The sequence below is a fragment of the Xenopus laevis genome, chromosome 2S (genome assembly GCF_017654675.1).
Source record: "Xenopus laevis strain J_2021 chromosome 2S, Xenopus_laevis_v10.1, whole genome shotgun sequence".
Taxonomy (NCBI): domain Eukaryota; kingdom Metazoa; phylum Chordata; class Amphibia; order Anura; family Pipidae; genus Xenopus; species Xenopus laevis.
The window spans coordinates 138,672,191-138,789,706 of record NC_054374.1 but is presented as its reverse complement, the minus strand read 5'-3'; the positions used below and the strand labels follow the sequence as shown (position 1 = coordinate 138,789,706).

At 40.7% G+C, this 117,516-nt stretch overlaps 4 protein-coding genes across 7 annotated transcripts; all 4 read left to right on the top strand.

The window, feature by feature from the left end:
• Positions 1–593: 593 nt before the first annotated feature.
• mfsd5.S (major facilitator superfamily domain containing 5 S homeolog) lies at positions 594–4,995 on the top strand. Of its 3 annotated transcripts, XM_018247950.2 has the most exons (3): positions 594–732; positions 2,420–2,506; positions 3,258–4,995. In XM_018247950.2, exon 3 carries the CDS (start codon positions 3,292–3,294, stop codon positions 4,645–4,647), a length of 1,356 nt encoding a protein of 451 aa, XP_018103439.1. In that variant the 5' UTR covers positions 594–732; positions 2,420–2,506; positions 3,258–3,291; the 3' UTR covers positions 4,648–4,995.
• A 7,128-nt stretch (positions 4,996–12,123) lies between these two features.
• On the top strand, positions 12,124–51,246 carry espl1.S (extra spindle pole bodies like 1, separase S homeolog). Of its 2 annotated transcripts, none has more exons than XM_018250157.2 (31): positions 12,124–12,297; positions 14,537–14,639; positions 16,478–17,548; positions 20,115–20,219; positions 20,993–21,113; positions 22,252–22,388; positions 22,775–22,968; positions 23,223–23,465; positions 23,560–23,704; positions 24,471–24,624; positions 25,852–25,991; positions 26,107–26,241; positions 26,454–26,573; positions 26,757–26,928; positions 27,649–27,777; positions 27,861–28,017; positions 33,955–34,064; positions 34,158–35,146; positions 35,610–35,985; positions 36,062–36,238; positions 37,154–37,367; positions 39,739–39,914; positions 39,995–40,122; positions 40,963–41,085; positions 42,725–42,880; positions 43,983–44,153; positions 44,439–44,543; positions 45,330–45,445; positions 46,702–46,785; positions 46,862–47,026; positions 50,894–51,246. In XM_018250157.2, the coding sequence occupies exons 2-31, from the start codon at positions 14,547–14,549 to the stop codon at positions 51,093–51,095; spliced, it is 6,408 nt and encodes a 2,135-aa protein (XP_018105646.1). In that variant the 5' UTR covers positions 12,124–12,297; positions 14,537–14,546; the 3' UTR covers positions 51,096–51,246. The 2 variants fall into 2 exon arrangements, with proteins under 2 accessions (XP_018105646.1, XP_018105648.1); XM_018250159.2 differs by having other exon boundaries at positions 12,124–12,339.
• A 5,374-nt stretch (positions 51,247–56,620) lies between these two features.
• Positions 56,621–72,972, top strand: pfdn5.S (prefoldin subunit 5 S homeolog). Its single transcript, NM_001094651.2, is given in 6 exon segments — positions 56,621–56,701; positions 56,971–57,073; positions 57,146–57,177; positions 68,084–68,158; positions 70,975–71,080; positions 72,669–72,972. Coding segments are annotated over 6 exon segments (459 nt in total). The 5' UTR covers positions 56,621–56,629; the 3' UTR covers positions 72,740–72,972.
• Positions 72,973–80,857: 7,885 nt separating this feature from the next.
• On the top strand, positions 80,858–88,552 carry myg1.S (MYG1 exonuclease S homeolog). Its single transcript, NM_001095338.1, is given in 7 exon segments — positions 80,858–81,080; positions 83,370–83,482; positions 83,558–83,717; positions 85,385–85,534; positions 86,555–86,677; positions 86,785–86,966; positions 88,295–88,552. Coding segments are annotated over 7 exon segments (1,110 nt in total). The 5' UTR covers position 80,858; the 3' UTR covers positions 88,455–88,552.
• The last annotated feature ends 28,964 nt before the right edge of the window (positions 88,553–117,516 follow it).

Below are 117,516 nucleotides of genomic sequence, written 5' to 3'. Positions count from 1 at the left end.
GGCCAGGCCGGTAGGGTTGCCACCTTTTCTGGAAAAAAATACAGCCCTTCCGATATATTTATCTTTTTTCCTTATTAATAACATTGGGGTCAACCGTCATTTTTACCGGCCAGGCCTGTAAAATACCGGCCAGGTGGCAACCCTATGTGACTGCCCAGTCCAGACCTGTTTGGTTCTTAAAGGGGAATTCAGTTTCATTAGCAGAACTGGTATAACACATGAAACATTGCACTAAAACTCCCAAAAATGTTTTCAACCTTTCATAACCTGAAAAATTTTGTAAAATGGACATGGTACATAGGGGGTGTGGTCATAAATGGGCATAGACAAAACATTTTAGCTCCATCATTCCATTGGTCAAATGTTTGGAGGTATGATTTAAATATAAAAGTCTCCTGATGAAAATAATGTGTTTTTGCGCCACCAACCATGGCTAGCAACCAACCAACACGACAATAAAGTTTTGCCGTTTTATTATTTTTCTCCTGACAAAAGTTGGAGCTGCGCGATCTACGTTATAAAGTACTTCTTTCCTTCCACAAGGCGGCTGCTTGAGGCGTCTCTGCGCTTATATAGGCGCTGTCGTCACGCCACAAGTCTCGCGAGACGAGATTTGGGACGTGGGACCTAGCTTTCCGGTTTGGCGTACAGGATCTAGATATTACCCTCGTTCCGGGTTAAACAACAATTCGGGGCTGCGGGCTGTGTAAAGAAAAGCGACACTGTCCCGCGGTAGGATATAAAACACACACATATGCATTATGTACAACGAATACGGGTTTTACGCGTGGGTTTTCCAGTGGGGTGTTGTCTAATCTGTCAGTGTGTGGGCCTGTAGTTAGTTACTGGAGGCTTTCTGTGTTACTGGAGTTTCTGTGTATCATAAGGGACGCAGAGATCGCAAGTAAAGCTGCCAGTGCTGTGCCCTTTGTATTTAATTTCTTATAATCTGACAAATATGGAACATCTACTGTACTGGGACTCCTTCTATTAGTGTTATTCTGTGTGTAGTGGATAATGTATCCCCTTTTGTAACTGAGGATGTCATAGAACGTTCTATCATATAAAAGCACAAGGCTGCAATGTGAGTGGTTATAGACAGGTCACATGACGCTAAGAGAACTTCTAACAGCAGGGGGGTGGGCTGTTCATTATAATCTTCCTCTATGGGGGCTCATAAAGAAGGAACTCATGATAAAATGGGCAGGACCCCATTGCTTTGAATTATGGTAGGAGTGTGGCTTCTGGTCTCTCCTTCAGTGTTTGTTACCCTCCTCTGTGCCCTCTGTGTGTCTTTGTTTTGCTCTTTTTATGTCCAAAACCCAATACACAAATGCGCTCAAATCCTAACAATTCTATATAATATTATTAAAGGGATACTGTCAGGGGAAAACCTCTTTTTTCCAAAACGCACCAGTTAATAATGCTACTCCAGCAGAATTCTGCACTGGAATCCAATTCTCAAAAGAGCAAACAGATTTTTTTTTTATATTCAATTTTGAAATCTGACATATTGTCAGTTTCCCAACTGCCCCCAGTCATATGACTTGTGCCTGCACTTTAGGATGGAACTACTTTCTGGCAGGATGTTATTTCTCCTACTTAATGTAACTGAATCAGTCTCCGTGGGACTTGGTTTTTACTATTGAGTGTTGTTCTTAAGGTGGCCATAGACGAAAAGATCCGCTCGTTTGGCGACATTGCCAAATGAGCTGATCTTTCCCTGATATGCCACTAACGGGCATGGCTATATCGGGTAATTTGAACGTTTGGCCCTATGGCCGAATGATCAGATTACGATAAGAGCGCGATGGGCTCCGGCGGGATCTGTCGGGACAAAATCAAACCTGTCTGATCGACCAAACGACTGATCTCCGCTGGACGAAAAATATCGAGACTCTCCACACACAGTCTGAAAATCCTCGATTCGTACAATAGGATCTTTGCGTCTATGGCCACCTGTAGATGTACCAGGCAGCTGTTATCTTGTGTTAGGGAGCTGCTATCTCGTTACTTTCCCTTTGTTCTGTTGTTAGGCTGCTGGGGGGGGGAGGGGGTGATATCACTCCAACTTGCAGTACAGCAGTAAAGAGTGACTGAAGTTTATCAGAGCACAAGTCACATGACTGGGGCAGCTGGGAATTTGACAATATGTCTAGCCCCATGTCAGATTTCAAAATGGAATATAACAAAATCTGTTTGCTCTTTTGAAAAATGGATTTCAGTGCTGAATTCTGCTGGAGCAGCCCTATTAACTGATGCGTTTTGAAAAAAACATGTTTTCCCATGACAGTATCCCTTTAATATCATGCAGGCTTAATTCCTGCAGCGCTCACCCTTTTACCAAGTGGGTCCTAGCGTGAATGCCCCGAACCTGTTGCTTAATTCATCACATTCTATATGCATTAATGATATACAGGTCACTCACTACTCCTGGTCTGGGTGCGACACCCCGAAACAGCAGCTTTGGGAGGCTTTCACGACCAATACTCTGTCGAGTGCAAGGGTATTGTATTGCTCTTTTTCTATGTCCATTTTGCAGGGCTCCAATTTCTCTTGTTGTTTCTCCCAGCTCCTTTTTGCTCTATTTGTTTTATAAAGGGGACCCGTCACCCAAAAATTATTCAAAATCCTATTTTATCACGTTAATCAAGCAGAATGAAGTTTAATTACACTATATAAATTATTTGAATCTTGTTTCCTTCAGTCTGGGAATTCATAATTATAACAAGCAGGCAGGAGCCATTTTGTGGACACTGTTATTAAGACAAGTGTTGCATCATCTTAGAGCCTTGTTTGTGCACCAGATTGGGGGACCTGATGTCCATCCACATGTCCTGGCTACACAGTTAAACGTTGAAGAGAAAGGTAGGAATGTGGGGAGAGCATTGACAACTAGGTAGTGCTGAATGGAAAGTGAAAGTAATTGTCTGCTCCTGCCCCTATGCCTAAGGCATAGAGGAGGGGCAGACAATATTTGATTGACAGCTGAGATTTTTAAATGAGCTTACAGCAGCTATGAATGCTTTAATAAAGAATAGAAATTGGATTTCATGTTTAATTAGAAAAGGACTTTTATTATACAGATTTTTGTGACTGGGTGACAGGTCCACTTTAATACAAACGGCAGATTTGGTTTTAGGGAATGGCACTCCATTTATTGAAATGTGTATTGCAGAATGACTTCAGATGATGTGAAGAATATATTTGAACAATACTTCACTCTCCTTATTTTGTTCTTTTTTTTTGTTTTACAGATTTATCTCAGAATGCCACTTCGATGAAATTACAATGTTGGTTACAGCATACTTGTTTCTCTTGGGGCTGTTAGCTCTATGGGGCGTGCTGGAGTTCTCTGCCTGTCATTCTAAGCCATCAGCCTCCAGCAATGCACTGGGAAACCCTGCCTTTCGACAGTTTCAATATGACTTCTATAGAACTTATTTCCCAGCTCTGGCAGCGGATTGGTTGCAGGGCCCCTACCTGTACAAATTGTACCAGCACTACCACTTCCTGGAGGGACAAATAGCAATCATCTATGTCTGCGGCTTTGGGGCTAGTGTGTTTGCAGGTCTAGTGAGCGTCCCGCTGACAAGTCGACTTGGTCGCAGGAAATCCTGCATTCTGTTTTGCCTTCTCCTCTCAGCGAGCTACCTGTGCAAGCTGTCTCAAGAATATTTTGTGCTTATGACTGGAAGGGTTTTGGGTGGCTTTTCAAGCTCTTTACTCTTTTCTTGCTTTGAAGCATGGTACACCCATGAACACGCTGAGCAACATGATTTTCCAGCTGAGTGGCTCCCTCACACCTTCACTCGGGCAGCTGAATGGAACGGAGGCATAGCAATAGCTGCAGGAATAACTGCAAATGTCTGTGCAGAGTGGCTAGGTCTTGGTCCTGCTTCACCCTCCGTGCTTGCCGTGCCCCTCCTTGTTTTATCTGTAGTCCTAGTGATACGGGAGTGGGATGAAAATTATGGACAGACCAGTAGCTTTCGGAGAGTATGTGGAGATGGATTGCGGTGTCTTCTGAGAGATCGACGGGTGCTGCTTTTGGGTACCATCCAAGCTTTATTTGAGAGTGTAGTTTATATATTCATCTTCCTTTGGACACCAGTACTGGATCCACATAATGCACCTCTTGGCATTGCCTTTTCTAGCTTTATGGCAGCTAGTGCAGTGGGATCCTCACTGTATCATCTTGCAACTTCCAAGAAATACCATTTGCAGCCAATGCATGTCCTTTGTCTCTCAATTCTTATGGTGTTCTTTTCACTCTTTATGCTGACATTCTCCACTGCTCCAGGCCAAGAGCATCCAACAGAGTCCTTGCTGGCATTTCTGCTCATTGAGTTGGCTTGCGGCCTCTACTTTCCTGCCATGCGATTCCTGAGGCGCAGGTTAATTCCAGAGAAAGAGCAGACAGGTGTATTGAACTGGTTCAGAGTTCCTCTAAACCTGCTTGCTGGATTAGGGCTACTTGTACTGCATGACAGTGACTACCAAAGTGGTACCAGGAACATGTTCAGTTTGTGTGCCATCACAATGGTACTTGCCCTGCTCTGTGTGGTAAGCCTCTTCACAATGGTGAGAAATGACTCTGAATTAAGGCTTCCAGCCTCTGAGCCAGAACCTAATGGAACCGAGTAGTCTTTTTTTTTAAACATATATATGCTGTAAGAGACAGCAAAACCAAAGCAGGTTGCCACACATTAAAGTAAAAGAAATGTTTCAGGAAAATGGTTCTATTTTTCTGCAAATTCCATTGTTGGGTGATCTGTACGCCTTTCATTCTTTCTGTGGCTGTGAAGGTTCAACAAACTCTTATTTTTCTCCCTCTTGAGAAAGCTATGTTATATTGCAAGCAACGTTGATTTTGTACTTGATTCCTCTCTGGGAAACAACTTAAACAAGTGAAAAGTGGGTTTTAAGATGGTGACTGTCGCAGCTTTCCAAAATTGTGTTACAATATATTAAAAACCATGTGCTTAAAGCGCTTCTATTAGTGTCAGCAACATTCTTATTCTTATAAGATATTCTTTGAAACATGTGAAATACACCAGATATGTAGAGATTTTAAACCAGCATATTTGGCCCTTAGGCCAATGTGCACATCAGATATGGGATGTGGAATGTATCTATGGCACGATGCCTTGCTACTTTCCGCCCAACCAATGGATATGTAGCTGAAGCCTAGCAAGATAAATGACCATATGTAGATAAGTAGACTGATGAGTTGTTTAAAAGTGTCCAACTCAGCCAGTGTCTCACAATGTACGGTGCAGTTATTACTGGTGAATTTCAAATCCAAAAACCCCTTAAAGTCTGATTTGATTTAAAGGGGTCCAATAAGATCAGCACAGCTCCAATTGACTTCTATAACACCTCAACAACTTTTACTTGGCAAAGTTTGCTATTAAAGGGTTTGTGGGGGGTTTTTTTTTTCACTTAATACATTTAGAATTTTTTTAGAGCTTTTTAGAAATATAGGAAAATCACATCTTTCGAGATTCGTGGAAAAATAATAGTGATTCAAGTGTTAGTAAATGGGCCCATATATATATATATATATATATATATATATATATATATATATATATATATATATATATATATATATATATATATATATATATATATATATATATATATATATATATATATATATATATATATATATATATATATATATATATATATATATATATATATATATATATATATATATATATATATATATGTATGTAGGTATCGCTACCTAGACCATACGCGTAAAGAAGTATGCCATGATAATGTGTAATGAGTGAATTAAAATACCATAAAGGTAAAACATGCTAGTTTTCCGTAGATAACACTAGAAGTTCAAATTGCTTACCCCCGAATATCGATCGCGGCTAATGTAATCCTTGTGCACCCATGTAGCCCATCGCACAGGGAACGTGCCATTAGACTTAACCGGTTAATCCTTATTTATCGCTCCAGTGATCAGACCTCGCTACACTTCCGCTGGCTGTCACACAACACCATGTTCAGTAGGTATACGGCAAGGAGAGAGCCTTCTATATTCGCTCAATGCGTACCTTTGCAGACATCAGACTCGCAACCCCGCAGCAATACTTATAGCGTCAGTCCGTAACCTGCTATACATCGCTCCAGTGCACACTTCAAGGTTCACAAAACCACTCTTCGAAAATTTCATCTCCAAGAGTTGAAAACTGGGGAATCTATACGGACACTCCTTAAAGGAGAATTCAACCCATTTTTAAAAAACAGAGTTGCCCCCTGAAGAAATGCCCCATACTTTATACTTACCCCTTGGCGCAGATTCTGCCAGTGGAGTTCCACGCATCCATCGGGTCCTCTGTAAGCTGACTGGGAGATCGTCAATTTCTGTGTAATTCCGCGCATGCACAGTTGTCGCAAACTCCTCCAACTTCGCCGAAATACTGATCTCCCAGTTAGTTTACTGAGGACCCGGAAGATGGATCCGTGCAACTCTGCTGGCAGAATCTGCGCCGAGGGGTAAGTATAAAGTATGGAGCATTTCCGTGGGGGCAGTTATCCTGGGGGGAGGAGGGAGGTGGAGGTCTACCTGGGGTGGGGGGTACTCTGTTTTTTACAAATGGGTTGATTTTAGGCATGCACCGAATCCATTATTTTGGATTCGGCCGTATACCCAATCCGAACCCTAATTTGCATATGCAAATAAGGGGCGAAAAGGGGAAACATTTTTTTACTTCCTTGTTTTGTGACAAAAAGTCACGGATTTCCCTCCCCTAATTTGCATATGCAAATTCAGATTTGGCTGAATCCGAATCCTGCTGAAAAAGGCCGAATCCCGAACCAAATCCTGGATTCGGTGCATCCCTAGTTGATTTCTCCCATTAACCACATGCTCTGACCACAATTAGCTCCCTGCACAGCAGTCCAATGTGCGTTTAGGCAGACCACTTAACTGTACCTTCCATAGGATAACCAGCTTGATGGCACGTCTTTCTGCAGGGCAATATGACCTGCTGAGCTGCTCTTGTCACAACACCGGGTGCTCAAAACTGAAAGAGAGCAAGGAAAGCTTGTTAAATAATCCTAAACAGTAGAATGCACCAAATGGCAACAATGTCATGTTAACCAGTGAAGCAGCAACAGTTTCAGCATGTGATATCAGTTGTATCATGAATGTAACAATAAAAACCATCCTTTGAAACTGTATGTCGTACAATCATTATGAATAAAAATCACTGGATGAAAGTCTCAAACTCCTATCAAACAAGAGGTTCTATTCAACCCCATATGAAGTGGTTACAAAATGTCTAATAGAAGGGGACAATTTGAACTTCTAGTGTTATCTACAGAACACTAGCATGCTTTACGGTTATGGTATTTTAATTCACTCATTACACCTTTTTGTGGCACACTTCTCTACATGTAGGGTGCAGGTAGCGATAAATGTATAATGTTTGTAACCACACACAGCACTTTGTTACTTGATATATTTGTGCATGAGTGCTTGGGATTAACACTATACCTACCAATGTATTGTTTACACCTAATGATGACATCATATCTAGTTTTGGCGCCAGTATAGATGTTAAATACGATTATACTAGTGTGTAGTTTTCACTTCCTGAAGACGGCTCGAGTATAGGAGCTGAAATGTCAAAATAAACCACTTTTGTTGTTTTTTCACTAAATTCCTGTGAGTGTGGTTTGTCTTTGTACATGTACGTACCAGGCACCAGCACCCAGGCAGTTGCCAAATTTTGTTTATTTATATATATATACTTATATTATTAACATGTATTTATATAGCGCCAACATATTGCGTAGCACTGTGATTGATATATATATATATATATATATATATATATATATATACATACTCACAAACACTGCAAAATCCAAATTTTACATTATATTCCATGTAAACAAAACTCCAAATGCCAAAAAAAACCTGAGAAAACGGCATAGATATCATGAAAACATAAAAAAAAATTGGGAGGGGGATAAAAAAGACACACAAAAAAACCCAGCGTCAATTCCAGCAAAACTGAAAATCAAACAATCAGATCAGCCAAATTTGATCACCAAATCATTGGATATTTAAGGGGCAGATTTACATAGGGTCGAATATCGAGGGTTAATTAACCATCGATATTCGACTGCCGATGTAAATCCTTCGAATATCGAAGTCGAAGGATTTACTGCAAATAGTTTGATTGAACGAAAAATCAATCCTTTTGTTCGATTTGAAGGATTTTAATCCATCGATGAAACGATTTTTCTTCGACCAAAAAATTGATAGAAAGCCTATAGGGACCTTCCCCATAGGCTAACATGACACCTCGGTAGGTTTTAGGTGGCGAAATAGGGGGTCGAAGTTTATTTTAAAGAGACTTTATTCACCAGGAACAATTAACTCTGGTCACAGAAGACCTCCACAATTTCATACATTTTGCTGCTACTAGTTAGTTTGAGAAACATGACATTAAAAACCACAAATATTTACATTCACGTGACCCTTGAGAGGTGACATGGCTGAAGTCATTCAAGGCTCTTTGTACAATTCTAGTATAAAAAAAAATAGAAAATGGTCCGAAAGAATGTATAAATTGCAGTTCACATGATGTTTTTTTTTTATCCAAAGTCTCATCAGGTGATAATGTTACACGGATATAATTTGGGGAATTAAGAAGGGATATGTATCTCCCCTACAGCAATGATTTCCAAACTATAAGGCCATATGGGTTACATTTGGGCAGAATTCTTATTTGCAGCCCCTGATATTTCTGGAAACCTAGCTTGAAGTTAGCACGGAGTTTGTTAACTCTGAATTGTAGTCAAGGATGTTCTTGGAACTAAGTTTAAATGACCGTAACAATGTTCTCATTTATCTCTAACCATATTAGGATTGGGGGGGCCTGAATAAATATTTAACTTTAAAGGGGTTGTTTATTTTTAGTATGTTACAAAATGGCTAATTCTAAGCAACTTTATAATTGGCCTTCATTTTTATAGTTATTAAAATGATTTGCCCTCTGACTTTCCAGCTTTCAAATGGAGGTTATGGGCCCATATAAAAAACAAATGCTCCACAAGGCTACACATTTAGGGGGAGGTTTATCAAAATGTGAGATCAGAACTCACCACCGAAAAACTCACTTTCTATTCATTCCGATTGGGTTTTTAGAATCGTATTTATTATTGGGAGTTCACCATTTTCAAAAATCCCATAGGAATGAATAGAAAGTGAGTTATTCTGTGGTGAGTTATTTGAGATGATGTCATTGTTGGCACCTTTTTTTGCACATTTGAAGAAATATATAAATACATAATACATAAATTATTTGACCGAGTTATTTGATAAATCTGCCCCTTATTATTATCGCTACTCTTTATCACTCATTTTCTCTTAATACTCTTTCCGGTTCATATTACAGTCTCGTGTTCAAGTCAATATATGGTTGCTAGGGTTATTTGGACCCTAGAAACCAGATTGCTGAAATTGCAAACTGGAGAGCTGCTGAATCAGAAAGCTAATGATTACTGGTGGGTAGACCTGCAGGCGGTCCTACCCACTGGTCAAGGTTTGTTTGGTTGATATTCCACTGTACATGCATGGTCATGGGTTCAACTTCTCCTTCCGGCCAATCCCTTCTAACTGTCACAGCCTGTCATAACTCCCCATGAAAAATTTGGGTTGGGTTGAACGTGTGTATAATTATTGCAGGCAGATTTTGGGTCAGGTTGGGTTCATTGTCAACCGGAATTTTCAATCTGTGTATCACTATGAAACATCCACTTTTCATAAAATAATTTTAACACTTTTGGAATATGCATCACAGCATGAGTGTCAGTCAGTGGGAAATCTCTGACATTACCTGCAGTTGCACACAGTAGCTGCTGTGGCATTTCAACCAAGGGGGTGCAGGTGCCTGACTATTTAATATGTCTACTTATAGCTGTCTGCCCAACATAGAACTATAGTATGTTAAAAAGAAGAGTACAATACAGAACTGAGCCTGGGATGTTTCTGATAGCTAGAACTTGGCTTCAAACTTACATTTCCTTTACATAGTTAAGTTCGGTTGAAAAATACCAAAGTCCATGGTCCAGGTTTAACCCCTCCAAATGAAACCCAGCGCCTATACACACACACCAACCCCTCCATACACTCACATAAACTATATATACAAATATTTATATTAAAGGGGTTGTTTACCTTTAGTTAACTTTTAAAATGCTGTAGAGAGTGATATTCTGAGACAATTTATAATTATTTTTTATTATTTGTAGTTTTTGAGTTATTTAGCTTTTTATTCAGCAGCTCTACAATCTGCAGTTTCAACAAGTTGGTTGCTAGGGTCTTAATTAACCATGTACTGATTTGAATAAGAAACTTGAATATGAATAAGAGAGGACCTGAATAGAAAGATGAGTAATAAAAAGTAGCAATAACAATTAGGGATGCACCGAATCCAGGATTCGGTTCGGGATTCAGCCAGGATTCGGCCTTTTTCAGCAGGATTCGGATTCGAATCCTTCTGCCCGGCCGACTGAATCCGAACCCTAATTTGCATATGCAAATTAGGGGCGGGAGGGAAATCGTGACTTTTTGTCAGAAAACAAGGAAGTAAGATTTTTTCCCCTTCCCACCACTTATTTGCATATGCAAATTAGGGTTCGGTTCGGTATTCGGCCGAATCTTTCACAAAGGATTCTGGGATTTGGCTGAATCCAAAATAGTGGATTCGGTGCATCCCTAATAACAATACATTTGTAGCCTTAAAGGGCATATGTTTTTAGATGGGGGGTCAGTGACCCCCTATTTGAAAGCTAGAAAGAATTAGAATGCAATAAATAAAAAACTATAAAAATAAATAAATAATGAAGACCAATTGAAAAGTGGCTTGGAATTGGCCATTCTATAACATAATAAAAGTTAACTTAAAGGTGAACCACCTCGTCGCTAAAGCTTTGGATATTCTGCTTGTTCAAGAAATCATCGAAGCCCCACTTGAAGGTATTTACAGAATCATCCATCACAACATCATCCGACAGCATTCCCCAACCTCACTGTGAAGATCCCCCTACGTTGCTTCAAATTAATGTTCTTTTCTTCTAGTCTGAAGGGGTGGCCTCTTGTCTGATGATCGGTGTTATAGAAAAAAGATTACCCGCTATTTGTCTATACTGTCCTCTAATGTACTTGTAAAGTGTAATCATGTCCCCTCACAAGTGCCTTTTTTCCAGAGAAAACAACCCCAACCTTGACAGTCTCCCCTCATAATTTAAGTCTTCCGTCCCTCTAACCAGTTTAGTTTATATCCCTCTTAGGGACTGGAGTCCAAAACTGCACTGCATACTCCAGATGAGGCCTCACCAGGGACCTATAAAGAGACATAATTATGTTTTTATCCCTTGAGTTAATGCCCTTTTTTATGCAAGACAGAACTTTATTTGCTTTAGTAGCCACAGAATGACACTGCCCAGAATTAGACAACTTGTTATCTACAAAAACCCCTAGATCCTTTTCATTTAAGGAAACTCCCAACACACTGCCATTTAGTGTATAACTTGCATTTATATTAATTTTGCCAAAGTACATAACCTGCATTTATCAACATTGAACCCATTGGCGTAACTACCGGGGGGGCAGGGGGTGCGATTGGGCCAGGGCCCGCACCCCCTCAGGGCCCCCCTGGCAGCTTGCGCCACTGTTCTAATGCGGCCGTTTCTGGCCGTACGGAGGGGGCGGGCCCGTCTGCACGTCCCGCGCCAGGGCCCGCCCCCTCTAGTTACGGCTCTGATTGAACCTCATTTTCCAGTTTGCTGCACAGTTTTCCAACACTCTGCAAAGTGGCAGCATCCTGCATGGAACCTATAGTTCTGCACAATTTAGTATCATCTGCAAAAATAGAAACAGTAGTTTCAATGCCCACCTCCAGGTCATTAATAAACAAGTTAAATTAGACCTGTAAAACAATTCCAAAATCTTTTCGAACATGAAACCTCAATAAACTTATGACAAATCAGGAGAAAACGTCAAGCAGATCCTCGGAGGACCTAAAGAGCGCAGAGACTAAAGCTAGAAAGCCTCACTTCCTGCTCTCTGTAGAAAAACATTACACCCGGTCGAAGGAAACTACAATAACCAGCATGCAACGGGGCGACGCAGATCATTGAGCTCATCAGGGGAAGCCGCTGTGGTTGGTTGTGGTGGCGGCAGATTTGAACGCAAGTCAGGCGCGGGCAAGAGAATCATAATACAGAGAGGAGCGGATCGGCCAGAGAGAGCCAGAGGTAGTCGCTTTACACTGACTCTGAACAACCGCAGGTTTACAGGCACGTTTGCTATCAGTTGTAGGCACTGTGTCTCTGGACCTTCATGGGTTATGCTGCGTAATTCGGCCTGACATGAGCGATTATCTACTTTGCTTGTTTATGATAATGGAAAAACACCTTATACATCGCTCCGTACTTTTACTCGTCTGCACCTCTAGCAGCTTATGGGATTTATAGGGCCAAATGTTTTAGTTTACAATTAAACCAATGTGTATCTGTTCTAGTTCTTAGCTACACACCTCTACTTGTTTGGTAAAGGTTTCAGTGATTTAGTCCTGTAAGAGAGCCACGACTAGTCCTGTAAGAGAGCCACGACTAGTCCTGTAAGAGAGCCACGACTAGTCCTGTAAGAGAGCCACGACTAGTCCTGTAAGAGAGACACAAATACAGTGTCAGACTGGGACACCAGGGGCCCACCAAAAAACCTCAGACCAGGGGCCCATCCTCGCTACTATTTTCTTCCTCTACTCACTCAACCTCTATTCTCCTAGTCTTTTCTTTACATAATATAATTAGGGATACACTGAATTCGGGATTCGGCCAAATCCTTGAGCCTGGCTGATCCGAATCCTAATATGCATATGTAAATTAGGGGAGGGTAGGAAATCACGTGACTTCGTCACAACATAATAATTTTTTCCACTTTTTCCTTTCCTGTCCCTAATTTGCATATGCAAATTAGGATTTGGTTCAGTATTTTGGCCGATTCTTTCACCAAGGATTCGGGGATTCAGCTGAATCCCTAATAGTGGATTCGGTGCATCCTTAAATATCTTATTTCATCAATTTTTGTTCTCATAGAAATAGGGAGTGGCCATGAAATTGGCCAAAAGTTTAGCAGCATGAGGGGCCACTGACACCTGGGCCCACTGGGAGTTTTCCTGGTATCCCGTGGGCCAGTCCGACACTGCCTAAATGTAAAAGAGTCACAAATAGTCCTATAAGAGAGCCACAAATAATCCTGAGGCTGTAAGAGGGCATTTGACTCATGGTTTTCCTGTGTAAGAAATATAACCATTGTATTCTACAACTGCTGTCTGTTATCTACATGTTAATCTCTGTCCTATTTTGTTTGGAATGGCTCCCCCCATGATTACACTGCAGCTTTTATTTATAAACCATAGTAACATTTCTAAAGCAAACACATTTTTTACTAGTCTATATTCTATTTGAATGCACGCCAACCTTTTTTTAAAAATTATTATTTATTATTGACAGACACATTGTGTCACTCAGGCACTTTCCTGTCACTACTAGGGAGGTCTACAAGTTAAAGGGGAACTATTATGAAAATGTTATATATTCTTCATCATACTGAAATAAGAAACTTTCTAAATATGATCAATTAAAAAATGTTGTACTGTTTCTGAAATAACCAAGTTCATCTTCACATCTTCACTTTCAGCATCTGTTTCTCTTCGTTCTGTCTTCTTGCAAGAGTTGGTTGTCAGATGTTGATTGACAGTTAAATCCAATATATTTTTTGGGGACGACGACTCCCTTTTCTAGCAGATGTGTTAGATCTATGTCAAATAACAGACTCCAGCACAAACAAAATCTAACAAGAAACCTGACTTGGGTACAAATCCTGCATATAGAGTGGTGATATTTCTGGCAATTTTTCAAGAGTGATCTCCAAAGGCAGCATTGGACCTAACTGTCATTTAATATCAGACTCCCAACTCCTGCATGAAGAGAGGAATAGAGTTCAGATTAACTTGATTATTTCAGAAACCGGTCAGGATTTGTAATTGATTATATTTAGAAAATTTCTTATTTTAGTATGATGAAGCTTATATTAAATTTAAATGTTCGCGATAGTTCCCCTTCAAAGCAGACAGCCTCTGAAATGTTACTGAAGTATAGTAGCCTATTGATCGCCATACACAGACTGATCTGTATGGAACGCTGACTGATCAGCCCATGATCATACTTCTATAAGTGCATGTACTTATATGTGCATCGCCCTCCCTTCCAGTTGTTATGTTTTCCAACCAGGGGAAATTTTTCATCACAGCAGATAATCCTCGATCTTGCAGGAATATCTGTCTCAATGGCCCCATGATTACAATTTACTGTACCTTTCTAACTTCTACATTTCTGTCTGTATGTCATTCATTCTGTCACGGGGATTTCTCAATCTGCAAATCCTTCTCAGTTATCTGCAAATTATCTCTTTGCTTATGTTTTTATGCAGTTGGTAAGGAATGGAAGGAAATATAAAGTCCTTGAAGGGAGCAGACTTTATAAAACTAACGTCTTCGATAGAGGAGGTGACTCTGTTGCACTCAAAGCTCAAGGTGAGACCTCCCCACTGCGTTCTTTTTAATTACCATTTATATGCCTCATGTGCACACTATGGAATAATGCTTGCTGAAATTTAGGTTTGCATTGGCAGCATCATTGGAACAAGTTAATTGCTAGGGAGTTTAGTAATAAAGTCCAACCAGTTATTTTAGCTGTTCTATAACCAACTAGGTGAATATGTTTTCCTTTACTCTTCTACAAGATACACGTGTAATTATTTTTGAACTAGCATTTGTATTTTCACTCATCTGTGCACAGTGCTAAAAAATAAGGTGAATGGTGGGAGATTTAGACACAAGCCATGTTAGTGAATGTTTCTTAAAGGAGAACTAAACCCTAAAAACGAATATGGCTAAAAATTCCATATTTTAAAATACTGAACTTATCGCACCAGCTTAAAGTTGCAGCTTGTCAATAGCAGCAATGATCCAGGACTTCAAACTTGTCACAAGGGGTCACCATCTTGGAAAGTGTTTGCAGCGCTTACATTCTCAGTGGGCTCTGAGCAGCTGTTGAGAAGCTAAGCTTCGTAGTAGTTGAAAATTTACAAGCGGAAAATGAGGTTGGCCTGTAATATAAGCTGTTGCTACAGAGCTGATTATTAATTTATGATGCTAGTTGCACTGGTTTTTATGCTGCCATGCAATAATTATCGGTATTAAGTATATTTATATTCTATGTGTACTGTATATTGTGAGTTGGTCCCTAAGCTCAGTAACAGAGCAAGTGCTACTGCGGTATCTTCTTTGGTTGCCGTGGGCTGGAACAGAAGCCCAAAACATAATGTACAACATTTCTAGCTACTTCTTTAGTTAAGCTATAGTTTTCCCTTAAGGCTGCTATTTATGCATAGATTTTGGCTGCCTAAACATCCTTGCCCCCATGGGCACTTGGGGTGTTTAATTAAAGGGGTTGTTCACCTTCAAACAACTGTTTTGAGATAGATCACCAGAAATAATGACTTTTTCCAATTACTTTTTATTTTCTATGTGTCACCGTTTTTCTAATATTGACGTGTAAAGTGTCATTTTTCACCTTCTAAAGCAGCTCTGGGAGGGGAGTCGCTGACCCTGTCAACTATTCTAAATGGATACATTTAATTAATACATTTGTTATCTTTGTCCCTGCTGAGCAGAATCACTAGGTTTCATTAAAGGCAGCTGTTAGAATTGATACAATAGTTGCTAATACTCCAGAGATTCTGCTGAGAAATTTTTCCACTAAATGTTGCAAAATTGTAACAGTTTAGAGTCTGCGCCTGAATTACTGAGACAGGAACATTCAACTTAAAACTTAGATTTTGGAAAAACAGTAAAAAAATAAATAATGCAAAGTAATTGAAAAAAGTCTTTATTTTTGGGGAACAATCTGAAAACAACTGAAATGAAAAAAGTGTTTGGAAGGTGAACACCCCTTTAATCCGCATTGAATTACAATTGGTCTGTCTGTATTCAAAATTCTATTTCTCATTTTGTGTGAGAGCACTTACTAATGTGTGTGGTACTTCCTTCTGGTACCACATATAAGTGGCCAGCAATGTGTTAGTGTTTACTCCCTTTTTTCAGAAAAAGTTCATAAGATTGTTCTATTAACCTTAAATAGAGAGAGGCTTAAAGGGTTTCTCCACCTAAACACTGTTTTGCATAATGAAAGACAAATGAATTCCACAGACCTGTTCAATACATAGTAAACCTTTTCAGTGGTTTTAATTTATAATTTTTGAATGAAAGTAGTATTTTTTATCCCTTCCTGTTCTCGTCACTAACACCAGGTTATTACTCTTATTACACTTCTTGTCTACTATAATGTCACCTCTCTTCCTGCATTTCAGTCGTGTCTCTCAGAAGGCCCTGCTCATTCTTCCTCTTCTGATCAGTTACCAGACCAGCGGGTTGTTTGTGATCGTGTGCTTCGAGCCTGCAACCACTGGGCAGGGGATCCAAGTTGTCATGAGAGTCATTGGCAGAGTTTAGTGCCCCTGGCAGCCTTGGTATGCCAAGGTTTCTGTGCATCAAGCCCTCAATGCACACCATTCTACCTGGAGAAAATTCTGTTTCACCTGCTGAAGAACATCTCTGCACGTGAATCCTCATTTCAGGCTTGTAGTAATCTGTCAGATCTCTTGTATGGACTTCTAACCGGCTGCCCCTCCGAGCAGCAGAATGCAGGAGATTTCACAGCTGTCACAAAGAGCAGTTTTCAGGTTTTGTGGAAAGCCGCAGGGGACCAAGAACAAAAGCAAAATCCTAACTCTTGCAACAGAGAAGTCCTGAGCCTTAGACTGCATGCACTGCGCTTTTTAATGTTGACGGAGGGATCTGTTTCACATGGGGATGCTCCTCTAACTATATCACGCCATGCAAGATGTGCTACTTTTGCATTTGAGCCCAAGGGCAAACCATGTAGCAAAGAAGAGACCTGTTTTTTAAACCAGAGTCTTGAAGATCTCCTTGTGAAGCCCCTGTTAGGACGTGGTACTTTGTCTGGTTCATGGTCCCGCTGCTTGGTGGAACTGACACTGGAGAGATGCCGTAGACTCTGCAAAACTTCCTGTTTCCAGCAGGGACGATCTGTTGTTGAACAAGCAAGTGGATGTTTAGAACAGACCGAGAGATGCTGCCATGCTGGGTTGGCACTTTTAAACTTTGCTGTGGACATTCATGAATTTGGGATACCACCTAGTATTGGCAAAGTTCTGTCTGAAGTGACTGCAATTTTTGACAGCGCCTGTTCCTCTGGTTATGACTGGTTATGTCAGGCACTCAGTGAATGTTTCCAGTTTGCTGTTTCTTCTTTGGATGGGCGATTCAAGCATTCTGGGATGCTAACGGTTGATGACATTTTGAGCCTTGCAAAGTTCTTTGAAAAGCATCATCAGCTTCTAGAAAAGCAAGTGACCAAGGTATGTACTTCTCTATCCATATAGGAAAATTTAGCAGTTAGGCTTATGATCTGTAAGTATTTACACACGTCTTACTTTTTTTAAAATTTCTATTAGGCCAATTCTTTACAAAAAAACATTAGATACTTAGCCACATGCACTACTATCGTTCAGTTTTCATACATTTGGCCACCCCGTTTGACTCCTTCACCCATAGCATTTTTCCGGAACACTGTAGCGTTGCATGCTTTACTAGAAATACAGACTTTATTCAGTTTGAGGGTAGGACTACATGGATGTTTTCGGCGTGATCCAATGCACTGTGACAAAAAGCTGCATGCTGCGTCTGCACCCGACAGTAGTGTTGCGTTGGATCAACGATGCGACTTCATCCGACATTTCTATCTCTTACCTTATTTCCGTCGCATGTGATTTGACTCCGGCTTTTTGTTGCAGCGCGTCTGATTGTGCCGAAAACATTATTATTTATTTTGGATTCGGTTGAACCCCCAAATCCTTCGCAAAAGATTTGGCCGAATACCAAACTGAATCCTAATTTGCATATGCATTTAATTTGCATATGCAATTTAGGAGTGGGATTGGGAAACCGTTTTTTACTTCCTTGTTTTGTGACAAAGTCTTGCGATTTCCCTCCCTGCCCCTAATTTGCATATGCAAATAAGAATTCAATTCAGCTGAATCCTGCTGAAAAAGGCTGAATACTGGCCGAATCCCAAACCAAATCCTGGATTTTGTGCATCCCTAATTCAGTTACTTTCTGTTTTCTATTTGTGACCGTTTTTCTAATATCGAAGTTTTAGAAGCAGTTTATGTTAATCTAAACTGTTCAAAATTTATACATTAGTTAATAAGTTTCTTTGTGCCTGCTGAGCAGAATCCCAGAGTTCCATTAAAGGGCACCTGTTGGGCAAAATTTTTTATCCCCAACCAAAGGTACAGGGTAATAGAGCCTGCACTTTGGTTGGGGGTAACAGGTTTTTTTTTTTTTAAAAAATTGCCCCCCTCCAGCACTAGGACACTCCCGAACAAATGTCCATGTTGATGAGCAAGTGCCACGATATGTGCATTTGCACATGTGCTTTGACTGGCACGGACACGCAAACCAGGAGCTCCCTCCCAGTCCGTGTGTCCTAGCGCTGGCGGGGGGCAATTTTTTTTAATAAAATAAAAAAAAACAATGTTACCCCCCAACTGGAGTGCGGTCTCTATTACCCTGCACTTTTGGTTGGAGATAACATTTAAGCAAAAACAAGAAAAACAGGTGCCAGAAGCCAGTATGGCCACTACCATGGTAAATAAAATTATAATAAAGCAAAAATTAGTAGAAGGGGAGGACACACTCATAGCTCACCCCAGTCCACAGGCGCAAACCCACGAGAAAAAAACATAATTGTGAGTCCCTCCAAAAATTTAAAAAAGCACAAAGTATTCATAAAGACATGGTGAACAGGCCGCTGTTTATTTTCTTAATAAATACTTTGTACTTTTTTACTAGTTTGACTGATTTTTGGAGGGACCCGCAATTATGTTTTTTTCTCGCAGATAACATTTTGTCCCAACAGGTACCCTTTAAATGCAGCTGTTAGAATTGATACAATAGTTGATATATTTCTCAGCAAATTCTGTGGAATATTGGTAACTAATGTAGCAAATTGTAACTTCAGAATCTGCACTTGAATTACAGAGCTGCCAGGCTGAAACATGTCTGTTCAAAACCTGTATAATAAGAGCTACTAAGATTTAAGTTACATTTTGAAGTTTACAAAGCTGTCTGGGATCTTTTTTTATGTTGGGCTGCTGCCTTTATGCCTTATGTCTTCATAGACACGTGATTTCTGTTGTCTTTTCCTTTTGAGCATTTAACCTCCAACAACTAGAGACTGCACTGCACATTTTTACACTCGTTCAGTAAGCGACACAGTTTTCCTGCTGTGTGCTTTACTGATTATTCTGTTCTGATTATTCTGTTCTTTTTTTGTGGATTGACTTTTTTTTCTGTCCCACCACACAAACTAAGCCCGTGATGATATGTGAACATTTTTTGTGACTGTTGTATGAAGTAAGAAACCCTATGCCTTGTTTAAATGTGTAGTTTAGCCTGCCTTGCACTGACAAACAGTAGGCATTCTGTGAAGAAAAGGGGGAAAAAAGTCAGGGGGGCAGAAGTTCCCCTTAAAAAATTTGTTATGGGTATTGCTGTGGCCTGCTGCTGAAATACAATTTGTTTTTTGGGGTCACTGATAATAATGCTTCAATATTCTATATTATTGCTTGCTTTGCTTTGTATGTTCAGTGGATACACCCATTGATTGTACAGCGCTGTGGAATATGTTGGCTATTTATAAATACATAATTGTCATTCTTATTTTTTATTGCTTAGATTTCTATTCATGCCCATCTACAGTATCTTCCATTCTGACTTCCAAATGCTGCCTTAGTAATCTAGCCTTCTTAAATTCCAAGTCTGCAAGACACGCAACAAAAAAATGTAAATATGAATGGTACATGAACATAAAATATTAAACGGAAATGTTGTACATTTTTTTTCTATTCGGATTTTTACCAGGTTCCTAAGGATGAGTCCCGACAACTGAAATCTTTAAAGCAACAGCAATTCAACAGCTTGCAGCAATTCACGAATGCTGCATGTGCCTTTATGCAGAACTGCAAGGTACGAATGTCTCATTTATATAGTTATTTCAATATGGCCATATATACATTTAAAGGAAAACTATACCCCCCAAACAATGTAGGTCTCTATAAAAAGATATTGCATAAAACAGCTCATATGTATAACCCTGCTTCATGTAAATAAACCATTTTCATAATAATATACATTTCTAGTAGTATGTGCAATTGGGTAATCATAAATAGAAAATTGCCATTTTAAAAAATAAGGGCCGCCCCCCTGGGATCGTAGGATTCACTGTACTCTCAAACATACCAACAAACCATACATGTTAGGTCACATGAGCCAATTAACAGACAGAGTTGTGTCTTTTGCTTCCACACTTCTTCCTGTTAGAGTTGTAGCATTTCTGGTCAGGTGATCTCTGAGACAACACACAGACCATCACGAAATGGTGGCTCAAGGCAAGAGATGTAAAAGGGCAATAATTACTTAAATATATATTCCAGTTTGGTAAGATTCTTTAATATTCCACTTAATATGATATGAACTATCTGTTGCTTACGTGTTCATTTTGGGGGTATAATTTTCCTTTAATACAGTTATTGTTGCATTTAAGCTGCCATATTCCTGGCCAGGTTTGTAGCTTTTGTGCAAACAAATTCTATATGGAACTTTCAAGGTACAATATTTACTTATGGCCCTTTGGCTTCTGTGTTTCAAGCTGTTATATTTTTCCATTAAATAATACATTTCTCTGCTACAGAAACTGTCTCTAATATTAACAAAGTTGTTTCTCTATTTGTTTCTTACAGGACAAGCCTAAGGATGGATTGCTATTGCTGCTTGGAGCCTGCAGAAATGCTGTTTCCCGGATGCACAGTTCTCTTCAGGGTCTGCCTGCCCAAGAAGCTGCAGAGTTCTTGAACATAACAGGTCTCATTTTAAAGTATTTTTAGGTTAAAGTGTCTTTACTTCAGAACTTGGGAGCTTCTAGTAATGCTGGAGCTGTTAGTGGAGGGGAACTATCAGGAAAATTGAAAATGTAATATGAGCTTCAACTTTCTAAATACAATCAATTAAATATTCTGCATTGTTTTTGATACAATGAAGTTCATGTTCACTATCCCTCTTACAGCATCTGTTTCTCTTCATTCTGTCTTCTTACATCAGTTGAGCATCAGATATTCATTGACAGTTACATCCAATATATCTTATAGGGTGGGCTTCATTTCCCAGATGTATTAGAGCTCACTCAAATAACGGATTCCAGTACAAACAAAATCTAACAAAATAACTGCCTTTTGCACAAACCCTGCATGTAGAGAGACATGATTTCTGGTGATTTTAATAGAGTGAGCACTAATGCATCTTCTAGGCAAAAGGAGCCCCCCAATAAGATATATTGGATGTAACTGTCAATTAATATCTGACGCACAAATGTTGCATGAAGACAGAATGAAGAGAATGAGAGAGGGATAGTGAAGATAAACTTTATTTCAGAAACAGTACAAAACTTTTATTTCATTATATTTAGAAAACTTCTATATTAAATTTTAATTTTTTCATTTCCCATTAAAGTAAATTTTCTGTATAGAATTGGATGGGGTACCAGTCTGCACAAAATAATTTTCAGGAATGTAGATACTGGGGGAAGAAAATGGGTCCACCATGTAATTTATATACAGGTATAGGATCCTTTTTTCCAAGGAAAGCCGTTAGAAAATTCCTAATTACAGAAAGGCTGTCTCCCATTTTATCCAAATAATCCAAATTTTAAAAAAAATATTTCCTTTTTCTCTGTAATAATAAAACCGTAACGTGTACTTGATCCAAACTAAAATATAATTAATCCTTATTGGAGACAATAGCAGCCTATTTGGTTTATTTAATGCTTAAATGATTTTCTAGTTATAAAGATTCACATTATGGAGAGATCCGTTATAACGGGTAGGCATACATGTAAAGTATAACGTAACTTTTTATAGGGTACTTCTAAATTCTAAAGATAATTACTGAGTAAATTTGTAAAATGTATAAGGCTCAAATAACCAATACTCTGTTTAACCAACAGCATCCTGTGTTCATAACTTGGCCTACTGGTTCTACAGCCAGAAGAAATATGTAGAAGCCTCTGACCTGGTATCTCCCCTTAGTGCATGGCTTGCAGATGGGGCTCCTGATAGTGACCCTGACCTGGCAGTAGAAAGGGTAAGCTCTTGATTGTGTAAGAAGGAAAAGAAGACCCTCGTGTACAGGAAACTCTAATTTCTGTATGGGTCTGTAGTATTTTTATACAACTGTCTGGCAGCAAGTATAAGCATATTCGCTGTGGCTGTCATTGCCTAGGGAAGCAATCTGTAACACCGTAAATTAGGTTATAAAAGACACACCCATCAAGTTCAACCTTTTAAGACTATATATAACCTGCCTAATTGCTAGATCATTAGGCTGACAATGCAAGATTATCCTTTGTTTATTTGACTAAATTTATTTCAAGATTTTTTTTTTTTTAATTTCTGTTAATGCCATTATAGATTTTTAGTATTTTGACACTTATCAGTTTTGATCTTTCTTTTTTTCCACTACTTCTATAGTTGCACCGCTGTTACAGACTGCATGTAGAGAGCTGCAGGAAGAGTGGCCAGATTATGAAGGGCCTTGAAGCTGTGGGTCTTTGGCTACGAGCTTTGCGCTCTAAAGTCTCTCGGCATATGGCAGAGCCAGTGGCCCTATGGGTGAGACTTAAAATGGATGGTGCTAAGAGTGGAGATGAAGACATAAGGCTGCAGTGAGTGATCCTTTATTTGGGTTATTTCTTACCTCCTATTGGTCTTCTTTTCACCTATAATGAATGAGTGAAAAAAATAAATAAATAAAATTTTATATATATATATATATATATATATATATATATATATATATATATATATACTGTACATTTTTTTTTTTTTTTTTAATATTCACTCGTTTAATATTTGCTAGTTAAATTTAGGTATCTTCCTTTTAGTCTAAACTTTATTTTAAAATGTTAATTTTCTGTAGTACTCTTAAAGATGGCCTTGTAGATCGTCCAGTGGACTCAGAGCTGATGGTTTCACTTCTTGTGGAGGAACTTCAAGGATACAAATCCGTTCATGGCGATACAGGGCAGGAACGTTACAATACAATCTGTGATCTCCTTGAGCTCTGCAGTGAGGACAGCGATCTTAGAGGCCACCGCTCCACATTTCTTTTAGAGCTGGCCCAGGTCTTGTGTTACCATGACTACTCCGTACAGACAGACTGGTAAGTTTGAGAAGCAAGACAAAGTAAATGTCTAAATTTAAATCTAGGATGCTCATTGTAAGATGATGAATGTTGCTAATCTGTTCATCTCTAGTTCTGCCCTGGATGCTGTGCAGGAAGCTCTTAGACTTTTGGATGCAACTTCAAAACTCACAGAAGTGGATGAGCGTTTGCAGGACATTAAAGCCCAAGCTCTGCTCTGGCAGTATATCTGTACCCTTGAAGCAAATATGAGGGAGGTGAGTTAATGCTTCTCTGAGAAGTATGTGGTCCATCTTGATGCAAGATCTATTGCATGTCTCATCACCAGCTAATAAGTGAGTATATGTGTTTACTCAGTGCTAAAGAGCTAGCAATCTCTTAGGTTCCATTGTAGCTATGAAAGAGAAAAATCATCTGTTTCACCAGGAAAAGCACTCGATAGAAGTGCTGATGGAAACCTTTTCTCAGTTCCCTACTAACTGTAAGCCTGACGGGTCAAGTGTTTTCTTTCATAAGGGTACCCTTAACAGTAGTCTCTTGGGCAATCATGATAATGCACATTAACATAAAATTAGCAATCCTATGTACCTGATAGAGATCATTTTCCAAGTAGTGTGAAACTGTTCACGACCCATGCTCACATGACTATTTTATGTTTTAGAAAGGCTTTGACTTTACTTAATTGCATTGCTTCTTTGCCCCCCACATCCTACTTTTACAGGTTGGCATATACTAAACTATTTCTGCTCATAAAATAAAAATTATCCTAACCAGAATAATAGTAATGCCACAAATTTCCTTTCTTTCTTTTAGCTGCATAAAATACAGTATACTATTTTTATGTAGTTCATAGGCAATGGGATCTAGGTGCTGAAACGTAATGCTACTAGATACAATAATGTAATATATATTCTACCAATCACTGCTCTGCAGAATTGATTGGTCTGTATGGCAGCTGATGCTGTACTTTAAATTGTGTGCATAGTAGCAATATTTTTTAATTCCCTTCCCTCTTTCGCCCAGGGTTTGGAGGAGCAAAAGCGTAAGGCAAAGTTAGAGAGTCAGAACCAGTGGACAGGTGTGGATTATGAGCCCAACGACCTGAACTATGAAGATAAACTGCATGATGACCAGTCTGTCAGAGATGGGATCTGCTTTACATTAGCAGGGGAGGCAGGTAAACTACTTTTTTAAATGTAAAATCCTCTATGACTTCATGGTTACTAATAAATGCCCATTGCATTTTATTGTATAGTATACATATATAACATGGTAGGAAAGTGCCAGGCTGAGCTGGATCCAGTTGCTTATCTGATGTCCCTGTACATGCGGCTAAATTGGTCCCTCGCTCCCATCTTCCATTCGCTAGCAGCTGAAACCCCTGACTTAACTCGTAATTACCTGGAATCCCAGTCTCCGATGTGGTGCAGCACCACACATATATTGTCATCCACCCACCCCCTGGTCCTTGGAAAAATTTTCTTGGTTGAAACCGGTCCCTAGGGGAAAAAAGTTTGTGGACCGCTGTGTTATAGCATCACTTTGGGGTAATTGTACAGTTGTGTTCAGAATAATAGCAGTGTGTTTATAGCCAATAGCTTGGCTTCACATAATCGCCTCCTAATTGTAAAATTACTCACAGATAACTTCTTTGATCTTCCTGGAGCTGATCTTTGGCTAAGTCTTTGCCATTATGGCTACTCTTCTATCCATTCAAATGGTCGTTCCCTGTTTTCTTCCACATCTTTCAGGTTTTGGTTGCCATTTTAAAGCATTTGAGATCATTTTAGCTGAGCAGCCAATCATTTTCTGCACATCTTTACATGTTTCCCCCCTCCAATCAACTTTTTAAGCAAAGTACGCTGTTCTTCTGAACAATGTCTAGAATGAGCCATTTTACTCATATTTTCAGAGAGAAATACACTATAACCATCATGCACAACATTTGCTCCTTCCTTAAATAAGGGATGTAATTGACAGCTGTTTTTTTCACAGAATGTATGACCTCACTAATTAACCTCCACACTGCTATTATTTGGAACACGCCTCAATTAATGACTTAATTACAGAGAATCGGCAGCATGTCATGACTTTTGGGTCTGTTCGTTTCTAATACTCAACTACACCTAGTAAATTATTTGCCATGTAGAAATATAATTTCTACCAAAAACAGTGATTGATCTGGTTAGTGATGTCAGACTGCTATTATTCTGAACACAACTGTAAAAGTCACAAGGTTCACACCAGGTCTAATAATCCATAGAAACTACAATAAGATTCAAAGAGGTGACCAGTAAATGCTATCTGCCGAATGGATGCTATCTGCTACTAGACCTGGTGCAGATATTGCAACCTATAGTGGTTAACCACATTATCTTTTGTAAGATACAGTACTTTTTTTTAGGGCCGCTGAAAGGTCTAGATGAAGCTCTTGATCTGTGGAGTAGTCTCTTGTCTTGCCCACAAGTACCATCTTTAAACAGTGCTGAACAAACCATTTTTTCATTGCACCTGCTTGGATCATTGTACAGACTGATGGGAAAAGTAAGTGAATTCAATGGTCTAAATATGATTTGACTCTGTTTTGACTGAACACATGACAACATAAAAACAAGAATGATTATATCCAAGACTCATTGGGCTTTGTCTCTTCCTGCAGCCTCTGCAATCTATACAGGCCTTTCAGCTTGCTGCCTGTTTGTGTCACTCTTTACAAGATCATATTAAGGAGGTTGGGGCTCTCTGCCAGCTCACCAAAATCTTGTTCTACTTAGAGAGTCCCGAGTATGCTCAGGTATGTATAAATCTCACAGCTCTAATGGTTAAACACGTCTAGACACATGCAGTAAATTGTATCCTAAATATTGTTTTGAAATGTTTCTTTAAATGGAGATAAAAGCTTTCAGCAGTCTTGTTTTTTTCAGTGCTATGATATTTTGAATTCTTTGCAATGTTCCATACAGCTAATAGTAAAGGTATTTGCTATAAGTGCTATTTTATTTCCAGGTTACCCTTCAGAAGGCTGAGGAGATATTAAAACGTGCTGATTGTACCAGTGAAAATTACACTTTGGCTGAGTTATCCTGTCAGCTTTTACGTAGTCATCTTTGCCGGGTCACACGTCAGGTATGCTGTAGTCTGAAGGAACTAGTTCTGTCTCTTGTCCGATTCCTTTTAAGTCACAAAGTTTATTAAACCTAGTACTATGTTTATCACATTAATTCCACACATGGAGAGGGTTCATTAAGCTCTAAATGTAAGATGCTTTTTATCAGTTAGATATGGCTGATCTCTTTTATTTTTGTGCAGGTCAAGGAAGGAGTAGAACTGCTTCTGGGTCTTCTTCAGCACCCTTCTCTGCAGAAGTCATCCAAAGCCTGGTACCTTCTAAAAGTACAAGTTCTTCAAGAGCTTTCATTATTTCTCATGCTCCCATCAGAAAACGTAACCTCCGATCTATACAAGCAGTTATGGGCTCATGGTGAGTTGCCTTAATAGAACTATAATACTGTCACTTAAAGGGCACCAAACATAACTAAAATCATAAAATCATTTACTAAGTAAATACACTATGTGAAAGTTCAAGAAATCTGATTTTTAAAACAGAATTGTTTAATATAAATCATCAGCTAACTATACCTTCTGCAAGATCTTCCCTATCTCCACTGCAGTTCTAGCTGAGGCAGGCATCTTGGATTTCACTGGCTCCTCCTGCCTATATCTTCCCAGCCAACTGCAGCTCTGAAATCTCACACATGCTCAGTTGAAATTCCTTGGTTGCTTAGCTGCCACCTTCTGGAAGTTAGTGTGGGCCCTTCATTTGCATAATAACATCACCAGCAAGGGACAAGATAGGGAAATGTCATGATACTTCTAGTGGAGGAGTTTACTAAAACAAGGCATTCTGGGTAGAATATTCAAGGCAGTGCTACTGAGCATGCTCCTGAAATTTGCATGTTATGATAACTGTTATAGTCGCAGTATGGACTCCCTCAGTGAAAGAACCCATTTGACAAAGTAAGGGATTTTTTAAAACCTGCAGTTTTTTTCAAAAAACTATATACTGTATGTAGTTTTAATTAAACGTGTTTAGGTTGTACTGGTCAGATTGTTAATATGTGTTTGATTTTGGCTGATCGGTGCCCTTTAAGAAATATTTGATTTTAAATGCTTACTTGTTTTCATTTGTTCGTTTATGCAGGCTGTCATAATCCAGAGACGGCTCTGACAGAAGCCCATAAACTGCTAAGGAGCATCGTCCTCCTCCTTCTTGGAAATGATGTGTTGTCGTCCCCTAAAGGCTCTTCAGAAGTTCGTTTTGTGGATAATGGTATGTAGATGAAGGTGACAAATTTTTGGTGATTCTGCCAAACGCCTGAAATCACTAAGTCTGCTTTCTGTCCTTCCACATAGGAGAAAACCTTCTTCAAAAATGGCAAGTCCTTGCTGATCTCCTCAGCTGCACCCAGGATCTAGTCAAGACTCTTGGCCGCTTGGGCTGTGTTTCAGAAGCCAAGTCATTTTGCCTCGAGGGACTCCGGATAGCCAAAACTCTGCAAAGTATGAGGCAGTAAGTACACAACAACCTATGTGAAGAAATGTAATTTGTTTAAAAAAAGAGGGTTTATGAAATGGTTCAAATAATATTAAAGACAAGGTTCTATTTTTAGTTTGGTTACACAGAAGCTAATGCCCTTTATATTGTCATTTACTGTGCAAATTAACAAGATAAAAATATACTGTCGCAGTTTCAGTCAAGTTGTTCTTTTCTCTCACCTAAATTGGGGGACACCATGGGGATGAAGTTCCTGCAGCTTGGAGAGTGGACACTAAGATGTTAAAGTTGACTCCTCCTCCTGCTGTGGGCTTCATCCCCTGCCTCCTCCTACCGTCTCCAGTTTCTTTAGTGTCCTCAGAAGGAGACACCCGGATGTTTGTTGGCAAGGACCATATGGTCTGAACTACGGTGGGGATCATGCCACTTTGGGGCCAGTGAACTTGGGTTCCAGCGCCTCAACAGCCAGACAGTTTGGGAAAAAAAAGCCCTTGCCTTCCCGCTCTACGGAGGCTGCAAGCACAGCTCCCATATACCGCACCAGTTTATTGTCCCCCACACCATTAGGCCACACCCCTGCCACCATCTTGTGCGGAATGGTGAAGTGTGGCAGGAAAGGAGACGGCGCTGCTGCATACTCTCAGGTAGCGTTCTCCCTATTAACCGGAGTCCCGAAACTCGCAAGGGGGTTTTTATACAGTGCGGGTGAGCAAACTAACGCAGTGGTTTTTTCTCTTACAGTCACTGCGGCACTCCACGCACCACACCTCTGGGCTCTTATCCCCTGCTCCAATACAATATAATATGGCTAAGGGGCATACAAAGAGTAATGGAAACACAATCTCATAGACAGGGCGATATTATGGCATCCATTATATCATATTATGCCTGTGCAGGCTGTAAAGATAAATACCCTGCTGCTTCTGCCGAACCCCTGTGTGCGTTATGTAGGCCTATTAGTACCCCAGTCCTACTCCCTCTACCGCTCAACCTACAACTCACACCCAACCCTTACTGCCACACATAGCCTCCACTTCTCAAGGGGGTTCGGACTCTGAACTGATGCGTGCTCTCTCCTGCTTGACTTGCAAAAACTAGCCAGCATACCGGAGGTACTAGACCGCCTGTCAAACCCAGTTCAAAATCTGGAAAAGCGCACAGTGAAACGACCACCAGATTCTTTCCCTGAACCCAGAAGGGGGCTCAACAGTTCCTTGGACGAGGAAGGGCTAGTCCTGACAGACAATGACTCGGAACAGTATCTGGATTCAGACATTCCCAGAACACAAGGGGGACACAAGGGGCTCTCATACGGGCAGTACTTAAAACCCTTAATATTGAGGAAACGGTCTCTGCTACAGAGACTGGAAAGAACATATTCAAGAGACAGAAAAAATCGGCCTGTGTCTTTCCTGCTTATGATCAATTAGATGAGATCATTAAGTCTCAATGGAAGACGCCTGATCATAAGATGCAGACTTCACAGCGTTTTTCCCAAGCATACCCATTTCCACAGGATTCCATAGATCTGTGGTCATCTCCCCCTACAGTCGATCCACCTGTATCCAGACTATCAAAGATTACCACCATCCCGATAGCAGATGCGGCAGCATTCAAAGACCCGATTTATAAAAAAAAAAATGGGTTCTGTAAGACCATTTTCTCGGCACTAGGAACGGCGTTTAAACCGATCTTCGCCATCTCCTGAGTAGCTAAGGCAATGGAGGTTTGGGTTGAACAGGTGGCACTGTTACTGGGTTCCGAGGACCCAACGACAGATCTCTTGCTATCTCGGATAGTGGACGCTACAGCCTACATCTGTGACGCTTCACTGGACGCAGCAAAGCTTGTGGCCAGCTCAATCAATAGCGGCGGCAGATTCTTATGGCTTAAGACCTGGTCAGCTGATTTGACTTCTAAGAGATCATTAGTCAGTCTACCTTTTCAAGGAAAACTATTCAGGCAGAGTTGGACAAGATTATATCGCAGGCGACAGGGGGTAAGAGCACTCTGCTTCCACAAAGCAAACCAAAGAGACCCCCGTTTAAACGACACCCCTTTTTTCGTCTATTCCGTCAAGGGCAGAAGTCTAAAACACAAACTGAGAAACCCAGTTCTAACTTCTGGCAAATATACCATAGCAAGCACGGATCCACATGATCTTCTTCCAAGGGATCCACCAAAACATCCCAAGACAAAACCACTTCCGCCTGAAGGTGTGCCCACCCCTGGAGGGATACTCTTAGGCGGACGCTTAGGAGCCTTTCAGGAGGTGTGGCAAAGTCTAGTGAAAGACCAGTGGGTACTCCTAATCATATCCCATGGATATTTGATAGACCTGGCACATCATCCTCCTCACAGATTTTTCATATTCAGGCTTCCACAAGGGAGCTCCAAGCGGGAAGCATTCCTAGGAGTCGTTCAAAACCTAGCAAAGTCAGGGGTCATGCAGCCTGTCCCAAACTCGGACAGAAGGCAAGGATATTATTCAAACCTTTTTATAGTACCCAAAAAAGACGGCTCCTACAGATCTGTGTTGGACCTAAAAAACCTCAACCTTTTTGTCAAGACTTGTCACTTCAAGATGGAGTCAATCCACTCAGTCCTAATGTCAATGAAGATGCACAAAATGATGACGGTGATAGACATCAAGGATGCATATTTGCACATACTCATTCACCCAAGTCTCCACAGATTCCTGAGGTTCTACGTAGCAGGGAACCACTGGCAGTTTGTAGCTCTACCGTTTGGTCTCTCTTTGGCCCCCCGCATTTTCACGAAGGGCATAAGAGTGATCCCATACATGGACGATCTGCTGGTGAAGGCTCCCTCACTAGAGATAGCCAACTATCACATTTCCCAGGTTCTACAGACTCTGACTCACATGGGGTGGCTAGTCAACTACCACAGATCCAATCTAATTCCAGCACAGACAATGGAATACCTAGGGATAATACTGGATTTCAGAAGGGAGAGAGCCTTCCTCACGCAGGACAAGAGACTTATTCTACAGAGCCGTATTGAACTCCTAAGACAAAGCAACACAGTGTCTCTTCGTACAGCTAAGTTTCTGGGACCATGGTAGCTTCATTCCTAAGCATCCCTTATGCTCAGCTTCATACCAGAACACTTCAGCAGCTAATAGTACGCCACCAGAAGAGAGATCGAAACAATTTAGACAGGGAAATCACGATTCCGGAAAAAGTAAAACTATCCCTAGAATGGTGACTTCATCCCAACAGGATGACACCAGGAAAGCCATTTCCCAACCACCCTTGGACAGTGGTGACAACAGACGCCAGTCTAAGGGGTTGGGGTGGAGTATTGAACCAGGAAACAGTCCAGGGACTTTGTAATCAGTCCGAGATGTGCCTTCCAATCAACCTCCTAGAGCTCAAGGCGATACGGTACTCTCTAACGCACTGGACAAAAAGTCTACAGAACAGTCCAATACGGATTCAATCTGACAATGTGACAGCGGTAGCCTACATAAATCACCAAGGAGGAACTCGAAGTCTAGCTTGCCTAGCGGAAGCAAGAGCTATTCTAGAATGGGCAGAGAAAAATGTTCCAGCAATATCAGCAGTATACCTGCCAGGGGTAGACAACTGGATAGCAGATTACCTAAGCAGAGAGACGCTAGATCAAGGGGGATAGAGTTTACATCCAGAGGCATTCCAAATGATTGTAAGCAGAAGGGGCCTTCCAGAGGTGGACCTGATGGCATCCCGATACAACCACAAGGTTCCAAAGTTCGTGGCAAGGTGTGTCGACCCACAGGTATGGGCGGTAGATGCCCTGGTGATTTCTTGGACATTCTCCCTAGCGTATGTCTTTCCACCCTTGGCTCTAATACCTCGAGTCATAAAGAAAATAAGGAAAGAAAGAACTCAAACCATATTCGTGACCCCTCATTGGCCTCGAAGAGCGTGGTTTGCAGAGATAGTAGACATGGCAACAGACTCTCCCCTTCAGCTGCCTCTGAGAGAAGACCTACTCTCACAAGGACCGGTTGTCCACCCGAATTCACATACGTGGGCTTTAACGGTGTGGCTCTTGAGGCCTTGATACTGGAGGCATCTGGAGCTCCTAAGGAAGCGATCCCTACCATGCTAAGGGTGAGAAAGCCAGTATCAGCAAAGTTTTACCACAGAGTGTGGAAAACATTTATTGGATGGTGCGAAGCCAAACATACTAATCCACAGACTGCAGTGGAGGGAGACATTCTCTCGTTCCTTCAAGAAGGCCTCACCAAAGGGCTTGCATTGAGCTCACTGAAGGTACAGGTATCCGCTCTTTCCATTCTCTTCCAACAAAAGCTAGCGATGAGCGATATTAAGACTTTTCTACAGGGGGTGACTAGACTAGTCCCCCCCATACAAGTATCCGGTTCCCCCTTGGGATCTCAACTTGGTACTATCCGTTCTGCAAGAGGAGCCATATGAACCACTGGACTCCATTCCGTTAGCCATAATGACAGAAAAGGTAGTATTCCTTTTGGCAATCACTCGGAACTAGCGGCACTATCATGCCAGTCACCATTAAGATCATCCATTCTGATAAGCTGGTTCTCAGACCAACACCGGATTTTCTTCCAAAGGTTGTGTCACAATTTCATCTCAATCAAGATATAGTGGTTCCTTCTCTCTGCCCAGAGCCGAAGAATGCACTAGAGAGGCGTTTCAACAAACTGGACGTAGTTTGTGCAATTAAGATGTACTTGGAGGCTACTAAGGGAGTCAGAAAGACAAATTCGCTCTTTATCCTACCAGAAAGCCAAAAAGGAGGTACAAGAGCTTCTAAAGCATCCATAGCCAAATGGATTCGTTCCACCATAACAACAGCCTATGCAGTTAAGGGCAGACCGCCTCCCTTCAAAGTCCGAGCTCACTCTACACGCTCAATTAGTACCTCTTGTGCAGTTCGACACCAGGCAACGGCCGAGCAGGTGTGTCGAGCCGCAACCTGGTCCTCCCTACACACATTCACTCGCTTCTACAGCCTTCACACTCAGGCGTCAGCAGAAGCTAGTTTCAGCGGGTGGAAGGTGTTACAGGCAGTAATAGGCTGAGCACCTCACTAGGGGTACAGGTCACGCCCTCAGGGGTTGCTTTGGGACATCCCCATGGTGCCTGTGTCCCCCAATTTACCGTTAAATCTTTTTCTCTCATCCTATTTGGGGGACACAAGCTTTCCCTCCCTGGTTAAGATAAAACTGTTATAGGGGTCACCTATGTGACCAATAAATGATCAAAGTTCATGGAATTTAGGACCACAGTTGGTTACAATCTCCATTTTAGGAGTCTTAGTTTTTGATTTGTTATAAACTTAAGTTTCGGGGTGGAAAACTCCTCCCAGTTTTGGGTTATTATGTTAGCTTACTCCTTCGGTTAGAAACTGGACTCGGTAGGAAGAGGCAGGGGATGAAGCCCACAGCAGGAGGAGGAGTCAACTTTAACATCTTGGTGTCCACTCTCCAAGCTGCAGGAACTTCATCCCCATGGTGCCTGTGTCCTCCAATATAGGATGAGAGAAAAGGATTTAATGGTAATTACAAAAATCTTCCTATTATCACAGAAACCAATAGCATGTATATTCGTCTTCTTGTATTTACAGTTGTAACAAATTATCAAGCAATCCAGTAGCAGAATTTTGTATAGTTGTATATGCTGCATTGAACACATTTGCCATAGGAATAAGTAAAGGGTACAAGAAGATGTCAGTGGTAATATATTTGAGCTTAATACTGACTTTCTCTTTGGACAACCCACTAGTAATTTAATGCATTTTGTGCTTTTGGCTCTTTAGTTGAGGAACAGTATAATCATCCAGGTTCAGGACAGAAATGATTGTGCGGTAACATATATCACTTCTCTGACTGCAAGGAGATAAATAAAAAGTGTTTTTGCAACTAAAACAATGATATTCAAAACAGTCTCTTTCCCTTTGTAGTTGTGCAGATTTCCTTATGAGAAAAGCAGAACTAGAGACACTCCGCTCAGAAACTCTGCTCTGTGAGGAAGATTTGCAGTATGTGTTGTTCCTAATGGAGTCTTGTACAGGTACACTTTTTTTTTTTCTCCCTTTTTTTCCCATTTGTTGCTAAGTGGATTTCAGTGATCTTGTGGTTGACCTTGGTTTTCTTGTGCCTTTAGATTTTACTACCAAAAGTGAGCAGAAAGAGGTTAAGATAAAGCTTTGCAAGGGGAAACTGCTTCATAAAGATGAAATTATAGAAACGCCTCAGAGTCCACCAAAAGACGATTTTCTGAAAGCAGTAGATCTTCATTATGTAGAAACAAGGGATTTGTTAAAAGCCCCTGAATCTCCTACAGCCACTTCTTCACTGGAAAAGAACCAACCACAGTTTCTGTCCCATACACAGGACTGCACATGCGCTCTATGCTCTGATCTTGTATTGTCCTTGCTTTGCACCCAGTGGTTGGTGGCTAAGGCAGAGAATGATCCTCAGAGCAGAGGTTTGTTAATATCCGCCCTGAAAAGATGCAAAGCCCTAACCAGGCGCTTTTCTGTGATTATGCAGGAAACACTTGGTAAGGAAATCCCCAAACCTGCAATTCTAGGAGTGGCAGCTGAACTTAGGGCTAGAGTGTACCTGGCCATGGCATCACAGAGTCCCTCTAAGCTTCCAGAAGGGATACTGGAGGAAGGACTTACCTTTGTGTCTTCACACCAAGCAACTTTTCATAAGCACTGGAGAGCAGGCCTTCTACTGACCAAAGCTTTGTGCTCTATATATAATCTGGCTGCTAAGCATGGAGGTTGTGTTGCAGATATTTTTGCGCAATTATGGGGCTGGCAGCCACATCAAAACAGCAAAAAAGTATCAGACCTCAATCACAGGAACAAGACAACCTCTAGCATTACAAAGAAAAAAACAAAGAAAATGTCACTAGATGTCCCAAGTTCATTCCCTTTTGAGGGCTCTGACATGGAGTGCCCAAAATTACCTCCAAAACCTCACACAACGCCCACCCAGAAGAACCTTCCGTTGAATCAAGCCAGATCAGTTATAGCCACTCTCCCAAAGAAAAACACTGTCACAGTTTACAATGAAGAATCCCCTGTGCCTGAAGTTCTTCCAAGAGCACCAAGAAGGCGCAAAACAAGAACAGTGCTTAAGGTTGGTTTTTATTTAGTAGCATAACCTTCAGCCTAAAAGACTGCGTAAAAAAACACAAGTTTGTGGCATTACATCTTTCAGCTGATTGCCTGAGGCATATCACAATTTTCTTTAAATGTTTTAAACATGCTAAAGTGCAAGGATGGAATTCATTATTGAGAATCTTTGGGACCTTGGGGGTTCCAGGTTATTTTTGTCATTTTGCACTTTGCTTTATGGGTACTGAAAACAGAAAGCTTGAACCATTAAAAACCCAAATTGGTTTGTTTCTCCATCAGCATTGATATCCACCATACAGTTCAAGGTAACGGTTTTATCACAGAAAAAGTCGGTCGGTAAAAATGTGTTAGATAAATTATTAATTAATATGACTGCTGCTATATGGTATGTCATGTAAGTGGCCCGTTTGGTTGTGTGATCACAAGTATATTCTCTTTTGCATATTTTTATCTACTCTAAACAGGTTGATTTTAATGACAGCGACTTGGAAGTGGCGGATAATTCTGAATGGGAGCCGTTATCAAACGGCAGAAAACAAGCTATACAGACAAAATCAGTAGGCAGAGGTCGTGGGAGGAGTAGGGTGGCACAGGGCCCACTCGACTCTGATGATGAAGATCTCACAAGTAAGAATAAAACTAGGCATAAAAGACCCAGCACAAGGAGGGGCCAAAAAGAAAGTAGCCCATCTGGGCCAATGCGGAGGCGCCGGCAAGTGAAAATTGATGTGGCTCCTAAAGAAGTAGATGTTCTAAGATCCATAGAAGAAGAGCTTGAGTGGGTGTTGGATGTCAGCATCGAAGAGCTAAGGGGTTCTGATACTGAGAAGAAAAAAAGAAGTGAGTCGTCTTTTATTCTCATGGCGTTATTTTTAAAGGGAGAATTGTGAACATTTTTTTTTTCTCCTGCATCCAGCTGGTCGGAAGGGTCAGAAGCCTGCTAAGAATGATGGGTTGGTGACAGAATGTGAAGTGCTGAGAAGAGATGCCGGAAGAGAATATCTGTGTTGGACCCCAAATTTCATAGGAGGAGAAACAGACCCAAACCCATTTAGTATCACCGGGAATTCATCTTCTCTCCCTTCTACTTTCAGTAAGGCCTGCAGACATTTTTGATATTTTATTTGATCTATGCTGTATGTTCTATTTCTGCTCAATAAATAGAAAATGTGTATTTTCTCTGCCTGAGATCAGTTAACAAAAGTCCCCATAAACTGTGCAAGTGAGCATTAAATCTGAATAGTTAGACTCATGCTCCTTCCCTGTGCAAGGAGTAAAATTAACAAATTTTTATGCAAAAGAGTTCACTAGCTGTAAAAAGGGGGAGGTAGATCATAATTATATTTAGATTTTGCTATTCATTACACTGGGAAGCAGAATTATACTTGTGTGCCTTAAAGGGGAACTATACCCCCCCTTCATCCAAAAGTCCCCACTGGCCCCCCTCCCTGCCTCCCCCCTGCACAGTGCTACAGCAGATTATGTCCCCTCTAGGAATACTGACCCGCACCTGCAGAAGAGCGGAGCTCACAGGCGCCATCTTCCTCGCTTCGATAATCTTCATGAAGTGAGCGGTGTATCTGCGCATGCACAGTTGGATCAATCTCCCGATTTGTTACAACTGCACTTGCACTGAAAGAGATAAAAATTCCTGAAAGGTAGAAGACCCGAAGATTTCCCAACCACCAGAAGATGGCGCCCGTGAGCTCTGCTGCGATCCTCTGCGCTCTTCTGCAGGTGAGGGTCGGTATTCCTAGAGGGGACACAATCTGCTGTAGCACTGTGCAAGGAAGGGAGGGAGGCCAGTGGGGACGTTCGCCTAAAGGGGAGTGTTAAGTTTTGAGCTGTTGTAGCCTCCCCAGCTCTGTTGCTTTGAAGATATGTACCACCACAGATGCATAACACACTTTTCTCTGATATTCGACTACAGAGCCCAAGGAGAGCAAGTTCATGTGAATGGGCACATTTCTTAATAACCCTCTTAAGTTCTATGTGTTTTCATTCTTAGGTGCCTCTGACCTGAGTGTGGTCTCCTCACTTCTGTGTGAGGCTCTGGAGTCCATAACTCACTTTCCACCAAGTACCCTCTATTCCAGGCTGTGCCGCCTTCTTGCATTGTGCAGAGGAAAACAAGATCCGTATGTCACAGCTCTTCTAGTTAGCGAGTCTGTTTCCATTACATTGAGGCACCAATTGCTAAGTGACATTCACCGGAAATTACGGTTAGTGCCATATATTGTGTAGCATAAACCATTAACTGTTCTCAAGAGAATATTCTATATTGCTTTTGTGCCATTTTACATGCTGTAAAAAATGAAGTGAGTACGTTGCTTCCCCCCCTCGTGTAAAAAAAGCACAGTTTACTCGGTAACCATTAGCAACCTATAAGATGCTTTTTAAACAGGGGACTGGTAAATGCTACCTGCTGATTGGTTGTTATATGTGATTTAGACCTGTAGCAAAATGTGCTCCTTTTATTCTATACACCCATTAGTCTTTTGGTAGCTGCTATTGTATAATAAATGTACAGTTATACTGTGTGCAATAAAGAGCACCTAGCAGCAAGTTCTGCCTCTTCGTTTGCTTTTCTCTCAGCTCTTGTTAATTGACTTCACTTCCTACACCTGGAGCGGGGGTGCCTTGCTGAGATTGAGAGCACAGCTGCCAATCCCCCAGTCATTCTTATACATTGTCCAGAAATGTACAGTTATATGTGTGATGTTAGTTACTGACACCAGAAATTAAAGGGATACTGTCATGGGAAAAAAATTTTTTCAAAATGAATCAGTTAATAGTGCTGCTCCAGCAGAATTCTGCACTGAAATCCATTTCTCAAAAGAGCAAACAGATTTTTTTATATTCAATTTTGAAATCTGACATGGGGCTAGACATATTGTCAATTTCCCAGCTGCCCCAAGTCATGTGACTTGTGCTCTGATAAACTTCAATCGCTCTTTACTGCTGTACTGCAAGTTGGCGTGATATCACCTCCTCCCTTTTCCCCCCAGCAGCCAAACAAAAGAACAATGGGAAGGTAACCAGATAACAGCTCCCTAACACAAGATAACAGCTTCCTGGTAGATCTAAGAACAACACTCAATAGTAAAAACCCAGGTCCCACTGAGACACATTCAGTTACATTGAGAAGGAAAAACAGCAGCCTGCCAGAAAGCATTTCTCTCCTAAAGTGCAGGCACACGTCACATGACCAGGGGCAGCTGGGAAATTGACAAAATGTCTAGCCCCATGTCAGATTTCAAAATTGAATATAAAAAAATCTGTTTGCTCTTTTAAGAAATGGATTTCAGTGCAGAATTCTGCTGGAGCAGCACTATTAACGGATTCATTTTGAAAAAAATGTTTTTTCCCATGACAGTATCCCTTTAAGCTTTTACATCTATCATAACATTCTTTTACACTACCTGATTGCTCGTTAATCCCTATTGGAAGCAGAACCAGCCTATTGGGTTTATTTAATGTTTACATAAATTTTCTTGTAGACTTATGGTATGAAGATCCAAATTATAAGATCCATTATCCAGAACCCCAGGCCCCAAGCATTCTGGATAACCAATCCCATACCTGTATTTAGTATTTCGGACACTTCCTAGCAGAAAAAAAATCAGAACAATTCTAAAAGTCCGAATTGATTTAAAGTGGTCCAAAAGGATCAGTGCAGCTTCCACTGGATTCTATAGCACCTCGACAGCTTTTACTTGGCAAAGTTTTGCCTTGGAGTTTTCACACTTAATAAATCTCAAATTTTTTCAAATATAGGAAAGCCACAATTTTTTTTTCCAGATTTTGTGGGGGAAAAAAAGAAATCTTATAGTTCATAAATGGGCCCTTTCAACTTAAACAATATTAGAAAAATTATCACTAAACTCAAAAAAGTGTTGTCAGGTGAACAACCCTTTTAATATTTTGAGAAGTCTTTAAAGCGGAACTATTTTGAAAATGAAAATTTAGTATTCTCATCAGCATGCTGAATACTTTCTAAATACAATCAATTACAAATTATGTACGGTTTCTGAAATAATCAAGTTTATCTTCACTTTGCTCTTTCAATATCTGTTTCTCTTCATTCTCTCTTCATGCAGGAGTGGGGTGTCAGATAATCATTAAGTTAGTTCCAATATATCTTATAGGGGGGCTCCTTTTGCCTATAAGATGTATTAGAGCTCACTCTATTAAAATTACCAGACATATGTCTCTCTACATGCAGAATTTGAGCAAAAGGCAGTTATTTTGTTAGATTTTGATTGTACTGGAATCGGTTATTTGAGTGAGCTCTAATACATCTGCTAGGAAAGAAGCCCCCTTATAAAATATGTTGGATCATTCTCCTGACACCCAACTGCTGCATAAAGACGGAATGAAGAGAAACAGATGCTGAGAGAGGAACAGTGAATATAAACTTGATTATTTCAGGAACAATGCAGAATATTTCATTGATTGTATTTAGAAAGCTTCTTACTTCAGTATGAGGAAGCGCATATTAAATTTCCATTTTCGCAATAGTTCCCATTTAAGCGTCAGTATCGCAATGTTTGGATTGGTGCAAGTCATCACATGGCACTTTACTCATTATAGGAAAATACGGAGAGATGGCTCAGGAGATGTGTGTGACAAGTTTCAGTGTCTGACTCTGGAAGATCATAAAGATGCCCAGGTTCAGCACCTCTCTCAGCTAGAGGAGATCTTCCAGTTCCCAAAACAAGCTCTAGACATACAAAGGTTCCAGGACCAACTCCAGCAGATCCCTGCAAGTATGTTGAATGCAAACTATGAAATTCTTATCCGATAGTATATATTATGCAAACACTTAATTACTCTTTATACTTCACAGATACAGCAATGTGCATATTGACCTTGGTGGACTCGCAGACAAGAATGCCTGGTGATACTATACTGCTCACCAGACTTGTTCGAGGAAGCCCCCCTGTCACAGTCCAGATTCCTACTGCTCATTTGAAGGTAAAATGCACCAGGTTTAGTTACAAAAAATAACATTTTCAAGGGTTTGTAAACACAAAGAAATTTGTTTGACATAATGAAAATATATTAAAGGAAAATACCATATATACTCGAGTATAAGCCCAAAATGTGCTGAAAAAGTCTACCTCGGCTTATACTCGAGTCAATGACATGAATGGCTGCGCAGAACACACTCTCCTGCGTGCGCACACCATTCACTTCCTACCCGGCCCATGTCTCCCGGCACCTCCCTGGCATTTCAGGTACACAGAGGCCCAAGCAGCCTACAGAGAGGCCCAAACAGCCCCCACCAGCCCACTAAATACTGACTTTCTATGGCATCTCATAGCAGCCCCTCTGGCATTTGCCAGAACTCACATATTGCCAGTCCGGGCCTGTCAGGAGGTATAGTTTTCCTTTAATTGACATTCCTATGTCATTGCTGGTTCTAACTATTGAACCAGTGTTGCCATACAATCCCTCCATTCTCCTGGCATCTTTAAAGCATTTTATAACAGATGGAATTAAGCAATGGCATTTTAGACAAGGTTTAAGCTGATCAATATTTTCTGCAAACTAAGATGTTCCTGACACCAGAGTTGGTAGCTTGTTAACTTGGTGTGTAGCCATGATAATGCCCTTTCCTGCTGATAATTTGGTGGGGGGGGGGGGTCCATTCAAATGAGGTCTACAGTCCATGGATAATGTCCTGTACATTTCTGTACCTGTGGGTCTTTCTGCACAGCTCATAAGTTTGTGTATTTGATTCTAATGTAAACTGATATTTGGTATATGCTTAGGGGAATCCCTTAATTCCCATTAACCAATTTCCTTTTATAGGTGTCCATAAGCTCTACATTACAAGAATTTGATGAAATCCAAAAGCAGCAGAAGGCTGTCAACAACTTGACAGACAAAAAGGAGTGGTGGGAAGGGCGCATGGAGTTGGATTGCAGAATGAAGGTAAGATACATTAAGGAGCAGATTTATCAAGGTGCAAATTTCGAACTCGCCACAATAAAACTCACTCAACTTTTATTCATTGCTATGGGAAACTCCATTGATTATTCTGATTCTAAAAATCCCATAGGAATGAATAGAAAGTGAGTTCTAATCTCACATTTTGATAAATCTGCCCCTAAGGATTTCTCCAGTAAGGAAGTGGACAACCAGTGTTTGTCTAAGGCAGGGATCCCCAACCTTTTGAACCCATGAGCAACATTCAGAAGTAAAAGGAGTTGGGGAGTAACACAAGCATGAAAAATATTCCTAGATTGCCAAATAAGGGCTGTGATTGGCCATTTAGTAGCCCCTATGTGGATTGTCAACCTACATTGAGGCTCTGTTTGGCAGTGCACCTGGTTTTTATACAAATAAAACTTGCCTCCAAGCCTGGAATTGAAAAATAAGCTCCTGCTTTGAGGCCACTTGGAGCAACATCCAAGGGATTGGAGAGCAACATGTTGCTCACGAGCTACTGGTTGGGGATCACTGGTCTAAGGTATTGATACCCAACCAAGTAGCTCATGAGCAACATGCTGCTCACCAACCCCGTGGATGTTGCTCACAGTGGCCTCAAAGCAGGTGCTTATTTTTTTGATATTGCTATATTTGACAAACAATTGTTTCTTATGTAACTTTAACATAAAAAAATATCTGAATGAAAAGCATGAAATAGGAGAGTGATTTAAACAAGATGATTGTTGACCGTGTCTTGATATCACCTACTGGTAGATCCCAATCCTACCATTTTGACACCCCTGGGTTAGGGTTAGGACATTATACAGTAGACACTATTTTTTCATATGAAAACCCAAGGACACTTCAGGTAACTAAGAATACACGTGGAGCTCACCTAGTCTCTTAGTCGGATTTTCCCACGGGGTATCCTGTGCTTGATATCCCAGTTTTGTCAAACTGTAGAAAATATGAAGGTGTGGGACAAATCCAAGGCAGCAACTGGACTGCAATAGTTTCTTTATTGGGGGTAGAGATACACAACATGTTTCGGGCGGCGCCCTTTGTCAAGTGACACTTGACAAAGGGCGCCGCCCGAAACATGTTGTGTATCTCTACCCCCAATAAAGAAACTATTGCAGTCCAGTTGCTGCCTTGGATTTGTCCCACACCTTCATATTTTCTACACTTCAGGTAACGTCCTGATGTGTAGTCAGCAGCAAATGGAAACACTATACAGCTGCTAATTCCAAACTGATGTAAGGGAAACACTCAATATAGCCAAAGAGAGGCTGACTTTTGTGCAGGTGAAGGTGTTCTATTTATAGAGCTTCACACTGGTAAAATAGCCAATACGTTTATATCCTTTTATAGTGCAATGTAATGGTGGTCTGTTCGTGGAATGTCAAACTGCCTAGAGCACTCTGACTGGCTAAGAGAAGGATTCTGGAGAAAAAGGAGCTACGTTCTTATTTTATTCTGCAAGCATACCACCTCCTTTTTGGGCAGAACTTTGCCCTTGTGTTTTGTTTGGCTACAGATGGCATATGGGAAACGCATGTGAGACAAATGTAAACTAAACCTATGTGTAACCTCATCTTAGTTTTTACACTGTGGTGTTACATAATTTTCTTCATTGCCTTAGGCTTTAATACGTCTACTAGAAGAGCAGGTTTTGGGCTGCTGGAAAGTATTGCTAAGCTGCCCAAGCTCCAGTGAAGCTGTTGCAGAAGAATTCAACAGGCTGTCACAGGCACTATCAGATTCTTGCTTGGGAAATACCGATCCTGAACTTCTGAAGGTAACACTGAAAAGCTTATGGGTTAAAATGATTTTTTTTTTTTTTTTTTTTTTTTTTATAAAAATCAGCTCATACACACTCAAGCAGTAAGCCCATATATAGTTGTATCTGAGCTAGGGGGAATACACAGAAATGCAAATCATAAAAACAGAAATAATATCAACAGCTTTTACTGTATGAATGCATTGCTGCAGTATGACAAGATACCAGTGAGTCTGACAGTGGCATTATCTGTTCTTTTTAAAGGGGATGTAAAGGTAAAAAACAATATTGCTTGTAAACCTAAAAAGAAGCAAATGTGCAATGTACTGTAATTAGAAATTGTGTAACGTTTCTTTAAAATAACCAATTCTGTGCAGCTGAATTCACCGACTCCTCTCCCTCCTGAAGAAGCACACAGGACCTTTCCCTGCCGGCCAGAGTAGTGACAAAACTGAAGGGTAGGGAATCAGAGGGCAGGTTGTTTTATTTGTTGAGGCTAATGTGGGTGATTAAAAAAAATTCTAATTTTTTTATGGTCAAAACTTGATTCGAGGTTTTTTTATTATTTTTTTAAAATCGATTTGATTTTTGCGATTTCATACGCTGGCCCTTTAAGAATTCTAATTCAACTATTCGCCACCTAAAATCTGCTGAATTACATGCGTTCGTTTACGTCAATGGTAGACGTCCAGGGATCAATTTGGAGATGTTTGAAGCCTTCCTGATATTCACTTTTTTTTTTCTAGAATTCATTTTGAGTTTTCGGATCAGTAAAATTCGTCCGTGTTTTAAAAATTCGATTTTTTTTTTTTTTTAATCTCCCCCAGTCGAATTTTGAATTCAATCAATTTTAACGGAGTTTAAAAAACTCACATGAATTCTAAATTTGACCATGGATGAATATGCCTCCCCCAGTGAGTTCAGCTGCACCGCATTTTAAAGAAACGTTACAACATTTTAATTGAAGTACATAGCAAATTTGCTTACTTTTAGCTTTACCAGCAGTGCGTGCAATATTGTTTTTTTGCCTTGACATCCTCCTTTAAGTGCTTTTCATAATGTTAATTAAAATTTAAATAGCCATGAGTCTGAAGTAAACATTCTATTCTCAATCTTGCAGGTTGTGCTGGGTGGCAGCCACTTCCTAACCCCTTCTCTTATTCAGTCCTTTATCCACGGGTTCGGCTTTTCAAAGCCTGAGCTGGCTCAGGAGCTTGTACAAAGTGCCGCAGGGAGACTTAAAGAGAGCACAGAACAATCTGAAGGACACCTGGTGCTTGTGCTAGATAAGGTATGGAATAAAACTAGTTCAGGAATATAGCTGCAAAAGAAGTACTAGTAAATTATCATCTTTGCCTTACACTGTCGGCATTCTTGTGCAATCAATGAATATGGAGTAAAGCTAGTTGTGGGTTGAAGAGTAAAATAATTCAGGGGGGGGTTCCCATCAGAGGTGGTCTGACCAATGCAGTATTACAATGCCCCTCTTTATTTAAACACATCTTAAAAAGCAAATTATATTTTTATAGTTCACTGGTTTTTACAGCCATATTTGTTTTTATTTTTGTTTTTTTAGCATCTCCAAAAGCTTCCATGGGAGAGCATTCCCTGCCTTCAGAAGCAGTCCGTCACACGGCTTCCATCTCTACACTTCCTTCTCAGCTATGGGTTGCTCAGGAAGGTGAGTTTTATTTCTGGACTTTTTATAATATTAATAGCAGTGTGTGTGACATTTTACAATTTTGCTTCTCCCAAAAGCTGTCTCATAGTATAACATTCATGCTATATTGATTAAACCAGTAACACATTGATAACCCCTGCCATTGCAAAGGAATACTACTTCTGTTGTTAGTTGGGTACTTGAAGCTTAAATTACTTTAGTATTAGGAAACAAGTATCTATATAATGTCCTAGTGCTTTAGGCATTAAATATACAGATATTGGACCTATTATCCAGAATGCTTGGGACCTGGGGTTTTCCAGATAATGGATCATTCTGTAATTTTGATCTTAGTACCTAAATTATACTATAAAATCATGTAAACCATAAATAACCCCAAAAGGTTGATTTTTGCTTCCACTAGGGATTAATTATATCTTAGTTGGGATCAAATACAAGCTACTCTTTATTATTGCAGAGAAAAAGGAAATCATTTTTGAAACTTTGGATTATTTCTTTATAATGTAGTCTGGGAGGTGGCCATTCCATAGTTCAGAGCTTTCTGGATAACTGGTTTCTGGGTAATGGATCCCATACCTGTATATTGTAACATATTTATATTTGCTGTGGCTCTGAAATTACAGGGGTGAGGGTTCTGGTTAAGGAACAAAACGTCATCTGTTCTCTATAAAAATGTAAGACATTCCCCTTGTGCACTCTGTGTTTTTTGTATATATGGCATAATACAGAATTGTTTGTTTCTATTCTGGGGGTGAATCATTTCTGAATATTCTTTGTGCCTTGCAGTACCAACCACAGACAACTCTTGTCAAGGGAGTTGACCCAAAGCAAACATTTTATGTCCTTAACCCTCACGCAAACCTACCCGGCACTGAGGAGCGCTTCAGGGACTGGTTCAAAAAGTAAGTGTGTGTGTTAGTATTCTGCACTTTGGCACAGTTGAGAGGGGGAGCAAAAGAACAAATGTTGAGATTTGGAACAAACAGCTACCTAAGCTTGTACTTGCAAATGGGTTATCCATAGGAATTCACACATTGTGAACAGGAAGGACCTGAAAACATAAACAAGAAAAATATAAATGGCAACCAGACCGCTTTTTCAGTTGGGCAACTAAGAATCCACAAACTATACAAAATAATAAAGACCACTTGAAAAGTTCTTATAAAAGGTGACTCTGTAATGTAGTAAAAGTTAACACCTTCAGCACCTAAACTATAAATATTTTGAATTATCTGGTTACCCAAAAGTGTTCTGCTACATCAGTTCTCTTACTTTAAATTTAAAAAAAAACAAAACTTTTTTTTCTTTGGTCATTTTCTTAACATAAAGGATCTATCTGACTATAATGGGATACTAGCAAAACTCCTGTTTGGCAAAGGTATCCGTGGATCCTCCTGCTTACCCAGCCATTTGCATGTATGCCTATATTATAGGTATTCCACTTTTCTAAATGAGAAGAAAGAGAAGAAATGGAGGGACAGATAGATGATATTATGTAATTAGACGTGACTAAGAGAATTAGGAAAGTGAGTAAACGGAGAAGTTAGAGCAGGCCTGTGGTCTAAGGGTAATGTGGGCCCTGATATCCCATTCTTACACTTTGGGGGTTATTTAGTAAAGTCCGATTTTTTTTCTGGTTGAAGTTTGAAAGGAGAAAAACAATTTTTTTTTGTGGAAAACAGAAAACTCAAATTTTTCGTGATTTATTAACCCCTGATGGTATTAAAAGTCTGAATAAAAAAGAAATCCAACTCAGACCTGCCGAGTTCATGTAGAAGTCAATGGCAGATGTACCTTGATATCCTCATCTGCACTGGGTTTCCGAAAAATTCGCGGCATTCGGGCACCAAATTAGAAAGTCAGTATTCGGGCGTCAAATCAAAAAAGTTCCGGTATTTGGATTTCTTTGTGATTTTATCCAGTTTTTTCCCACACAAGAAAAATTATTGATAAATAGTGGGAGAAAATCAGTCGTTTTCAGAAAATTTTCGGATTTTGAAAAATAACCCCCTGTGTGTGATTTCCCCACATCCAGTGAAGGCTAATTATTTGCTTAAAGTGCCAGCACTTTTATTGCACACCCTTAAGTAATTTGATGTTACGGTATTTTTATTCTAAACATTTATATTGAGTTCAGCCTATGCTTTGTGTTTTACAGTGAACCTGGGTGGAAGGGAGTAATCCGGTCTGCTCCAAAATCTGAAATGATTCAGTCTGCACTGACAAAGCAAGATCTCTATGTGTAAGTGTGAGGCAGATATGGTCAATTGCCTCTGACAAATCCTATGTATTATTTACACTCTTCTCTCTCTTTGCAGCTATGTGGGACATGGTGCAGGGGCACACTTCTTGGATGTTCAGACACTCCAGAGGTTACACTGCAATGCTGTGGTTTTGCTCTTTGGGTGTAGCAGTGTTGCCCTTGCAGTTCGGGGAGATCTGGAAGGTGCAGGAATTGTTTTAAAATACCTTATGGCTGGATGGTAAGTCAAAAACCATTTGTCAATCCTTTTCTGGAGAGAAAAACAAACTTCCTTATCCAAAGCCTCAAAATTAACAAAACAATATGAGCAACTATGATCCTATTGTTTTGCTCATATTGCAAATTCATAGGCAAGTGCTATTAAAAGGGAACCCGTCGCCCAAAAACAAAATATTCCAAATACTATTTTTTTATGTTTGTGAAGCAAAATGAACTTTAATTACACTAAATAAATTATTAGAATCTTGTTTCCTTTGGTCTAGGAATTCATAATTATAGCAAGCAGGCAGCAGCTATTTTGTGGACACTGTTATTAAGGCAAGTCTTGCATCATCTCAGAGTCTTGTTTGTGCACCAGAATGGGGGACCTGATGTCCATCCCCATGTCCTGGCTACACAATTAAATGGTTAAGAGAACTGGGGGGATGTGTGGAGAGCAGTGACATCTAGGAAGTGCTGTATGGAAAGTGACTAAGGCATAGAGGAGGGGCAGACAATATTTGATTGACAGCTGAGATTTTTAATTGTGTTTACAACCTCTATGAATGCTGTAATAAAAAAATAAAAAAAAGGAATTTGGATTAAATTTTTTAATTTGAAAAGGACTTATTATACAGCTTTTTATGTCTGGGTGACCGGTCCACTTTAAAGTCATCCAAATAAATAACCCATGCTTGCTCACCTTTTAATCCCCGTGACCCAGGTGCATTAAAAGGGTAGTTCAACTATATATTAACTTTTGTATGTTAGAATGCAATGTTCTTAGCAAGTTTTCAATTGGTCTTTATTTTTTAAAGTTTTGGCATGATTTGCCTTTCTCTTATTACTCTTTATAGCTTTCAAGTATAATTGCTCTGTTATTTCTTTTTCCATTTAGGCCCACCTTAATTGGCTTCTAGGTTAAATGGACCCTAGATGGCTGCTAAAATTCCAAAGTGTACAGCTACTGAACAAGAAGCTAAATAATTCCAAAACATGCAGATAATGAAAAATGAAGACCAATAGAAAATTGTCTCAGAATGGCAGTCTCTATATAATACTAAGGGGCACATTTACTAATGGTCGAATATCGAGGGTTAATTAACCCTCGAAGTTGAAGGATTTAGTGCAATTCGAACGATCAAAGGAATAATCGTTTGATCGAACGATTAAATCCTTCGAATCGAAGGATTTTAATCCATCGATCAAACGATTTTCCTTCAATCCCAAATTGGCTAGAAAGCCTATGGGGACCTTCCCCATAGGCTAACATTGATTCTCGGTAGGTTTTAGGTGGCGAAGTAGGTGGTCGAATTTTTTTTAAAGAGACTTCAACAGACTTCAACTATCGAATGGTTGAATAGGGCAGGCAGAGTATGGAACACACAGGTAGCATTGGACAGGCAGTGTATGACACACAGGGAGCATAGGGCAGGCAGAGTATGGAACACACAAGGGTCATAGGGTAGGCAGTGTATGACACACACAGGGAGCATAAGGCAGGCCGAGTATGGCACACACAGGGAACATAGAGCAGGCAGAGTATGGCACACACGGGGAACATAGGACAGGCAGAGTATGGAACACAGGGAGCATAGGGCAGGCATAGTATGGAACACACAGGGAGCACAGGGCAGACAGAGTATGGCACACACAGGGATCATAGGGCAGGCAAAGTACGGAACACACAGGGAGCATAGGGCAGGCAGAGTATGGCACACACAGGGATCATAGGACAGGCAGAGTATGGCACACACACAGGGAGCATAGGGCAGGCAGAGTATGGAACACACAGGGATCATAGGACAGGCAGAGTATGACACACACACAGGGAGCATAAGGCAGGCAGAGTATGGCACACACAGGGAGCAAAGGGCAGGCAGAGTATGGAACACACAGGGATCATAGGACAGGCAGAGTATGACACACACACAGGGAGCATAGGGCAGGCAGAGTATGGAACACACAGGGATCATAGGACAGGCAGAGTATGACACACACACAGGGAGCATAAGGCAGGCAGAGTATGGCACACACAGGGAGCATAGGGCAGGCAGAGTATGGAACATACAGGGATCATAGGACAGGCAGAGTATGACACACACACAGGGAGCATAAGGCAGGCAGAGTATGGCACACACAGGGAGCATATGGCAGGTAGAGTATGGCACACACAGGGACACCCACCCACTGGACAACTAAGATCTGTGCTATTGGGAACACTGCAATTTCTATTCCAAATCAAAAAATGAAGAAAAACTGATCAAATTTTAATGTCGCCCCACAAGTTTTCTGTTTGATTATGGTCCGGTGATTGGGCTGGCCACTCCATAACTTCAATCTTGTTGGTCTGGAACCAAGATGTTGCTTATTTACTGGTGTGTTGGGGGTTGCTGTCTTGTTGAAACCCCCATTTCAAGGGCATAAGGCAACATGACCTCTTGAAGTATTTTGATGTATTGAAAATGATGAGAAACATCCCCATATCATGATGCTTGTGCCCCCATGCTTCACTAGTTCACACTGTACTGTGACTTGAATTCAGTGTTTGGGGGTCGTCTCACAAACTGTCTGTGGCACCTAGACCCAAAAACAACAATCTTGCTTTCACCAGTCCACAAAATGTTGTGCCATTTCTCTTTCTTGCCCAGTCAATGTGTTCTTTGGCAAACTGTAAGCTCTTCAGCACCTCTTTTTTTCAATGATGGGACTTTGCGGGGGTTTCTTGCCGATAGCTTGGCTTCACATAGACGTCTTCTAATTCTAACAGTATCACAGGTAACTTTACACCTTCTTTGATCTTCCTGGAGCTGATCGTTGGCTGAGTCTTCGCCATTTGGCTATTCTATCCATTTGAATGGTAGTTCTCCATTTTCTTCCACATCTTTCAGGTTTTGGTTGCCATTTTAAAGCATTTGAGATCATTTTAGCCGAGCAGCCTATTATTTTTTGCACTTCTTTATGTTTTCCCCTCTCCAATCAACTTTTTAATCAAAGTACGCTATTCTGGAATGACCCATCTTACTCAGATTTACTATAACCAGCATGCACATATTTTCTCCTTCCTTTCTTAAAGGGGACCAGTCACCCAGACTTAAAAAACTGTATAATAAAAGTAATTTTCAAATTAAACATGAAACCCAAGTTATTTTTCTATTAAAACATCCATACCTGTTATAAACTTATTTAAAGATCTCTGCTGCTCTGCTCAATCATATATCTGTCCCTCCTCAGATGAGTCGGGGCAGGACATAACTTTCATTTTCCATTCTGCACTTCCTAGATATGACTGCTCTCTCACATTCCCCCTCTCGCCTCATCGTCTATTTGTGAAACCAGTGTATGTTCATGGGTATCATCATTCTGGCATATAAACAAAACTTGCCTTAACAGGGTCCACAAAATGGCACCTGCCTGCTTGATGTGATTGTGAATTCCAAGACTAACATAAATTGCATATAAACAATTTATTTAGTTTAAGAGAAGTTCATTATGCTTTCCCAACATCATAAAATAGGATTTTTCTTACGGTGACAGTTACCCTTTAAATAAGGGCCGTAATTGACACCTGTTTTTTTCACAGAATGAATGAGATCACTAATTGAACCCCACACTGCTATTATTTGGAACAAGTCTTTAATTAATGTCATTATTTAATTAATGTCATGATTGTTGGGTCTGTTGATTTTCTATTACTCTACTACAACTACTAGTAACTTATTTGCCATGTAGAAATATAATTTCAATCAAAGACAGTGATCAGGTTAGTGATGTTGAACTGCTATTTTTCTGAACACAACTGTATAATATGCTATATGGATGTGTGTGTCTTATTTCTCAGCCTATATGTTCTGTCTGTGGCTTAAACTATGCCTCTTTATTTCTTCAGCCCTTTAGTTCTCGGCAACTTATGGGACGTCACAGATCGTGAGATTGACCGCTATACCGTAGCATTTCTACAAAGTTGGCTCAAGGAAGGATCCGGAGCACCTCTTTTGAAATTCCTCTCTGAATCCCGCCAAGCTCCCAAGTTGAAGTACATCATTGGTGCAGCTCCTGTAGCTTATGGCTTGCCAGTGACCCTGCGATAGCACAATTGTCACACCAGGGACTGGATTTTTACATGATATATTTATACCTTTTACAAAACTAAAGCCATGTCATGTTTTAATAAGCGGAGTGTTTGTCTTATATAACAGTTTTGGCTTTTCTACAATGTAATTATATGTTATTTTGCCCCAAGCCAGACCTTTCCTGTATGATTGATTAGCTGCAGTGGTTTTGGCCAATATGCCATTCAAATAGATACTAATTCAAATGCCTGTGTTTATGCTTCTTCTGGCACACAAAGTCCTTTCCAGTTAAAGATATATATATATATATATATATATATATATATATATATATATATATATATATATATATATATATATATATATATATATATATATATATATATATATATATATATATATATATATATATATATATATATATATAGATAGCTGTTTCTGTATTTATTGCATGATAAGGAAAAAGGAAAACTATTGAATAATATAAATGTGTAATAAAGTTTAGTGTGGTTTTTATTTATTCTCATGTTGGGGTTTTTTTTTTGAATCTGACTGATTTGAGTTTTAAATGTTATTAGTGTAGATTCAATGTTCTGTGACACTAGCTGTTTATTTTTAGGGACAAATGGTTCTACCCTACTTGTCCTATTGATTTTTATCGGAAACCTTTCCTTTAAAGGAGAAGGAAAGGTTAAAACTAAGTAAGCCTTAACAGAAAGGTCCATCTAAATATACCAGTAAACCCCCAAAGTAATGTTGCTCTGAGTCCCCTGTCAAAAGAAACACAGCATTTCTTACCTTCTATTGTGTACACATGGGCTACTGTATCAGACTTCCTGCCTTCAGCTTAAACCTCATTGCCCTGGGCAAGAGCATGCTCAGTTTGCTCCTCTTCCACCCCCCTCCCTTCTCTACTGTAATCTGAGCCTAGAGCAGGGAGAGACTCAGGCAGGAAGTGATGTCACACCATTTTAATACTGCAGCTCCTATCCTAAACAAACAGAGAGTTTCTAGAGCTTTTTACTCAGGTATGGTAAAGAATTCTACAGAATAAATATAGCATTCTAGCTTGCACTATTGCAGCTAATCTATTGGCAATAAAATGCCTCCGCAGCTTTCCTTCTCCTTTAATGCGATCACCCAGACGCCGCACTCGTTTATCTGAGTCTAGAGACTTAATCACTGAGTTCTTAAATTAAAGGGTTGCTTCACCTTTAAGTTAACTTGTAGTATGTTATAGAATGTCCAGTTCTAAGCAGCTTCTCAATTGGTCTACATTATAAAAATGTATAGTTTTTTTATTATTTATTTATAAATTTGTTGACCCGATCTAAAAAAAAAAATTACCCTATAAGTACACATTTTGGGGGCAGATTTATCAAGGGTCAAAGTGAAAATTCAAATTTTACGTTTTTTTATGGCCAAAACTGAAATTCGATAAGGGAATTGTTAAAATTCAATTCGAGTTTTTTTTTTAAATTCTAATTAGATTTTTGAGATTTATCATACATTGGTCTTTTAAGAACTGAAATTCGACTATTCGCCACCTAAAACTTGCGAATTGCTGTTTTAGCCTATGGAAGACATCATGTGATCAATTTGGAGTTGTTTGCAGCCTTGCGCTGAAAAAAACTCTTAATTGTGTTTGAAAAACTCAAATTGAATTGAATTCATCTCTCATTCCATCTCACAAGGCAAAAAAAATTGACTAGTTTTATTGGATTTCAGTTTTTGTTTTTCATTGCATACTGCATTGTTCTTGCCTGGGGAATTTTGTGCAATATGCAGCACATTTGTTTTTTGTTTTTTGGCATCAAACTGTCCATAAGATCCCTGGCATTCATGTTTATAGTGTTTTATAATGGTACAGGTATGGGGATCTGTTATCTGGAAACACATTATCCAGAATGCTCCGAATTACGGAAAGCCCGTCTCCCATAGACTCCATTGTATACAAATAATCCTGATTTTTAAAAATGATTTCCTTTTTCTCTGTAATAATAAAACAGTAACTTGTGCTTGATCCCAACTAAGATATTATTAATCCTTATTGGAAGCAACATTTTTACATGATGTTAATCTGATTTTCTAGTAGACTTAATTATAAAGATCCAAATTGCAGAAAGATTCGTTATCCGGAAAACCCCAGGGAGTTTTGTGGGAGTTACAAAGCTGAAAGGCTGCTACTTTTAGGTACCGGTAAGCATTGCAAGTTGGATTAAAAGTTACATTTTGCATTTAACAGAATGTGTCCTTACCAAAAATATTTGGTCTTGTGATGTAAATCCACTGTTTTAAAAGAATTTTTTTTTTTTACTATGCAATCTAATGTATGATTTCTGGAGAGGTACTTTTGGTAGAGTACTGTTTGCAGTTCTTGATCTCTACAAAGCAGAAGTCTTTATAAAACTACTATAGTTTTCTTGGGTATACTAACCCCCCAAGAAAATGCTTGGAAAATGATTTATTCAGCTGGCACTTAAAGGGCTAAAGATGGACTGTAGCAATACCCTGTGGTATTTTATTAATATTCATTTTAATTCACAGTAACCGGATAAGGCAGAAAGGAGGCATGAAGTATGGCTGCAATTGCTCTTTGATATTTAATTTTAGAACTGTAAAATTTGGTCATCTTCTACAGCCAATAATCTGTTGCTGACATAAGCTTAGGGGGAGTTGTGATTAAGTATAGTTGCAACACAGTCCGGTTTCATTGTCTGCTCTATGAAAGTTCTGTTTGAACCACCTAATTGTCCATAAAATGGATGCCCCATATGCCCAGTTTCACCAGTTATAGTTGCAAATCAACTTCATATAGGTGCTGTTATTCAAATAAATGGTTCACTTGTAGCAGCAGGGTCTTATTTCCCAATGGGGAACGCTCCAGTCTGGCCAATGAAATGCCAAGACCAAAAATTATCTCTGCCAATTTTAGTAATGGTGGTATCATTAGGAAGCATGTCTGCCCTGAAAAGCAGGCACAAAAAAATGTTTGACACTGGGATTGATAACAATAAAAAATTTTTAAAAAAATCAAATACATATGTCAACCTTTATCAGGAAACCTGTTATTCAGAAAGTCCTGAATTGTGAGACGGTCATTCCTCTTACACTCTAATACCTTGTACTTGATCCCAACTAAAATATAATTAATCATTTTAAGCTTATAGTAAAATGAGCAGCACCTTTGCTCTACACTAAGTGCTCTGGATGAGACCTTAATTCTCAACGGTGTGGCGGCAGGGTGCAGTCCAACTGTAAATATGTGTGTAAAAATTGGGTGCCAGTGGTTCTTGTAATTTAACCATAGAACAGATTTATTGAAGGACAAGATAATCCATGTAGATTTAAGCAGGAACATAGAACAGCAGTGGATAGGCATATACTCACAAGTACCATTGGACAGTATAAGTCCCCATGGGAACAATATCATAAACAGCGTCTATGAAGGTACACCCAGCTTTCAGTCTTTTCACTAAATGGAGCGACCTCCAAAGCTTAGTCCCAATTGGTACCAAGAATCATAATCTCACATCCTCAGTGGAGCCTCAGATGCTCGGCTCAAAGCCTATCACACTTACAGTGAGCTAGCCCATCACTTGCTAGACCTGACTTGTCTAGGTTCCACTTCTCCCTTCCTGCATGCTCAGGTAAGGTGATTAACAAAATAGACCATGAGCACGAGTTCTCAGTTTATATACTGTCACACAATGCCACCTCTTCCTGTTTCGTTGGTCTTGCTGTGCATGAGCAGTAGAGTGAAAAGTCCAACTTTAATGAAAAAGATAGGTATTTCGTTCTACTGCGCATACGTCTGCCCCGGGAAATTTGAAAACAGAACAAGTGAAGACAACGATCGCTCTGTGGTGCTCTCTGGCAGAACCCCAGGGCTGGTGCAGTTTTCTGCAGGTAAGTAAATACAATCACTTGGTGATGCCTAGCTTTTGGCACCGCAAGTGTAAATTACGTTTCTTTTCCTTTAATCCCAAGCATTCCGAATAACAGTCCCATACCTGTTACAGATCTCGCTGTCCTTTTCTGATAAAAAAAAAAAAATCATGCCATTTTATTTTTATTTAAATTTTACACTGTGTCCCAAATGTTTTGAAAATGGGGCTGTATTTTGATTTCTGGGTCTCGCTCTACACTCCACGTAGTTTTATATATCAATGTCCAGTCTGTGTGTGTAAACTGAAGAGCAAACGGGCAGCATTCTTATTTATGGTACTTTTTATTTGTGACCACAAAAAAAAAAATAGGAATGCACCGAATCCACTATATTGGATTCGGCCGTACCCCCAAATCCTTCACTAAAGATTTGCCCGAATACCGAACCAAATCCTAATCTGCATATGCAAATTAGGGGTTGGAAGGGGAAAAACTTTTTTACTTCCTTATTATTTGAGGCTAGGGTTGCCACCTGGCCGGTATTTTACGGGCCTGGCCAGTAGGGTTGCCACCTTTCAATAAAATTTGCACCGGCTGGTGCTGGGAGCAGTAAAAAGAGGCACACGTGACGGCAAAGGGGGTAAATTTGTAATACCGGCCACGGCGGGTGTTTTACCGGCTAGGCCAGTAAAATACCGGCCTGGTGGCAACCCTACTGGCCTGTAAAAATGTTTGTTGATCCTAGGGTTGCCACCTTAGGGTGGCGGAACAAAAGGGGTGGGCCGTGATGTCAAAAGGTGCGGGTCGTGATGTCAAAAGGGGCGGGGCCACATCGCAGAGAACCATAGACTGAGGAGAAAAGGTAAGTTACGGGGGATTAGGGGCAGGCTGAGGGCTCTTTTTGAAGGGTATTACAAATTTACCGGCAGCTACATTGCCGGTAAATTTGTAATACCGGCCTTGGCAGGTGTTTTACCGGCTAGGCCGGTAAAATAACGGCCGGGTGGCAACCCTAGTTGATCCCAATGTTATTAATAGGGAAAAAACATAAATATATAGAAAGGCCGGCATTTTTTTCCAGAAAAGGTGGCAACCCTATTTGAGACAAAAAGTCGCATGATTTCCCTCCCCTCTCCTAATTCGCATATGCAAATTAGGATTCACCACAATCCTGCTAAAAGACGAATCCTGGTAGAATCCGAACTGCATCCTGGATCCGGTGCATCTATCTATCTATTTATCTATCTATCTATTTATCTATCTATCTATCTATCTATCTATCTATCATCTATCTATCTATCTATGTATCTATCTATCTATCTATCTATCATCTATCTATCTATCTATCATCTATCTCTCTCTCTCTCTCTAGTCTCTTTCTATATATAGCTTGTTAGAATGTGTACTTTTTGGTTTCAGCTGTCAACTTAATGTTTATGGGTGTAAAAGATACACTCTCATGACAACTATTATTTATACATATTCAATAGCAATCCATATCGCGTAACTTATTAACACAAATACAGCTTTGCACGCAAACTTCACCGCCTCCGAACTAGCATAGAGCTCTACCCGTGCCTACAGAGCGGCAAACAAGAACCGGATACCAGCTAGACTGTCGCTATAGTAATGTAGCAGGAAGGCGGGGTTCTTCCTCTCCCAAGATGGCGCAGACAGTGAATATTACCGATTTGTCTCTGCCGCAGTTGGAGGGACTGAAAAGTCAGCTGGACCAGGTATCATAATGAATGTTACACTGTCAACTTAAGTTGGTGATGGCCCTGAACAAACCCACCCCGTGGCTGTGGAGCAATGACTCAGTTTTCACTGGAGCTGACTGTAACCGATTGGTGCTGTAGCTCAGCAGCAACTAGAAGGCTCCACATGCCTAGCTGTAATGTGATAGTGGAAGCGCTATACTCCCAGTCTTGCTGACATGGCGTTGCTCATGCGTCGGGTTACAGACCTTGCAGGGCCTTCATCACTTGCCTTTTTCATTCCATAGGAAGTGGAGTTCCTGTCCTCCTCCATTGCTCAGCTAAAGGTGGTCCAGACCAAGTATGTGGAGGCAAAGGAGTGCCTGAGTGTGCTGAACAAAAGCAATGAAGGTGAGTGACAGTGGCCACACATAGGTTAGAGTCTGCTGCTCTTATAATAACCTGTATCTGTTTATCTGACAGGGAAGCAACTGCTTGTTCCTCTCACCAGCTCTGTATCCTTTTCATGGGTTTCCTTTGGGATTGGTATGGGGATGACATTTGTGCACAATGACAATATGTACAACTTGCTCGTCATGACACATTTGTTGTCTGTTTTCTTCCATTTATTTCTTATATTATTGTGGCAAGGAATATTGTAATTGTGCAGCCATCTAATTGTTAAAGGGGTTGTTCACCTTCCAATGCTCTTTTATGCATACGGCCCTACCTGTCAGTGCAGGACGACTGGGGTTAAGTTCTCCTCTCTGGAGGCAGGACAAACAATTAATGAATTCTGAAGCTCCTCCTCTTCCTGTGTCTCCTTCCATCCTCAGTTTTTTGTTTGTCCTGCTCGGAGGTGGACACCTACTACATCCTCTTCGCATTTTTTTATATTTTTATATTTTATTTTTCATTTTTTTTTTTTTTTTTTTTTTTTGGTTTATTTAGTGTGCTCTTATCTGACTTGAGCCCCCTTCTATGGTTGTGTGCTTTGTCAGTGTATTGAGCCCTGCTACACATATCTTCACAGGTGAGCCCCCTTTTTTTATTGTGTGCTCCTTTATTATTAGGCATGTTTAGAGCCCTACTGTATTGTGTGCTCCGCTTCTAGCGTTTACTAGTGTGAGCCCCATCCTCAATTATGGGATAGGTGCGCTCCACTAAATGCTGAGACGCCAGTCTTTCCCTTGTGGAATTAATCAGGATGGCCAGCGGTTATTCCCCTGGCATCCTTACAGCCATTGCACAAGGAAGCGCTACTGCAGTCTCTCTGCTGTTTGAAAGCCGCATTCTACCTGTGCAGAGAGGCGCCAGATACGCGTCCTGCCCCTACGTCACTTCCGCCCGCACTGATCAGTTAAAAGGCGCGCCAATACGGCAGCGCATTCTAGTGACGTCATCGGGGAGCGCTAGTAAGCGAGACACGCGGCTGCAGCCCTCTGTCCTCACGCTTACTAATAAGGAGTCGCAGGCAGGCGGATTAGATAAGTATTTCTCTGACTATTATTGGGAACAGCACTTTCACAAAACCAGTGGTCTAACTGATATTATGGCTCATTCAAAGGAACTGTTTGACCTCATTGAGGATTTCTCTGAGGGCCCCAAGAGACCCATTAAGGCAACCAGAAAGAGGGGTAAAAGAAAGGAAGCAATTAATGCTTCACCCTCTCCTCCTATTTTGCACAAGATGACTAAATCTCCACAGTCTCCTCAGTCAGATATTGAGTTACAACAGCCTATGCCTCTATCAACCATTGCTATGGTTCATGCCAGTCAGGAGCCTCCTTCCCCTCCTCATTTTTCACCTGGCCCGTCCAGCCCAGCTCATACTTCTCAATCTATACCACAAGATTTGTCTCCATCTTCAAACGCTAATAATCAGCAATTCACTCAATTTTTTGGTTGGTTACAGTCTCACATACAATCAGTGCAACAGGCAGTTACTAATCAGGTACATAATCCTACTCGGACCAAGTCCAAGTCTAAAGCACCAGTGCCTATCGTTTCTGATTCTTCAGACTCAGAATCTTATGAGGGTTCAGATTCTGAACATGATGTTACCAACTCTACTGATTCAGATTCTTCTGCATCAAATGAGGCCGTCTCTACTAAACAACCTGACGATATCAGATTACTCCTCAAGTATCTATGCGATACTTTAGAGATCAAAGAGACTCCCTTACCAGTGTCTAAAGTAGATAAAGTGCTCGGTAACAAACTCAAAAAAACCAGAGTTTTTCCCACTAGCAAATCCGTCACACAAATCATATCTGACGAATGGTCAGAACCAGACAAAAGACATACTGTCCCACAAAAGTTTCTCTCTAAATATCCGATTTCGGATGAACACAAATACTTTGGGGACAAATCACCTAGAGTTGATTCGGCCATAGTACGCCTGTCCAGAAATACTACACTACCATCTGAGGATGCCGGATCCTTCCGGGATCCCATGGATAAAAAGATTGAATCAGCTCTACGGAGGGACTTTATTCATTCCGCTGCAGCTTTACGCCCTGCTTCTGCTTCTCTCAGCGTAGCACGCACCGCAAAATTTTGGTGCCAAGAACTTAAAAAGTCTCCACTGTCTAAACATTCTGACACTTTGGCAACTTTAGATAAACTCTCTCTGGCCCTCTCATTCCTCAGTGATGCTTCACTGGAAATCACTAAACTGGCTTCTAGAGCTTCAGCAGCATCTATAACAGCTCGACGTGCTCTTTGGTTAAGACAATGGTCTGGGGATTCCGCTTCCAAACACAAATTGGTATCCTTGAAGTTTGAAGGAACTCAATTGTTCGGTCCAGAACTCAAACAAATTATCGCTGATGTGACTGGCGGAAAAGGGGCATTCCTCCCTCAAGGTAAGAGACCACACAAGACTATCCACAAGCGCAACTACCATCATAGATCCTGGGGCTCTTACTCCAGGCAATCCAACCGGGGTAGACCTAGTTCCAATACCACCAATAAAAAATTCAGGCCATGGCAATCACAACAGAAGAATACTAGGAAGGGGGGTCCGCCCAAGAATCAGGACTCCTGACTCAAGCGGAGTCGAGTCTTTCAAGGTGGGTGGCAGGCTGCAACAGTTCGCAACCATCTGGCAGACCTCCATTTCCGATCCTTGGGTCCTCAATATTATTTCGTCAGGTCTAAAAATATTCTTCACCAAATTCCCACCAGCCTCCCGATTTGTACCCTCAAAACAACCTTCAGACCCTATCAAGGCAGCAGCCACCATCTCCATTCTTCGAGATCTTCAGGAGAAAAGAGTAATAACGTTGGTGCCTCCTACGGAGCACTTCCAAGGTTTTTATTCAAACCTCTTCTTGGTACCAAAGAAGGATGGTGGTTTCCGTCCTGTACTGAACTTGCATCCACTCAACAAGTCGGTCAAGTACCAAAGGTTCAAAATGGAGACAGTTCGCTCCATAACAGCATCCATTCCAACAGGCGCATTCATGACGAAAGTAGACCTGAAAGATGCGTACTTACACATTTCCATACACCCAGATCACCACAAATACCTCAGATTCTTCCTAAACCAGCAACACTTCCAGTTCCAAGCAATGCCCTTCGGCTTAACCTCTGCGCCAAGAGTATTTACAAAAGTCCTAGGAGCACTGGTGGCAGTAATTCGCTCATTGGGGATACACATTTATCCATATTTGGACGACATCCTCATTTTTGCGGAGTCCAATCAAAGAGCTCATCTGGCTACACAACTTTGCATTCAACATCTGACACAGCATGGCTGGATAATAAATTATCAAAAAAGTATTCTCACTCCGACTCAAATTCTCCCGTTCTTAGGCTTCGTGGTCAATTCCAACCTTCAAAGCCTTTTCCTCCCAGGGGAGAAGATTCATCATATTCAGTCAGTGATACGGTCACTACGGACAAGAGCGGCAACGGCTTTCGCCATACTTCAACTACTAGGTCTCATGGCATCAACCATAGACGCAGTTCCATTCGCAAAGTTCCACATGCGACCATTGCAAAGAGCATTTCTTCGTCAGTGGAACAAGGATCATCAGGATCTTTCTCAGACACTGTCACTATCCAAGACGGTATTATCCAGTCTCCACTGGTGGTCCGAGGAACCCAATCTCTCCAGGGGCAAGCCCTGGCATCTACCAGCTCCGGTGGTGATATCCACGGATGCCAGCCTCAAGGGCTGGGGAGCGGCTTGGCAACACCGTTCTTGTCAGGGACTGTGGAACCTACAGGAGCAGAAACTCCACATAAACATTCTGGAAATCAGGGCAATCTTCAATGCCCTCCTCCATTGGTCACAACTGCTACAAAACACCCATGTCCGAATTCAATCGGACAACAGTACCGCTGTAGCGTACCTCAACAAGCAAGGGGGTACAAGGAGCGCTGCAGCAATGTCAGAGATATCCAAGATCATCACCTGGGCCGAAACACATTCTGCCACCATAACAGCCATTTACATCCCGGGTCTTCAAAATTGGCAGGCGGACTATCTCAGCCGCAACACATTGGACCCGGGCGAATGGCGGCTCAAGACCTCAGTATTCCGACTAATCGTCAGCAAATGGGGAACCCCCTGCGTGGATGTCATGGCATCCAGGCACAATTGCCAAGTACCAAGATTCTTCTCCAGGATCAGGGACCCACTGGCGGAGGCTGTAGACGGGTTGGCTACTCCTTGGGTCTTCAAGATGGGTTATGCCTTTCCACCATTGCCGATGTTACAGCGGACACTCATGAAGATTCGTCAGGAAGGCCTTCCGGTAATACTGGTGGCACCGCACTGGCCGGCTCGCTGTTGGTTCGCGGAGGTGGTAGCAATGCTAACAGATCATCCTTTTCGATTACCAGTCACACCAGACCTACTGACACAAGGTCCAGCCTGGTATCCGGATGTCCACAGACTGAGTTTAACGGCTTTTCTCTTGAATCCAGTATCTGGAGCCAGAAGGGATTTCCGCAACCCGTCATAGATACGTTGCTTTCAGCAAGGCGACCAACTACTGCCAAAGCTTATCACAGAATCTGGCGTATATTCATCTCGTGGTGTGTGAATCAGAAGTTAGTTTGGAGGAATTGTCAATCTCCTCACATTCTACAGTTTCTACAGGAAGGCTTCAATAAACAGTTAAGCATTCCATCACTCAAGGTGCAAACTTCGGCTCTAGCGGCACTCTTTCAACATCAATGGGCTCTACTTCCAGAGGTGAAATTGTTCTTTCAAGGTCTATACCGTCTCAAACCACCTACGAAAACACCTATTCCTCCTTGGGATTTGAATTTAGTTTTGGAGGCGCTTAGATCCCCTCCTTTTGAACCTATTGATTCTGTGGAAGTTAAATTTTTGACTCTCAAAACAGTTTTTCTTCTAGCGGTGGCTTCCGCCAGGAGAGTATCTGAATTGGCTTCCTTGTCGTGCAAATCTCCATGGCTCAAGTTTCATCCAGACAAAGCAGTTCTTCGTCCAAACTCAGCCTTCTTACCTAAGATGGTATCAGCCTTTCATGTCAACCAGGACATTGTTATTCCGGCCTTCCATGTTAAGGATTCTGATCAGTCAGATGAGTTCACACATCCTTTGGATCCGGTCCGGGCCCTTAAAACTTATGTCCAGAGATCTCAGCCTCTTAGACATTCAGATGTACTGTTCATCCTCTTCGGGGGTCATAATGCTGGTTCCCCTGCTTCGAAACGGACCATAGCTAGATGGATTGTAGACACCATTTCTCTAGCTTATACTCAGGCAGGAATGCCCCCCCCTATTCAGTTGAGGGCACATTCCACTAGAAAGGTCAGTACTTCATGGGCCTTCTTTCATGATGCTTCATTAGAAACAATTTGCCAGGCGGCCACTTGGGCCTCACCTCACACTTTTTCCAAGTTCTATAAGTTTGATTTGTTTAACGCAAGCCAATCAGAGTTTGGCAGGAAGGTGCTACAAGCAGCAGTAGCACGTAGTTAGCTTCCTATAGTTCAAAATTTCAGTATTTTGTTACACGTTTCAAGTTTTTTTCTACCCTACCCTTCTTTTAGGATGGCTTTGGGACATCCCCAGTCGTCCTGCACTGACAGGTAGGGCCGTATGCATAAAAGGAGATTTACTTACCTGGTAAAGCTCTTTTGCATAGGCCCGTACTGTCAGTGCAGCATCCCGCCCTTTTTTGGTGTGGGTGTCGGTTGCTGCCGCTCCTTAGCTAGTTAGGGAGTTAGTTCTATGTTTGCTGTGTGTCTCCATTCACAGACTTTACAACCAACTGAGGATGGAAGGAGACACAGGAAGAGGAGGAGCTTCAGAATTCATTAATTGTTTGTCCTGCCTCCAGAGAGGAGAACTTAACCCCAGTCGTCCTGCACTGACAGTACGGGCCTATGCAAAAGAGCTTTACCAGGTAAGTAAATCTCCTTTTCAATTCAGTTGATTTCAGATAGTTGACCAGAAATAAATTACTTTCTATTTGCAACCGTTTTTTAAATAATGAATCTAGAAGGTTAATTTTTCACCTTGTGAAGCAGCAGCTCTATGAAGGTGGGGGTCGCCGACCCTGTAAACTGTTCTAAACTGATACATTAAGTTGATACGTTTGTTATATTTGGCACTGCTGAGCAAAATCCTTGAGTTTCATTAAAGGCAGCTGTTGTATACAATAGTTTGCTAATATTCCACAGATGCAGCTGAGAAATGTAGCAGATTATAAGAATTGTTACAATTAAATGTTATAGTTCAGAATCTGCACCTGGATCACTGAGCCGCCAGACTTTAAAAAGCCAAGACAGAAACATTCAACATTAAACTTCAATTCTGGAAAAACTGTAAAAAAAATAAATAATGGAAAGTGATTGAAAAATGTCTGAAAACAACTGAACACGTGTTCACGTGTGGAAGGTGAACAACCCCTTTAAAAGGCTACTAAACAGAAATGTGTGGTTTTTTTTAAACTTCATTTTGAGTTTCATGTTCATAGATAAATTTACACAATAAACAGATAAATAATATAAGAAATAGAGAAAGAAAGGAAAAACGAAGATAGAAAGGGGAGGGAACGGACCAATTTCAAAGAGCATTCAAGTACCACTTTGTTATAGAGAGCAGTCTCTAAAAGACATGAGGGCGATTTGTATCAGAATTACGCACCCACATCATCCATATATCAATGAATATGTCTGTGCACCCTCTGGAGAAACAAGCAGCCTTATAGCATGGCAGGGCCTTATTTACTAGTTCCTTCCAGGCCTCCAGTGTTGGTGTATCAGGTCTATTCCACTTTAGAATAATTCATTTTTTAGCATAGTACAGAAAAAAGTTCTACTTTCCGCTGCGTCTACAAGCCCTCTTGTAAGGCCCAATAGTGCCACTGTTGGATCCGGTTGTATTGTGAGGACCAGCACTTTAGATATAAATTCAAAGATTTGTGTCCAGTATGTCACAAGCTTAGGACAAAGCCATACCATGTGGATCCAGGAACCTGGGTGTCTACAGCCCCGCGTGCACTTTACGTCCCTAGTAGGAGTCATTCGATGGAGGCGTTCTGGGGTCAGATAGGAGCGATGCAAGAATTTTACCTGGATCAATTTATCCGTGGTTGCTATTGTAGAGTTCGACAGGTGCCTTAAGACTTCTGTCCATTTATCCAGGTCTAAGTCCCCAATATCCTGAGCCCATTTGTAGCAGTTGAGCAATTGTTTTATAGTATGTTCTAGAATGGCCAGTTCTAAGCAACGTTTCAATTGATCTTCATTATTTCTTTTTAAAGGGTTTGTTCACCTTTGAGTTAACTTTAACTATGATCTACAGAGTGATATTCTGAGACATTTTGCTATTGGGTTTAATTTTTTATTTGTGGTTTTTGAGTTATTTAGCTTTTTATTCAGCATCTCTCCAGTCTGCAGTTTCAGTTAACTGGTTGCTATGGTCCAAATTACCCTAGCAACCATCCATTGATTTAAATAGGAGAATGGAATATGAATAGGGGAGGCCTGAATAGAAAGATGAGTAATAAAAAGTAGCAATTACAATAAATATGAAGACTTGCAGAGCATTTGTTATCTTAGATGGGGTCAGTGGCCCCTATCTGAAAGGTGGAAAAAGGCAGAAGAAGAAGGCAAGTCATTGAAAAACGATAACAAATAAATAATGAAAACCTAGTAAAAAGTTGCTTAGAACTGAATATTCTTTAACATACTATAAAATGTAACTTGAAGGTGAAAACCCCCTTTATTATTTTTTTAATTATTTGCTTTATTTCTTCAGATTTTTTTTCAGCTTTCAAATGAGGGGGGGGGGGGAGTGTCACTGACCCCATCCAAAAACAATGTTTCTGTAAAGCTGCAAATGTTTTATTTGCTACTTTTTATTACTCATCTTTCTATTTAGGCCCTCTCATATCCATATTCCAGTCTCTTACTCAAATCAGTGAATGGTTGCTAGGGGGATTTGGACCCTTGCAACCAGAGTGCAAAAATTGGACAGCTGTTGAATAAAAAAACTAAAATACCCCAAAAACACAAATAATAAAAAACGAACACCAATTGCAAAGTGTCCGAATATTACAGTCTATATCACACTAAAGGTTAATTTAAAGGTGAACAACCTCCTTATCCCGTTCACTACCAACCATCTATGACTGATAAGAAATGGGTTAAACACGCTTAAATGAATTTGTGTGGTTTCTCTTGCTTTTCAAATTCTTTTTATTGAGTTTGCAATAAAATATGAATAATTTACATATCTTTTTGATAATCACAAGCGTATGGCTATGCAGAATCGTGTATATGTGTGGTTTCTCAACGTAATAATATTGGCTTAATGCCAGTGCCAGGCATCTAGTGAAACTATGCACCGCAGGGCAAGTGAGGAATTGAGTTCTATATCCTTTTGCGCATCTACTATAAATGACTTGCTACTCTTGCATGCGCCAAATTTCCTCATGTAGCTATCTGTCTGTTGTGTACTGACACAAGTCGTAGTTTATTGCTAAAACATTGACAGAAGTTTAGTGGTGTCGCTATTTAGGCAAATGCATTGTAAAGCTATTTATTTATTTTAGGCTGACTGCAGTTGCAAGTAGTAAATTTGAATGAATCTTCCTGTCTTTACTGTAGAACTTACTCTGTATTTGAGCCAACACTGGCAACTATAACGGGGATCCAATATCACAAATCATACTAACCTCAATATTAAGTTAGATGAGCATGTGCTATATTTATGAGGTCAGCAGCATAAATTCTGCCTTTATTACTCATTTAAAGGAACACTAAACCTTTATTTAAAAAATCTCTTCTACCCCCCCCCTCCAATAACACATCTGGCCTTGATAAAGTTAATGATCTTTAAAGGGGAACTATCGCGAAAATGAAAAATTAATATAAGCTTCCTCATACTGAAGTAAGAAACTTTCTAAATACAGTCAATTAAATATGCTGCATTGTTTCTGAAATAATCAAGTTTATCTTCACCATTCCTCTCTCAGCATCTGTTTCTCTTCATTCTGTCTTCATGCAGCAGTTGGGTGTCAGATGAATGATCCAATATATCTTATAGGGTGGGCTCCCTTTCCTAGCAGATGTATTGGAGCTCACTCGAATAACTGATTCCATTACAAACGAAATCTTACAAAATAACTGCCTTTTTCACAAATCCTGCATGTAGAGAGACATGATGTCTGGTGATTTTAATAGAGTGAGCTTTAATACATCTTCTAGGCAAAAGGACCCCCCCTATAAGATATATTGGATCCAACTTCTGACACCCAACTTGAGTGAAGACAGAATGAGGAGAAACAGATGCTGAGGGATAGGGAAGATAAACTTGATAATTTTTAATTGATTGTATTTAGAAAGCTTCTTATTTCAGTATGCTGAAGCTTATATTAAATATTATTTTTGAGATAGTTCTCCTTTAATGTTTTACACCTAAATAATAAAATCCTTCTTCCAGCTGTACTGCTGAAAAAGGCGATGGGGTGACAAGCACTGCACCAGCTCTTACATACTCACTCCTGTCTCCTCACAGCCGACTTTATAGTTAATAGTGGAAGTTCGTTTCTGGGGCTTTGCAGAAGATTATCAGTGTGCTGTGTTTTCCATTTTCTTAGCATGAATATTTCTCTAAGAGCTGTGAGCAGTGAAGGAGTGAGTGTGTGCTCACTGACTTTGTTGGGGCTTTCTGCAGTTCTTGAAAGATTTGTCTCATAGCTGAGATATAAATCACTCTGAGCAAATAAAATTCCCTGAACCAAAACCAGCAGGAATTAGGGTGAACAATGAAGGGTCCGTGAAGCCCCAGAAATGAACTTCCGCTATCAACCAGGAATTCGGCTATAAGGAGACAGGAGCGTGTATGTAAGAGCTGATTCAGTGCTTGTCGCCCTATCGCCTTTTTTCAGACTCTGCAACCAGAAAAATTTATTTTATGTCATTATTTAGGTGTAAAACATTAAAGATCATTAACCCTGTCAAGGCCAGATGTGTTATTGGAGGTGCGTAGAAGGGATTTTTTTACATAATTTTTGTATTCCTGTTGCTTGACGCCCTATCACCTTTTTCAGACTCCGCAACTAGAAAAGGGATTTTATGTCATTATTTAGGTGTAAAACATTAACGATCATTAACCCTGTCAAGGCCAGATTTGTTGTTATAGGTGCATAGAAGAGATTTCTTTTTTTTTTACATAATTTTTATATTAAAGGGATACTGCCATGGGAAAAAATTATTTTTTCAAGATGAATCAGTTAATAGTGCTGCTCCAGCAGAATTCTACACTGAAATCCATTTCTCAAAAGAGCAAACAGATTTTTTTATATTCAATTTTGAAATCTGACATGGGGCTAGACATATTGTCAATTTCCCAGCTGCCCCAAGTCATGTCATGCTCTGATAAACTTCAATCACTCTTTACTGCTGTACTGCAAGTTAGAGTGATATCACCCCCCTCCCTTTTTTCCCCCAGCAGCGAAACAAAAGAACAATGGGAAGGTAATAAGATAACAGCTGCCTAACACAAGATAACAGCTGCCTAGTAGATCTAAGAACAACACTCAATAGTAAAAACTCATGTCCCACTGAGACACATTCAGTTACATTGAGAAGGAAAAACAGCAGCCTGCCAGAAAGCATTTCTCTCCTAAAGTGCAGGCACGAGTCACATGACCAGTGGCAGCTGGGAAATTGACTAAATGTCTAGCCCCATGTCAGATTTCAAAATTGAATATAAAAAAAATCTGTTTGCTCTTTTGAGAAATGGATTTCAGTGCAGAATTCTGCTGGAGTAACACTTTTAACTGATTCATTTAGAAAAAATAATGTTTTCCCATGGCAGTATCCCTTCAATGTTCCTTTAAGAAGTAGAAAACCAGTATTTGCATAACTATGTTTAAAGAAGAACAGCAGGTGTGGGTTTTTCCCCCTTAACCTTCCATACAGATGTACGTGCCTGGGACTCTTAATGATGTGTCGACTATAATGATCGATGTGGGTACTGGATATTATGTGGAAAAGGTAAGTTACATCTCTTACCTTATTCTAAAGTGATGTGAGAGCACTGATTGTGATGACAAAACATGAACACATGTCCTTTAGTTTCTTGTGCAAGAGTTTGTCTTTGCATTTCTTATTCTGCATGACACATTATTGGTACTGTAGATCTGAACCATCTGGTATGACAAACACGTTTCATTTTGATTACTATAATTCAAAGCAGGTAAGATTGTCAATGCTAGTGCATGTTTCCCAAGAGAGCACTGGCCAGATCAATATGTAAGCAAACAGGACACTGATATGGAAATTCGACTACTCATGTAAAGCTGCTGTACATGTGAATAAGCCTTATACAGGTAGTATACAGTTTGTATACAGGTAGTTTCCTCCCTGAGTGATATCACCAAAGCTTTCAGTGAACAGGGACTTATTATACCAGAAATAATAAATCCTAATTCTAAGGACTAATACAATCACATGTATTTAATGAATTTGGGCATATGTGTTTTTATACCAGATATATTTGTTTGGTGTTTTGATAAATTATCTACTTGCGATTGAGAAGTTGACACTTTAGGCTGGTGCAGTAAATTAGGGTTTAGTTCTTCTTTAAAGGGAAATCTATACCCCCTTCCCCCAACAATGTAGGTCTCTATAAAAAGATATTGCAAGAAACAGCTCATGTAAAACCCTTCTTCATGTAAATAAAGCATTTTCACAATAATATACTTTTTTAGTAGTATGTGCCATTGGGTAATCATAAATAGAAAATTGCCATTTGTAGCATTCATGGTGCACACAAACATACCAACAAACCAAACATGTTAGGTCACATGAGCCAATTAACAGACAGAGTTGTGTCTTTTGCTTCCATACTTCTTCCTGTTACAGTTAGAGCTGCAGTATTTCTGGTCAAGTGATGTCTGAGGCAGCACACAGACCATCACTAAATGGGGGTTCAAGGCAAGAGATGTAAAAGGACAATATTTAATTAAATATATATTCCTGTTTCGTGAGATTCTTTAATATGCCACTTAATATGATATAAACTGTCTGTTGCTTAAGTATTAATTTTGGGGGTATAGTTTTCCTTGAAGCTGAATGTTTTAATTACTTAAAGCTATCTGATTATGATGAATTTATTATTTGGGCATTGTTATGTTAAGCTTAATAAAGGGATATTTCTGTATTCAAAAAAGATAAGTTGCATAATTAAACTCAGTAAGGATAATTCATATTGTGATTATCTTCCTTTAAAGGGGTGGTTTATAGAATGACCAATTCTAAGCAACTTTTCAATTTGTCTTTATTTTTTTTATAGTTCAGCATATTCCAGCCTTTTATTCAAATCAAAGCATGGTTGCTAGGGTAATTTGGACCCTAGAAAACAGATTGCTGAAATTGCGAAGTGGAGAGAGTGAATAAAAAGCTAAATAACTCAAAAACCACAAATAATAAAAAATAAAATCCAATTTCAAATAGTCTGAATATCTATCTCTGCATCATACTAAAAGTTAAGGTGAACATTCCCTTTAATGGGCACATATACCCACCGCTATAATTTAAAGGGATACTTCACCCAACTTTTTGCACAGTAAAAGAAAATATTATTCTAAGCAACTTTCTAATATACATTTAGGGCAAGGCCAGCCATGTCGTTTTTACGTCACATTTTTAAAAAAGCTCACTCGGGCGTAAATACTCCACTGAAACCACACGCAATCGTCAACATGCGTTTTTCAGCACATAGGTTTCATTTAGGGATGCACCGATTCCACTATTTTGGATTCGGCCGAACCCCCAAATCCTTCGTGAAAGATTCGGCCGAATACCAAACCGAATCCGAACCCTAATTTGCATATGCAAATTAGGGGTGGGAAGGGGAAAACATTTTTACTTCCTTGTTTACTGATAAAGTCACACGATTTCCCTCCCTGCATATGGCCGAATCCTGCTGAAAAAGGCCGAATCCCGAACCGAATGCTGGATTCAGTGCATCCCTAGTTTCTTTTCCCAACATGCACTTCATTTTTCTCGTTCCCCATAATTCTGCTGGCTGGAAATAGAAAAGCTATTTAGAAATAGAAAAACTATTTACATGCAAAATGGAGAAGGAATGATCGTCAATTCGCAATGTAATTACGTCACCGGCCGTAAAAACGAATATGCATCATTTTATCTCGTGAGATTTTGGACACCATATTTAAAATACGCTGCGTATTTGCGCAAATTTATGCAGATCCCATAGTCTATTGATTTGTTAGTTTAAGTATTGGCGTTTCTGCTAAAAAACGCCAATACTGGCGTCCCGTGGCGGATTTCAGCTTGTAAGCGCCCTCTGAGAATTGCAATAGTGCGTTTCCATTAGCCTCAGTGGAAGTGCAGTTTCTGTGTATTTACGCCTGACTGAGCTTTTTTTAAAACGCAACGTAAAAACGCCATGTCTGGCCTTGCCCTAAATAATATACTTCTGTCTCTGATTCCTGACACAATGTTGCACTCTAGCTGATTAAAAGACCTAGAGTATAACTCACAACACACTGTTTTAAGAGCTAGATCCAAAGAACAATGAAATTGTTAAATACGTGTATACTGGAATGTTGCTTCTGCCTCAAATCACTTCCCCCTATAATAAACAATTATTTCCTTTCATTATTGGTACATAGGCAGGATTAACAAGTTTCTTTATTGTGTTGCTGAGAGAGAATGTGATTTCTAGAGAGAATGTGAGGATGCAAAAAAAACTAATTGCTGTGCTATAAGAACTGAAATATATTTTACTTTTCTTTAATCGTATTGATTTTTCCCATTCCATCTTTAAATGCTTCCTCTGTTAGACTGTAAAGGATGCCAAGGACTTCTTTAAGAGGAAGGTTGAATTTCTAACGAAGCAGATTGAGAAGATTCAGCCAGCCTTGCAGGAAAAGCATGCCATGAAGCAAGGTGAGAGAACTTTATTCCTGTGTTTATGGCACCCACATTGACAAATATTTAACTCAAATTAAGAAGTCTATAACTGGACTACCCTGGGCATACCAGCAATATACATCTGTGGGCTACTTTTACCACATCTGATGGTGTCACAGCCTGGGGGGAGCAGGTATTTACTAAACCCATTCACCCTCGGCAGTTGCTAGCTCTCATCTCCCTTAATATTTAGCTGCTGCTTTCTGTAAGGATTAACTTGTATCCATGTGATTTATACAAAATAAATATCAACTCATTGCACCCTCTTCTAAAATAGTGTTTTGATACATTTTGGCAGTAGATCTTGCACTTTGTTCAGATTTGTGAACCGAATTGCATAATCTAACCAAGCTTTTTAATTTTTTATAAATCTTCTAAGCAATGAAGCTGCTCCAAATTTAGATTTAGGCATACATTAGGGCTGTGCAAAGTTTAACACTTCAGTTGTTTACTTTACTTTGCAGATTCAATAGTCTTGCTTAAAAATAAACTATTCTACCAACTACAAATATGAGTCTTTTAAAAGTGATTATTTTGTAAGGATACAAGAATTCTTGTGGCCATCAAATTTTGTTTACTATCTACTGGAATCTTGCTGTATATTCATAGGAAAAGTGTATTAGCAAATTATTTTATTATATTATTAAATACCAAGGGGGTTATATTTTAAAGTCCGAATGCCAAAAACCCAAAAATTTGTGTTTTTCTTACTATAAAATCCAAATTTTTAGTGGAAAATTACCCACTAGTTTTTGGGGATTTAATATACCGGAGGATGGAAAGAGTTTGAATCCAAAAATCTGGTGTCTCAGACCTGCAGAGATTGCATACAAGTCAATAGAAGAAGTGCTGAAGAAATCTTGATCTGCGGTAGGTTTCATGCAATAATCCGAAGATTTCACAGTTTTCGGGTGGAAAATCCCAAATATTCGTACGATTCGTTTTTTCCCACGCAGAAATTTTTCCGGAAAATGTATTGGTCAATAAGGGGAAAAAAACCTGTGCGGAGTATTTTTCAGGAAAAAAATGAGAAATTCGGTCTTGGAGTAAGGTTCCCTTCTGAAGAATGAATTTAGATTTTAGTAGTAAATGTTATCCATTCGTAGGGTTAAGGTGGTTTTTAAAGAATGCCCATTCTCCCTGTGCTGCTTTCCTGCCAATTATCCAGAATGCTTGGGACCTGGGGCTTTCCAGATAATGGATCTTTCTGTAATATGAATCTTCATACCTTAAATCTACTGGCAAATCATGAAAACATTAAATAAACCTTATGGGCTGGTTCTGCATTCAGTAAGGATTAATTATATCTTAGTTGGGATCAAGTACAAGCTACTGTTATTATTACAGAATTTTTGGATTTGGATTATTTGGATAAAATGGAGTCTATGGGAGACGGCCTTTCTGTAATTCGGAAATTTCTGGATAACGGGTTTCCAGATAATGTATCCCATACCTGTAAATAGAAAACAATTGCTATTTTTGTGACTTAACTTTTTGTGTGACTTTGTTGCATTTAAACCTCAACTATAAATGCTTAAATTTAAATGTAATTTTATCTTTGCAGCCGTCATAGAAATGATGAGTATAAAAATTCAACAGCTAACAGCGGCTAAAGCTGGAACATCCAAGGCTTAACGCAAGGCCAGGAGGGACTCCCTTTCCAGCAAGAACTAACCGATATATTTGTATCAGTGGCTCAGTTTGTTAATGCAGTAAGGCCCCGGACTACTTAACACACTGTGCTGCAGTTCTCTGCAGCTTCCACCACAAAGGTGTTAACTTATTACTTTTCTTGTGTTTTCTCAATTTTATTATGTATTTCAAACATAAACATTCTCATGAAATAAATGTCAAGTTTTTTTTCATTCTTTTTTTTATCCTTCAGTATTCTTCCTAATTTCTGTGGCTGTTTTTGGGTTTCTGCAAAATGTTTGTGGAAACCTTAGCCACCAGAATTCTTGGAATTGTGCAGACTTTCTCATGACAATGGGAAATATTAAGGCAAATTGGATCAAAGTTCTGCCGGTTGCCACTGACGGCAGTGTGTAGCCCAGGATCACATAACCTCACATACAAGGCTATTCATGCCACCTTCCTTTCCCATTATGACACACAAAAATGTAAAGCAACTTGTTTTACAAAGACATTTTCGCCTTCAGCAATGAAAATGTTAATATTTTTTCAGCAGCAATTGGGTACAGTTCTGTATGGGGCACCCATATTAATTGCAACAGTTTCAGCCCAGTAGAATTCTGATACTCCCTAGTTTACGATCCAGTGGAATACGTTCCAGGTGATGCGTCAAGCAGCAAATGCTGTAATTCTATTGAAAGATCGGGAGTCCATATAGCTATTCGGCGTGGCCAAAGGGACCAGCCCCAGTTCCAAGGCAGTCAAAATCCAAAAAGTTTATATCAAAAGAGATATATGCCCCAAGGCCTCAGAGTAAAAATAAGAATAATCTATTGAAATTCACATTTAAAAAGTATTCAGTACATACCACCCCACTTATCCCACCTTACGCGTTTCGCACCCATCCGGCACTTAATCATAGGTGTGTCTGTCAGTAAGGAATAGAGTACAGAATTTAAACCCAGGTGATCCCACCCCTTTTTGTTTAAAACCTTGCTTGTGACCCTGGATTGGTTTTAAGAATGTCACTGGATGGAGTTATCTTCCTAATAGCTTTAGAATAATCTGTCTGGAGACGAGCCCTAACAGCAAGTGAATGCTTTAAATTGTTGTATTGGTCATATACCGAACCCAATCTATAATGGGTCTGTTTATAATATCACCCTTGATGTTCTGGGTCATTGGAGCACGCAAATATAGGATGTCCATGATAATGGACTAGTTTCTGATGTGCACCCAAGTTTTGCTAGTCACACGCTTATACCTCAGCAATTCACATGCAGGATTTTTTAAAGTATCTCATACAGTTGTGTTCAGAATAATAGCAGCGTGTTCCTTATATAATAAATCCTTATAATAGCGTTTATTTCCATACATGCAAATGCATTCGGAACACTGCACATTCTATTCCAAATCAAAACATGAAGAAACATTTGTGTTATTCCTTTACAGAAAGTGAGGAAAATGGAATATTAGGCTGAAAAAATAGCAGTGTCTAAATTCTTCTTTACAAACAGAAACCGCATATTTGATGTCACACCACAAATTTTCTCCTGTGACACACATGGTAATTAAAGCCCTCTTATCTGCCAGGGTGCATGGTCTAGCTGGGGGCACACAAAGGATCATTTAGAACAGTGCTGTCCAACTTCTGTGGTACAGAGGGCTGGAATTTTTCCAATCTACATGGTGGAGGGCCAATAACGGAAGCCAGTGTTAGCCACTCCCTGTTTTTAGACCACACCCACTTTACACCACACCCATGTTACCACACGACCACGTCCACATTAATAGCACACCAAAAAAACAGATGGTTGGTGCTCACTGCAGGGATCAGGGCTGGAACTAGGGGTAGGCAGAGTAGGCGGCTGTCTAGGGCGCCATCATTGAGGGGCGCACATTTTTCAAGCGTTTATTTAATAATTTGTTTCAGTAATCATGGTCCCCAGTTGGGTGGAATCCATCTCCTTCTCCCTCTTGCCGGCAAGTAATAGCTCCTTCTGTGCTGTGCAGCGCGATGTGCGTATACGTGTCAATGACGTCACTGATGTGTTGGATGACAGAGAGAGGCAGAGAGCTGGGGGGCTGCTTGGTGTGTCTCGCCCTCGCTGCTCTCAGCCTTGCACAGTTGCACTGAACTGAAGACATTCTTTCTATTACTGTAAAGTGTGAAGCTTCCTGCTGGCACAGCCAGGTACAGATTTGGGCCCATATGTTGCTGTTGCTGCTGGGCTGTGCACTGGAACAGGTACATAAATACTTGGGGGCAATATGATGTGATCAGATTTATTTTTGGCTGCTGCTGACACAGGTAAAGATTGGGGGCAATATGATAGATGCTGGAGGGCTGTATGATGGATGGCTGCTGGGCTTGCACAGGTACAGGGGCAGTAATATAAATGAAAAAGTGTTGTACATTTTCTTGCTCTCTTTATTTAATAAACATCATGGTAAGGAGGGAAATGGTAATGCAGGACAGGGGGGGCACTGATTGAAGCTGCCGAACTAGCTTGTGTCTGCCCTGGCAAGGATGCCACTCATGTGAAAAAAGATAAGTCATATAAGACATACCCATAAATCCATATGCCTTCTCCTCCCCTGTGTTTAATACAGTACCCCAGCATATGATTAAACACCTTAGGGGCCACTAACAATAATTCTCAAATGCTAACAAACCCTCAGAACAAATACCAAAGTATGAGACACACAGGGAGCATAGGGAAGGCAGAACAGAGCAGGAGACAGGAATCAGGAGCAGTCTAATATGTACTACATACAGTGACACAGTGCTGGTGCCCCATTAGCATTTTGAATAAAGTGTGAACAGGTAAACAATGTGGGCAGTTTCAGTCTGGGTGTCACAAGTGTGAACAATGCAGGGGGATCACAGATGTTAACAATACAGGGGATTAGTCTGAATTTGAGGTTTAGACAATGCAGGGGCCAGTTAATCTCTGTAGTGATACCTTTTAAATTTTACATATGGTAAACAGACACAGCAGGCAGACTTTGATGTGGAGGGCCACATGAGGGGGGGGGGGTCTGCCAGTTGGACAGCCCTGATTTAGAATATAGTATAGGGCCACTAATCCATCTAATTGTTGCAAGGGCCAGTTCCAGCACATACTGTAGGGTGTATAATATTGCTGAGGATTATATGGTAATGGACTCTTAAAATATCTATTAATAAACACTAGTTCTAGTTAACCTTGGGGTTGGAAACATCATGGTTTGCATGCGCGTGGATACATGGGCCGCTTTGATACTTTTGCCAGGGCTGCTTTTTCCTCCCAGTCCGGCCCTGGTCCAACACCATAGTATAAGAAACATCCCCATATCATGCTTGTGCCACCATGTTTCACTGTCTTCACTCTGTACTGTGACTTGAATTCAGTGTTTTGGGATTGTCTGACAAACTGTCTGTGGCACCTAGACCCAAAAATAACAATCTTGCTTTCACCAGTCCACAAAATGTTGCGCCATTTCTTTTTAGGCCAATGTGTTCTTTGGCAAATTGAAACCTATTCAGCACATTTTTTTTTTTCAACAATGGGACTTAACGGGGGTTTCTTGCCGATAGCTTGGCTTCACATAGGCGTCTTCTAATTGTAACATTCCTCACAGGTAACTTTACACCTTTGATCGTAGAGCTGGTCATTGGCTGAGTCTTTGCCATTTTCGCTATTCTTCTATCCATTCCAATGGTCGTTTTCCATTTTCTTCCACGTCTTTCAGGTTTTGGTTGCCATTTTAAAGCATTTAAAGCTGAGCAGCCTATAATTTTCTGCATTTCTTTTTATGTTTTCCCCTCTCCAATCAACTTTTTAATCAAAGTACGCTATTCTTCTAAATGTCCGGAACAAGCCATTTTACTCAGATTATCAGAGAGAAATGCACTATAACCAGCATGCACAACATTTGCTCCTTCCTTCCTTAAATAAGGGACGTAATTGACACCTATTTTTTCACAGAATGAATGACCTCAATAATTGAACCCCACACTGCTATTATTTGGAACAAATTATTATTTTTAACACTGCTATTATATTGTACAAGACTCAATTAATGATTCAATGACACAGAACGAGCAGCATGCATTTCATGACTGTTGGTTTTCTATTCCTCTATTACAACTACTAGTAAATTATTTGCCACGTGGAAATATGTCAAAAACAGCGATGGATCAGGTTAGTGATGTCGGACAGCTATTATTCTGAACACAACTGTATGTGGGAAGGTATGAAATAAGGAGCAACATTGTGTCATTGTCTGGAAAAAAAAAACACCCCAGTCTGTAGTTACACAGCAGAGACCGAGTTTTTTTAAGCATTTTTAGCCAGCCAATCTCACTAATTTGCATATTTGTCTTTAATGACAAACACAGTGTGGCTCTAACCATTTCGGAGGTGTCTATTGTGTCGAACAAAACTCTGTCACCTTCTGATCCTTCAAAATGAAATATCAACCCCACACATGACTTGCTACACACATAAACTTTCTACACACACACTACACACTTCTCCTAAATTGGAATCTAATGCTAGAGCAAAAAAAAAAAAAAAACAACAAAATAAAACTAGAGGTTGTTTTTGTTTTGTTCCCTGGCACACACTGTAGCTGTGAGCAGAGTAAAAAAAATGTTGTGAGCAGACACCAGAGGTCAGCCATGTCCTGAATTTAGATGAGGTGCATTGCTACTGTGCATTTAAGATCTGCATGTCCCTGCTGTTACTGAGCTTATGTACTTTGTAACTGTGAGTCTTGCAAGAAAACAGCTCATATACAGTCATATGAAAAAGTTTGGGAACCCCTCAGCCTGCATAAGAATTTACTCCACTTTCAACAAAAAAGATAACAGTGGTGTGTCTTTCATGTGGGTACCCTTGTAATTTTGCTAATGCATGTTAGAGCTCTTACAGACGAGCGTTTGAAGCTGTGCTCCCCTGCGTTCAGCCGCAGGGGAGCGCAGAAGTAGACGCATTCAGTTTTTTTCAATGGGGCTGTACTCACACAGGAGCATGTAGGTGCGGAACAGGAGCATCATATGCGGAGGATTGTGAGAATGGTTACAGACAACCCAAAGATCACCTCCAAAGACCTGCACGAACATCTTTCTGCAGATGGTGTATCTGTACATCGTTCTATAATTCAGTGCAATTTGCACAAAGAACATCTGTATGGCAGGGTGATGAGAAAGAAGCCCTTTCTGCACTCACGCCACAAACAGAGTCACTTGTTGTATGTAAAAGCTCATTTAGACAAGCCACAGTCATTTTGGAACAAAGTGCTTTAGACTGATGAGACAAAAATGTTATTTGGTCATAACAAAAAGCGATTTGCATGGCGGAAGAAGAACACGGCATTCCAAGAAAAACACCTGCTACCTACTGTCAAATTTGGTGGAGGTTCCATCATGCTGTGGGGTGTGGCTAGTTCAGGGACTGGGGCCCTTGTTAAAGTCGAGGGTCGGATGAATTCAAACCAAAATCAACAAATTCTTCAGGATAATGTTCAAGCATCAGTCACAAAGTTAAAGTTACTCAGGGGTTGGATATTCCAACAAGACAATGACCAAAAACACACTTGGAAATCTACAAAGGCATTTATTTATGCAGAGGGAGAAGTACAATATTCTGGAATGGCCGTCACAGTCCTCTGACTTGAATATCATCGAAAATCTATAGGATGATTTGAAGCAGGCTGTCCATGCTCACATTTAACTGAACTGGAGAGATTCTGTATGGACGAATGGTCAAAAATCCCGCCATCCAGAATCCAGACACTCATCAATGGCTATAGGAGGCATCTAGAGGCTGTTACATTTGCAAAAGGAGGCTCAACTAAGTATTGATGTAATATCTCTGTTGGGTGCACAAATGTATGCACCTGACTAATTTCACTATGATGCATATTTTCTGTTAATCCAATAAACTTTATGTCACAGCTGAAATACTACTGTTTCCATAAGGCATGTTATATATTAAAAGGAAGTTGCTACTTTGAAAAGATTCTTTAATATGGCACTTAATATAAAGTAAATTATATGTTGCTTAAGTATTCATTTTGGGGTTACAGTTTTAAACAACAATCTAGTACTCAGGCACCCCATGTGCACAGCCATGTCCCTCTCACATGCAGATCTTTCCTCGCAATCACAAGTTGCACCTAGTTTACAAACCAGTGCAAATCTTCTGGTACCTGCCGAAAAATGTTGTATTTGATAATGGCAAGTGCACTTAGACTGGGAACATATTAAACATATGTTGGTGATACAAAATGTAAAAATCTTGCCTTTCCACTTCCTTTTCAGATCTGAAATAAAATTCATTTTCAAATCATTTTTCATAAGAATCCTGCTGAAGGACCTGACTACCAGGCTCTGTCAATGTGATGATGCAGGATACAGGTTTATTCAATATAAGTTGCACATGAAGACTGAGTAAAACCAAAACAAACGCAAATAACCTTTGTAATATTAAAACAGTATCTTATTGTACTGTATGGTAACTAAGTTGCATGAACCTATTTTCACGTTCGGTTCCCTATATCCAGAACCCAAGCTAAGCTCCCTGGTCACGGCTCTCACTTCTGCCTACAACTGCCGCCTTTCATCTCGGGAGGAGCCCTCGGCTAATCGGATGCCACCAGGTCTTATTTAAGAGAGGAGCAAAGCTAACAGTTCGGGACGAGCAAAGGGGCACGATCGTCTCACCAGGATACTGGAAGGAAGAACACCACCAGGAACAGGCAGGCCGAGCCAGCACAAGCAAAGAATCGTCAGACAGGCAGGAATCAGGATAGGAGAACGTAGAATAGTCAGTGTACAGGCAAAAGGTTGGATTAGAGAAGTCAGCGTAGTCGCAAACAGGCAGGATCAGGATTGGAGAAGTCGGAGTAATCAGGCAGGCAAAGGTCAGGATTGGAGATAACAGTAGTCAGGCAAAGCAAGGGTCAATACACAGAGGATCTGATAGAATAGACTAAGTTAAGGCACCTAGGAACTTCACAAAATAGAACCTAACAACGGCAATGTGAAACTTGCAAAAGCCCCTTTAAATACTATTTGAATTTCGCGCCATTGCGCGTGATGTCATCACGCCGAAGGAGCGTCGGTGGACCCCGCTGCCCACTAGACCACCAGGGTAAGGTTCCCTTACACCTATATTGGCAGCAAAATAACTAGATTTGGTTTATTGGATACCATCAAAAAATATATTTCTTTAGCGACACTCACCACATATATGAGGAGGCCCTGGTGCCGCCTTTTCCCCCGGTGGAGATCAGGCAGGGGGCGAGGCCATGACATCAAGGAGGTGGGGCCATGACAAGGGGAGGGGTGAAAATAAAAACAGGGTAAATCAATAGGCTGTGCAAAATAAAAAATGTTTCTAATATAGTTAATTAACCAAAAATGTAATGTATAAAGGCTGGAGTGACTGGATGTGTAAAATAATAGCCAGAACGCTACTTCCTGCTTTTCAGCTCTATAACTGAGTTAGTCAGCGACTTGAAGGGAGGCCACATGGGAAATAACTGTTCAGTGAGTTTGTAATTGATCCTCAGCATTCAGCTCAGATTCAAAAGCAACAGATATGGCCCATGTGCCCCTCCCACAAGTCACTGATTGGTTACTGCCTGATAACCAATCAGTGGAAACCAAGAGAGCTGAAAAGCAGGAAGTAGTGTTCTAGCTATTATGTTACACATCCAGTCACTCCAGCCTTTATACATTACATTTTTGCCTAATTAACTGTATTAGAAACATTTTTTATTTTGCACAGCCTATTTATTTACCCAGTTTTATTAATACACTAAAGGGCACGGAGATCCAAATTTCATAGATCTTGAATAATAAATCTTACACCTGTAGTTATTAGAGAAAATGTGTACAATCTGAACCCCCCCCCCCCCCCAGGTCCCAAACAATCCCAATGATAGATCATATGCCTTATATCTAGTAAGATTTAGTAGGCTATCCACTAAGTATAGCGTTGGAATTGGATTGATTGATGGAGCAGGAAGTGAGCGAGCTTCGTGGTTACCAAGGACACTGCCGCCTCCGGAAGTTCTGTATGCACCGTCCTTTGCCTTCCCCTACTTCCCTCGCTTTTCTTGGTTCCGCATGCTGTGGCGTGGCCTTCAGTCCTGTAGCCGTTCAGTTGGTTCCCACCACCTTTTTCGTGCTGTGCACCTCAGCTACACGCGGCTCTTGATGCCTGAAGACCCAAAGCGGCCCCGGCGGGAGGAACAAGCCATGACGCCACAGATCGGCACCCACAATGGGACGTTCCACTGCGACGAGGCGCTGGCGTGTTACTTCTTGCGAACGCTGGAGCCTTACAGGGTACGGGGCGTCATATGGGAATGGCGGGACATCTTGACAGCGGGGGTGGGAAACGGCTTTACTATGGACACTATTAAATGACATTTTGCCATTGGTCAGTACCCCCGCGTCCTTGAGTTGGAATGTGCCACCTAATGAATAAGGGAACCCATTAATGACAATGCAACTTGCACTCTGTTACTTCTACCTACTGATAGAGTGGGAAACTGTACAGAGGATGAAAAGCTCTTCTCTGATTGGTCGACTGGGATCAGCTCTTTATTTCCCTACACCATGACCAGTGGGGTAATTAGATATTACTGGGCCCCACAGCCAATTATTTTTTCAGGCCCTCAAAATGTTTAGAGGTTGACTTTTTTTTACCAATATTTATTGAAATTGTATATGAATTAGCAGGATCTGCTTCCTCTGTATTTACACCCCTGACCATGACTAATGGTTTGTTCTAGGGATGCGCCAAATTCACTATTTTGGATTCGGCCAAATCCTCCCGCCCCTAATTTGGATTTGGCAGAAGCATTCGGCTGAATCTTGCTGAAAAAGGCCAAATCCCGAACTGAATACTGGATTTGATGCATCCCTAGTTTGTTCTGATACTGATTTTTAGGGTAAAACTACACAAACGTTTTCACGATCCGACGAGCTGCGACAAAATGGCAGCGTCAAATCGGATTCCACAGATATAAGGTAAGCGATAGGAATGTCGGATGAAGTCGCAGCGTTGATCCGACGCGACTGGCAGATGCTGCGCCTGCATCCAACAGTCTTGTCGCGTCGGATCAACACTGCGACACCATCCAACAATGCATTCACTGCAATTTGATGCATGCGTTTTTGCGCAGCGTGTCGGATCGCACAGAAAACGCTCGTGTGTAATCCTACCTTTATACTGAAAACTGTTTTTTGTTTTTTCCCAAGCAATGTATTTAGGCCAAATGGGTTTTGGTCCCATTCAGTTGGTGCCTCCTAGTGCTCTTCTGTATCTCAATAGATGGCTGCACATATATGAAAATATACAATTCACCCTGCCGTATAGTTCCAGTAGTCTCTAAACTAACAAACTACTACCAGTCCCCACACTGATCAGGCAACCACTCACGTCACTTTAGGAATCCACCAATATAGGCTGATTATCATTGCTGATTCCATATATACCCAGTAAAAATTAACTTTTTGTGTATTATAGATAGGGATGCACCGAATCCACTTTTTTGGATTCGGCCGAACCCCCGAATCCTTTGGGAAAGATTCGGCCGAACCGAATCCGAACCCTAATTTGTATATGCAAATTATGGGTGGGAAGGGAAAAACTTTTTTTACTTCCTTGTTTTCTGACAAAAAGTCACGTGTTTTCCCTCTCAGCCCCTAATTTTCATATGCAAATTAGGATTTTGATTCGTTTCGGCTGGGCAGAAGGATTCGGCCGAATCCGAATCTTGCTGAAAAAGGCCGAATCCCGAACCAAATCCTGGATTCGGTGAATCCCTAATTATAGAATGGGCAGTTGTAAGCAACAGTCTACATTATTATAAAAAAAAAAAAATTCTCTAATTTTTTCTTCTGATTCTTTCCAGCTTTCAGGTGGAAGTCACTGACCCCATCTAAATAACACATGCTCTGTAAGGCTACACATGTATTGTTATTGCTACTTTTTATTACTCCTCTATTCAGGCCACTCCTATTCATATTCCAGTCTCTTATTCATACCAATGCATGGTTGCTAGGGTAATTTGGACCTTGGCAACCCGATTGCTGATAAGTGGAGAGCTGCTGAATAAAAAGCTAAAAATAATTGTGAAGACATTATTTTGGGGAAGGTGGCTTTTTCTTGCACATGGGTCATTACTCTGTCCCAGTACTTTTGGATGTTGGGCAGTCCCTCATCATATGGAGGTACCCCACCGCCTGCTGTTGGCATTTTGGGCAGTGTGCTTTATTGGTGTCACCCATTTGGCTAAGTCGTAATGGTGTAATATGGAGCTGGTGTATCACCTTGTGGCAATGAGATATTGATGTGCTTTTGAAGTGCTTTCCTCCCATTCCTCTGCTGTTAGGGTGGGTATGTCTGACCCAGTCACATAAGCCTTGGCAATGGCGAGGGAGTTGTGGAGAGCAGGTTCCCATATAATTTAGTAACCATTTTTTTGGGAACCGGTGATTTGAGGGTCTCATAGAGGCAGGTCATAGAGCGGGTTACGGAGATGGCTAGCCCGTAGTACCTCACTCCAGGCCTTACATGGGGTAATGAGAATTGTTATGCTCCCATTTAACCTATGTCTTCTATATCAGGATGCAGAGATCGTCAGGACCCGGGACCCTCAACTCTTGGCTCAGTGCGATGTAGTGGTGGATGTGGGTGGAGAGTATGATGCGTCCAGGCACCGCTATGACCACCATCAGAGGTTAGATAAGCAAACAACCTGTGTATATCCAACTGTGCAGTTGCTTCTGATGGTGACATTCTAAATTAATTGCAGATCCTTTTGTGAGACCATGAACAGTTTATATCCTGACAAGCCATGGGTCACCAAGCTGAGCAGTGCAGGACTGGTATATGCCCACTTTGGATCTCAGATTCTCGCCACCCTACTAGGCACAGAAGAGGAAGATCCCATCATTTCTGTGTTGTACGACAAGGTAAGGAGAGTTCAGTTGTAAAGATGGATTTCCGTTCACCCTGTAATAATCTGTAATACCTAACTTAGTTTCTCTCATATATAACAGGAGCTTGGAGATCGGTCCAAAATGAAAGCGAGGGTAGTTATTGCATAGCTTTCATACGTATTTGTAGTAAAGAAACCGTTACACCAAAAAATGTGTTTTGCTGCACTGGTAAAACTTGTGTGTTTGCTTCATAAACTCTACTATAGTTTATAATTATATAAACAAGCTGCTGTGTAGCCATGGGGGCAGCCATTCAAAGCTGAAAAAGGAAAAAAGGCACAGGATACACAGCAGATAACAGATAAGCAAAATAGATAAGAGTGGTGAGGCAGCATCGCAGCAGCCACTTCGGGGCGACTTAGGGGCCTGAATCGACCCTGTGTATTAACCTGTCTTGTTGTGGAGGTATAAAATTTACTTTTTTTTTTTTTTAATAAAAATAAAAGCTACAAAATTACCTTTAAATTATTAGTTTTTTTTACCTGAACGTCTGTAACTCCCTATTAACTTTTACGTCTGTTACATCTGTTAAAGGAACAGTAACACCAAAAAATAAGTGTTTTAAACAAATTAAAATATAATGTACTGTTGTGTTGCACTGGTACAAATGGTGCATTTGCTTCAGAAACACTACTATAGTTCATATAAACAAGCTGCTGTGTAGCCATGGAGGCAGTCATTTAAAGCTGGAAAAAGAGAAAAGGCACAGGATACACAGCAGATATCAGATAAGCTCTGTAGTATACAATGAGATTCTTCAGAACTTATCTACTGTGAATCCTGTGCTTGAATAGCTGCCCCCATTGCTACACAGCAGCTTATTTATATAAACTATAGTAGTGTTTCTGAAGCAAACACTCCAGTTTTACCAGTGCAGGGCAACTGTACATTATATTGTCATTCGTTTAAAATACCTTTATTTTTTGGTGTTAGGCACAAAGATCCGATAGTTCGAATCCTCAAACGATCGGACTTCCCCATCTCCCGACCTGCCACTAACCATTCAGATCATATAAAGCAGTAAAAGAACAGATCAGCCGATGTTCTGCCCCTGACAGCAATCGTACGAAAGTTTATGTCCGACAAAGCTGGTGACAGTCTCCCTCTGAAAATCGTACGATCAGCAATACATGCAGAGAAATTATCGTCAGCCAACAGAAATCTTTAAACCTGTCCGATCCACCAAACGACCGATCTCCATGGGACGAAAAATGTCGGGACTCTCCACACACAGTCCGAAAATCATACGAATCGAGGATTCGTATGATCGGATCTTTGCGTCTATGGCCAGCTTTACGTTCCTTTATATCCAATTTAGCCATTTAGATTAGAGAGAAGCCACATATTTTTCAAACTTTGCACCCTGACCAGCCATCTGCACCTGTGGTCCAGTTTATTAAAGACCCTTTACTCTGTTCCACCTGCTTGAAGGGGAATTTCACCTTAATATAGATTTTAGTACAATGTGGACAGTGCTGGGACGCTGCACTTGGTCTTTGGTATTTAGTAATTCTTGTTCTGCCATTTTTACCCTGAAATGTCAAATTCTGTCTGGATGCTGTGGTTAATTCTGTCATTGATCCGCCTTTCTTCTCGGTAGATGTAGTAGTTGTACTTATAACCAAATTATTTGATTTTAGATGTATGAGAACTTTGTTGAAGAAATTGACGCTATTGACAATGGTATATCACAGTTTGATGGAGATCAGCGATACTCTGTCACCACAACTCTGAGTGCCCGTGTGGGGCACCTCAATCCTCGCTGGAACGAACCAGATCAAGATACTGAGGTACTGACTGGGTAGGTGGGTGGCTTTCTGCACAATTTATAGTAATACTGTCTAATGCAGTGAGTTTTTGTAAGGAACTAGCGGGAGTTCATTTAGCGAGTGCCAGCAAAACAAATATGTATTAAGGTAAAGCACCAAGTCTTACTTCTTCTCTCTCTGATCTATTCACCAGGTGATTGTTACTTAAAGGGGTGGTTCACCTTTAGGTTAACTTATTCAAGAATGGCCACTTCTAAGCAACTTTTTAATTGGTCTTCATTGTTTTTTCTTTTAGTTTTTGAATTATTTGCCGTCTTCTTCTAAGTCTTTCCAGCTTTCAAATGGGGGGTCACTGACCCCATCTAAAAAACAAATGTTCTGTAAAGCTAGACCTACCAACCAGATTGCTGAAATTACAAACTGGAGAGCTGCTGAATAATAAGATGAATAACTCAAAACCCATAAATAATAAAAAATGAAAACCAATAGCAAATTGTCTCAGAATATCACTCTCTACATCATATTAAAAGTTAACTCAAAGGTTAACAATCCTTTTAAAGCAATAGTCCCCAAACTTTGGCTGGCCTCCTAGAGGGACCTGGATACTCTGTTGGTCAGGTTGGGGTGATCATTTGTTCACTATCCTGGATATATTTGAAACCAAGACTGGATGACTAATGGAGCACTGTCTTTTTATATTTCTGTAACTTCTTTTGATCTGAGGATTTCCTGACCCAGATGGTCAAAAACCACCTTGCCCTTGTGCAGAAAGTGACAAATGTGCAGCAAACCTCACTAAGAATGTGCACTCTATAGGCACAGTTACAGGCTAATGTAAATAGGTGGGGTCAAAGAATGGGATTGTTTCCATGAGGTTATCATTGTGGTGCCACCATTTTTTTTGTCCTGTCCCAGTTAATTTTGCAATGCAGAAAGTTCCTGAACTGCCGTACCTGAATGGTTGATTTATCTGATTGACTTTCCAGGCATGGTTTCTGGGCCTCCTAAATACGTTCTCCTTGCTACCCATCTTTCCCCCAGGCAGGTTTTAAAAAAGCAATGGAATTGGCCGGTTCAGAGTTTGTGTCACGCTTGGATTTCTATAACCGCTCTTGGCTTCCAGCTCGAGCTTTGGTGGAGGAGGCGATCAGGGAAAGAATTCAGGTATGTGACTCCTGTTTTGTTTTGCTCCTCTTATCTCACATATAACAGATGTCAGTAGCTGGATAAGAAATTAGAATTGTTGGCTGACTTTTTTTTTTTTTGCACAGGTAGATGAGAGCGGTGAGGTGATTGTCCTGGCACAGGGTGGCTGTCCATGGAAGGAACACCTCTTCCAGCTGGAGAAAGAACTCGGTCTGGAAAAACAAGTGAAATATGTACTATATCCTGACCAGAGTGCAAAGTGGAGGGTGCAGTGTGTCCCTACAGGTCCCAACACTTTCCAGAACCGGTGAGAAACTAAATTCATCACACATCTACATGACATGCCATTTTTAAAATGTTTGCCTGTTTCATAATTAAAATTCAATGTGCCCGACAGAGACAGACTGAGAAAAAGTATTTGTTTTAACACATAATATAAGAATAGCAGCAAAAGCACAGGAAAATCATTTTAAAATACAGGTATGGGATTCCTCATCCGGTGTCCCATAGACTCCATTTTATACAAATAATCCAAATTGATTTCCTTTTTCTCTAATAATTAGGGATGCACCGAATCCACTATTTTGCTAAAGATTTGTCCGAATACCGAACCTAATCTTAATTTGCATATGCAAATTAGCAGTGGGAAGGGAAACACTTTTTTACTTCCTTGTTTTGTGCCAAAAAGTCAAGCACTTTCCCTCCACGCCCCTAATTTGCATATGCAAATTCGGATTCAGTTTGAATCCAAATCCTGCTGAAAAAGGCCGAATCCTAGATTTGATGCATCCCTAGTAATAATAAAAACAGTAGTTTTTACTTGATCCCAACTAAGATATAATTAATACTTATTGGAAGCAAAACCAGCCTATTGGGTTTATTTCATGTTTACATGATTTTCTAGCAGAATTAATGTATGAAGATCCAAATTACAGAAAGATACATTATCCGGAAAACCCCAAGGCTCCCGAGCATTCTGGATAACAGGTCCCATACCAGTACTAACATGGTTGTACTTATGCCCATCCCTCATCTGAAGGGAAATAATGCTGCTCTAACGGTAACAGCAAGAAATGTGGGCGTTAAATAGGGAGCTCTATCTATTCATTGGCTGATGTAACCTAGCATGTATGTCTGCCCTTGCTTTGTGTGGGAGCACAGTGAATTGTACAAGCCAGGATTATACAATGGCACATATCAGAAAATTATATTTTTAATGAAAATTATTTTAGATCAGGGATGGCCAAAAGGTAGATCGGGATGTACAGTAGACCTTTAGCTGGTGATCACTAGATCTCAAGACACTGTCAACAATCATCTTGTCTAAATCACATTCATTTCATTCAGATATTTATTACACCAAGGTTACATAAGAAATAGTTAAATATAGCAATATACATTTTCTCAATATTTACGTAATAATTTCCATGGAATAGAATGCTTAAAAATACCTTTATGGATGTAGATCATAATGGGACTAAGAGTAGACCTCACATTAGTAAAGTATGGACACTTCTGCTTTAGATGAAGCAGGTTTTTTTTTTTACAAGACTGTTTTATATGATATATTTTTAGAGACATGCAATGTTTTGAGGTATAGTTTCCCTTTAATAAATGATGTGCTTAACCCCGCAGCTTGTCTCTGCCCGAGGATTGGCGCGGACTACGTGCGGACGACCTCTCATCTGTTAGCGGAATACCAGGCTGCATCTTTGTTCATGCCAGTGGATTTATTGGTGGAAATGAGACCCATGAAGGAGCGCTAGAAATGGCACGAAAAGCGCTGAGATCCTAAGACACTTCCTCTAGAAACAGGACAAAACACGGCAACATCCCCTTGTATTTATATTGTGACATCAGTAAATATTTTTGTATACAACGTTTTTGTCAAAACGGCGTCTAATAAGTTGTATTTATTGGCATTCATTTATTTTTGTTTGGGAAGGTTTTATTGAAGCGTAAAGGTTACATCAGTCACATGCAGCCACATACACGTACAAATATTTGTTCTACTATCAATATATAGTAGTTGAAGTCACACCAATTCAGTAGACGGGTAAAGTTTCAATGGAGCAACACCAGTAATGTCATTCAAACTACATTGTAACTCCGTAATCAGGCATCAAGTAGTAGTGTGGGGCTGCAACTTTTATTTGTAGGGAGGGAGTTGGTCCAAGTGTAGGTCCAGGAGGTGTTTAGCACTGGAACTTCACTAAAAGAGAACTTAAGCTCAAGAGAGTATAAATTGTAAGCAGTAACTAGCTTTTCTAATAGAAATGTTGAACATTTATCTTTTTTTGGGTTCTGTACCAGCCCAAGGCAACCACAGCTCTTTAGCAGGGAAGACCTATGCCTCCAAAAAGGCCCTTAGTAGCTCCCCATCTTCTTTTCTGCACATGCTCTTTGCTGCTGTCACTTACTGAGTATAGGGACTATACTTCACATGGCAGTGGGCACTACGGGGGTTATCCACCCTCCTGACATAAGAAGGACAGGAGGTGAGCTAGTTAATTATTGTAGGCATGTGGAATCCACAGCCTGCATGGCTAATTAGCAATTCATTTAGATGCAGACTGAATTGATTTATGTACAGGTATGTATCATGCATCTATGGGCGGTTTTACCTGCGCTCCACTGCATTGTGCTTTCTTACGTTCAGACGCAGTGGAGCGCAGGAGTAGACGCACTCAATTATTGTCAAGGTGGCTGGACTCAAACAGACGCATGTATGCGACGAACGCAGGTGAAATGCAACATGCTGCGCCCCACCTGCGTCTGGCGCTTACATGCGTCTTTGTGAGTACAGCCCCCTTGACGATAATTGAGTACGTCTACTCCTGCGACTAAACGGAAGAAAGCAAAGCACAGGGGAGCGCAGATAAAACCGCCCGTGTGTAAGAGCCCTTCGATGCATGATACATGGCTGCACATAAATCAGTTCAGTCTGCAGCATGCATCTAAATGAATTGTTAATTAGCCATGCAGGCTGTGGTTTCCATATGTGTTTGGTTTTAAAGGGGTGATTAACAAAAACACACCCTTTTCTTAGATGGAACAACAAACTATGGTTCCCACATTTTATAACATATTGTGCCCCCCATTTCATGGCAGACTGTGGCCCCTAAACACTTTATGGCACTGTATTTATAACAACACATCTGTGACCCCTATGGATTTCATGACAAACACTGCACCCCATCAGCATTCCTGGTCTTCTAATTTCCAGGCACCGGCACATTATATAATATTGATTGAGAGTGACGGTGCGGTTAACTTGGGAGACTGTAACACAGACCAGCATGAGAACGGAACAATTAAAGGGCCACTCCGAGCAAAGGGCTGAACATCAAAAAAGCTTGACTGTTGAGATTATTTCAGTGTACATGTCGCATATATGCCTGTGACAGTTGTAAGGTTTGTAAACTTTGTTTCTCTCATGTCGAGGGGGGCACAAGAACAGTGGGGTAAAGGGCCCCTCCCACTAGGAGGCAGGACACTGCAGAATTTCTGACCATCCCTCTCCTCTTTTACCACGTGGTACAGCCAGTTTTTTCACTGTCCTCATCACAGGAGGTTTGGACTGTCCCTTAGAGAGGGCCCTGCAAAGGACTTCTTCGGTTGGTGATTAGCACCAATAACAGGGGTGAGACCCGAGCCAGGCACTAGTCTGCTCTCTATGTGTTAGCCCCCTACGCCCTACACTGGATATTAAGCTCGTCCTGCACTATTGGGGATAAAAGAGCGGAGCGGAGAATTCCTATCGAGGACCGGGTGAGTCAGTTGCCAGCACCAGTACATCCCTGCTACATTCACAAAGGGAGGTAGGCTAACTCCTATGACTACCTTTTTGCCTGCACCAAATGCCTTGCCAAATTCAATGAGGTCCAACCTGCTCTGCTTTGCAACACCTGTAGCTTGCGGACTGCCCAGATTACAGAACCCACTGAACCTTCAGCAACGGCATCCTTAGACCAAGCCCATACAGGATCTTCTCAAGCTGGTCCATCCAATGCTCGGGCATCTTCTGATGCACCAGCATGGGCTGTCTCTCTGTCTCAATCCCTAGCAGGCCTGTAGTGTATACCACAGTTAGCCTCCTCTATTGACAGGATGCCAGGTAAATTGGCAGATACTTCTACCACCTCAGCTAAACGTAAACGAGAGTCGGGGAGAAAGGAGGCAGCTCTCAAGCTCCTTTCTTCTAGCCCCTCACCTTCTGAAGGGGAAGCTAGCGAGGGGGAGGTATTTTCCTCAGACAACTCTGATTCGGAAGTGGGTGATACCACAGGGGAAAACTCTTCTAGGGTTGGCCTCCTAATAAGGACGGTTTTGGAAGTTTTACAAATTGAGGATACGGATTCCTCTCATAACAAGTCTTAGAGCCTTTTAAGATACACCACAAGACCACTGTTTCCTTTCCCGCTCACGAGCAGCTTCAGGCCCTAATCCAGGAAGAGCGGCAGAGCCCAGAGAAAAAATCTCAGGTCACCAAGCGTTTTTCCAAGCAATATCCTTTTCCAAAGGAGTTTGTTGAAAAATGGAGCACACCTCCAGTGGTGGACGCTCCTCTATCCAGGTTGTCTAAGGCCACATACTTCCGGTTCCAGACGCTTGTGCCTTTAAGGACCCGACCGATAAGTAATTGAAAGGGTTCCTAAAGGCCATCTTTGCGTCTTCGGGCTCAGCCCTCCTATCCATTCTGGTGGCTGCCTGGGTTACCAGGGCTATTGAAGCTTGGACATCCTCCCTTACTCAGCTTCTACAGGAGGAGGATGCAACTGATCAAATGGTCCAGTTGACTTCCTTTATCGCAGAGGCCGCTTCCTTTGTGGGAGAGGCGGTCCTGGAAGCAGCCAAATTAATGGCACGCTCATCCTCTCTCTCTCTGGCTGCTAACCCTCTGGTTAAAGCTGTGGTCAGCAGACTTTAGCTCCAAAAAATCATTAATCTTCTTCCCATTCATCGGATCCAGACTCTTCGGGGAGGAGCTAGACAAGATTATCTCTCAGGCTACAGGGAGCAAGAGTACTCTTCTCCCGCACAACAAGCCCAAATCTAAGAGAGATTCTTCCTTTTGGAAACAGAGCTCTCGACAATACAGGGGAAGTCCTCCCTCACGCCCCTCTAACTCATTCAAACAGCGTTTTTCCAACAAGGGAAAGTCTCCATGGCAGGCCCGGAAGCACCAAACCTAGTGGAGACAAGCCCTCTTCCTCCTGACTACGGAATGGAGACTGCAGCCCCCCTGGCACTCGGGGGCAGACTTCGGTTCTTTGCAGAGACTTGGGAGCTTCACATCCACGAATCGTGGGTTTGCGACGTAATCTCCAACGGATACCGCCTCAAATTCCGAAGTCCACCCCCGTCACTTTTTCATGTCCAGGCTCCCCCAGCAACCCACAAAAAGGCAAGCCTTCCTGTCCATCATCAACTCCCTGAAGGAGACCGGGGTCGTCCCCGTCCCCCCTTCACATCAATTTCAAAGACTCTATTCGAAACTCTTAATTGTGCCAAAAAAGACTGTTCATTCCGTCCGGTGCTGGATCTCAAACTACTAAACAAGTGGATTGTTTACCACTGTTTCAAGATGGAATCCCTATGCTAAGTCATCCGAGCAATAGAATCAGGGGAGTACCTGGCATCTTTAGACATCTGACATCTATCTCCATGTCCCAGGCATCGAGTGGACCCCGAAGAATGGGAGCTTCATCAGGAGTTCTTCCAGCTCCTTGTAAACAAATGGGGAGAGCCTCAAATCGACCTAATGGCCACAAGACACAACCGAAAGGTTCCCTGGTTCCTTGCCAGATACAGGGATCCTTAAGCAGACGGGATAGACGCAATGACGGTTCCCTGGCACTTCCACCTAGCCTACGTGTATCCTCCGCTGCCATTGCTCTCGTGAGTCCTCAAAAAGATTCTCAGGGACTCCGCCACTATTCGACCCACCATTCGAACCACTAGACTCAGTGGACATACCCTTCCTTACATGGAAGACGGTATTTTTGGGGGCTATAGCGTCCATTCGACACATTTCGGAACTCGGAGCACTATCTTGCTCTCCTCCCTTCCTCATTTTTCAAGATGAAAGAGTGGTCCTCCGTACAGTGCCTGCTTTTCTCCCAAAGGTGGTATCTTCCTTCCACATAAATGCAGAGATTAGCCTTCCTTCTTTTTGTAACAATCCTCAGAACGAAAAGGAAGCGCGGTTACGCCGTCTTGATGTGGTCCGTGCTTTAAAGATCTACCTCTCCGGGACAAAACCATTTCAGATTCCCTATTTGTTCTCCCATTAGGGCCCCCGAAAGGGCCTACCTGCTACAAGTACGATGCTCGCCCGCTGGGTGAAGGAGACAGTGAGATGGTCTTACCTGGTACAAAAGAAGACTCCTACCATATGGCTGAGAGCCCATTCCACCCGAGCTCTGGGAGCTTCTTGGGCTCACCGTAACATGGCTTCTGCAGACCTGGTTTGCAAAGTGGTCTTCATTACACACTTTCACAAGATTCTACCAATTCAATACCTACCTTTCCACAGAGGCGGCCTTAGGCTGAAAGATCCTCCAGGCAGTGGTTTCATAAAGTTCCTCCCTCCCTTGAATAGGGGCATCTTTGGTATGTCCCCACTGTTCCTGTGTCCCCCTCGATGTGAGATAAAGGAAGATTTATGCTTACCGTTAAATCCTTTTTTTTTCAGTCGTAAGGGGAACTTCAGTCATGTATGTATATAGTTCTAGTTGATTTAACGGTAAGCATAAATCTTCCTATTTTACACCTGCTATCAACCCATGTGCTATTGAATCTATGGCACTGGTATAAAAATTCCATCATGCTAATTATGATATTTGTACAGTTCCATGCGATGTGTTTATTGGTAATATGTGGTGCGGTAAGAACACAAAGCCTGTGTTAGCGAAAGGGTGAATAGACATGTAAAATGAAAACATTGGGGGTAGATACCAGAGTTTCACTTCTTTTGATAAAAGGCACGTAAAATCAGCGCCGGATTTCACTGAGGCGCACCCCTAGGCCGCGCGGTCTGACCAGGCGGCCGCGCGGTCCTAGCGCCCACCTCACCTCACTTTGAAAAGTACACATTCTGACGAATCCAAAATGGTTATGTCTTTCTACTTGAAACTACTCAACTGCAATGCTACTCTAAAGGCAGCGTTATTTATGATATTCCTGAAAATCGCCTAAAAATATTGCAATTGGTCATTTTTTCTATAAAAAAATATATATATTTTTGAAAAGTACACATTCTGACGAATCCAAAATGGTTATGTCTTTCTACTTCAAACTACTCAACTGCAACGCTACACTAAAGGCAGCGGTATTTATGACATTTCTGAAATCACCTAAAAATATAGCAATTGGTAGCGCTTTTTTCTAAAAAAAACAAATATTTTTAGGAAGTACACATTCTGATGAATTCAAAATGGTTATGTCTTTCTACTTCAAACTACTCAACTGCAACTCTACGCTAAAGGCAGTGGTTTTCATGACATTCATGTAAATCAGCTAAAAATATTGCAATTGGTAGTTTTTTCTAAAAAAAAAGAACAAATATTTTTGAAAGTACACATTCTCACGAATCCAAAATGATTATGTCTTTCTACTTAAAACTACTCAACTGCAACGCTACGCTAAAGGCAGCAGTTTTAATGACATTTATGAAAATCGCCTAAAAATATTGCAATTGGTAATTTTTAAAAAAAAAAAAAAATATTTTTGGAAAGAGCACAGACTGATGAATTCAAAATGGTTATGTCTTTCTACTTCAAACTACTCAACTGCAACGCTACGCTAAAGGCAGTGGTTTTTATGACATTCATGAAAATCGGCTAAAAATATTGCAATTGGTTGTTTTTTCAATAGAAAAAAGACAAAAATCAGAACAAATCTACGGATCAAGACAAATTTATTGTGGTAAGCAAAGACAACTGTACTATTATACTTCTATACTGAGGGTTTGCTCACTTGAGTCATAGACTTGCCCCACATTTCCCCATTATTTTTCCTTTAAATAATATCATTGTATCAATAAACACAAGCACATTTTAAACCATTTAATATTGAAATTCAGAATCATCCAGTAGCAGCTGTATCACTTCATAGACTTGACTTTATTCATGATAAAATCTATTTTCCTCTCTTGGCAAGGTTTGGCCTTTGATTAATATCAGACTTAATCCCTACACAGGCCCTAGCTATAGTTATTGTTATTATTATTATTATTATTATTCCATTATGACTACCAAACGTAAGCAATGGCACAAGGGATTGTTAGATAAGATTCCTTTAGTCAACCCCCTATTTAATATAAGTATTAATAGCTCATTGCTCTCTCATTGGAACATCAGGATAGAAGGGGTTGGATGGCTTTTTAGCAAGTGGGGGAATACAGGGATATGGAAGATAGCTCATAGTACAAGTTGATCCAGGGACTGGTCCCATTGCATCTTGGAGTCAGAAAGGAATTTTCTCCTCAAATTTTTTTTTGCCTTTCTCTGGATCAACTGGCAGTTAGGCAGGTTATATATAGAGTTACAAGGCTGTGTGTCTTTTTTCAACCTAACTCACTATGCAAGAAAGCTGGAAAAAGTAACACAAAGCCATGGAATTGATGCAGACATAGTTGGTTGAACTTGAGCTCAATGGTTACTATTAATGGAAATATAGGAAGTTCCCATTAGTGATTATTACCATATTTGCCATGTTTCTCTGCAAAAATGATGCCCATAGACTAATGGATGAAAATGTGACACCAAAATCAATGCATTTTTGGTGAAGTGAAACAAAAATGAATATAAACATATTCTTTTTATGTCTGTGTTACAGTCAATAAACAACTGTATTTACAATATATTTCTTTTTTTTCTGTTTATTAAACCAGGAATTTCATCAGGAGGAGAGCATTGACAAAGTAAGCACATCGAATACTTAGCCAAACTTTGTGTTACTTTGCATTACATTGATCAGTGATTAATGGATTCTTCATGTTTTTTCTTGTGTTAACCAGGAAGAACAGATCAGTGAGCAGGAGGGATCTAACACCACCCCAGCCACTGCCAGTTAAGCAGAAAATAACCATGAATCCAAATCTGTATTTAAAGGAGAAGGAAAGCCCCAGGGCGCAAAACCCCTCCCCCCCTCCCCTGTGTTGCCCCCCTCCCTCCTCCCCCCTGGCCTACCTGTCCCCCTGGGCAAATGCCCCTAACTTGTTACTCACCCCTCTGCGCAGGTTCTGTCCACGGAGTTCACAGTCGCCATCTTCTCCCACGCGCGTCTTCTTCCTGCTCTGACCGGCGTCTTCTGGCGCATGCGCAGTAGGAACAGGTACCGGTACAGCTCTACTGCGCATGCGCTGAATGTCACGAAGTTTTCCGATTTCACTTCGTGACATTCGCCGCATGCGCAATAGAGCTGTACCGGTACCTGTTCCTACTGCGCATGCGCCAGAAGACGCCGGTCAGAGCAGGAAGAAGACGCGCGTGGGAGAAGATGGCGACTGTGAACTCCGTGGACAGGACCTGCGCAGAGGGGTGAGTAACAAGTTAGGGGCATTTGCCCAGGGGGACAGGTAGGCCAGGGGGGAGGAGGGAGGGGGGGCAACACAGGGGAGGGGGGGAGGGGTTTTGCGCCCTGGGGCTTTCCTTCTCCTTTAAGCGGCTTTCCTAGAGAGCCAAATAGATGTGATAAAACATGTTTTTAATGACACATTTAAGCACCTCCATAGATGGTTCAAAAATGATCTCTCTATTTAGCAGAAGACACTGGTTGAAACTGGCAATACCAGCTGCCAGGATGAAGAACAAGTAGTGGAGCATCTGGGCTCTACCATCGGCCAGGAAGAGCTCGAAGAGAGTGATAAGGTTTGAGCTTGACCGTCAAATCTATTTTTTATATTAAACCATTTTAAACTTATTTTGGCCCTAACACAGACCCCCTATCCAATCAAATCCCTCAAATAACTATGAAGGCCCTTGTTCCCCAATACCTACATTCAAGTGCACAGGTGCTCAAAATGTATGCAAGAATTATGAGAAAAATGCTGCATTTATGGTAAATATTTGTTCCTGATCATTTTTTTCTGTCTTAAATAGGAAGAACAACTAAGAGAGCAGGAGGATGAGGAGACAGAGTAGGAGACATCCACCAGCTCCTGCAACTATCAGGTAAGCAAAAAACAATCAAAGAGTAAAAACGATAATAAAAGAAATTAAAAAGACACATTTCACCATATTCTCTACTAAACTGAGTTTTATCTCTTTTACCCAGGACAACCTGCAAGAATCTATTGACCCTCTGAATGAGACCTGTGAGGTAACCAGCAAAGGATTTTATTTTATAAACAATACACACAATAAGCCTGGTAGTATATACCTTCTATACCCTGCACTATCTTTCCTTTGTATGTGGCAATAGTACTGAATATACTGTACCACGTGTCCACTGGAAGTGCTGCTTTACCACAGAGGAAACAATTTAATTAACTGGCGACAGAAGGACCAGCCACAAAACCCTTGTTGGGAGGAAAGAGAGTGAGAGGAGGCGTGCCTGGGCACCCAAGGCTCTGACTGCTTCTGTATCTACCAAAACACACATACGCTCTTTCCACGAGAGCCACAGGAACTGACCTAGGAAACATAAGACCAGGCGGAACCATAATAATCGTTTCCTTCTGTAGAGCCCTACCTTGCTAAGAATACTACTTCCAAAAGAGAGACAATCATCCATTTCCCTCTATCAGCAATGGATATATCAATGACCTCAAGCTGTTCTGAACTATCCATCTGAGTCATCAGAGTGGCTGAGGATGCTGGGAGTTCTAGCTTACTGGAGCTGGTCATTCCAAACCGTATGTGAAATATACAGCTCCCTGTTTATCCATTGAGAAAAATAAACACCCAGTAAAACGCATTTGCTGAAGTCATTCTGGAACATTATTGAAAATATTTTGTTACTTGGGGCTGCCATATTCCTTTCTGTCCTGAGGGAGGATAAAAGAACACAATTGGTCTCAAATGAAACTGTATTTTGAGTAGCCAATTTATGAGGTTTAGTGCTTGTGTGACTATACCTGGAAATGTATTCTGTACTAGGCATCTCTCAAATAAAGGAGTTCCCTTGTATTACAGAGGAGGGAAACCATAGACAGTTTTTGCTGTTTTTACAATCTATAATTAGATAAAGGCAACAGAAAAGAATGGAGCTGTCTAATTATATAACAAGTCTGAGTATATAGCATTGTATTGTGAAGTATGGGAATCATTCACGACAGCAGGTTAACTGCAATTAGGCTGTTTATTATGTCACCACACGACATGTTTCGGACCTATTGGTCCTTTTTCAAGTGTGTACAAACTGGTGTGAAATGAACATACTTATACACCACATGTGATAGTTGGCCCGCCCACCAATCAACGAATCCCCAGGTAGTTAACCCTTAGAAAAAATTTTTTGAAAATTTTAAAAGTTTTTTTAAAATGGTAAAACCATGTGTCTCCATTCAGTGTCCATCTGTGAAATTGTCCATCTCCATATATACGGCATCGTGTCTAAACATCATAAATAGATCAAAAATGTCAAAAAATAATTTACAATAGAAGTTTTTTAAAAAAAACAATTTTATAAATAGGTTTTCTCAATATACATAAGGAACTGCTCAGTTATGAGCCTACCTGAAAAGACAACTTGAAAAAGCAAAGTCTGCCCACATTTATATTTTAAATTTACTTCATTATTGGGTTTAATAATTCGTTTCTTACCCTTAGTTGGCTTCTATAAAATGAAAGCTATGATTATGTTCTATTCTAGTTTGTGTGGTCTTCAATATCTGTGGAGGAAAACAGGTACGTTATCATCCTAAAAATGGTGTGATACTCCAATGGTCATTCATGCCTATTGGGGCCATTGTATTAATTTTTCTAATCCAATATGCTTCTTTTTGGGCCAGTGTTTTTCTCATGTCACCCCCCCTATTGGGCATTTTTATCTGCTCCAGAACCAGCCATTTCAGTTGGCTAACATTGTGGCCTTCTGCATGGAAGTGTCTGGAAACAGATGTATCTGTAGCTGTTCCCATTTTAAAGTTTCTGATGTTTCCCCTGTGTTCTTTGATTCGGTCTTTGACTGCTCGTATTGTTTGACCGATATATGCTAATCCACAGGGACATTTTAGACAGTACACCACAAATTTAGATTCACAGGTGGTATAGTGTCTCAGTTTAATCTGTGTACCCTTAGTTGGATGGCTCACTGTGTTTCCCTTTACAATAGAGGCACAGCATATGCAATTCAAACAAGGAAATGTGCCTTTTTTGGGTTTACCCATGAAACGATACTCCTTTTTCTCCTGACTATCTGAGGGGCATAGCGTGTCTTTAAGTGTGCGCCCTCTTGTATAGCAAAACATAGGAGGTATACGGAAGAGATGCCCATACTTGGTATCCTGTTGGAGGATTGGCCAATACTTTCTTATAGTTTTTTCTATGGCCTTACTTTGTTTTCCGAATTTTGAAACAAATGGTATCCTATTTTGGTTTTTTGTTTTGTTTTCGGATTTCAATAATTTTTGTCGGTCTAATTGCATTACTTCTTGAATAGTGGGTATTAGTTTGTTTCTCCTATATCCCCTATTCAGAAATTTTTTGGTAAGCATATTGACAGAGCCTTCAAAAGAGTCTGTATCCGAAGATATACGTAAAGCTCTTATGTATTGACTTTTAGGGATGGCTTTTATAATGTTGGGATTATGAAAACTGTCTGATGTTAACAGTGTGTTTCGGTCTGTGGGTTTAGAGAACATGGAGGTTTTTATTTGTTTATCCTCTATCGAGATATTCACGTCTAAGAAGTGGATTGCTGTAGTGGAGGTCTCACTGGTAAATTTTATAGTTTTATGTTTTTGATTAGCCTGGTCTATCATTTCTTGAAATTCGTTTTTCGTCCCTCCCTGTGGATTAGCATATATCGGTCAAACAATACGAGCAGTCAAAGACCGAATCAAAGAACACAGGGGAAACATCAGAAACTTTAAAATGGGAACAGCTACAGATACATCTGTTTCCAGACACTTCCATGCAGAAGGCCACAATGTTAGCCAACTGAAATGGCTGGTTCTGGAGCAGATAAAAATGCCCAATAGGGGGGGTGACATGAGAAAAACACTGGCCCAAAAAGAAGCATATTGGATTAGAAAAATGAATACAATGGCCCCAATAGGCATGAATGACCATTGGAGTATCACACCATTTTTAGGATGATAACGTACCTGTTTTCCTCCACAGATATTGAAGACCACACAAACTAGAATAGAACATAATCATAGCTTTCATTTTATAGAAGCCAACTAAGGGTAAGAAACGAATTATTAAACCCAATAATGAAGTAAATTTAAAATATAAATGTGGGCAGACTTTGCTTTTTCAAGTTGTCTTTTCAGGTAGGCTCATAACTGAGCAGTTCCTTATGTATATTGAGAAAACCTATTTATAAAATTGTTTTTTTAAAAAAACTTCTATTGTAAATTATTTTTTGACATTTTTGATCTATTTATGATGTTTAGACACGATGCCGTATATATGGAGATGGACAATTTCACAGATGGACACTGAATGGAGACACATGGTTTTACCATTTTAAAAAAACTTTTAAAATTTTCAAAAATTTTTTTCTAAGGGTTAACTACCTGGGGATTCGTTGATTGGTGGGCGGGCCAACTATCACATGTGGTGTATAAGTATGTTCATTTCACACCAGTTTGTACACACTTGAAAAAGGACCAATAGGTCCGAAACATGTCGTGTGGTGACATAATAAACAGCCTAATTGCAGTTAACCTGCTGTCGTGAATGATTCCCATACTTCACAATACATTGGATATATACAGGGTGCCAGAGACGGAGCATCCAGGGAACCATCACAAGAAGTAAGGCATAATCACTAATCAGTGTAAAACCCTCTGCTATAGACATGAGTATATAGCATTGTTACTAGACCAAAAAAAAGTTGGTCTATGAGCTAGAGTCCTGCGCAAAACCAATTCGTTAAACCTGGACCCGCAACCTGCATACTTACCCGCTGGGACCCGACCCACAAGTACCTTATCCGCGACCCTCTGACCATCAAGAAACAGGAAGTGCTGTTATTGTAAACCGGAAGTGAAATCATTAGAAGTAGGCTTGATCAGAAAAAAGGAGTAAAACTAGCTATTGAGAAGACTCGTGACCCGACCCATGACCTGCAAACCTGGAGAACCGCCAAACGGCATCTATACCTGCTCCGGAACCTCTACCTGCAACCGGCAGGGTACTGCAGGTTTTTGCGGGTACCCGACCCACTGCAGGACTCTACTATGAGCTACCTAAGAGGAGATGACATTAGTTACTTTCTAATTAGTTAAAGGCAGCAGAAAAGAATGGAGCTGTCTTATTATATAGCAAGTGTGAGTATATAGCATCGTTACCAGATCAAAAAAAACAGTTAGTCTATGAGCTACCCATGAGGAGATAACATTAGTTACTTTCTTCCTCACTTTATAGTAACATGAGTATTAAGGTACAGATAATGATATTTTTCCCTTTTGAAGCAAATTAGAATAATTGGCTTAGTATCTAAATTTTTTCTGAATTATCTAGTTAATTAAGATTTATTTGGGCCAAAAGCTTTAACTTGGTTTGCATGTGTCTTTTTTCACCCTCAACTATAAACCTATGATGGTCATCATATATCAACATCCTGTATTAAAGCCATGAATTATAAAGTACAAGTTCTTAACTTTTTCCTAGAGATATTTATAGCAGTCACCTACAACCCAGCCACTATGACCCTATGCCTTCTCCAGTTTCATGGACTATTTTGTGCAGTGTTGTGCCATTTTCAGACATTTCAGATAGATTTCCCCCTTCCTGTGGCGAGCCTCTAATGCTGCATTATAGCTGGTTTTGGGTTCCTCTCTGACCGAGGGAGGCGTCTGCTATGACTTCCAAAACCAGTTTTTATTTCATTTTTATTTTCTTCTGCCCTTCGGTCTGATTCATTTTTTTTTTTAAAACCAACTTCCCCACATAGTGCTATTCTTGGTTGTGCGGGAGAATGCACTCTTTCCATGCCAGCAGCTTATAAAGGGATGCTGTCAGTTCTAACTGAAGACAATAGGGGTCATTTACTACTGGCAGGGTGCAAAGTGGAAAAACCAGGCGCAATGTAGAATACTTTTTGCACTTTGCACTCTGCCCTGCACTCCAAACCAACTTTTCTGTTTTTTAAAGCTTTGAGGTTCAATATTTGTTTAGAGCCTCCTTAGCACATAACAAGGTTACAGACATATAATCAGTAATAGAATATTTAGGAAAGCAAATAATTGTTGGAATTTTAGGTGTATCTAGGAGATTAAATAAGTATTATATCCAAATCTCCCCACTTGGCTACGATCATGAACTGAATGACTCCCAACTGTTCCCATTGAGTTCAAATACTGCTTTACTACTGCTTAGTTGTACAGGTATTGGATCCATTATCCAGAAACCCGTTAGCCAGAAAGTTCAGAATTTCGGAAAGGCTGTCTCCCATTGACTCTATTTTATCCAATCAATCCAGATTTTTATAAATGATTTCCTTTTTCTCTGTAATAATAAAACAGTAGCTTGTACTTGATCCAAGCTAAGATATAATTAATCCTTATTGGAAGCAAACCAGCCTATTGGGTTTATTTAATGTTGACATGATTTTCTAGTAGACAAGGTATGAAGATCCAAATTATGGAAAGATCCATTATCTGGAAAACCCCAGGTCCAGAGCATTTTGGAATAACAGGTCCCATACCTGCATTGGCTGTTTGCATAAATTATACCAGAAAAAATAGAAAAGACTATGGGTAATGTCACAAGAAGCACTTTGGGCCTCTTTTATGCAGTTACCCAAAATTGTGACGATAAAGCACCCAAAACTGCCCTCCATAGATCTACATTACAACCAGCCAATCAGACGATGATGGTGAGGCTTGCTAAAGATATTTCTACACAATAAAATACAGTGCTATTTCCATAAATAATGCCCCTCAGAAGAAATGGTAGTACAGGTATGGGATCTGTTATCTGGAAATCCATTATCCAGAAAGCTCAGAATTACGGAAAGGCTGTCTCTCATAGACTCCATTATACATTAATCAAATAATTAAAATTTCCTTTTTCTCTGTAATAATAAAACCGTACCTTGTACTTGATCCAAACTAAGATATAATGAATCCTTATTGGAAGCAAAGCCAGCCAATTGGGTTTATTTAATGTTTACATGATTTTCTATTAGACTTAAGGTATGAAGATCCAATTTACTGAAAGATCCCTTATCCAGACAACCCCAGGTCCCGAGCATTCAGGATAACAGGTCCCATACCTGTAAACAGTAAATACAGTGTCAGTTTGGTGTATAATACCCCAGAACATGTGACAATTTGAATGCAGTTCCTTGTATAGTACCCCTGGACTGTATGGCAGGATAAATATAGTTGCAATTCCAGAATAAATGCAGTAGCAGCTTTATGTATAATTATTTCATGCTGTTTGTAGTAGAAAATGTTTATTTGGAAAGCCTTAGTTTCCCCAATCCTTCATTACCGTAACTTTATCTGTAGCCACAGAAAGCTTCACTCTATTTCATTTGTTGTTAAAGGGAAAGTACAGGTATGGGACCTGTTATCCTGAATTTACACAGATTTACCCCGTTACACGGCGCTGATCGAAGGAATCACAAGAGACGGTAATGCAGCGCCGTGTAACGGGGTAAATCTGTGTACTGAAGTTACCTCCTTAACGAGGTGAGGAGGATCCCGCGAGAGCTGCGACCGAAGGGAGAGACGCTGCGCTATCAAGACGGGTGAGCTACGATATAATTTCTATGCCTATTTTTGGTGCCTGTTATCCTGAATGCCCAGGACCTGGGGTTTTCCAGATAATGGATCTTTCTGTAATTTGTATCTTCATACCGTAAGTCTACTTAAAAATCATGTAAACATTATAAAAACCCAATAAGCTGATTTTGCTTCCAAAGAAGATTAATTATATCTTAGTCTGGATCAAGTACAAGGAATGGTGTTATTATCAGGGCCGGAACTAGGGGTAGGCAGAGTAGGCATGTGCCTAGGGTGCAAAGCTGGTGGTGCGCCAGGCACATATCTTTCTTTCGCCTACCCCATGTCTGGTCCCCTCTCTCCCTGACTGTCGCTGCTAGTTCTTCGGCTATTCCGCTTTTTCAAATGCACACTCTCTGTTTCACGCATGCGAGCACAAGTGCTAATCCACGCATGCGCGCACAAGTGCCAATTTGTGTATGCGCCCACTCAGCCAGCACAATGCTCGACCAGGTTGCCTAGGGCCTGGGCCGGCTCTGGTTATTATTACATAGAAAAAGGAAATAATTAATTCAGAGCTTTCTGGATAAAGTGTTTCCAGACAGGGTCAACCCCCCCCCCAGCACCGCACATGCGTGGCAGGAAACTTAGTGCCGGGAGTGGGTCTGGGCCGGTGGGACCCACAAGACCTGGGGACCCAGTCCGACCCTGTTTCTGGATAACGGATCTGCAGTGGGCAGTGGTTACAAAAGGGTTTCCTGACAATAAAATGCAGTAAATTAATTGCTGTTTGTGGTTTTACAGAAGCTGGGAAAGCACATCATTATTATTTAGTCTCAGTTCATTAAAATGTTTCTCAGAAATACTGTGGAAAGTGTTACATATTTTAAAATAATGTTTTTTTTTCATGTATTTACCAGTTAAAGGGGAACAAGCCATAAATATAATGCACTTTGCAGAAGAGCCAGAAGAGACTACTATTTTTCTACTACAAACTGGTACTGTAAGTGTTTAGTACAGTGGCAAAACTATAGGGGGCCTTCTGGAGGTACGCAAGCTTGCAATTATGCCGCAACAATCGTTTTTGGGGTGGGCCCGGCTGCACACGCTTCACCCGGGCCCCGTGCCAGATAGTTATTCTACTGGTTTAGTACCTGTTTATAGTACATTTTGTATTGAAGTGTTGGGTAATGGTATCTGAGGAAGGAGTTTCCGTCCCACCACAAACAAAGCTTTATCTGAAATCATTGTATAAATGGAATAAAACCATGGCAGTCACCTTCAGAATCTGAGCCAATGTATCCAGTACTTCACTGTACAAGAAATGTATTAAATAGTTAAACAATGTACTGCTCAAGTGCTGTTGGTATTAGGGGGTTAACACAATCTAATGGGTTTTAGGGCTCTTACTGACGAGCGGTTGAAACTGTGCTCCCCTGTGTTCCGTTTTTCTGCGCTCAGCTGCAAGGGAGCGCAGGAATAGACGCATTAGGTTTTTTTCAATGGGGCTGTACTCACACAGGTGCGCGTAGGCACCGAACGCAGGTTCAGACGCAACATGCTGCATTTTTCCTGCATTTGGCGCCTACACGCGCCTGTGTGAGTACAGCCCCATTGAAAAAAACCTACTGCGTCTATTCCTGCACTCCCCTGCGGCTGAACGCAGAAAAACGGAACGCAGGGGAGCGCAGCTTCAACCGCTCGTCAGTAAGAGCCCTTAGGGTCTCTGGCAATTTGCCTCCTGATAGTATTCACTGTACAATCCACATAAAACACACAAAGCTGCAAGAATAGAAAAAATAACCTTTTTCTTAAAGACAACGTTTAGTAAGCACAACGTTGGAATTCATTTGTTTATTGAAGTGTTTGAGAAGACCTACATGTAGCAGATGGTTATCCACATATGCCATTACAACCTTTTATCTATCAAATTTTGCACATTTTGTGACAATGGGCCTTGGATATTAGGTCTCTGATGGGCCTCAGGTCTCCCAGTCTGATACATTAAGGCACAAAAATAATTATTTTGAAGGAATAGCTTATTGCTTGTTCATCTTCTTATCAGCTGCAGATTCTATGGCAGTGACTGGACCTGGTCAAACTATGTGTCCTTTATTACATTACTCTCATTATGTCTCCAAATTCCATTCTCCACTATGGGGAAGCTGTGTTGACTAGAAGCACACACTAAAAGGGTTAAAGGCATTAGGAGGAGCAAAGCTTTCTGTCTTTATTCTGTCACAATAATGAATGGGATTTCTTTCCTATGTAGGTTTATTCCCTGCCAAAATGGTCATTTGGGCTTCCCTAATAGCAAACAATCCAAAAACGGCTAGCACACCCAAACAAACCTGTATAAAAATGCTCCTTCTGTTTCATATTTCCTAATAGGAACTACAGCTGTGGGGAGTGAGAAATCATTAATTTAGCTCGGTGTTTCAGAACTCAGGAGCACAGGCAGGCAATGTTTCCCTTCCGGGAACAGAACATATAGACCTAATAAACGTGCAGCATTCAGATCCTTCCAGTTCCTCCTCTGCCAATAAACCCACATGGAGGCGCCACATATGATAAACATTTGTAAAACCAACTCATATGTTAGACTGAGATATTTATATTAGAATATTAGATATAAACATAAATGTGGTTATATGTTATCACTACATGATGGGTCATGGTTAGCTCACCATACATCAGACACAAAACTGCACATGCCAAAGCTGCCAAACACCTACCCAGAGCCAGGCCAAGGACATACTATTTGGCACTGTGCCCCCCTTTTGCTCGCTCGCCACCCAGGCCCAGATTTATGGAACCAAGGCCCGGGCCTAGAGCTGCAGGATTCTATGGGGGGCGATATGCTGCCACAACCATACTGGTTTGGAAGCTTCAATGCTGCTCATGAGATACAATAGTTTTTTAAATTTCCTGTGTGCCAATACCCAGTGCTCCCGAACTGATGATGACAATTTGTGCATTAGCAGGAATGAAGGTTAGGGGACAGGGATGACGAACGTCAGTGGGACTAGGAGTGCCCACTATGTAAATCCGGCTCTGTCGCCACCTCCACTCACTTGACTGGTCTCTACTAATTGTGCCCCCTTTCCTAGACAGCTGCCTCTGCTTGAATACCCCTAGTTCTGCCCCTGCTGTGATGCAGTGTCGGACTGGGATGCCAGGGGCCCACCAGAAAACCTTAGACAGTGGGCCCACTTTCCAAACTATTATTCCTCCTTTTCTTCTATAAACCTCTTTATTCTTCTAGTCTTTTATATCTACTTACTATATTTTTCCATTATTAAGCACTTTTCCCCATAAAGGAATAGGTAAGGATCATGAAATATGCTAAATGGTTAGAAGCAAGAGGGCCACTGACACCTGGGCCCACCGGGAGTTTTCCTGGTCCGACACTGCTGTGATGACAAATACATAATAAATTAGGATAAACATACAGACAGGAACATTTTAAAAACAACAGTTTATTCTGTAAATGCCCTGCATATTATATCTTACAATAAAGAGTTCAGATTACACAACTAAAGCAACTGAAGTTCTCCATACATACTGTTGTCAGTAGGTGGCATTCTCCTACTGAAAATTTGAGCATGGATACTATTCCTGAAAGTTTCACACTCACACGCACACTCAAACGCACATACATCCATACACACATACTCACATGCTGCCATTTTTATTACATTATTTGTAAGACATTATAAATGAACAGGTATGGGACCTATTATCCAGAATGCTTGAGACCTGGGGGTTTCTGGATAACAGATCTTTCCATAACTTGGATCTCCATACCTTAAAGGGATTCTGTCATGATTTTTACGATGCCGTTTTTATTTCTAAATTACACTGTTTACACTTCAAATAATTCACTCTACTATATAAAATTTTATTCCTGAACCAGCAAGTGTATTTTTTTTAGTTGTAATATTGGTGTGTAGGCGCCATCTCAGATCATTTTGCCTGGTCATGTGCTTTCAGAAAGAGCCAGCACTTTAGGATGGAACTGCTTTCTGGCAGGCTGTTGTTTCTTCTACTCAATGTAACTGAATGTGTCGCAGTGGGACCTGGATTTTACTATTGAGTGCTATTCTTATATCTACCAGGCAACTGTTATCTTGTATCAGGGAGGTGCTATCTGGTTACCTTCCCATTGTTCCCATTGTTAGGCTGCTAGGGGTGGGAGGGAGGGGGTGATATCACTCCAACTTGCAGTACACAGCAGTAAAGAGTGACTGAAGTTTATCAGAGCACAAGTCACATGACTGGGGGCAGTTGGGAAACTGACAATATGTCTAGCCCCATGTCAGCTTTCAAAATTAAATATAAAAAAACATCTGTTGGCTCTTTTGAGAAACTGATTGCAATGCAGAATTCTGTTGGAGTAGCATTATTAACTGATGTGTTTTCCCATAACAGTATCCCTTTAAGTCTACTAAAAAAATCAGTTGAATATTAATTAAACTCATTAGGCTTGTTTTGCCTCCATTCATTAAATATTAGTTTGGTCAAGTACAAGGTGCTGTTTTATTATTACAGAAAGAAATGAAAATACTTTTAAAAAATTTGAATTATTTGGATAAAATGGATTGTATGGGAGACCGCTTTTCAGTAGTTTAGAGCTTTCTGGATAACGGATCTTATATCTTAGATACTGTTATTGTTTGAGTTTCTTTATTCTCTTGTTTTCTTCTTACTTTGTTATCCATTAGTCAAAATTTCCATCAAACACCATTTTCTCAACCCTGAAACATCCTAAAACAGCTACCACCCACTAGCACTACAAGGCACACAATTTAACATGGATCTCAAGTTGAACAATCTGTGCCTCTCCATCTGGAGGTGGCTTGGCTGGTTCCTCTGAGCATTGTACAGCTCATGGCGCCACTCGGTGGTAAACTTCAGAACAACCACAGCCCTTGAGGATGCCTGCCAAAGACTCTCAGCTTGTACACAGTCCAAGTTTGCACAGGAAAGGGACCAAGAATAAGGTGAGTTGGTTACCAGAGGCATCCAGCCACCCAAGCAGTGAAATCCAGCTCAGGGGAAAAGCACATGGGGGAATCACTAATTGTGGCTTCTACCATTATTCTGCAGGGAAAAGCAGCTACAGTCAGATTTCACTATACTGTGTCATTGTGTTTTATGTTGGGTTTATCTTCAAGCCACACTGATACCCCATAATTCTTGTGCTATTTACTCAGCGCCACCAACAAAAACTGACTTTTTCTAATAAGTCTAAGTTATTACAGGTATGGGACCTGTTACCCAGAATGCACAGGATCTGGGCTTTTCCAAATAAGTGATATTTTAGTCATTTGGATCTCCATACCTTAAATCTACTAAAAAACATGAATTTCACCTTTAGAAAGGATTTTTCTCTCTTAGTTTGGATCAAGTTTGGATCGAGTTATTAATATAGAGAAAAAAGGAAAACATTTTAAACATGTGAAGTATTTGATTAAAATGGAGTCTATTGGAGATGGTCTTCCTATAATTCAGATTTTTTTTCTGGAAAACAGGTTTCCAGATAATGGATCCCATACCTGTACCATTTAGGCACCTAAGGGCCATCCCCTAAAGCTGCAGTAAAAGAAAACAAAGGGCTACTCTGTCTTGGACTCTTTCTCAAGGGAGAATGAACTAGAATCACATGACTGGAAGTAAAAGATAGGCCCATACAGTATGTACCTGAATATTGGGATAAACAGCAGAGGGCTACAACTTTTTTCAGAATAAAAGTATATAACATTTTTCCAGGATGGGGATCGGAGTGCACCGGGCTCCTCTGAATATTTTTTTGCAGGGTCAATGACACAAGAAGGTCCATGTGTAGGTTTACTTATATAAAGTGTCATGTTTTGCGGTCTAGGTCCCATTGTCACTGCTAGTGCAAGTGTTTCTCACAACTCTACTGACTGGCTTTTTTTTTTATAAATCCAACTTTTTGGGGAAGCTTGATATTTCAATACTATTATGGGTCACCACCTTTTGTACAGAAATTATCAGCCTGTTATATTCCTTCCCTATTAAAGGGCATGTAAAGTCTAAAATAGAATAAGGCTAGAAATGCTGTATTTTGTATACTAAATATAAACATGAACTTACTGCACCACAAGCCTAATCAAACAAATAATTTATGCTTTCAAAGTTGGCTACAGGGGGTCACCATCTTGTAACTTTGTTAAACATCTTTGCAAGACTAAGACTGTGCACATGCTCAGTGTGGTCTGGGCTGCTTAGGGATCGTCATACACAAAGCTGCTTGAGTTCTGCATGGCTGGGAAGTAAGGCGGGGGCTCCCCCTGCTGTACATAAGTATGATTGTTTCTCTGCTCAGCAGTTAGGGACCGTCTGACAATTCCTATCCACAGCAGTAAATGAAGGGAGAATTTCACTGCATACAGTCAGGTTCACATTTTTTAATTAAAGTATATTGGAGATAAGTTTTTTGCCTTTACATGCCCTTTAATAACATTGGCATCAAGTGCCCTTCTTACTGGTATTATAACAGTGGCCAGATGACAACCCTAAGCGCAACACCCAGTTCTTTATTAAAGCGTAGGCCGCAGTTATTTGGCTGTAACTTTTAATAAGGAACAGTGTTATCCTCCAGCGCACATGGTCCAAAACCCCAAATGGAAGCTTCACAGAGCTGGGGAGTCTTGTGGCTTATTTTATTTTAACTCCAGAAGGCGAGGGAGAGCTGCACTCTGAAACAGGGGATGGATTAGCCTCTGACACACCACCAAAAATGTCAACAACTGCAATTAGGAATCGCAAAATCAAAAGCAGCTGTCAGAAGAAATGGGGGGACCAGTGCCAGGTGTGGGGGAAGGAGAGTCTTGGGGTTTTCGTTGTTGTCTCTATCTCAGTTTTCATCAGTTATTCTGTTTCACACATTGATTGTTTCAGAGCTTACAGTGTGATTAGGAGGTAAAGTGGCCTGATCCCAGGCACAGTGCAGCACAGAGGCTAGGGCAGGCTTCTGCTAGCTGCAGTGGTTCCTTATTGAACATTTAGGGGCCTATTTATGAAACACACAAAACTTGAATAACAGGCAAGCACCACTCCGGAACACCAAAATCAGTCAGTCAGTAGAATCCAGGAGCCCACATTTTTAAATAGTACAAAAAGTCTTTATTTTATATTATGTATAAAAGATAAAAGCCTGACACGTTTCGTGTCCCCCAAGGACACTTAATCATGTGTATATCTCATATAGAAGTCAATGATTTTTTTTTGAGAATAATTATTGGCAAATTAAGGGGATTCAGGTTTGGGAATGAGAAAAAGTCGAGTTTTAGTAAATAGGCCTCCCAATGTTGGAGCCTAGCATTGTGGTTACAGAGACTTTAAGTTTAAGAGCTAAAGCTAAGAGAAAAAAATAGCAAAACAGCAAAAGGTTGTGAGTTTTCTCCGAAAGTAAGTTCAAATAATTTATTAGGACATACAGATAACCGTCTTACGCGTTTTGTACCTACTGGGGCACTTACTCACAACCTATGAGTAATTGCTCCAGTAGGTACGAAACACGTTAGAAGGTTATCTATATGTCCTAATAAACTATTTGAACTTTTAAATATAATTTTTGTTCTTTACTTTCAGAGAAAACTCACAACCTTTTGCTGTTTTTGATCTTTGCACCCGTGGACTGGGGTGAACTGTGAGTATTTTTCTCCCTTTATTATTTGTTTATTTTTATTTTTGATTATCAATGGTACAGTTACTGGCATTGTGCACCATACTCTAATATTAGAAAAAAATAGCAGTCTAGCCCCTATTTGTAATATAAGGCACTAAGTTTACCCAGGAGCAGTAACCCATGACCAGCGCCAATACTGTCGAAGGAGCCAACTGAGGCGGATCCTGCAATGCCGCCCCCCCTCGTCGGCTTACCTGTTGGGAGGGGAAGTATGAACACGAGTACGGAGAGCACAATTGCGCTCTCTCGCAATAGTACAGCCGAATTTCCGGTTTAAAAAACTGAAATTTGGCTCTTAAAGGTACCGGGAGCGGAAACCTCTCTGGTGCTGACGCCTGAGGCGAGAGTCTCAGCTCGCCTCATTGGCGGAGGGCCCCTGCCCATGGCAACTGTTAAGATGCTTGCATTTAAACAGGTGACTAGTAAATTCTAGCTGCTGATTGGTTGCTATGGGTTATTGCCCCTGGGCAAACTTTTATTACATTACTCCATTGATGGTAACACCATTATGCCCAAGATGTCTTGGGCTTCTGTACCAGCCCAAAGCCACAGCCCTTTATCAGTGAAGATCTGTGCCTCCAAAGATGCCCCAGTAGCTCCCCATCTTCTTTTCTACTGATTCACAGATGCTTATATGACGACAAGTAAAATAAATAATTTAAAAGGTGTAATTAAACCCAGTTATTATATCAATATAGAGAATGTATTAACTCTTTTAAAAAGAATTATTATTCGTATAACACCTAGCCGGTCAGGACTCAGAATTAATTCAATGCAAATTCATAAAAAACAGAAGGATCAATTATTAACAAATCACAATAATAAAATGAATTCCCTTATAGGATTTCCATTAAAAACATTAATGCTAGGTCACCCCCTCATCTCCAAGAAAAAAAATATTTTGAGCACGATAAATGTCTTTGTGTGAGAATACAGGTATATATAGTCAGTATCCACAATAATTGCAGCTTGATAGAATAAGGTGGTGAATAATACTGCTTTTGTAGCGTGGTCCCAAGATCTGTTATACACAAGGATTGCGCCAAAAGAATGTAGGATACAGGGTTTCTCGGGGCTCTCCCACCCTCTATTAACTCCACGTGTCCCCCGCAAATTAGAATCACCAGATCCTGCGTTCTGATCTTTTCTATAGCAGAATAATGCGCCTTTCCTCCGTGTGAACTCGCTTAGCCCAAGTCTCGTTATGCGTTCAATGGAGACTCTGTTTCACAGCTCCTCTCTCTGCCATTGCTGTATTTGCCGAATGGGCGACTATTTCGGTACTCCATCTATGGCCATAAAACTCAGATCTTTCAAATTACCCCCATGTACAGATAAAACATGTTCATAGAAATAAGCAGATTCACCCTTTTCCCCAGTTTTTCCTTCTTATGTTACTCATACGTTCCGAAACTCTTTTATTTAGTGTACAAATGTTTTTTCCTATACATAATAGATTGCATGTACACTGAATAAGATAGACGACATAACTTGACTACGTATCTTTTCTGCTATTGTTTTAATAATTTGTGATTGCCGCTAAACTCACACAACAGCAGCCCAGAGTACACTGAGCATGTGCAGTGACATCAAAAGATGGAGTAAAAAGATCAAAGATGGGGAACTGGTGTGGCCAATTTGAAGTCATGGTTGATTACTCTTATAGGGCTGTTGAACTTCTGGGATGGTACAGTGAGTTCAGTATACAGTATAAATGACATAATTTTAGGTCAACCACTGTGGAGTGAGAACCATTTGTAATTACTTTTTTTGAGGTGTCATTGTGTAAACAGCTGTCAAGTGAGGATAGATACAATTTTTGCACATTCAAAATATTTGATAATTCATACCCAAGAGCAAAATCAGGTACCTCTATATAAGAGGAGACCCATACCTCCAGCTTGTTTTCTTTTCATCATTTTTATTGGATTTTTCAAAGCATAAAAGATTTAACAGATTGTGTTAAACACGATAAAATGACATATATGTCATGCAACTTACAATTCAAAATGATATAATAATTATATAAAGATGAGCAGGATAATTATATTATCTAAGGATAATGAGCAGTGGAGTAACTAGATGCTACTGGGCCCCACAGCAAATTAATTTTAGGGCCCCCAACATTTCCAGAGGTTGTCCTGTTTTACCAATATATATTGACATTTCTCATTAATTAGGGCCTCATAGGCCCCCTATACCTCCTGGGCCCCCTGCAGCCGCAGGGTCTCCTTCCTCTGTAGTTACGCCCCTGATAATGAGCTAATAAACCGATAAAGTATTATTAAATAACCAGATTAACAAAAACCCAAACTTCGCATGGTGGAATAACAAAATAAAAATATTTTATAATAACACAGAGCCTGTTATTTAAAACTGCCCAATAAATAAAGATAATTAAATTTGGAACAGCAACAAAATTGTTGATTTGTGTCTAGAATCAATATGATCAAAATAAAGCAACCAATTTTCAGAAAAACTGTGTTTAAGATGAGGTTCTTCTGATTTGGTTTTTATGGTCTCTTGCCCTGCATAGCTGGTTTCATTGTGCTAAAATATCTTTTATGAAGGGGGGGGAGACTCTAAAATCCAATTCATAAATAGGGCCTTTTTAGTAGCCGCCATAAAGTAGAAAATTGAATTCGAGATCATATTGGGATTAGATTTTCAAACTATATTCAATGCAAACGGAGGAGGGCCGATGTTTAAAAGGGCATAAACTGGGGATAGAACTAAGTTACCCCTAGCTTGTTCATGCTCTGCTGTATTGAGAAAATAAGGTAGGTAACAGATATACTTTTGTGGACCCAAATCCAGGTATTAGTATGATGGCCCTCGTCTTTGTTATTTCCACACAACCTACATGATGCCATCTGCACTCACTACAATGTAAGTGTGTTACACAACAATACTCCCAATAGCTGCTTTGTCAGTGTTTGCCTATTCCCTACAGTGTACATTTTAGGACCACCTCTGCCCAAAATCATTTTCCTTCTTGTACGATTCACATTAGTACTAAGCCCTCCATCATCCTTACCCAAACCCTAGGCCTAAAGCTGGCCATAGACGCAAAGATCCAATAGTATGAATCGAGGATCAGTATGATTTTCGGACCGTGTGTGGAGAGTCCCGACATTTTTCGTCCGGCGGAGATCAGTCGTTTGGTCGATCGGACAGGTTAAAAGATTTCTGTCGGCTGCCGATAATATCTCTGCATGTATTGCTGATCGTACGATTTCAGAGGGAGACTGTCACTAGTTTTGTCAGACATAACTATCGTACGATTGCTGTCAGGGGCAGAACATCGGCTGATCTGTTCTTTTCTACTTTATTTGATCTGAATGGTAAGTGGCAGGTCGGGAGATGGAGAAGTTCGATCGTTCGAGGATTCAAACGATCGGATCTTTGCATCCATGGCCAGCTTAACCCTCATCAATTTAGTAGTATTGTGTATTTACTAAACCTACTGATGAAAATAAAATTAAACATAGTTCAGGCCAAGATGCCCAGCTGACATTCTGTATAACAATTCCTTATAGACAACTGTGCAAGCTACACCCCCTTAAGTCTGAGTACTATTAGGATTAGGGCTAGAGCAAGGAAGGCTGTGCATCTATATAGGAGAGCAGGGCAGCCATCAGGGGGGGACAGGGGGGACAGTTGTAGGGGGCCCTGAGGGTAAGGGGGCCTGGCCACGCCACACTTTCTTGATTAGCTTGGCCCCCCTGCTTTTGGAGAGCTGTTGACTTCGGGAAGGCAGGGCGGGAGCACAGGGGGAGGTATCTTCTGTCCATTCCTTTCCCTTATTGGTCACAGAGTTTAAGTCCCGGTTGAGCTGCTCAGGGATTGGATAGCTGAGGTTGGAACTTCTCCTCCAGCTCATCCAATCATCATGCAGCTTTACCAGGACTTGAAATTCTGTGACCAATAAGTGAAGAAAATGCTGTCACTGGAAGAAGATGCAGCCACCTGTGCTCCCCTCCTCCCTACAGTAGTTGGCAGCTCACTGACAGCAGGTGGGCCACACTAATGAAGTAAGTGTAACATGGCAGGGCCCCCCTAAAGGTAACCCTTTGTGGTCCCTGTTGTGTGGTGGGGCCCTGGGCACCAAATTTTTTTTAAACTACTGGGTGGGGGGCAAGTTTTTTTACATGGACGTTTAAGGGGGGCCACCAATTTTCTTATAACGTGGGGGGGGACCCTGGCCACCAATTTTCCTAGCCACCAATATTTTTTAATGGGTGGCCCTGACCACAAATGTTTTTTTCAATGGGGGGGGCCCTGACCACCAATATTTTTTTATTAACATGTGGGAACCATAGCCACCAATTTTTTTTTTTTTTAGTGTGTGTGGGGGGTGGACCTGTGGGGTGGAGAGGGCGGACCTGTAGGTGGGGCTTGTGGTGGGCATAGCCCAGGGATTTTTTTCGTATGGGGCCCTGCGATATCTGATGGCGGCCCTGTAGGAGAGACAATGCAAGATGGGTGGAAACAGACTGAGGAGGCCTGAAATCCAATGGAGAAAAGCTGAGCAGAGTACTGGGAAGTGTTAGAGAATAGAGGGGCGATATAGAGATGAAGAGTTGTGAAGAGTGTGGGAATGGCTGAGAGTGTGGGAATGGCAGTGGGAGTTGTTCATGCAAGACAAGGACTTGGGTGGAGGTTGTGAACTATACACCACCATATGTTCCAGGATTCTTTGCATCTGTTAGCTGGATAACTGTTTTGCCTGGAGATGATAACTACAGAGACTCACAGCAGCCTTGTTTCCTTGTGAATAAATACACCAGTGCCAGAAAAGTGGTTTTCAATTTTGAAACGTGTAGTGATAATAAAATGGGAGTTTTATGAAATACAGTTGTTTGTATTTTGAAATGTTCACATGTATAATAAGTTCATTTACTGAAAGATTTGAAGCAAGGGGCCCACTGGCATAGCCCTGGGTGATGTTGTTATGCAGTGTTAGCTGCACCTCCAAGAGCTTTACACCACTGGGGCATTTAAGGGCACCAAACATTGCATTGGCAGACTCTTTGCTCATGCTCCAGTGATTCTATGTATGCTTATTTTTATGCCAAATGTCCTATTTAAGCCTCTCTTAGCATATGTTTGCAAGCTGGCTTCTGTTGTACTGTGCCTAGACTTGGCTAAGTCTCTCGTGCTACGTTATTCTACATGTTATTCTTCTTTCTACCTGCCCTTCTGCCTGCTTACAGATTCAACACTGATTCCTCCCCTTTCTTCTCATTTGGGGCAAATTTACTAAAGGGCAAAGTGGCCATCACTAGCGAAAATTTGCCAGAAATCCAATCCGTAAGAACATTGCCAATTTACTAACAGGGTAGAGGACGATTCGCCAGGCGATTGTTACTCCACAAATTCACTAAAGTGCACTAAAGTATGTTACCCCTATTGCCAGAGTCTGCTTCGCTGGGTTATACCTGGCGAACTGATAAGGTGAAGCTACATCCTCCTCAATCTTATGTCACTTGCATCATAGCCAGTATGCCGAAAAGTCATAAAAGATTTAAAACGCTGGAGTTTTAAAGTGGGATTATGTTTTAAAGTTGTAACTCTTCATTTTTTTTTTTTAACCATTTGAAGCTTATGCCACATTTGCTTTAGGGTGGGCTCATATCTAGGACAATAGAGGATCTCTTTTGTCTTTATTTTGCTTCCTTGGAAATTTGTAATAATAAGTGGCCACTTCAAGAATTTACACCAACATCTCAAATAAAGACTTTTATACGACCTATACGTACCTATTTAAATTTATCTAAGCGTAAGTGTGTTAACAAAGTATCGCTAGGCAGAAATGAACGGTAGCGAAAGTTTACTATGAAATGCTTGCGCCGACGAAGTTTCGCTAGTGAAACTTTGCAAGCGTTTGTCCGCATTTTGATTAATTAGTTTATGCGCTGTGAATTAACATCTGACCAACTGACGCAAAGTCTGGCGGAGCCTTCCGAGGCAAAAATTAACCACTTAATGAATTTCCCTCTTGGAATTACAATTTAGATCTTTCTGTTTTTCTTGCCTGTTATCATGAGATGAGTCTGATTGCTTCTAGTGTCGCTGCAAAATATTTGTGCCTCAGAAAGGACCCTGGGAACATCTGTATTTTCTGATGATTCCTTATTATGCAGGGATACAGCCTCTCTCACTGGGTCCCCCCCAGGGCCACGGTGGCCTTTCATTTTCTTTTGATCAGCACAAACCTGTATCATTAGATTACATGGCAAACGCCTTTGTTTGGGACAAACACAAAGTCAACCCAGTGAAGCCTAA

Bases quoted from the DNA above. Each gene is read 5' to 3' on its own strand.
- espl1.S (XM_018250157.2), top strand. From the start codon at position 14,547: ATGGAAGGAAATATAAAGTCCTTGAAGGGAGCAGACTTTATAAAACTA. The intron at 17,549-20,114 runs GTATGTACTTCT...GATTTTTACCAG, and splicing joins TAGAAAAGCAAGTGACCAAG to GTTCCTAAGGATGAGTCCCG. The intron at 23,705-24,470 runs GTGAGTTAATGC...TCTTTCGCCCAG, and splicing joins TTGAAGCAAATATGAGGGAG to GGTTTGGAGGAGCAAAAGCG.
- mfsd5.S (XM_018247950.2), top strand. From the start codon at position 3,292: ATGTTGGTTACAGCATACTTGTTTCTCTTGGGGCTGTTAGCTCTATGG.